The sequence below is a fragment of the Poeciliopsis prolifica genome, unplaced genomic scaffold (assembly GCF_027474105.1).
Source record: "Poeciliopsis prolifica strain line A6 unplaced genomic scaffold, Auburn_PproV2 SCAFFOLD004, whole genome shotgun sequence".
NCBI classification, from domain to species: domain Eukaryota; kingdom Metazoa; phylum Chordata; class Actinopteri; order Cyprinodontiformes; family Poeciliidae; genus Poeciliopsis; species Poeciliopsis prolifica.
The window spans coordinates 15712421-15834316 of record NW_026562379.1 but is presented as its reverse complement, the minus strand read 5'-3'; the positions used below and the strand labels follow the sequence as shown (position 1 = coordinate 15834316).

The following is a 121896-nucleotide window of genomic DNA, read 5'->3' as shown; positions in this document are numbered from 1 at the left end:
TGAGCTGGTGCAGGTCAGAGGTCCATTGTCCGAGCTTGCGTCTTTGCAAGCCGATCAAACTGAACTTAAATGAACCAGGCGAGAACATCGTCACGGTTGGCCGGGTCGCGGCTGCCCAGAACTCTTCCTGTTCAGTGAGCTGGCTGAATCAGAAATGAGGCTGAGCTTGTCAGATATGTCACGACAAGTTACAGGAGAAAAGGGAGGTTCTGCGGATTGTTTTCCACCAGCAAAAGCAGTAAAACAGAAGGAGGCATGGGGTGATGCTGAATGCACGTTTGGTACCCCCACCCAACCCCTTCCGCCTCGCCCCTTCACACCCGCCCCGGTTCTCCCTCTTTCTGCTGGGTCTTTGTTCGCGAGTCCCCGACCTCCCCGTCTTCCGGCCTGGGACTGAAGTAGTTCCCGATGGCCGCAAACAGGATTAGGAGCTCCCATGGCTGTGGTCATTCTCTGCGGATTTGAGAGGGTTACTGCAGCTTGGCTGGGCTGTGGTGCTTTAATTAACCTGCCACCAGGGGGCCTCAGAGCGGCCCGGCGGGTAACAAGCCGGGGTGGTGGGGGGGAAGCTTCTGTCTTTACGTGGGAATAATCCCAGAGCCCTTCTCATCAGGTCAGCTCACACTAAGCCCTGACAGCCATTTTAACCTTGACTTCACAGCTTTAGTGCCAAGAGTCCCTCAGTTCGCTCAACTTTATTTCTCTGTTGTTTCAATTTGGTGTTGGGACGTGCTTAAAATGTTTAGCCAAGTTCATTACGAGAACTGACAAAATAAGCAATACTTTCATCCAAAGACCCATTTGGTGCGAAATAATTGAATAATTGCTTGTCTTGAAACACCAGTTTGTTTGTGGAGGTGTGAATACGCAACCACACTCTGATTTGAGCCAATCAAGCGAATTCTGGTCCACCTACGAACCTCGGGCTCTGTCCACTTCCTCCAAAAGCAGGAAGTAAACTATAGCGCAATTGCATTCTGGGTAAGTACAACCAAAACAAACGCGCGAGTCTAGCGGTTTTAAAATTTGATGCTACTCCATTTTTGTCTATATTTTGTGAAGAAAAAAGTTGCGTTCAATGTCTTCTTCAGAGGTTTTTATGTAATTTCCGCCAGTAGTTCTTGGTGCAGCGCCCCCACAGGCGAGGAGGGGAATGGGTTTTCCACCAGATTTGGTTTATTTGACAGTCCAGTGTGAAAAAGAACCACATCATCTGAAAATGTAACAAATGTTGCAACTTTGGTCCCCAATTGAACAGAACCGGTTATTCTTATTGGTGCCAAGTTTTACCAAACCCATTCAGTTTTAATTTGAAGATCCCATGATCATCCATGGAGCTTCTTTAGAAATTGGGGACGTCTGCTGCTGCTACATGTTTAGCGTTTGCATGCTATTTTAGGCTTCAATAGCTTAGCTAACAGGCTATCTCCTATTTATGAAGCAAAAAGTAACTTCCACCAAAATGAGCAGCTTTGTTGTCCATCGGTTTTGTTAACGGACGTACCAGAAACATTTTGAATCAAACATTTTCTATGAAAAAAAGTGTAATTAATATTTTTTATAAGTTAAAATCTACTTAATTAATTAATCAAAATCAATGCGTTAAAGTTGTGGCTGTCATTTAAATTACATTTAGATTCATTTCCAACAGAAAGTCTCTTTGTTTTCTAGACACATCAGCAGAATTTGTACACCTGGAAACATTCCCAGATCTTTATAGCCAACATTTGTGTCACAACCAAATAAATTTAATGCATTTCATGAAGTATTTTTTTATATAGAAATAGAAAATTAGGAGCGAAAGGAAAAATATGGCCCAGAGTGCAAACATCTGGCCTCAGCCTAATCCCCCTGATTGCCATGTGTGCGACTGCCTTCATGCATTTCTCAGAGTGTGTGAAGGCTGCTACGAAAGTGGGAGTGTGTGCGTTTCTCTGAGAGCACGGCTACAGACAAAGGTAGGCCTGTGTGCCCCTTCCACTGACGACCTGTGGAAAATTCCCTGTCAGCGCCGTGCCAAGGCGCCTGGACCTGTGAGGCGGGACTCCGGAGGAATGCCTGATCGGGACAGCCAACATTTATCCAAGGCCAGCGAGGGTGTGAGGGGGTGTTGATCAGCGTATGAATCGCCAGATTTTACTTTGCAGCTCGCTTTGGCAGGAAATACTGTGAAGTAAGTCTGCAGTCCATTAAAAAGGCAGGTGGTAACATCTGGCTTTGGATTACAACGAGCAAAGGTGTGAAAGATGCCAGCGTAACGTGGAGCACAAGCTAATTGATCCTCTCCGGACCGCGAGAGGTCCAGAGTGACGACAACAGCAGAAGAAGACAACGTTTACTGGTTTCTGCTTGACATCTGGCAGATGACTCTCTGGCTTCCAGCTGTGTGGGCCGGGCAAAAATAATAAACCAGCCTAATTATCTCCAAAGTTCCTGGAAGCAACTCAGATTCTGCAGCGACAGGGTTCGCCTTGTTTACCTGCTCGGCAAACCTCATTTTTTATTCAAGCTGGTCAGAATCAATCAATCTGACTATTTATTTGGATTTCAGCAACAAGCAGAGGTGGGTGCAATGGCCAAACAATTACACATTTTTAATCAAGTGAAAGTAAAAAGTTCAAGAAATTGCTCAAGTAAGAGTAAAAAAGTATTTGGTAGAAACAAAAACTGCAGGTTAATTTTTGGTTAAAACGTGTTTTTCATTCAGTGGGTAGAAAATTCATAAATTTCACATGAGTAGGAACAGAAATACTTTATGATGAAATTACCCAAATAAAAAGTACAGAGTATTCAGTATTTTGTTTTAAATACTGAAGTAAAAAATGTAACTAATCACTACCCAAGTCTGGCAACAAGGCCAATTGTTTGTTTTTTCATGCACAAATCACTAACGTTAGCGCTGCGCTACACCAGCGTAGCATTTAGTGGAAGCTAATGCTAAGGCTCAAGCGCTATACATGCAGTCGATAAACCAGAACATTTTGATGAGTCGCGTCATCGAAATCATCAACACACATCAAATATATTGATCGATGTTCAGTTTATTGTGGTTCAACAGAACCTAAACAGGTGGCTTTTTGGTCCTGACTTAAATGAACGCAGCGTTTCAGCTGTTTTGCAGTTTTCTGGACATTTGTTCCAGATTTAGAATGGTACACAAAGTTCCGGTTTCATTCAACTGGGGTTGTGTTTTACACGTTAGGCAGGTTTTGTACGGGTGTTTGAAAATGCTTGAATCTCAGTTAAGGTTTTCTGAAGGTTTGGAAAGAGCTTGAAATAAAACAAAAACTTGCAAGCAGCATTTCAGCAGGACCTTGTTGTAAGTAAATAATTATTGAATATACATTTAAAAAAGTTCCAGGCCCAATGGTAGATTATTTTCCTTATAACAAGACAATTTACAACCGTATAGATTAAATATTCTGCCAGTAGAAATAATACTTTTCCATCAACATTAAGGAATTGTTGACGTAAAACAATTCTTCTATTTTGATAAAAAGTTGCTTGTAAATTAGTTTTGTCTTATTTCAAGTGTACTAAGACAACTAGATCAATATATTGGTAAGATTTGGTGTTTGTGAGTTACACAGTTTTGTAATAAAGTTGTAAGGAGTTTAAAAAATGTGAACGTCATCATCAGTATCTGTTTACCCCCTTCCATCATTATGGCCTCATTTTAGCCACCTGTCCTGCGGCAGTTCACCTGGCTGCACGGCCTCAGGGCGTCATTCCAGCCCAGGTGTCCTCTTCCACCAACTGCCCCTCTGTTGAGGCATGTTTGACCCACAGAACGGTTTCAAAATATCCCACCGCATCAGCACAAGAGTCCTGCAATTCCTCCAAGTCCAGGCGGTGGCTGGGAGTCGGGCTGCAGCGACTGCAGACGTCCGGGAACAGAACAAAGAGCAGCTCCGCTATGAGAGTGAGGGACGTTAAGCAAGAGCAATGATCCGGATGCAAGTTATAGTTTAATGAGTCAAATAATAGTTTTAATTTCATAACATAAGTGACTACATTTTCTATGATATTCTGAATTTTAAAAAATCCAAAACATTAAATTGTGGCGGATATAATGTACATATTTCACACCAGCATGGATGCCCTTATTGTGAAGGGTCCTTCATTCTATTTTTGGTTTTAATTGGAAAACCAAAAATAGATTTTTCTAGAAAAAAGCAAATTTGTGACTTTTTAAATTCAGGAATTTCTAAGTTTATTTTTCTGTTACATTTTTGACATTAATCAAAAAATAATAATTCAAAGTTGAGCAAATTGTGATGTTCAAACTCAGAAATTTCTTGATTTTTTATTTATTTTTTGTCAGAAATGTACTGGTTCAAAAAATATCTATCTACAATGACCAAAATATGTTGTTGTGGTTACTAGTTAACTGATTGAAACTAATTTTAATCTAATAAACCACCAATCGACAGTATCTGATCAATTATTGCATTGACTAGGGAGCCAATCGGATGGCCTGAGCTTGGTAGAGTTTCTGCTGTGCTGGAAACAGTCCCACCTCCTGCACCTCTGCAGACTCCAGATAAGTTTGCCAAGCCTCCACCAGCCTGGCCTGAACTTTGCATCTGGTCCCGTTTAGAGCCTCCTCCAAATCATTTGCTTTAGCTCCAGGTTTCTGCTTTGGTGATGCTCCATAAGGGCACTAAGAAAAACCGATGGGTGCATTAAACCATACGAAAATAAACACATGCACCTTCACAATAGAGAAGGGAAAAGGTCAGCTCTGCGTTGCCCCCTCCCTTGAAGACATTCCTGCAGCACCTGCACTCACTTAATATTTTGGCAAGAATGGAAAAAAAACCTAAAAAAATAAAAAGAATCACTGCTCTGCTCAGCGCCTGTCATGTTTGTTCACTGAAGGAAACAAGCTTGGTTTTAATTAGAATCCCTGCCAGGGTTGAGGTAATTGCCACACTGTATGTCTCGGTTTCTTTTTCAAAATCTCTCCTTGTAGTTTCGTATTTTTGAACTTGACTCAGAAGTAACGTAAAATATCGTAGCACGTGTTCATGCGTCTAAGCTTGATAAAAGCTTGGATGATCGAACGTTTCATGGTAATTGCCGTTATCGGGAATCCGCCTGCTTGGCTCTGTGTAACAGAGTTTATGTTGTAGAATCCCACTTGCTTTATATATTATCAGTGCAATGGGAAATAGCGCCTCCTCTCTGTGTGGCTGGTTATATGTTGCTGGCCTCTGTAATCAGTGCCAGTCTAGGAAGCTGCACGAGAGGTGAGTTTCATTCCTCAGCACACAGCAAGGAAAAGTGTTAGAAACACAAAGTATCATTCTTAATAACTTACATCAATAGTGTGCAACTACTATTTATGATTTGTGTGCCTGGCATCAATTTTGCACTTTTAGTTTTGTTAATATTTTGTAAAACACTTTCTGTGCTAAGTTAAAGTCAACATGACGCTCTGTTGTAGTGTGCTGAGGGAAGCTGAACCATTGCATTGATTCCAACCCGATCTGTTCTCATTCAGGTACATCATTTATTATTGTATTTTTTATTGAATGTTAAAATATTAATGTACTGTAATCAGTGCCAGTCTATGGAAGCTGCACGAGAGTGTGCTGAGGGAAGCTGAACCATTGCATTGATTCCAACCCGATCTGTTCTCATTCAGGAAATAAACTGCCTGTTCACCCAGAACTCCTGGTCTTCACTAAAACATCTACACAACGCAGAGTCGAGGGGTTACTTGGGTCGGCCTGGTACAGTGGTGTGAAGCAGAACCCGGTTACATCTGCATGGATCAGACTCTCCACTGCTTCTTTTTTTAGGAATTCCTGGGTGAGATTTCATCCTGAAGGGATCCAAGGATCTTCTCAAAGCCATGCATCCACCCAGCTTCTCCGCACCTGTATCCCAGCTGTAGCTCCGAGCAGCTCGTGAAAATTCCCACCAAATTATTCAGACAAAACTCCAACATCTGCTGTGGGAAGACGCCACCACCCCTCCGCCCCACTGCGTCACACACACACAAGAAACTCAGTCCATTAGAGTAGCTGGTGCATATTTAACTCTGTTTATCTGGGGGATTATTTATTCAAAGCCCACAGCTTAGCTTATTGTACAAGATCTAAAATGTATCACTACCCAAGTACCTCATTGCTGCTTCTGCAGGGTTTATTAGGGGGGAGAGACAGCCAGATTTCTCATTGAATGTATTTGAGTGTAACAAGGACAGACATCAGCGATTACTATAACAAAACCACTTTTACTGTCCAGCTGCGGGCACTGCTAGTAAAATATTACTTGTTGTTAGTTGTGCTAAACCTGATGCACAAATCATTAACGTTAGCGCTGCGCTATACCAGCATAGCATTTAGTGGAAGCTAATGCTAAGGCTCAAGCGCTATACCAGTTTAGAATCAGTGGAAGCTAATGCTGAAGCTAAAGAAATTATTATAACCATTAGTTCTGCTAACGTTAAAGCGCTACGGCTACGCAGTATAGCATTTAGTGAAAGCTAAAGCTAAAGCTAACAGATTAATCATAAATATTGGTTTTGCTACTGCTAAAGTGTTACACAAACATAGAATTTAGTAGAAGCCAATGCTAAAGCTAAAACACAAATGATACAAATTTGCTTTGCTAAAGCACTACACCAGTATAGTATTTAGAGGAAGCTAGAGCTGAAGTGAAAGCCCTATTCATAAGCTGCTGTTTTGCTGTTTTTGTTTTCCATAAAGGTGAATTACAAACAGGCCTTTGCTCGCTACCGAGCAGGCAGAGTGGTGGAGGAGTGATGACGCGGGCTGTGTTCTGCAGCCTCAAGCCTTCTGCACTTTGCGACCGCTTAGTCCTGAAAATTCAACCAGAGGAAAGGTTGTGCAACAGAAATATGGTCAACGAGAAAGAGACCGAACGAGCGCGGCTTGTTTGGCAGGGTTGTGATGGAGACGCCTCTTCCCTCTGAAAGGAGCATGACTTTTACACATCTGCAGCTTGAACAAACCACAACATCTGGTACAGATGATAACAAATTAGAGATGCTTGGCTATAATTAGCACCATGAAAAAACAAACAAACAAAGACGCATCGTGCCAAACGGTGGAGGAGGGGCGATTATTCTTGCCTGTTTCTGGAGCCAGAGGACGCGGGCGTCTTCTGTCTTCTGTCTTTGAGTCGACCGTGACGCCTTTCATCTGTCCGACAGCTGAAAACCTGGAAAGTTATAATTAGGATTGGACCAGAATTCCCCCATGATGACATGAGAGACAATGAAGTCAGTTAGTGAAGTTTAGTATTGAGTCTTTGCAACCGCGTCACCTAACCACGAAGCAGCTCCCTCAGTTGGAGCTCATATGGAGCTAAATTGGGGCCATAACGTTGGTTCAAGAGAAAAAAATTCAAACTGAAAGATATGTTCAAAACTACTGTACAGAGTCAGGATTTGCCCATTACCCCCAGATTTTTCTTTCTTTTGAACAAATTTTATGGCCCCAATTTAGCTCCATACTCACAGACAGCAATAATTACAAAAATTGAACATAGCGAGCTGAGAAACCAACCCAAATGTTTGCTGATTTAACAAAATTGCCTGAATTCATGGAACATGATTTATGCCACACTAGCTGCGTTTTCATTACATAAGTGTGCAAAACTCTGTCAATATTCCGCTAATGTGGAAAAAATTTTATTTTTCATTTGCTGTGTTTTTGTTAAATAAGAAATTTAATGAAAAGCACATCTGGATGAATAAGTTTGCTAGCGCACTAAGTCATTAAAAATCATGCCGTGCCATCACACTCTGACCACTTCCTGTCGTCCTCTTCGTCATTTCCGACAGTAGCAACATCCGTCAGTTGATCATGTGACTCATGGTGTGAAAAATGTGTTTCCATTCCAGTTTTCCGAATACTCTAATTTTCATCGAGCTGAAAATCAAAACCATCTTAGCACAAAAAGCTTTTGACAAAAAAACTTTTTTATTTTCCAAAACTGACATGTTTCCATGAAGTAAATCTATTTTTGTAATTCCAGTTTGCACAACTGTACCATCAAATAAAACACATTTGATGTTATAAATACCAGAGAGGACATAGAAATTCACCAAAGTCGAGACGTTAACTCGATTTTCGTTGATGTTATCATGGGATTAATGACTAATTATTAGACGGGTGATACAACATTTGATCATTTTGTAATAAGATTACTTACTTATTAAATATATAAACATTAATCTTCTTACCTTGTATGAAGTTTTAGGTGCAAATCTGCAAATACATTGAGGGTTGCCAGTCTGTACGACTGCCATCTAATATATAAAAACATTGTGATATATTTGTTTTGCATCCTCATTTGTTTGTGTCCAGAGTTGGATAGGAACTAGATACATTTACTAAAGTGACTTCTTTGGAAAAACAAAGAAACAACAACAACAAAAAACTTTTACAGGTTTTCATGCTGCAATAGTTTTTACTTGAGTAAAAATAAGTTGAAGTAGTGAAACCCTTACCTCTGTGTAACCATTTTAAAAGTGAAATCAACAAGATAAACGTGATATTAGGCGACCAACTAGCGAGCAGCGACTCTTAGGACAATTTAATGTTTTTGTCAGGGTCTTGGGGGTGTTCTTAGCGTTTTGTCGCCATGGGTTTGGGTGGTTGTGCTTCTTCTTTTCCACCAGAGGGCGCTGTCAGGACGGTGGGCTGGATTACGTCAGCGAGCACACCGGTTGCGAGTTGAGCTCATCAGGAGCGGCGTCTTCAGGAGCAACCTGCCAGTCTTCGGCGCCTGAGTGTCTTCCCGTATTGGTACCTCTGAGCCTCCCTGTTGCTGTCAAGCGTTCTTTTCCTTCTCGTCTGAGATTGCCCTCCTGTGACTGTCTCCTTGTCGCTTTCTTCTTTCACCAGACCATTCACCCGATGCAGTGGAAGGATTTCCCGTTGTGCTGAGTTTCTCGACTCACCTTCTCTGTGCAACAACAGGCTCCCCTCGGATTCCTTGGCTGGCTGCTCCTCGCTCCTCGTGCCTCGCTCCTCGTCCTGCTCCGCGTTTCCACCGTGGACACCGAGCCCACCTGTCCGCCCGCCTACACACACACACACCCTGCCGCTACCCTGCAGTGAATATCTTCCACGCTTCAGCTGTCTACCCCTCAAGTAAGACTGTTCCTGTTTACCCTCACACCGTGTTTCCGACTGTCCCTGAACTCACCACCTTATCTGTTTACATAGTTCCCGATCGCTTCCCCTCCCGAGACGCTCCTGTGGACCGGACCCGAATCCCTGTCATTCCTCGTTCACTGTTGTGTAAAATAAACCTTGTAAATATTTGCACTCCACCTGGATCTCTCTGCGTATTGTGTTCTGCATATGGGCTGGAAATAAAATTCCCCAATATGACAGAACACTCAGGCCAAACTCTCAGTCCAGCGGACGCAATTCGCAAAACGTTGATCGAGCAGCAATCTGAGATCCAGGCCCACAAGGTGGCGCTTAGACAACTCCATGATCTCCAGACGGAAACGAACCAGCGTTTAGGAGAGCTAACCGCGTTTCTGCAGAGCTCTCTATCACCACCTACTCCTGCCCCCGTTCCTGGTCCGATAGCTCCGGTTCCGCCCGTCTTTTCCGACGTCCGCCTCCCCGGGCCTGAAAAATTTTCCGGAGACCGTACAAGGTGTAATGGTTTTGTGCTACAATGTTCTATTATATTCAACAGCGCTCCCCAGAGTTTCTCTCAAGACAGCACAAAGATAGCCTACATGCTCGCACAGCTGTCTGGTCAAGCCTTATTATGGGCAGAATCCCGTTTCCCTGACCCCACGGATTACGGTGTTTCATTTGACCATTTCCTGACTGAATTTAAACAGGTTTTTAGCTTGGACTCCGATAAGACCCACATTTCCCGTGAGTTCTTGCACATAAAACAGGGCAAACAGACTGTGGCTGATTTTGCTATCCACTTCCGCACCAAAGCCGCTTCCACGGGGTGGAATGAGGCAGCGCAAAGAGCGTGTTTTTCCAGGCGCTTAATGAGCCTATACAAGACCAATTAGCCACTTTAGACGAGCCAAAGACTATAGAGGACCTTATCAGTATCGCCATCAGGCTCGATAATCGTCTCCGCTTCCGCGCTCGTGAAAGAGGTCGGCACCGCTCTCCCGAGGCAGACCACGGACGGCTTAGAGCAGCCCCGCTAGCATCTCCTGCCCGCGATTCGGCTACCCCCGAACCCATGCAGCTGGGTGGTACGCGTCTCACACCGCAGGAGCGACAACGTAGAATGTCGAGTCGCCTCTGTCTCTACTGCGGTGCGCCTGGCCATTTCCGTTCCTCCTGCCCGCTCCGGTCAAACTCCCAGGTCCGCCAGCCGGAGTGAGGGTGGTGGCGGACCACCAGAATCAGAAGACCTCACCGCGACTCCTTTTGCCGGCTACCATAACCCACGCTAATCAGTCATTCCCATTATCCGCTCTCGTTGATTCGGGGTGTGAACGGAACCTATTAGACGAGGTTTTTGTCAAAGAGAGGGGCGTTGAAACAGTCCCGTTGCCAACTCCTTTTAGAGTCACTTCACTAGACGGTAAGACATTGCAGCCTATTACTCACCAGACGAAACCGCTCCACCTGACCATTTCCGGCAACCACTCTGAGTGGATTTCTTTCTTCGTGTTTCCCACTTCTAATTCTCCGGTAGTCTTAGGTTTCCAGTGGCTCAAACAACATAACCCCCAAATAGACTGGTCCGAGGGGCACGTCGTTTCTTGGTCTACTCCCTGCCACTCATCATGTCTCCGCTCTGCAGTTCCTCCCGGGTCGTCATCCGACTTCCTGCAGACGACAGATCAAATTGACCTCTCCACCATACCCCCTGAATACCACGACCTCTCTGCAGTCTTCAGCAAGGTAAAGGCTCTTTCCCTGCCGCCGCATCGACCCTATGATTGTTCCATTGACCTGCTCCCGGGAGCCCCTCTGCCCTCCAGTCGCCTATATCACATTTCCCGTCCGGAGAGGGAGACCATGGAACAATATTTAAAGGAATCTCTTGCGGCAGGGATCATCCGGCCTTCATCATCACCACTAGGAGCGGGGTTCTTCTTCGTTGGGAAGAAGGACGGATCCCTGCGGCCCTGTATTGATTATAGAGGACTCAACAACATCACTGTTAAAAATAAGTACCCTTTACCGCTATTATCCTCTGCATTCGAGCCCGTCCAAGGAGCCGCCTTCTTTACTAAATTAGACCTGAGAAATGCCTACCATCTGCTCCGCATTCGCGATGGCGACGAATGGAAAACTGCCTTCAAGACTCCCATGGGGCAGTTCGAATATTTGGTTATGCCTTTTGGATTGTCCAATGCCCCTGCGTTTTTCCAAGCGCTGGTAAACGATGTCCTCCGAGACTTCCTAAATGTATTTGTATTCGTTTACCTCGATGATATTTTAATTTTCTCCAAGTCAGTGGAGGAACACAGACTTCACGTGCGGCAGGTTCTCCAGCGATTGCTTGAGAACAAACTTTACGTAAAGGCAGAGAAATGTGAATTTCACCAGTCCTCCGTCTCATTTCTGGGTTTCATCCTAGGGGGCGGACAGGTGAGGCCTACGGAGGAGAAGATCCAGGCAGTATTGGAATGGCCCGTTCCGGAAACTCGCAAACAGCTCCAACGATTCCTAGGATTTGCCAACTTCTATCGTAGGTTCATTCGCAATTACAGTCAAACCGCGTTACCCCTGACCGCTCTGACTTCCTCTAAGGTTCCATTCCGTTGGACCCCAGAGGCTGAAAGGGCCTTTAATCACCTCAAGAGCCTGTTCTCCAATGCCCCCATCCTCATTCAGCCAGATCCGTCTCGTCAGTTCATCGTAGAGGTGGACGCCTCTGACATGGGAGTCGGAGCTGTGCTGTCCCAAATTTCCGCAGTTGACAATAAAACTCATCCGTGTGCCTTCTTCTCACGCAGGTTGTCCCCATCAGAAAGGAACTACGACGTGGGGGACCGGGAACTGCTGGGCATAAAACTAGCCTTGGAGGAGTGGAGACATTGGCTGGAGGGCGCGGAACACCCGGTGCTGGTCTGGACCGATCACAGGAACCTCGCCTACCTGCAGTCTGCCAAGAGGCTGAACCCTCGCCAGTCACGGTGGTCACTATTCTTTTCCCGATTTAATCTGTCTATTTCCTATCGTCCAGGCTCCAGAAACACTAAGCCAGATGCACTGTCCCGGCTTTACTCTCCCGACGACTCTGACAACCTTCCTGCTCCTATTCTCCCACCCAGTTGCACAGTGGGAGCTCTGACTTGGGAGATCGAGGAAATAATCACGCAAGCTCAACACTCCGAACCCCCTCCAGAGTCCTGTCCGGCTAACAAGATATTCGTCCCTTCTTCTGTGCGCCCCCAGTTCCTCCAGTGGATCCACGCCTCCCGATTTTCGGGTCATCCCGGAGTCAGCCGGACGATTGCCCTGGTCAACAGACGGTTCTGGTGGCCATCAGTCCACAAAGACGTCCGAGAGTATGTCCGGGCCTGTTCCATTTGCTCCAGAAATAAATCCTCCCATCAACTCCCTTCAGGTCTCCTGCAACCACTTCCCACTCCTCAGCGACCCTGGTCTCATATCGCCATAGATTTTGTCACGGGTTTGCCACCCTCCAAGGGTATGACTACCATCCTTTCTATAGTCGACAGGTTTTCCAAGGCCTGTCATTTTGTCCCGCTCCGCAAACTTCCCTCTGCCCTTCAAACGGCTCAGCTCTTAGTAAAACACGTTTTCCGGCTTCACGGCATTCCCGCGGACATACTCTCGGACAGGGGCCCTCAGTTCACTTCCCAGGTTTGGCGGGAGTTTTGCTCTGCTTTAAACGCCAAAACATCACTCACATCTGGTTTTCACCCACAGTCGAACGGACAAACCGAACGGCTGAACCAAGATCTCGAGGCCACCCTCCGATGTTTTTCTTCCTCCAACCCTTCCGACTGGTCTCTGTTTCTACCATGGGTAGAATACGCTCACAATATTCATGTCTCCTCTGCCACAGGTTTGTCCCCATTCGAGGCGTCCCTGGGCTACCAACCTCCGCTGCTACCCTCTGATGAAGATTCCATCTCTGTCCCTTCTGTCCGTCACCACATCCGCCGTTGTCACAAGGTTTGGAGTTCCACTATTCATAATCTCCACCTCACCGCTGCACAGATAAAACGGCAGGCTGACCGTAAGCGGCGCCCCGCCCCGACTTACACACCTGGTCAACAGGTATGGCTGTCCTCCCACGACATCCCCTTAAAATCCATTTCCAGGAAGCTTTCACCCCGTTACATCGGCCCTTTTGAAATTGAGACTATCATTAACCCGTCTGCAGTCCGCCTCCGTCTCCCCGCCTCTCTCCGCATCCATCCCACCTTTCATGTCTCCCAGATCAAACCCGTACAGACCAGCACGCTCTGCCCTCCAGCCGAGGCTCCTCCGCCCCCCCCGTGAGATCGATGGCCATCCGGCTTACACGGTTCGGAGAATCGTGGATTCCCGTCGTCGCGGTAGGGGGTGGCAGTATCTCGTAGATTGGGAGGGTTACGGCCCTGAGGAGCGTTCCTGGGTCCCGGGGTCTTACATTCTGGACCCGTCCCTTATTTCTGATTACCGGGCTTCGCTTCCCTCTACCTCGTCTGGGTTGCCTAGAGGCAACCGTTAGGGGGGGGTACTGTCAGGGTCTTGGGGGTGTTCTTAGCGTTTTGTCGCCATGGGTTTGGGTGGTTGTGCTTATTCTTTTCCACCAGAGGGCGCTGTCAGGACGGTGGGCTGGATTACGTCAGCGAGCACACCGGTTGCGAGTTGAGCTCATCAGGAGCGGCGTCTTCAGGAGCAACCTGCCAGTCTTCGGCGCCTGAGTGTCTTCCCGTATTGGTACCTCTGAGCCTCCCTGTTGCTGTCAAGCGTTCTTTTCCTTCTCGTCTGAGATTGCCCTCCTGTGACTGTCTCCTTGTCGCTTTCTTCTTTCACCAGACCATTCACCCGATGCAGTGGAAGGATTTCCCGTTGTGCTGAGTTTCTCGACTCACCTTCTCTGTGCAACAACAGGCTCCCCTCGGATTCCTTGGCTGGCTGCTCCTCGCTCCTCGTGCCTCGCTCCTCGTCCTGCTCCGCGTTTCCACCGTGGACACCGAGCCCACCTGTCCGCCCGCCTACACACACACACACCCTGCCGCTACCCTGCAGTGAATATCTTCCACGCTTCAGCTGTCTACCCCTCAAGTAAGACTGTTCCTGTTTACCCTCACACCGTGTTTCCGACTGTCCCTGAACTCACCACCTTATCTGTTTACATAGTTCCCGATCGCTTCCCCTCCCGAGACGCTCCTGTGGACCGGACCCGAATCCCTGTCATTCCTCGTTCACTGTTGTGTAAAATAAACCTTGTAAATATTTGCACTCCACCTGGATCTCTCTGCGTATTGTGTTCTGCATATGGGCTGGAAATAAAATTCCCCATTATGACAGATTTATTCCTTGATTTTACAGAGTCATACCTCATCACACCAACTCCACCGTGGCTTTGCTTCAGGCATTTTTTGATTTGTGCACCCGTCAATATCTGGATGATGATTTTTTTTAATGCATTTTTTTTCTCGGTTTGTTCTCGATGGAGCCTCGGATGACTTGAGCACATGCCGAGCCTTTCAGAAGGGCTTTTATTTTTTTTATTTGCACCAGCAGGGGATGGAATGAAGCCTGCTTGGTCTCCTTCCATCCAGGCCCCTGCAGACCCATTAGACGTGATCTGCAGTCCAGAGATGAGACGCCACAAAGCTGATTTACTATTCAGAGATTATTCATCGCCTGTGGATAAAAAAAAAAAAACAACAACAAAAAAAGCAACCAACAACTCCAAAACAATAATTGAATTTTGCTGCTGGAACAGCAAAAGCTTGGCCAGAACGCTTCAGGAAGTCAACTGAGAGCGAAAGGCGGAGAAAAACAAACAGAAGAAACGACTGATCGGTCTGATTGTTCTGCCTGATTTCCAGTTTCTCTGATCGGGTTTCAGATCAAATACAGACAGCAGCGATTTTTATCTATCTATCTGTCCGTCCGTCCGTCCGTCTGTCTGTCGATTCATTAATTTATCACAAATTAATGTCAGAAAGATGACATTAATGTGTCATGAAGATCTACAGAAACTTCTCCATCAGTTTATCTTTACTGCAGCAGCGTCTTCACTTTCTACTAAATACACTTAAAAATACTTTTGTCAGTTCATAAATCACTGAACGGCTCAGCACCACAACCTTCTGGTTCTGCTCTGCATCCCCAGAACCAGAACCAAACCTGGAGAATCATTCAGCTTCTATGCTCCACACATCTGGAACAAACTTAAAGAAAACTACAAACATTTAGATCTGGACTAAATCAGTTTATAGTTTAATCTGAATCATATCGGGAACATCAATCAACATATTTGATTATATAGATCATATATAGAAACACAATAATATGTGTGAATGTATAATGCATTTATAGAACAAGCCAAACTGGTTAAATGTGTCAACATTTTACAATTTCTTCTTACCTGTGGCTCCAGCATGATTTACATCATTTAAACTGTCGTTGTTTGTTTAATTTAGGTATTCAGAGTTTGAGTTGTTGTGATTAGAGCTGTATGAAACCACAGCATAGTCTAGTCGTGGCCACACCTTCCTCTGCAAACACGGTGCACACAGGCTGCCTATTTTCTGCTTGCATGTCATGTTTGTAAGCTGTCCAACATATATACTGCTGCTGCTTCTGCGATGACGCAAGGATGACGTCTGGTCTGAAGACCTGAAACCAGGGTTAGACGCCCAGCTGTAAGGGAGTTTCTCAGAGCCTCGTTATGATGTCATGCAGTTTGTTTTGCTTTACAATGAAGCAGTAAGTTTACCTTCCACCTGTTTGCAAACGACTTCATGAGACGGGACAAGGTCAGGGATCTGCGGCCCTGCTCTCCATCGGCGCTGCAGAAATGCGTATGCCAGATGAACGGAGGTGTTGGCAGGACATCGCTCATCTCTGAAGGACGGGGATGTTATACCCATTTCCTACCGCCTGTGTGAACCCTGTGATAATAAATCCAGAAGAGGCACATTGAAATCTCGGGACACACGCAAAAAGATGTTTTTAAAAAACATCAACAAATTGGAAAAACATTCAACAGCACAGACCGCTCCGTTGAGTCCGTTGGGTGGCCTTTTGCTCGGGGGGTGGCCCACGTTGGGAGTGTTGATGTGAGTATCAATTGTAGCGCCCCTCGGTGAACATGACCCCCACCGCCGCCGCCGCCTCACGTCCAAGGACACAGAAGGTGAGCTGGACGGCGGCCCGTATCAACGTGCCGCCTGTTCCAGCTGGGGTTGTGTCAGAATCTCCTGGGCGGTGCAGAACAGCCCCGTCTTTATCCAACAGGAGCTGCGTGTGGTTCGCTATCTTAAGAGAGTCATAATCACGTCGGTGATTGGGGTGTTAACGGGCCTCCGCAGCTGTTGGAGAGCAGGGAACCATGGGAAAGCATAACCAACCGCTGGCCGGTTACAGTACGTGCTAATCTCTGCAAACACACACAGGGCACATGTGTGTTTGTCCCTCTGGATACCTCAGTTTCTCACTGCATTCTGACATTCTTAGATTTGTGCAGCAAAAGAAAGTCAACTATGTTTTTTTTAACTTGTGGTTTTCTTGCAAGGAGACTTCTTGTAATGTGTATTTTCCAAGCACATGGTCCCATTTTGTTGCACAATCAAGGAGATATTTTACCTTCAGTTGGTTTGAAAATGCTTTATGTGTCAAAAACAACTCAAAAGTAATTTGACTTCACATCACAGCCATGTCTGAGTTTGGCTTTTCTGTCTCTTTAAGGCGTTACTGAACCTCAAATCAACCTTTTTATGGTAAACTGCCTAAAAGGTTTAAAGGTCTATGCGTCTGTAAATTTGTTGACATTTTAGTACAAATTTGCTTATTCTTGCAATATTTTGCCTTTAAGCTCTGACCTCTTTTAATATATATATATTTACAAATAAAAATAAACATATAAAAATGACCTTGTATATCTTATAAATAAATATAGATATTTTGGGTATTTTATTAAAACAAATTTTTTTTCTGGTTATGTAATGTAACAACAGAAAAAGGAGCCAGATGTGGTGGATGTCACCGAAACGCTGACAGCGGTAAAACTTGGACTGTATAATTTTTGGGTCCTTTAATCACCTCTGCTTTCTAATCCAACGAGCTGGAGTCCGATTAAAGCCGACCAAACCGGGAGTTTCAGCTTCAAAATTTCATGTTCTTTTGAAAACTTCAATTTTTGGATTCTAAATTAGCTGAGAAGGTCTGTCTCAGAGGAAAGTGTGCATGACCCGGATTGATGTGCTTTCTGTCCGAGCTCTGATTCATGATCAGGGTTCATCCCTTCTGAGTAAATATCAGCTTCCCAGTTTGTTGCTTTCAGCAGCTGCTTTTTGCATTCAGAGGATCCCAAAGAGAGAGAGAGCAGGATCTTCAGTGATGTTGCAGAGACGATCCGGCCCGGCCTGGCCCGGCCCGGCCCGGCCCGGCCTGTGCCAGGCCGTCTCCAGGCAGGCAGCGCAGGCTTGGTGGTCCAGCCATGTTTACCCCTCCAGCTCCAAGCGCAGGCTTGTTTAAACAAAGTGGATGCCTTCACTCGGCCCGCGGACGTCATCAGCGTTGATGTGGCTTTTCTGGAGCACCGAGAGAGCAAGAGGGAGATGCTGGCAGCTGAGAAAATCAAACTGCAGCAGCCCTTCGTCCCAGTTGTTGCAACAGATAGATGTGGGACAGAAAAGATGGTGGAGCGGCATCACAATCCTCCTGGCAGGCCAGAGCGATGTTTTGGATCCCAGAAGCGAGTCTGGCTGCCAGAGATTCAGCATTCTTCCTCTCCAGATATCTGCAGCTCCTGCTGTTTTTCCTGCAGATTCATCACCTGTTGCCTGCTCCCTGCGAGTTAACTCAACTGAACATGCAGTGAAACTCAAGGAAAAAAGAAAAAAACATATCATGAATCTGCATCAAAATTGCTTAAAAATCAGTTAAACTCTTTCAGATGGAAGAAATATCTGCTTTGTCTTGTCTTGATATGCTTCCATATGCTTTTTATTTTTTGCATGACTTTGTTTGGATAGAAACAGCACACAATCCAGATTGCTTGCTGATGTATTTTGTGGGTGAATTTAAACTATTCGCTATTCTGTAATCTTTCATTTGCCTTTGCAGGGGGGAAGAGAAGAAACCCGAAACCTAAAGATAGACTTGAGCCAAAGTCTTAGCAATGAGCGAAATTGATAACAATGACTGACACCTTTCATGATATTTAAAAAACATACAAAGAAAAGTTGTTCTTCTCTCTGTATAGTATGTTCAACAGCGTATGAGAGTCGTTGTAGATGAAAAAAAGAGTAAATTTCTGCAAAAAGCAAAAAAAAGAGAAAAAACTCACAAATGTTGGAGATTAATCCAAGAAAATTAAGACAAAAAAACAAACAAACAAGGATTTACCTGAGCTACAATTTCAAAAATTGTCAAGGAAAAAGTCAAAGGTTTTCAATATTTTTCTATACAATATCTGAGATTGATCTAAAAAAATTCTTAGTTTTTTTCTAGCAAATTTTCGACTTTACAAACTCAGAAATGTCCTCGCTTTTTCGAGAAAACGTCTGAGTTTGTCTTTTTTGGCGGAAATTTACTCCTTTTTTTCGATCTCCAATCGTCCCAATACGTCACCTAAACCTGTGCTCATGTCCCTTTAAGACGTTACGTACGTCTCCCTACGCTACGTGAACAGTTTTTAGTCACGTGACTCCAGCTTGCGACAGCGACGGAGGACGTTTGGAACGTTGCTGCGGCGGAGTTAGCCCAAATAACTGCATTTTGGGTTCGGTGAGGACGTTGTAAGTTAAGTTATTTTATACTTTTGAACTCTTCCAGTTGTGTGTTATTATTAATAGTACACATTTTATTCAAACACTGCAATTATAAAAATAATTGTGAAATACCAGTCCAGGGGATGATATGTCAGTTTTATTGTTCGTTTATCGTTATTGAGATGAATTGTTCTATATAACAATACAGGAGTGAAACCAGCTGACCAAACATACTGGGACTTCTTGGGTTGGTAGGTGATGGGCTGGACTTAGGTGAGGTTGGTAGGTAACATTGTAGAGCCTGTTCAATGCGATTTAACAATCGGGAGATTTTTTGACGTAGCTCATTTTCCTGACACCAAAAAGTATTAATTTGTTGCCCAAAAAAATATTGTACATTTTTTTAAAGAACCTAGAATGATTTTAATAGCAGTGGAGATCCAAACAGAAGTTCAAAACATGCAAAATGCGAATGTAGCTTAGTTGGTTCAATTTAGATTTTCGGAAAGGGGAAATCGGGACAAAAATCGGCATAAAATCTCTCTGTGGGAACTAGCCATTACGAGAACAAAAACAATCCCATTATCCTAATTTAATCCTGTTTAGTCCAATTAAATAAACTCGCATAGAGTTCAGTTTAACCATCTAAATTCAAATAAGAATATTTCATAAAACCCAGAATACCAAATGTTTGATGTTTAACATTAAGAAACTGAAGAAGTTACCTTTGCTTCCTTCCTTTTTGGACTATGAAGAACTATTTAAACCATTTAGCAAGGAATTTAATCCTTGGAAAATCTTCTAGTGGGCCGGTACCATCACCTATAGGGACCTCATCCATATCAGTCAAGACCATATCAGTCAAGACCAGCTGATTGACTCGTTAGTTGCTGCCATTAATGTCACTTAGATGTTCATTAATCAAAGCTCAGCTTCCATTAATGGTGAGCAACAGAGTTTAGCAAGTGGTGCTATCAGACTGCTTTGATCAAGATTCTGCCTGTTCTCTAAAACCCGTTTGGCCCCAGGTGACCCTGTGTGGCCCCCGGTGGCCTGGTCAGGTCCGATGGGACTGGGTTTTAAAAAGGGCAAATATCTCAGATGTTCTTCCTTCCTCCTGCCTCTCCAGCACACAAAAGCCAACAGAGGGCACACTGGTCTGATCCCAGCCACCAACATGAATTTTTGATCAATGGCTGGTGCCTCTAAAGGCTGTTTCCAACAGGGCTGCTCTCACCAGCCTCCCCCCACGTACTCCTCCCCTTTCCTCTCAGCCTAAAGCTCGGACAACTCCAAATGTCAGTGATGTTAGTTTAGCCATTGTACATGGCTGACCGCTTCTGAATGGGTGACTTGTCCCCAGGCCAGCCCCCTACAATGGCCTCCTTTCTCAGACCGACTTGTTCTCAGCATTTTTGCCCCCTTCACAAGGAGAGGTCTCTCTCTCTCTGCTCTCAGAGATTTTTGGCTCTGAGGAGGATGCAGGAGCCAAAATAGAGGCGAAGGAACTCCGGATCAAGAGACAGAAGGTGTAGCTCCGGGAGGAAAAAAGTGCTAAAGGTGACCCATTATGCTTCCCTGAGCAGGTTAGGATGGGCATATGGACTAAACAAAACACATTCATATTTTTTATTTTGCACAAAATCATCATTAGAAAATGAGATTTTAGTCTGATCAGTTCTACCTATTTTAAGCTTATGAAGATGGCTGCAAACAGGAGCTCAATTATACAACCGTACATTTTTGAAAAGCAGAAGTAGAGCCTCCTGCACAACCTACAAGAAGACAGCAAGTGGATTACATTTGTCTTTTTCAGCAGGCGTTGTACAGCAGTAAAACCACCGAACATACCAGAGCTTGTTCGGTTGCCAGGTGACGGACTGGGCTTTGCTGAGGTTGCTAGGTAACAGTTTGGGGTTGCTAGGTGATCTTATTTGTGACGGTACGTTCAGGAGGATTTTGAAGCGTCTCATTTTTCAGACACCATAAAACATTGATTGCCAAAGAAACTTTTTCCATTAATTTTTTTAAGCACTGGGGCCGTTTTTAGAAGTAGAGGAAAACAAGTGGAAGTACGAAAACGTCCCAAATGTGAATTTTGCATAATCCGTTTCATTCAGGAATGAATACGCATTTCCTGCAGTTTAAGAATGACAAGTGTGTAACAGTGTGAGGAGTAAACATTAGGTAAAAAATAAAGTATGTCCTCTTTAAATATAAAGTTGTTGCATATCATGATCTGGTTTTTCCCATGGTGTAAAATTTTAAACAATTTATTTAAGGCTTGAGTGTACAAAAACACAAAACAGACTCTACACTGTCATTGTTTATTAAACAAAGATGAAGCCAAAGGGAAAAAGCTGTGTGTGCTAACTACATGCCATGACTTAGTAGCTCTAAGAACTTCCTTCAGTAGCAATAACTTGAAATAGTAATTTCAAGATGACGTTATCACTCCCTGTGTGGAAAATGTTTGGTCTTTCACACATGACCGACTTTGAGCTTCAGCTGTTTAAATCTGAAGTACTTTCAGATGAATTAATGGTTAACAAAGTCTCCTCTGTCTCATCAAGTTTCACTCTAGTCGGCCTTCTGTCACCTGAAGAACATCTCCAGGATTAGAGGACTAATGTCTCAGCCAGATCTAGAGAAACTCATCCATGCGTTTATCTTTAGTCGCATTGATTATTGTAACAGCGTCTTCACAGGTCTGTCCAATAAATCAATCAAACAGCTGCAGCTGATCCAGAACGCTGCTGCTCGCGTTCTCACTAGAACCAGGAAGATAGAGACATAACACCAGTTTTAAAGTCCCTCCACTGGCTCCCTGTAGCTCAAAGAATAGTTTTTAAAATACTGTTGTTAGTTTACAAATCACTGAACGGTTTAGCACCACAATACATCAAAGATCTGCTGTTGTTGTATCAACCTTCCAGACCTCTCAGGTCTTCTGGTTCTGTTCTGCTCTGCATCCCCAGAACCAGAACCTCACAAGGAGAAGCAGCTTTCAGCATCTATGCACCAAAAATCTGGAACAAACTTCCAGAAAACTGTAAAACAGCGGAAACCCTGACTTCCTTTAAATCACAACTAAAAACACACCTGTTTAGAATTGTTTTTGAAATGTAATATGTAACAAAGTATTGTTTATCCCATCTCAACTACTACGGTCTTCTTTCAGATTGAAAATGGTTGTTGAGATGTTCTATTAGGAGTTTTGTACCATCTTTGCTCAGTGACGTAAATCAATGGGCCAGTCAATGAATGCAATCTACTGCCAATCAAATTGCTTGCGTGCAGCAGCCTATTGTACCACCAGTGAGGTGATTCTAAAAAACGGGAGGGATCAAATGGAGACAAATCTTGGTGGAGCTAACTGGGGAAAAAATTGTTAAAAGGGCCAAAGAAGCCAGCAAAACCAGCCCACATCATCAACCCTCCACCACCACTCGTGGTAGTTGGTATGACGACATCCACTGTTCACCACGGTCTACTTGGTCTATTCAAAGGACATTACTCCAGAACGTAGCAACTCTTGGTGGCCTTTGTCAGGTTGACTTTAACCATATATAACCATTTAACCATAACTTTGTTGTGAATTAATTTTTACCAACTCTTCTTGCCTGAATGACCCAGTTTGGGTCAGTCAGTTTACAGTAGAGTTGGTGGTCCACTCAGTGACGTCAAGGTCCCCAAGTCCCCTGGTTGTGATACAGACTTAAACTTTGAAGTTACTTGTTACCAGTTAGCATTATAAAATGCATTTGACTGAAATGTATTACGAAAACAAACATAAATTCCTATAAAAGAACTTGCATCTGTCAGTGTAATTGGGTTGTATTGGACTAAAACTTTTATAAACATGAAATCTGGGTCTGGTTGTCTTGAAAAGTGCCTTCTGATGACATTTGTTGTAACTTAGCGCTATATAAATAAACTAAGTTCAATTTGCTCTGGTTTTCTCCAAACATTGTGCTGCGCATCATGACCGTCTCATCTGTCTGAAGGACATTGTTGCTGAAGTCCTGTGGTTCATTCAGACACAATGTTGCAAACCTCAGCCATTCTGTGGTATTTTCTGTAGAGACAACAATTCCTCCTGGCAACTTTTTCAATAAAGCCAAACGTTCAGTGTTTTTCTAGCTTGACTATCATGACCTTTAATATGATCTGATCTTAGATTGAACTTACAAGGACATTTGTTCCTGGCAATTATCTTAAATGTGGGTATTAGAGATAAGGTGAGAATCTCCCTCATCGGGGTGGAAATCAGAGCTGGTGTTTGTCTGCTGTCGGTTGAGGTGGTTCCGGCAGCCGGGTGTCTCCTTCTGGAGGTTTTCTGGGCATGTCCCACTGGGAGGAGATCCCAGGGAAGACCCAGAACTCAGTGGAGGGACTGTGTGTCTAGTCTGGCCTGGGAATACCCTCAGGTTGCTGCTGGACGCGGGTTGTTTGTTTTTGCTCTCTTTAACTCCTTATGGTAACCGCTGCTGTATATCAATTAGTTTCTTTGCTCCATCCCATAACAAGGATGGAGTTTGCATGTTCTGTTGAATGTACCAATGAGCAGTGATTTATCTTCCTGGGACTTTTGCTTCCTTTACTCCCATGACCCGGAAATCCCTCTCCATCATTCTGCAGGAGCTAAAGAGGGACAAGGCCTCTGGAAAGAGCTGCGGCGTTCTTCCGAGCGTCGCTCTGGATGGTTTTAATTATCACAGTGTGCCTCTTTCCTTCCTTTACTCATCCATTTCTTTTGCATTTCAAGGCTTCACAGAGAAAACTGCTGAAGGGCTGTAACTTCTCTCTGTCAGCTCCTTCAAAGCCACATTTTGGGACTTGGATGCTGTTTTAAAGGATATATTTTAGTTTTTCATCTGTCACTACCAGCTTAAAGACTCTTGACAAAATTTGTTTAGGGTCTTTGTGTTGCTCAGTTAAGATTCGCAGATGATAAAAACAGTATAATCAGTCTTTATTTATAGGTCATTTCTTAAGGAGTCAGGTGTTACTCAAAGTAGTTTATAGATGTTAAAAATAGAAGGACAGACTTTTAACTATTTCAAATCCAGCAAGTAAGTTGCAATATTACCTGACGCTAATACCTGATGTTCGCAAAACAGCCAATCTATTAGCTTCTGCTGTGCTAGGACGGTTTCCATTGTGTGTATTAATGCATATTAAGGAATATTTGGTGCTTGAACTATTAAAATAGGCAGCCATGAGTCTAAAATATTAGATCCAGTCAGTATATCTACTTACTTCATAAAGACTGTATATATATATACACGTATGTTTTATTACCTATTATTTCTTTTTGACTGAAGTTTTATGCCATAGTTTTATGTCGTTGTCTGTCAAAGCAGGTAGGAAGTAACAGTTATCGGGTGGTCTGTACAAAATGTTCTGCAGCAGTTTGCTCCATTCTTTATGTGCCGTCAGAATGGTTTGGCATGTGCAAATCATTCTGTATTTGATTTGTACATGCCAAAACGTATTCATAATAATAATTAATAATATTGTATTGGGATTTATGACCCACTCTGAAAAATTTTGAACTTTAATATAGAAATCATCTGCCAAATCATACACTGAATTGAAAACAGAGCCCAATTTATACCTTTTACAGCACTTGTAAAGTCAGTGATGCATGAAGATTTACTCCTGCTTCCAAATTTATTCTGAACATAATAATCTTCACATGGCAAGATTGGGTAAATATGAATTACAGTGTATAAACACACGGTTAAGAATTTTACTTTTTTTGTGGTCAGTCCAATCTCCCTCCCAGTACAGAACAAGCAGGTGTTTGCACAAGCTGCTAGAAATATTTAATAAACTCACTTAAAATATTTATAAATGCTTTCCATTTTCCAGGCCCATAAAAGGTTTTTTAATTACAATCCACTGGAAAAATAAGAAATCTGTCCATTTACACCAACTGTCTCTGCTGATGGACCGCATGTCATGACTGTTCAATAATTTGGAAGTTTTATTTTTAGGAGCCATTTCCTGATCTTCTATTCCCAATACATCTGCCTCAATTGACTGGCATGCTCTCTAGCATTTCCCATTTTGACTTGCGGCTGAGAGAAACGGATCTCTTTCTCCAATTATATTTGCACCCCAGCTAAACAGGAATTACCAATTAAAAGTCCTTCATAGTTTCCTTGTTGTTTATGGGATAGCAAATTGACTCTTGATGGAAGATTGTTTTTTTTTCTCAAAATTACTCCTTTTCACTCAAAATCTTTGTGAATGTAACTTGTGACGTGTTTTTTTCAATCTGTTAATTAATGAAATAAACAAATAAATACAGATAAAAGATGATATTCTGCATTTCAAAAAAGTTGATCTTGTTGTGGAAACTGCTGATTCTGGATGACAAGTAAACAACAAAACCCTTATCTTTTCCAGCAGCCATTGTAGAGGGCATAAAACTGATCAAATGTGCTGGAACTCAGATTGGGTAGCTAGGAAATGGGCAGAACTCTGCTGGGGTTGCCTGGTAATTGGGAGTGCTTCGCTGTGGTTACGAGTTCAGTGCCTGCTGATTTGTGACATGACTATTTGATTTGATTTTCTTGCTGATTTGTGATGTTATATTCCAACGGATTTTGAAATGACTAATTTTCCAGACACCAAAGAACATTAACTTATTCTTTTTAAGCTCTTGAGTTGTTTTAGAAGCAGGAGAAACCCAAATGAAAGTATAAAAATGTGGAAAATATGAGTTATGCATAGTCGGCCTCTTTAACTTTGAGAAAAGTACTAAAAACAAAAAGCTTAAAATGTTATTTAATGACTGATGGGAGTTTTTTTCTTCGCTGTGACACATTTTAAATGAAATTTGGTGTCTGTGGATGAGCCTGGGGTGCTGCCATCTGCTGAGCGGTCTGGGTTTTAGCTACAGCGGTGGGGTCAGATGCGTCCACATCTGGAGGACACATGGTTAGTGAAGACAGATGCATGAGGGGTGAGAGGTCACCCTGACTCTTTAATCCAGAGTGAAGATGAAAAGTGAAGAACAACAGACATGAGCAAACGTCTGGAGTGGCTCCAGGGGAGAAGGAGCGTCTGATCTGCTGCTATCGGGTCAGGATGCCATCATGTTGGCAGAAAAAAAGAGACGAAACGCCCAGGTAGCTCAACAAATGTTTTATTCTCATTTTCTATTAATTATAATAATATAGTAAATGTACTTGGTAAGCTAGCATGCTTGCGCCTGGCCTGTGTTTCCCTTTCCTCCTCACTCTGCTCAGACATGTTTCTCTCTCCCTCCCTAAAATTCCCTTCTTTCAGGGAGAGGTCACGGGGTCAGGGACTTCGACCTCCCCTGGGGGCGACTGCAGGACCCCCGCCCTCCTAACCCTCCTTAAGATATGGGAAGTGGCTGCCCATTTCTTTATTTTGTACACACCTGAGTCCGTTGTTCCTCCTTGGATTGCCTGACACAGTGCAGATGGAGCCGCTGGATCCGGTTTCCGACCCCGTTTTGGATCGTTAGGACGGATCAGTTAGCTTTAGCGTCGTGGATTTGTTGTGCGGGTGGAGAGAAAACACTGGGAAAATGTAGAAATGTCTCAAAAATCTGATTTTGCATGAAAAATCAAACCAATGTAAAGATTACAGTTTCATCTCTTTGTTTTTGGGGGATTAAATCAGCAAAAACAAAGATGGATGAGGCAGTTGCTTCCGAATAATTCTTTGGTCTTTTTGAGCTTTTCTCTTGCCAATTTCATTTTAAATGAAGTAATTTTGATCTGAGTCATTCAGAGCATAAAAACGATGTAAATTAACAAGCCTTAACAATAGTTGTTTGTTTTTAATTTTACGTAGTTAATTACATTTTGTTAAGATGGCAAAAGATTTTGTATTTAACAGGGTTTTTATGTAAAATAACAGAAAAAAAGACTTATGAGGCTCTATTTGTACTTCAAAAGTAGAAAATATCCCACAGCATGACAGTTTGGTGCTGCCACCACCGTGTTTGACAGTGGGAAAGGAGTGTTCAAAGGTTTCTGTAGCTCAAAAGTTAAAAGGGGCACCACAAAGTGCCATTTTATAGCACAATCAAGTAACAATTCAGGTATTTTAAACATTAAAACACCTGAACACATTTAAACAACTTTTCGTCGACTCAGACTGAAAGTTTCTGTTTGGTTCTGGTGTTCCTCTCTTTCTGGTGTGTTTGTTCCACCGCTGGCTCGGCGTCAGGACCGCGTCGCCATGCGCTGCCTTCAGGGGCCAAGAAGAGCTTGTTCTCTTTGTTGAAGAACTGAGGAGTTGTCAGTTTGTGTTTTGAGCTCGGATTTCAAAGGGTGGATGCGATAAGACTCATGGCTGAGAATCTTTATAGCTTTTTATCGCATGTCTTTCTGTTTGCTCCCAGAGCAGGAGCTCTGAAACGGTTCAAGAAACTAATAAGAAAACAAAAATGTCCCTGTAAACGTCTGACTTTAGGTGGTTTAGCAGGACTTTAAGTTGGATATGAGATTCCAGCCCTCAGTCGGTGGCATTCCTTTCTTCCTAAAATTCAATTATCTTTTCCCATTTCACTGTTTTTGTTTTCTCTTACACGCTCATTTCCTGTTTTTGAGCCACACCAGACAATCAACAAACCCCCTATAAGCATGAGAGTATAAATGCTATTTACAGCCTCAGGGGGATACCTGTCCTTCCTCAGTGCTCCATTGTGATTGCCGTAGTGACACCAGAATACCACAGAGCCGAGGTCCCGACCTCCTCCTGCCGCACCATGAAAGCCCTGACCTCTGACCTCTGCACCTGGAGATGAAGGTCACAAAACCCATTGCCGCCGATTAGAAAGTGGAGGAGGTGATGGAAAAGCTGGCAGAGGTGGCTTTTAGTTGTTGCCGAAATGGCTCTTTCCCAGGGTGGCACCTCAATGGGGGCAACCAGCAGAACTATGCAGCTCTACTTTTAAGCAGATATCAGCAAAATCATTCAAAACCTATGGCTGTTGATTAGGAAGAGATGTTGAAATGGTGAAAAAGGAGGCAGAAGTGCTTTTTAGATATCTGGAACATGACTCTTTCCCAGGGTGGCATTACCACCAGGTGCTGAGGGGCGGTAGAAGGCATAACAATGGATCTTTACTTTGTTAGATCCATTTGATATTGCCCACATGGCTCTAGCCCAGGGCAGCACTATCACAGAGATTGAGGGGTGGTAGAAGACTAAACTATTTTATGAAGGCTTCGTAAAAGCTAACTGGAATGATTTGCATTATAATAAGATTGGAATAAAAACGTATGATTTCATGTTGAGAATTTAAAAAATATAAAATGAATTGACTTTCCCAAGACATTTATTCTTAAATTTCTCAAAACAAAGTTACTAATAATTGTCCATCCACTCATCCATATGTTGTCTAATGGGTTTTGTAAGCAGGGTGGACAGTTCAAGCTGGACTGCCACTTCAGAAAGAGATAAAAATAATAACACAGAACTAATATAAATAATGGCCTGTAGGCATTTCTTCTTCATGTCATCCTCTTCCCGACCTGGAAAATCACTTCTAAAACATCACCACACTTCCCAACCCCGAGCAAGCGACGCAGCTAAAAACAGTGTTTTGCTTAAAATAAAGAAAATTCATGAACCGTGAATAACATCATCCGCGGACGTCTTGTTAGCACAGCAGCGGATTAATTTACAGCGTCGGTTCCTCAGACCGATCACATGTCAGGCTGTTGTTACAGAAATAAAAACCTCAGCACTCTCAGGCGTTGGGGAAGCAGACTCGTCGTAATCGAGCTTCCAGCTTCTTAAGCTGCTTTAGTCCATAATTACACAGCTTTAATGTTTTTACTCAAACTTAGCCATGTAATGGTCCAGCTGGAGCCTGAGTGTAACTGAGGAAACTGTGTGCTTTTGTTTGATGAGGATATCACAGAATCACTCAAAGGGGACCTAATAGCCAAATTTCATGTTTTCATCCTTCCAATTGGGTTTCTAAAAACAACCCAAGTACTTTAAAAAATAGGTATCGTTTCAACTACTTATTTAAAATTAAATATTTGGTGTATTTCCAGATACCAAATACTTTTTGGTATCTGGAACGTTTCAGATATCAGAGACCTGAATAAATAGTTATGTCACTTGAACTTCACATTAAATTCACTGTTTCAATGTGAATCAAAACACATTAATTCCAATGTGTTTTTACACATGAATTTCAACTCAAGGCAATAATGTTGCTCAATATCAAAACAATCGGCACTTATGGAATCATAAATGTTCCTCTTTTTTTTCTCGCTTTATTTTCTAAAAGAAATTCCAAATGGGAAAAAATATTTTTTAAAAATGACTTTTATTTAATGATGAGATTGTGGTCATAATATTAGCAGAGGAAAAGCACAGTTTTATCACAATGTCTTAAAATTATGAGAAAAAGCCTTTTTAATATGTAAAAAAAGCTTGTATAACCAAAACTGGTTCCCGCCCAGGGGCCTTTAATCTTCTAACTCTGGCCCTGTGCCTGAATACCAACAGATTCTCTACTTAGTCCAGCAGTTTTCAAACCATCTGTTGCAATAATAAACTATATTTCCAGAGTTTTTCTCCGCACTGGAACAACTGGTTCCTTTCTGGTTTCCATCTAAGCGAGCAGACTTTGCTGTTGTTTGCTTTGCGCTGTCAGTCGGACGTTTGGTGCCAAGGTGCCAGTTTGAAGCGTCCGCTGCCGCTCTCCGGCTGATTGTCTGCCTGGCAGCGGCCCTCCGAGTCGCCCACCTGTCCATCACTGTTTGTTTGCCTGTCCTCTGGCCTGGCGGCTGCTGGGCCAAACCAAAACCATCTGCCCTGTGCCTGGCCCTCGTCCCGTCTAACTGTTATTGCAGTGTAAACCACGGAAACCCCGGCGCTTTGGCACACTTCTGCATTGTATCGGAGGCGTGAAAGGAGCTCGACTGGACCAGAGATTCTCCTGCATGCTTCGGAGAATCAGGTCATTGAATCTTTTTCCATAAACGACACACTTAAATATATTTCTAACTCACTTCCACATAGATAAAAACTGAAAACTGCACATTTCTGTACATCTGTCAAGCTATATATTATATGAGGACTCAATGCTTTGGCAAAATAAAGTTTTTACACCTGATAGTCTGGTAGCTTTTATTGAAATAACAAAAAAAGGACAACATAAGTAATCAGGGAGCAGTATACAATATGTCCATTTGTATGACAGTGAAGAGTCATTTGAATTAAATATTGTTTAATACAGATTATGTTTTAATACCTGGAATTAAATGGATCTATGCAGCAAGTCCTAAATCCTTTAAATTATGTTTTTAGTTTATTTGTGGAAAATTGTTTTTACTTTTAAATTTACCAGAAAGGCAAAAAAGAAAAGGAGACCTGTACAAAAGAAGGGCGTCTCAGTGAAATAAATGCACATTTCCCGTCTCTTGGGATTTGGATTGCTGACGTTTTGTTGAGAAATTGATTCTTTCCGTCACTAATTTATCACAGATCGTATCACACCGATCGTCTACAGTTGGGATGTTTTCTTGTTCAGCTGCTGCAGTTTGCTTTATAAAATCCTTTTATAAATCTGTTCCTCTCCTCGCCTGTGGGGGCACTACAACAGAAACTACTGAAGGAAGCAACAGAAAAAGCTCTGAAGAAGACACTGAGCGTAACTTCCTTCATCACAAAATGCAAACACAAATGGAGCTACGTCGGATTTTAGCAGTTGCAGGATTTCTCTTTTGTCTTCGGCAAACACAAGAAGCCATTTGTCCAGCTAACGCTAGACTAGCATGTTTGTTTTGGTTGTATTTACCCAGAATTCCCTGCATTGTACTCCACGTCCTGCTTTCCAGAACACTTATAGCAGAATTCACTTCAACCAAATCGAGACTGAGGTTTTTTAAGACCAGAATTTGCCTTTTTCTGTCCAATCTGATGGTACAAATTTAGACGTAAAAAAAACCTGCTTCAATGAAGAGGAGGTTAAATTTTTCCCTATATATCAAACGGCTCATAGTAGGGATAAATTAACTAGTTTTCAGGTGTCAAAGCCTCCAGTTGCAAATGATTCTGTGAGTTTCTTCTTTTGAGTAAAACCTTTAATTAGCTTTTTCTAAATTCCTGATAACTTCTGGATTAATTATTTTCCTCTCCACCAAATGCAAAAGCAACTTTAAACCTCTCCATTGCCCTCTGTTCACAAACTCCTCAACTGGTCTCTGCTTTTTTATTATTATTATTATTATTATTATTGCTCTTCTCCCCTCACTTGTCTTTGTTTGAAAACGTCTTTCAATTTCCTGGGCAGCGGCCTTCAAAGGGAGCCGGCGGGAGGGCGCTGGGGGCTGAGCGGGATGCCAGAGGCTCAGTGACAGCTGGGAGGCAGGAGACTCCGAGTCGAGATCAGAGGGTTTGAGTTTCTGACCGCTGCAGACACACTGTCATTCTCCGAGCTGCTGCCCCTGCTGCTTTCTCTCACACACACACAGAAAGTCAGGACTAACAGATGAGACCAGGCACTCGGGCACAATTTCATCTGCACAACTACAGTTAGCTGTTAGCTGCAATCATTTTTGTGTGGAAGTAATGATACGTTTGCTACGAAGTGATAAATGAAGTAAAATCATTATAGATGCTAAGAACAGTGTATTTCTACATTTAAACGTCAAACTTCACTGTTCATTAGTTATGCACGTGGCTTACCAAAGTTGAAACCTTTCTTGGTGTGGCGGATACACTTCTGCTTTTTAGTTTAGCGCCTTAGCTAAGTGTTTAGCACATTTAGCTTCCCCCCAAAACATTTTCCTAATCAATTGTGTAGCTCTAGTTTACTTTACTGTTTGGTAATGTTCACTTGAATAACATTTGACATCCTTTAAGTTTTGCTTATAAACTATAAAGTTTATGTTTATGCTCTTATTTTGAAGTTGGGACTCTGTTTCCCCCTCACATTCTCTCTTTTTCCTGTATTTCTCCTTTATTTACTCCAGCAATCTATTATGGGGGGGTAATCACTACTTTTTCTTATCTTTTTCTTTATTGGATTCTCTAAAGCTTGCCTTGGCAGTTTGACCATCTAAAACGCTGCTGTAATTTCAATAAAACTTTTCATCACCTCGTTCCCATGGAGCAAACACTTTCTCAGGAACACCTGTCCTGACTCCACACCCTTCATCGCGCCGCTAAAGGTCTTCTGAGGCTGCAGAGCGACTTGCAACCTCCAGCTTTTATTCCCAGCTGATGATGTAAGTGCTGAGGGAAGAGTGAAAATAATCTTATTCAATTTACATAATGTGTTGACTTTGGAAGCGAAACCGTTCTGCTGGAAGGACCGCAGAACCTTCTCTCTGGCAGCGCTCTCACTCAACACATTTTAGTGATTAATGTCCTCAAACAGACTTGAAACATCTGTCCCACTTTCCCATCCAACTGTGTTTGGCTGCTGCACACGGCTCTGCAGCTTTAAAGGTGCCCAATTATCCTTCCTTGAACATGTTAAGATGGATCCGTGGACTATTCAAAACACGTTTGGACAAACTCTCTTTGATAATGAGATTTTAGTCTGCTCAGTTCTGCTTATTTTGAGACGTTTTAGGGTCTCTGTCACTTCAAATCCAAATAATGTGCTGCTGGCCACGCCCCCCCCAGCTCAACGTTTCTCATTTCACGATCCGCAGCATCGGCTAATTCGCGCATGTGCTAAAAGAAGTAATTGCAAGGATGGCATTTTTATTACTTTTTGTATGTGATTGTAAAAATAACGATTGAAAGAGAAGAACAAGAACTAAAGAAACAATTTAACTACATTTTGATAGATTTTAAAATAAATGTATGTGACATTATTAATTAGTGTTTTCCATTTTTAGTTAGTCATCAGATTTTTTTTTTAAAGTCTGTTTTTGACTGTGATGAGCCCATGTGCATTTACAGACCAGTCCACAATTCATTACTGTATTATGACAGTTATTAATCATTAAAAGAATGATAACATTGTCTAGGAAAGTAGGTATACTTGTAACAAAAATACTTTAAGTTATAGAAATAAGTATACTTAAAATTTGTTGATGTAAATTTTAGGACTAATCCATCAGTATTTCTTCATACAGCTTAAAACCAGCTAACCAAACGTCTGCTGGGGTTGCCAGGTAACGAGTGGAACTCTGCTGGAGTTTCTAGGCAACTAGCTGGGGTTGCCAGGTAACGAGTGGAACTCTGCTGGAGTTTCTAGGCAACTAGCTGGGGTTGCCAGGTAACAGGCAGGACCTGCTGATTTGTTACGTCACATTTTTTAAATGGCTCGTCTTCCAGATACAAAAAACATAAACTTTTTTTAAGCACTTGGGTTGCTTTTAGAAGCAGTTGAGACTCAAATGGCAGAATAAAACCTTGAAAACATTTAAATTTCACATAATAGGCCCCCTTTATGAAAGGCTCAGTTTGTCTTCCGGACAGCTTTATAGCATTCGAAGGGACCACTTTAAAGCAGTATCTCTGTACTGAACGGCTCAAACAAATCCCCCCAGCAGTGGGTAAAGTGTTGCCAGGCTGCTCCATCGATGCCGTAAAATGACATCAGCAACCACAGAGCGCTGGTTTGCCCATGTGAAAGTGACCCGGGATAAACCGAGGATCTGTTCAGAAAGGCTCAGAAACCTGCGCATTCCCCACGCATCTCGCACTGTCAAGAAAAAATATGCAGGAGAGTTAGGAATGAAGGAGAGACGGAGGGGGGAGTAGAGCTGGAAAGGAAGGAAGGAAGAAAAAAGTAGGTGAGCGAAAGAGGGGCAGAGAAAGAGAAGGGGGGGAATGGTCTTTGTTAAGCCCTCCACATCTGGCTTCTATTAGGTTGTGGGGGCCGCTAAAATAATGTTTTTCACCAGACAAGCCTTTCTGTGCTATAAATTACCCAGCAGCCACTGTGCCTTCCTGACTGAAACTCTTTCAGTGGGCCAGTTTTTGTTTCTCAGGCGGTCCGGCCCCCCCTCCCCAGCCTCGCTCTCACCCTGTCGGCTGACTCCATTTCAAAACTCCCTCTCAGCTTCCTGTCTAGTTTTCAAACTTTACTGTTCTCATATTTTGGATTATTTACATCCTTGTGGGTCAGAAGGCTGAGTTTGCACCGCAGTAAAGCAGAGAAATGCAGCATTGAGTCTGTTAAACAAGATTCCCGTGGCTTCATGCAATCATATGCTGCAGAACAAAGATCCTGCCGTCAAAAAAAGAAACAAAGTGTGTTTTCTGGCTCTAATGACCATTAATACAAGGAGGAAGTTTTAAGAATATCATTCCAGCTGTGAAGCACAGGGTGGCTGCATCATGCTGTGGGGTGTTTGATTACAGAATAGACTAATACACTTTACAAAATAAATGACAACATAACAATACTAATCATAAATATTAGCTCTGCTAGCACTAATGTGCTATACCACCATGCTGTTTAAAGGAAGCTAATGCTAAAGCGCTAACTTCAATTCAAATTATAAGACTAGAACCAACGAGCACCAATTTAATTTGACTTTATAATAATTCAGTGTTTTTATTTGGAGAGGAAATGCAACTGCTGCGTAGACAGTCTTTGACCCCTTCAAAATAAGAGCATGAAAATAAACATTTGACTACAGAACATTCTTCAGTCTCTAACTAAAACTTTAACAAGGATGTCAAACTTTCTTCAAGTGAAAGTTTAAAAACAGGCAACTAAATTTAGCAGCTAAGCTAAGTGTGCTAAACATTTTGCTCAGGCTTACAGCTGGAGCAATAGTTGAAACATTTAAATAAAAAACAAAAATAAAAACTAGAAATGTGGCAAACCAGGATCTAGGTTCATCTTACCGCCAAGCACAGTTCAGATGATTATGTCAAACAAATCTGCACTTGTGAATTTAGAGAGAAAGTATCGCCTTAACTTCGAGTTTGGGCTTGTATCTCGCGGCGTTTAAAATCCACACGAGGATACATAAGGAAGTGAAGAAAAGAGAAACACCTCATTTACATCCCGTTTCATAAACAGACCTTAAACTTCACTGCTTGCATCAGACTGTGTCGTATTTCACCCACTCAGTTTGTTCCTGTCGAGTCTGATCATTACCAGGGGTGAAGCAGAGTTCAGTGTGCAGAAGCGCATAAAATTAGTGCAGGTATGGAGCCGGAGCCATGAGGTCTAAAGGCCACTGAGGGGGCCACAGGCGGGAGGAAGGAGCGCCGGGCGGCGGGTCAGTGCTTCTTCACCAGGAGAACCAATTAGATGAATCAGAACTGACAGCCAAGGGATGAAAGGAAGACGCCTCACCGATGTGCAAATTAAAGAAGTAACACTGACCTCACCAAACTTGATTCTGCAGCCATTAAGCACCTGCTCCAGAGGCTTCCTCAGCACATCTGCTCTGAAACCAGAGACCACCGGGATGTGGAGGACTTTCTCCAAAACACAAGACGAGTCGACCAGAAACAGTAGTAAAACACGACTGGAGAGGTTTTAGGTGCAGGGTTGTGCTGATTGCTTTGGGTTTTTGGTGCTAGAAAAAAAAAATTACCAAATATTTTTGTTCTAGCTTCTAGTCCAAAATCTTAGTACGCTTAAAACAATATAACTTTTCAACAAGATCTAGGAGCTTCTTCTAAATCAACTACTTATGGTATCCTAAATCTTTAGTGGTTTAGGATACGTCTATTGGTTTATTACACGTTTTGAACAAAATCATTCCTAGATAATGAGACTTCAGTCCGGTCAGTTCTCCTTTCAGAATGAGCCGGTTTCGGGCGTACTGTCTCTTTAAATCTAAATAAGCTGCTGCTAGCCACGCCCCCAACTCAACGTTAGTATACGACCATCTATTGTTACTTTTATTTTACCTCAAACTCTCAAAAAACAACTGAGAATAGGAACCGTTTGCCTTCTGTTATTACATCAATTTCTGATTTTGTAACATTTAAAAAGAACCTTAAAAAATCTATTATGAAATAATACTGAATTGAAAAAATGAATAAATCTCTACTCAAAATGAAGATAGTTTGGTTTTCATTTCTCTTTAAAATCGTTAAAATTTGGTGTTTGTTGCACTTTTTTCACAAACTTATTCTTGGATAACAAGATTTCAATGAGCAGCCAGTAGAAACACAAATGGAAGCACAAACGCATGTAAATGTTGCAGTGGGTCACACAGTATTTTACTTAAGAGGTAATCGAGTGAAGCCTTGTGCTTTGCACCAGCTTGGGGTTGTTTTTGTCTAAAATCCTAATGAGTCATATTAAAGTTTGAGATTGTAAAATAAAACCAAGGTACTGCTTCCACAGGCCCACCAACCATCACTCCTGAAAACGTATGATATTCTAGATCAGCTTGAGTTGTTAATTTATACATTTCTGTTCGTCTGGATGGACGTCGGATATCCTGAAGTGAATCAATGACTGAAATGGACACATTTCAGCACGTTGTAATTCTAGCCGGTCACGGCCTGTTATCTGGGCCGAGGGGATGTCATCCCTCCGCGGACACCGGTGCCCCGACTGTCTGTGTCTCTATTATCTCTATTACTCCATCCCATAATTACCTTCTGAACTCCAGCCAGATGTTGAAAGAGAACCTGTTGAGATGGGCCGGCCGTCTGGAAGCCGATCTGCTCCGGTCTGAGAGACTCATAACTTTACCAGCAGTGATTTATGGCGTTGCGTATCTGCGGTGTACTTATCTGGCACTGGAAAACAGCCGTTGCTTTGGCTATCTGCTATCAGGACGCCTGTGTATCCTCCGGCTGCCAGAGTTTATCTCTGCTTACAGCGGGAATGTCTAGATAACAGATGAGGAACAAGATAGACAGTTTGGATGGCAGGCTATCTTTGAGCTCGTCCCAGTTTATCCAGTATAAAAACGACCTGTCGAAGACCAGATGTGCCGCTTACCTCCATATTTCTGGAGCCCGCATTGAAAAGTAATCGAGTCAAAGTACATACATACAGTAAGAACACTTTCACTTTTTTACTTGAGTGAGTAACAACGTGCGCCATTTTTATGGGGAATACTGCAGATAATTTCTGTTTCTATTGTTTATCCTCTGGAAACTGTTTACACTTGGAGTTGCTTTTTGAACCTTGAATAAATCATTGATTACTTTCAAACAAATAAAAAAACGGAATGTGACGTGAATGTAAAAGTACAAAATACAATTAAATCCAATTTAAGTGGATGCAAAATTCACAATTGGTATGTTTCTTTTTTTTTTTTTTACTTCCATGTGCTTTTCATCTTAAAAAAAACAGCTATTTTTTGTGCAGTAAATTAATGTTTTTTTGGTGTCTGAAAAATGAGCCGTTCCCAAAACCTTCCCAAAACCCCCTGCCCCCCCCCCCAGCTGGTTTTACCCCTGTTTGCGCTGTACAATGGCTGCTAGGAGACAAGTGTTTTGTTGCTGACTTACCAGAAACCACTTGCTGCTTTCTTGTTGGTTGTGCAGAAGGTTCTACTAATGCTTTTCAAAGATGTATGGTTGCATAATTGTTTGGAGCCATGTCTAGCAGCAGCTAACTTGGATTTAAAGTGACAAGATGCCCTAAAATAGCACAAAATGGGACAAAATGAGAAGACTATAATCTCAATATTTAAGAATAATTTTGCGCTAAAAGTTTAATGAACATGTTTTGTATCCTAACCTGTTCCAGGATGCTTAGGTCACCTTAAAGTAAAATACAAATACATGAAAAATGTACTTAAGTACAGTAAAGAAATATCTCGCTGCATCCCACCACTGACTCTATTGGATTATTTGAGATGGAGGTGTGTGTGTGTGTGTGTGTGTGGGGGGGTGTGTGTGTGTGTGTGTGTGAGAGCAGGGAGAGCTACTCTTGCATGCGGGGGTCTAAGATATCAAAGCAGAGGGCTGAGGAAGGGTGGATGCAGCAGGCGGTTTCTCTGGGTGGGGGTGGGCTTTTGTCTGCAGGCCTCCACCAGGACGCCTTGAAAGGATCGCCGAACAGACGCATTCGTCGCGGCTCCCAGCTCTGGCCGTCTGATTGGCTGTGGCTGGCGGGCAGATGTTGGAGTTCCTGCAGGGGGTTCGGATGAGTCCAGCTCCTCGCTCTCACACCACGGGACGGTCATGCAGCGCCGCTGGCTCCCTCTCTCTCAAACGCAACCTGCCGGAGCCGGGGGCTCGCAGGGCTCCCAGCACACAACGCTCGCTTGAGCGACTCTCAAAGACAGACGCACATTTGCCACTTCGTCTTCCTCGCATCAAAGATGAGCGTGAACGCTTCGGCCCGGAGCAAGTCTGCAACTGAATTTTATTATGCGTGTTAACTGACCATGTGTTGAGCCACTTGAAGGTCCTATTGACAGACTAAACATGTTGTCAGGGGTCACAGCTCTGCGCTGTCACTGAAAACAGATTACAACGTCACATGGAGCTACGCAGATAAAGTTGGCTCCCACTTCAGGGAAATGGCTAACGTTTGATTCCACCTGGTTCTTCAGCATCTTTAAAATGAATTTTAAACATAAAGAACTGAAAATTAAATGGCTCATATTAAGTCCCAAACTTCATGACAAACATTCTCCTTCTGCAGAGCGAAAATCTGATGCAGTGGTCATTGGTACTTATCGGTAGTTCGGTATTCACAGATTTTTCTGCATGACCCAGCTTCAAATTACTGCTGCATGTAAGGATATTTTCACACATGATAGTCCGGTAGATTCAGAAAGATTGGAGACCAACATTGCTACTTTTGTTACATTTTCCGTTGCTGCGGTTCCCTTTCTCACTGCACTGTGTCAAACAAACCAAACTAATTTAAATGCATGTTCCCCTCCTCGCCTCTGGTGGCGCTGCAACAAGAACCACTGCAGGAAACGACACAAAAACCTCTGAACAAGACACTGAGCACAACTTTCTTCTTCACAAAATGTCAAAAATGGAGTGACGTCAGATTTTAATTTTTTTTTTGGTTTTTTGCAAAAGCCATTTCTCTGGCTAGCGTCGGACTCTTTCGTTTGTTTTGGTTGCATTTACCCAGAATGCCCTGCGCGTCAGTCCACTTCCTGCTCTCAAAGTGTTCTGTGGTCCGCTTGGTGTTCACATACGCATCCAAACTGCACCAGAGTTCACTTCAACTGAACTGAGACCAAGGTTTTTAGGCAGACCAGAGTAATTTTAGACCTCAGGAAACGAAGCAATTTGGACTAAAAACTAAACAAAAATACTTGGTAAGATTTTGTGTTTTTGCAGTGTACAGTCTTTTAAATCAAACACTAAAACTTCTTTAACCAGATAGAAACAATACTGTTAATTTATGATATAAATCAGTTTCTTAAAGTATGTTTTCAGTACATAATGAAACTATATAATCATTTAAGTTGCATTTTTACTGACTTATGTTAATTAGTTTGACATGCATTTACATCTGTACAAACAGCTCTATTCATATTTCCTTAATATTTTCTCATTCCTTGAACTTTGCTTTCTTCACACTTGGATTTCCTGTCACTTTTTGTTGAAGAATTTAATTTGAAGACCTTTGTAAAATTGGCACTCAGCGTTGACACCTCTACAAGCTCAAAACGTTGGAAAATATTTGTCTGGAAGAGTTTGTCCCTTCTTTTTTTTAATCAGACCACAAAAAAAGAAAAACAGAAAAGTCTCAAACTTATTAGGCTTGTGGGAATTTTCAGCACCAGTCATGGCAAGTTTATAGATAAATTAAGCTATTTTGGGATTAATACAGATCCCAAAACTTGGTTATAAAATACAAAAAAGTGTAAAAATGTAGCTTTTTTGCTATTTTACTGAGACTGATTCAGAGAAATGACTGGTATCTTTGTAATTGATTGTACAAATCAATAAACAAGAGATGGATTAAAGCTAAGTTTGGACCATTGGAACGGCCAGCAACTTCAATATTATAGAAAAAGTGGCTTTTAATTGCGTTTTATTAAAATTCACCTGCTTCCATTCTGCTGATTTATTTATATGATTCCAATTTGAGCTACTATATGTTTACCAATCATTCATGCAGTTCAGTAGCACCAAAATGAACTTAAGGAGACATAACAACAACAAAGGAACGGCTGAAGGATAATTTAAAGTATGATCAAGGTTTCTCTTGGGGTTTGCATTTTTTCACCAATACGGCTAACTGGCAGAGATTAAAGGAGAAATGATGTGTCAGGGCTAATGCTCCTGACCTCACCTCTCTTTGAGTGAACTAATTGGTGTGATTAGAGCAAAGATTACTCCTCTGCGTGTCGTCAGAGTGATCCTGTCTCCCGTCTCGGTAGCTCTGTTGCTCTTTATCCCTATCTGTGGCTGGGCTGCGGCGGGAGATAAGAGTACAGCACGTACATAGTGGTCTTGTGATGCGGAGTCGAACCGGGCAGGAATTGTAATTACTCTGCTTTGCATCAACACACTGATGCCTGCTGAAGGGTCTGGGCCCCTCGCAAAACCCTTTCTGGCTGAGTTCAAGAGGCTGATAGGCTATCTGGACAATCTGCAGGCTGCTGGGTTGGAAAACAGTTCCCATATTGTCCCCTGATGGTGAAAGTCAGGGAATAAACTTTCTTTTCATTTGCATTAAGCTGCAAAGACAAAGGCTTAACAAACAACTACAGATTAAAGGAAGGATTTAGTGTTTAATCCCATGAAAGGAAACACCTTCTGGTTGTCTCTTAGTCAACCAGGATCGCCTATGGCCTATACAAAACATTTTCTGCACAGAATCATTCTCAAATAATAAGATTTTAGTCATAAGTTTTGCCTGTTTTGAACTGTTGTGAGATCTGTCACTTCAAATCAAATTGCTGCTGGTCACGCCCCCCTGAACTCAACGTTTACAGTCGCATGTGAAAATGGCTGTAAACTGATGTGCAATTACACAACTACACATCTTTGAAAAGCAAAAGTGGAGCCTTCTGCACAACCAACAAGAATGCAAAAAGTGGTTTTTCTTTCTTTCTTTTGAGGCGTAGTAAAGACCCAAATGGAAGTACAAAGACAAGCAGAAAGTGAATCCCCTGTAAAATGCTCTTTTAAAGACGCGTTTCATAATAGGTCCGCTTTAAATTAGGCGTATCTGCACCAGTCCTGTTCAGTCCACTTTTTTCAATCATGGTTCGTCTGGGGAGGTGTGAATGCGGAATCAAATTCTGACATGGACTAAGAAAACAACTTTGGTTTGCCTACAAACCTCGGCCTTGGTTCGGTTGAAGTGATCTCTGATGCGGTTTGAATCCATATGTGAACGCCAAGCAGACCAGAGACCTCTCCAAAATCAGGAAGTGGAAAACAGGGCAGGGAATTCTGGGTAAAAACAACCAAAATGAACATGTGATCTCAGCTCTAGAGGAGAAATTTATTTAGCAAAAGATAAGAGAAACCTACCACCGCTAAAATCCATTTTTATTTACATTTCATAAAGAAGAAAGTTGCGCTTGTTTTCTTCTCCAGAGGTTTTTGTGTCGTTTCCTCCAGTGATTCTTGGTCCAGCGCCACTACAGGCGAAGAGGGGAACAGGTTGTGCAAAGTGTTTGGTTTATTTTTCGCAGGCAGGGAAAAACTGGAACACAGCAGCTGAATCTGTAACAAATGTTGCAGTTTTGGTTCCCAACCGACCCGAATGTACTCGAAAACCCTAACCATCAAAAGACTGACTGATCAATGTTGGGTTTTTCTTTTGCAGAAACAGATGTGAGGTCATCTCGATGGGAAAAAACGTTTTATTGACAGTGTGACTCTGCGAGCCGGGAATATTTCAGCCCAAACTTGGACCGGCGCCGTCCGAAACGAGGAGCAGCAGTTTGGCTTCCTGCAGGTTCGTTCGGTCGATGCCTTCATGGTCGCCTCTTTCTGCATTACGCTGCGCGTTTTCGCCTGCCTTGATTTAAAGCAGGAGGTGGGGAGGGATTTCAGAGTAATATAAATTGTTGTCAGTGCTGAAGCTGTGGAGGTCAAAGGGCGCCGCTTCACAAAAAACAGACAGCAGTTGTCTTATCGAGTGAGGATCAGCCTGCTGAGGCTCTGAAGTGCCTTTGAAGCGCGGCGCTCCCGTAGGTTCAGCATGGCGTGACTTGAGCCGAACGGGCTCGGCAGAACCATGACGGGGAGAGGGGGGCGGTTCTGGTTGTGGTTATCGGATGCCGGCGCAGCGAGTTGGAGAGATAACAAACCCAGAGGAGGGCAAGAAAGTCGAAATGTCGGACTTTCCGAGCAGCCACCAACCGAAGGTTTGAGCCAGCGATGCACATCTGTGCCTTATTTCACTGCTGTTCAGTGTTTGGCCGGTAAACAGACCCGAGTGGACTCAGAGGCATGCATCACGGAGAATGCAAAGGTGCAGATCTTATATTGAAGCTGCATTCCAGTCTCGCCCCCATGGGGTACATGACAGGGCTTTACATGAAAGAGAAAAGGGAGACTGCAAGTCTGAGGAGGATATTAGAAAAATACATTGGAAAACGTTGCCTGTGGCAATTTCTTTCACTTTCAGGAACAATTTTGTACCTTTTCCTTCAGAGGGGGACGTGTGCTCCGGAGAGGGGGAGGAAGAAAAGAGGGTTAATGTAATGAAAACCAACTGCCAGGCCGTCACTATCTATCCATCCCGGTCCAGGGGTGCCTGGACATGGAGAGGAAAAAGAGGCCCTCTGCTAATCCAGTCCAGTCTGCTCCTTCGTTTCCCTCCGTCGACTTTAAATTCAGCAGAGAAAATGTTTCTAAAGCAAGAAGCTTCGGATGGGGTAGTTAAAAAAAACAGCAAAAAAATCTTACCAAGTGATTTTTGTCCCGTTTCTAGTGCAAATATCTTGGTGCGCTTGAAAGAAGACACACTAACCTGCAAGTAATCTTTCAAAAAAATAATGACCTGCCGGTTAACTTGAACGTTTTTATCATTATTAAAGAATTATTTACTTAAAAAGCTCCTATATTTTTGCTGAAAAGTTACCTGTAAGTCTATTTAGTCTTTTTTCAGGTGTATTTCAAGATATTTGCAGTAGAAACTGGACAAAAATCACTTGGTAAGATTTTGGGTTTTTGTCAGCTAAAGTCCACAAAGTAAAAGACCAGGAGCCACTTTTTATTTTTTATTTATTTATTTATTTTTTTTGCATTGGCATTTAGACTTAGGTGTTTGTTTTGGTTGGATTTACCCAGAATGCCCTTCGCTGTCGTCCACTTCCTGCTTTTGGAGCGGTACTACCAAAACACTTTATTCTACTGTACATGTTTCTACATTGAAGACATTATGAATGAAACTTTAATTAGAAAAATGTAAATGCATCAAATTCAACACAGTGGGTTTCGCAATCAGACACGAATAATAAAAAGTCAAGGAAAAAGTCAGCATAATTTAAGGATCAAAGGCAGGTAGAGCTGCAGGGTGATGATTATGTTGTTTGTGAGCATGAAGTTCCAGGTCAATGAGGAGGAAACGTCACCAAGGCCTTAAACGCCAGGAAGGAAGTCACATTTGGTGACAAATGGAAAAAATAAGTCACTCTCCACAGAGCGCCCAAAAATTACACTTTTTGAGGGAGGGGCTTCTTCAGTGCTTTCAGTGAAGTGAAAATAAAGCAAGAAGTGACTCCAGTATGAGAAAAAGTATTTAGTAAAAAGGCAACTCAAGTACTGAGTAACTAGTCAGATTCAAAATGTAAAAATTCTCTCAAGACTCACAAAAAGTTCCCACAAAAAAAGTTCCCACAAAATTCAAGCACTTTTCAAGTTTTCAAACTTTTCCATCAATAAAGTCTTAAATTTGTTAACTTCAAGGTTTGGATGCTGATGCTACTTTCAAATGGTTAAAATTATGTTGCGCATTTAAATATAATTTCAAAATCCAAACAATTTTTTTAGTTTGCTAAAACAAAACTGGTGAGCTAAATACAAATAATGCTAATGAAAGTAGGAATGTTACACACAGAAAACACTTGGTAGCATTCGGGGGGCAACCAATGAAAATCTACCTTGGACCCCAAAAAAGCTTTGTCCGGCCCTGATTTCACTCATAAAAGAAAAAAACATACTACCATAGTTACTTATATTTACTTGAGCAACTTTTTGGGAAAAAAGTACTTTTGGGAGTATGTTTACTACGTTTTTAATTTTGCTTCAGTAATTTTATTATGAAGTTTCTCTATGCTCAGTATTTCAGATTTTTTTCAAGCAAATTTTTTACTTTAAACTCTTTATTTTCTTTTAGATTTCTGAATTGTTTTTTTTTTCCAGTTACATGTACTTTTTACTTTTAGCTGAGTAGTTTTACTTTTAAGTATCTCTACTCTTAGTTGAGTAAAATTTCTGGATTTTGTTTGGACTGAATGAAAACAAACCAAAAATTCAACAGTTTTTCTTGAAAGAAAATGATTTGGAAAAATTTTCTGTTGTCTGATTTTATTTTTTGTTACTTTTATGAATTATTGTCATTTTTAAGTTCCCAAAATTTCAACTTGACTTTACAGTCTGATGTCATTTTTAAATATGAAATGACTGATAATTAGATGTGTTACTCAGACTTTTTACTAAATACTGTTTTACTTCAGTAATTACTTGATTAAAAATATGTTGAAGTAGTTCTACTTTTCCTTGAGGAGAGTCTTTGGGTTCTTTGCCCGCCTCGGCTCATTACCCCGTCGGCTTTGACAGGCAGGGAGAGCCGTTCGTTCTCACCACGTTTATTACCGGCTGCCTTAATGAGCACTTTGCAGCGTCACCTTCACGCTGTGATTTACAGAATTGCTTCAGCCCAGATCAGAGGCCGCGGCCCGTTGCCTCGCCTGTGAAACCGTCAGCCTTTCCTGACACTTTGGGCCAGCCCGGGCAGACTGGGTTCACAGCTGGGCCCAACATGGTGGAAGGTGTGAAGAGCCGGGCTTTAATGAGAAGCTGAGTGGGAGCGATGGGAGCGATGGGAGCTTTATCGCTGCAGGCGGTAGAAATTACTTTCATAAACTTAAAAACTGAAATCATTCAGTTTTTGATTAAAACTAATAGAGCAGAGGGGAAATAAAACTACAACAGTGTAAATATCAGGTTTATTACAACAACCTGAGCTGACCAAAGTGCTTCAAAACAATCACAACATCACAGGTAGATAAATAAAAATGTGTCGAATAAGTAATAAAATAACTTTAGTGCTTTTCTGTTTTCATTATTTCTGTGGAAATCAAGACACTCATCTTTATCATTGAAAAGTAATCACATCCTGAAAGATTTCCTCGTTTTGTCACACTTAAAGGTTTCAAGTCATCAAAATAATTTTGATACAAGATTAACATAGCCTGAGTAAACAAAAACGTTTTTTAATTATTGGGAATAAATAATCGAAACAAAGCCCAACTGATCGTATGTTGGTCCTGACCACACCCTCCACTTGGCCACGCCCCTCACAGTTTCTTGGCTCCGCCCACTTTTTTATTTATTTTTTTTACATTTGGCACAGTTTTGCTTTAAAATTGCTGAAAATGTTTTATAACTGCCTATTGTAATATAGATCAAAACCGGATATACGCTAATATGCATTGACACGCACAGAGGAAACAATCTAATGCAGAAGCTAACATCTGCGATCTTCCTTATTTCCTCGCCACCTCCACGCATGATGAAGATATCTCTTAAATAGAACCTGTCTGATAGCATGAAGTAGGATGAAAGATCTTAAAAAGCAAACATTATGCAAAAAGCTCAAGGAGCATGAAACAGCAGTGGCCTTCCAACTGTTAATACTGCAAGTTTCCACCAAACTCCGAGAGTTTTGGGAAAATGTCCATGTATTTTTTATTTATTTATTTTTATTTATTTTTTTTTGGAAATGCCGGGTCGTGACGAAGGAAAAACAACACAGCCTTCAGTTTCAGTGCTCACCAGAGCAACCTATGGCCTTTTATTGGCAGATTGCTAATAAAACAGGAAGTCAACAAAAACATCATCAATAAGATTCAACAGCTGTTGGTCTTTTGGACCTGTTTTAAGTACAGACTTGGGGTTTTGGTGCATAAATAAAAAGAAAAACAAAAAGTTGCAGAGTGTTAACTGAGACATCATCTGTGAGGTTTTATTGCATTTAAAGATGTGGTAAAAGAGACAAGGTCGCTTGTACCTGAACCATGAAAAGACCTCTGAAATGAGATGGTCATGATGGGAAAGACGGCATATCCCCCTGTCAGGTCAGGGTCATGTTAGCCATGCTCCCCCGCTGCCCTGACCCTGCAAACAGATCCGCCCTGAGCACCTGGGTCAATCCATTAGTCACTATCGAACCATTTCACAAAGCCGGCAAGATGTACACCTGGGGCAGCAGTTGGTGCTCTGCCGCGTCAACCCACCCTGAGGGATGTCATTCTTTCACTCCATTTGTCCCGGCTTCTTCGGTTTCGTTCGCTTCTAACTGACAAAACACATGTCGTTTACCTCATCTGGCTTCGCCGGAAAGTAGAACTGAAGCTTCTTTGGCCTCGTCAATTTCAGACATTTCTCAAAATGGCCGACAGATGCCATTTTGTACGACGCAAGTACATTGTGGCATTATTCTTCCGTTTGGGTTTTAACTGCTTCTGAAACTGGTAATAATTTTTTGGTGTCTGGGAAAGGAGCCGCTTCAAAAATCTCCCGAATAAAAAGTCACAAATCACCAGGTTCTGCCCGTTACCCAGCAACCTCACCCCGTTAATTAGCAACCCAACTGGAGCTCAAGCATCTTTGGTCATCTGGTTTTACCTCTATAAATGCTGTACAATGGAAAAAGACAGGTGTCTTATTGACTTTCCATCCAGAAACCACTTGCTGCTGGTTGTGCAGGAGGCTCCACTTCTGCTTTTCAATTGTATACAGTTGTATTGCGCATCTGTTTGTAGCTATTTTTATGTAAAAATGTGTTTATTTAAGGATCTCCATTAGTCTCTACCATAGAATACCATGTAAACTACAATAAAATCATTCTTTTACAAATGCTACAAAAAAAGATAAATTCTTTAACAAAACAAAAAAAAAAATAAAATAAAACTACAAAATTCAAAGTGATCACCTCAACATTTAGCAAACATTACAAAAGGACATCTTGAAATGCTTTAAAACATACAAAATAACACAATTTCAAAGATAAAAACAAACAGTAACAATCTTCACTTTGCGTTTAAATTCATCCATTCCCTCATCTCAATATTATTTAATAATCTATTCTAGATTTTTTAAAGGTTATTTTTAAATGTTTCATAATCAGAAATTAATGCAATTACAGAGGGCAATATGTTCCTCTTCACAGCTGATTTATAATAGTTGGGGGCGTGGCCAGCAGCAGCTTATTGGGATTTAAAGAGACGGCGCCCAAAAACAGCTCGTCCTGAAAGGGGCAGAACAGAGCCACAGCTGAGCAAAATAAAAGCTCATTATCTAAGAACAAATATGTGCAAAAAGTGTAATAAACATGTTTTGTATAAACCATAGACTCATCTGTTCAATGAAGAATAATCGGGTCACCTTTAGCTACAGAAGACATTTTTAGAACACCTTCACCTATATTGTCCAATAAAAGGTCGCCTATTTCACGGTGAGGCCACCTCTGAGAAGGTCATTGAGTTCATCCAACAATATGATGAAGGAAGTTCACTGAACTCCTGCTGTGCTGGGACGTTAACTGGAGTAACACAAGAGCCATTAAATATATGCCTCCAAAGAGAAATGCTTTATTTGCCTTTAACAGGGCAGTAAACCCATTTTCCAATCAGAAGACCACCAGCTTCATCGGCCTGAACCAGCCGACCAACCGACCGTCCGCCGTCCTTCTGGCTGAAGAAAAACTCTGCAGTGCTACAGAGCTTCAGCCTTGATTTAAGATTTGTCCAGCGAATGTAACTTGAAGCAGTCGACTTTTCAGACAGCTTTATTTTGCTCCTGTCTGATCGCTCTTCCCCAAGGGGATCTGAGATTTATGGAACCGGGAGGGACAAGGAGACCTGCGGGATGGAGCAAATTGTTCACGGATCTCTGGCCTGTGTGTGTTGGGAAAGAGAGAACCTTATGAAGATATCCGAATTACCAGATTTTATATTCTATCCTCTGTTTCTATGTTCTCTGACTGGATGGCAGTAATTACAATTTGTCAATATTTCACCATTTCACAGTTGTTGTGTTTCCACTACATAAGAAATGCAGTTGAAATAGTCATAATGTGTTTGTTGGTGGAGCCAAAATGCAGATTGGAACTGGGAGCATGGATGGGTCGTAATGAATGGTCTTTAATAAAACTGAAAACTTACCAAAATCATGGGGAACGCAGGGATCCAGAGTCAAACCAAAAACAGAAATCCAGGGGAAAATGACGGCAGGGAAATATCGGGAGTGGACAGAAGGAACCATCAAGGAGGAACTGAGAATGAGTTGTATTGATAAACAAAGAAGAAACAGACGATTGATTAGAAACGGATTGAAAGTGCGAGGGGAGAGAGAGAGAAGGTGACACAGGGGGCGAGAAAATAAATAAACACTAAAGAATAACTAAACCTGAGAAACATAATTAAACTACAGGAACAAGGAATAATTAGAGACAAGAAATTAACAGATTTAGAAACACTGACAAAGACTGAACTAAAGTAAAACAGAACCAAGGCTGATCTAATCAAAGAAAGACACTAAGGGACTCAGAATAATCAAAATGGAATGAAATAATCAAAACAACCCATGATTATAACAAAACCATACCTGAATAAGTTTGTTCACACAATAAACCATTAAAAACAAACTGGGCCATCATCCTCCTACCACTTCCTGTTTGTCTTCTTTGTCGTTTCCCCCAGCAGTAACATCAGGTTGATGATGTAAAAACGTCAACTTCAAATCAGTTCAAAAAGCTCATAAATAAACTAATAAACACAAAAATGAAGGGGATTGTATCCATAATTTTAGTGTTTTAGTTATAGGAATTAGTTTTTCCACCATTAGTTTATTTAGTACAGTTAACAAAAATGTTTTCTCAATTTTGTTTTTTGTTACTTTTAATTAACTAAACTAACCTTTAATTAGCGCAACTTATGCACTTCTAATCCCATTCCTAATTCAGTTTGTCTTGGTCTACTCTAGGCAGCAGCTCTAAACTGTCACAAAGATTGCTAATAACTTAAAAAGGTTAAATCAATACTTCTCATAAGGTAACAGTAAAATAAATGAATGATATTTTGTTACACCTTGTCCTCCAGTTAACACCAGCCTCTTTATCTCTGCCCAAAAACCAAACCAGCATGATGGCACTCCTGAAATATGATGTAGAGATTACAGTTCGGATGAAGCTTTGTTCCTGGTTTATTTTAGCACCTGTGGGAATGCCTGCCATTTCCACAGGCCACAATGAGATAAGTTTAAACGCCCAAACATTTTGGGCATGCGCTCCGCTCCAAGAGGACAAATGCAGTGTCAAAACTCTGCTGTTGCGAGGAATGCTCTGGTCTGAAACAGACCCAGCATGACGGACGCCGCGTCCTTATTGACGATGCCAACTGGAAGATGTTTGTGTTTCTGAATATAAAAATTGGAGCTTGATTTTTCAGAAGTTTGCTTTGGTTAGAAATCACCATCCAGTCAAGGATTTTTCTAAACCCCATGGGAAATAAATAGCAATAGCGCTCAATGTCGACTGTCGTAGTCAAAGTCAAATATTTGGGATCTAAACCAATTGGTGATATTTTCAAAACCAAATCAGTAGCAGAAATTTTGTTGTGAATCACTGTTTGACTTTACCGACAAACTAAACATCATACCGTGATCCTCAGGTATGGCTATTTCTGTAACCATTACCTTCTTTACTTTTGTCTTTTATAAAAGTGTAAACAATGTTTTGGGAACATTTTCCAAATAGACTTATTTTAATAATCATGCTGAAAACCATCTTAAATATATAACTTGGACAGGTTTCATCATAAATATCAATCGATTATTTTAATTCAATTGTCTTATGGATTTCGGAGTGAACCAATCATTTTATAAATTTTGCCAGATGTTGACGTAAACAGGAAGTAGATGTTGTAAGCTAGCATGGGCCAAACATGGAGAGACGTTTTCCAGGAATATGTGTTGCAGTCGATTAAGTTTTAATTGTTCTGTCATTTCAACTAGTATTGGCAAAAGTACAACCTTTAACTCTATTTCCGAGAAAAAATAGACTGTAAAATGGCGGCTTAGGTCAATTACCGTCCGGAAAATACGGACATATAGTCCGTATTTTTTTATAGTTCGGCTAGAGGCGCGACTTATACTCAGGAGCAACTTATGTGTAAAATTATCCACACGATTATATCATATCACATGTTATTTTCACACTAAACCACCAGAGGGCGCTCTAGGCCTGTGTTCTTGCACCTTCGGAGTTAGCAGAGTTGTTTACAAGCGACATTGAGGACAAAAGATTTCATTGCATTTAGTGATTTGGAGAGACACGAATGATTTGGTAAACTTGTTCGCATGTTATTTATAGTAATAGTTATTTATGCTATAGTTATTGGTCATGTAATGTTAGCATACAGTACAATTATTCAGCCTGTCATTGCCTCTATCCTATTTTTATTTTTATATTGCCTTTCTAGATGACATGCCTGTTCTTGGTGTTGGATTTTATCAAATAAATTTTCCTGAAAAATGCGACGTATACTCCAGAGCGACTTATATGTTTTTTCTGCTTTATTATGCATTTTATGGCTGGTGCGACTTATACTCCGAAGCGGCTTATAGTCTGAAAAATACGGTAATTTTTTATTTTATCTGTTTTTGTTTTGTTTTCTGAATACTCTTCCTTACCAAATTAACGTATACATAATCAATTATTTGACCTTCAAAAGAATGAGAGGAAACCAACTATTTCTATAACTAATAAAAACTTGGATGCAGTTAATTGGCTTTTTGCGCCCTGCTGATTGATATTTGCAGTTAGGATCCAAAACACGTGTCCGCCGCACTGACTAGAAACAAGCTGTTTGCTGCATTGAGCCTCGGCTTAAGGGTGTGAAGGTTATATGAGCAGGCGGGCTGAGAGTGAAAGAGAGTGTGGTGACCTGGAACAGCTTCATGACTCCAGCCTGACGGCTTTTAAAATCCACACGCCGCGGCTCTTCATTGAACCCCCACTTGACCAGCGACGGCCCCGATGGGAAGGCGATTGTTTACTTAATGACTGTTATATGGAAAACCTGGGGACAGGAAGTCCTTAAAACAGCAGAGGTTGCTATTTATACTGGCCCTTGTGAAGGCCGTTGAGGAATGCATCCATTCACAAGCTGGCGGCCATCTTGGAAGTTTGCTGTTGGCTTCCTGTTTCCATGTTTACACTCCAGCGCCGCCGGAGCCGATAAGGACGCCGAGGTTTAATCCTAGTCATCTGGCTCATTTTCTACATCACTTCATGCCACTTGGAGTGAACTGGAAAAGCCAGTTAGCCGCTACAACTTTTTTTCTTTTTTCTTGACTTCACAGACCGAATCAAGCAAAAAAAATAAATAGAAATGTGAATAAACGTGGCTACAGGCGGAAAACGTTTAGTCTGCTGGTCTGATGAAGTTAAATTGGAGATGTAATCTGCAGAGAAAATCAAAAGGTCATCGTCAGTTAAGGAGGAATGGGGGGTTCATCTCATCGCCCTGTCATGAACAATGCAAGAAGAGCGACACTTTTAAAACGAGTTTTAAAAAGATTTACAGCTGATATAAAATAAATTAAAGCACAATCCATCTTCTTCTCTTTTTAGAGCATTGTAAAAATACATATTTTCACTCATAATGTAACAAAATCAGTTTAGTGGATTAGTTTTACTGAATTGTTAAATAAGAAAGCAAAGAGATTTTTTTTCTTAAATTATTAGGAAAAAAGATCAGTTTATGTTTTTTTAGAATAAACTGGAAATGCATCACAACAATAGTTCAAATGAATAGATTAAATTATCTATTAAATCCAATAAAATATGATGAACAAAAAATATATATATTAAAAATAAAATATTTGTATGTATTGATTTATGTAAAAATTTAATAATTATTTAGATCATACGGAAATAAATTTAAAATGACAAATTATATATGTATGTTTATTTATTATGAATATATATGTATTTAAAGTATAATGTGTCTTAATGTGTCTTTATAATGTGTTATAAGTATATATATTTACTAAAAATGTATTTATTTATAATATATATCCAAATATTTATTTATTTTATATAAGTAAATATAATCATGTAAAATATAAATGAATGCATTTATTTGTATTATACAAATATTATATATCGATACAAACATTGATATAAAATATAAATATTAATAAAGTTTCGAACTTTGTATGTATTGTGTTTGTATGTTACATTTATATTTGGTTAAATGCAAAAAAAATATTTAAAATGCAAATCTAATAAATAATACTGAGTTGTAAATATTACATACATATTTATTTTTAGAAAAATTTTTATTGCAAAGCTGAGATTTTTTCAAATACATATATGCTGCCTAGTTTGTAATATTTTCTCATTTTTTTTTTAAACATAAAATTTTTCTGCAAGTAACTCCAGTGAAATATCCCTGAAGCGTTTTTGACAGACATCTTATTTATGAGAGACTGATGTGCGGACGGTCAGAGGACGTGCCGGGTCGCCGCCGAGCCGACAGGGACCCGGATTGATCTACTGTATGGGAGACGTGTTAATAAGTGAGACGTTACAGACTGATGGGATTCCCAGAGAGCCAACAAACGGATAACGTGATGCAGAAAACAGATGGAGAGGGCGCCTCCTCCCTCGTCTTTCACACACCGACGGACGCAACGCAGAGAGACACACCTGCCTCAGCTGGGTGATCTATGAGCCTCTGAAGGGAAATTTGTTCGACCTTTCCTGTAAAATAATGTGATTTTTCTCACCCGCATATACGTTTCCTCGCCTGAATAACGTTTTACTTGTCTTAAGAAAACATTCACAGCGCCCTCCATAGTTATATGCACCCCTGGTGACGATGAAGCTCTAAAATAAATTAATCATTTCTGAGAAAAGTAATTTCCGTAACTTGGACAACACGTAATCTCTTCAGGTTATAACAGGTTTACGATTTACATTTGAGGCAAAGCATCAGGAAAATACATAAATAGAGAAATTAAACAACATCTAAACGCTGTGGTGGCGTTGGTAGGCCGTCGCGGGTTCGATTCCTGGGCCCGGCGACACCCACTGCATATCCTCACCCCTCTTCCTGTCAACCTACCTTCAAATAAGGGACACGCGATTTCTTGGACGGCAACTTTTTACTTTTATTTGAGTACAATTTTTGGTACTTTATCCCATTTGATTGACATATATAGAGGACAGATGCTGAGAAAATGTTTCATTTCATATTAAAAGTTTGATTTCATATGATTAACAGAATCTGCAACCATAAAACCTCAGCTGTAGTACTTTGTCCCACTGGGTAGATAATAAACGTCGAGTGAAGAAGTCTGTTTTTGTTCTTATCTGAAAGTGTGTTTTCATAGCTGAGGGAGTCAAACGTCACTCGGCCTCCTGCTGTCAGAGACAACAGACGGCGCTCTGCTTCACAGATCATAAACACCCTGGTGACAGTGGTCAGGCTTATTATCCTCACATCCAGCGACAACAAGCTGGATGTCCCAACTTCACACAACCCCAACCAGCTCAGACCCCTTGTTAGCGCGACTCCTTCTGCCAGGTGCAGAAAGTCGGTATTTCAGTGTAAACTGCTTGCGTCTAGCAGCCAAATGTCAGCAAGTAACCTCATAATCTGACTGATCAGTCCGTATCGGTTGAACATGTAGGCCAGGAGTCAGAGCTGCTTTGCGTGGGGAATGTTTCTGCTGCCATCCGAGGCGAGCTGCGCCGGACCCCAGGGGGCCAGAGACAGCCGGGCTCTGACTGGATGAGAAGTGTCTGCGCTGTCAGCTCTGGTTCCCAGCGTGGCCTTTCTCCCCTCCCGCCCCCACAGCGCCACTCCGTTGGCGCTTTTGTGTGCGGACCGCGCTCCCTGCGGACTCGCCGCTCTCTCTGGCCTTTCACATGCGACTGTGTCCAATCAGCCGGCGCTCCCTCCTCCTCTGGATCTGGAGCCCCTGTCTGCTTCTCCAACCAGCGCCTGAGCCACTAGACTGGCAGATATTAAGGAGCTGAATACCTGCCTGAAGAGAAATTGGCATGTTGGCCAGGAAATTAAACTGCAGCAAAGTGCAAACTGGACTTTCCTCAAGGCTTCAGAGAGTTTGTGGGAATCTTTGACTTTTCTTCCAGAAACATGTTGGTGAAATGGACAGTAGCTGCATTTTTCTCTTAACTGTGCACATCTTTGTCTACATTCTGCTAATGTTGAAAAAACAGTTGCATGTTGAGTCAACCATCACCTGATTTTTGATCTATATGCTCATATTAACTTATTTTATATTGAATCAAATATTGATATTAATCTTTTCTAAAGCAATTTACTATGTGAAGCCCATTGGAAGAGTTTTCACCATTGAGTTTATGCTGCTGGGTACAGTTGTGCGCTCGTCTTTGTCTATATTCTGTTTATATAAAACAGGAAACAACACATTTTTGCCATTGTGGGGTTTCCATATTTGCTAAAATTGTCATCATGTAGTGAAGGCATAACATCAGCCAGATAATCTGTAAAAACATCCATCTGCTACTGACGACATCGCTACAGAACAAAAACAACCAATCAGAGCCAGGAAGAGGGTCTTAGGCTGTCAATCAAACTTGTGAACGCGCTGCTAAATGTGCTAATTGCTGAGAAACAACTTACCGTTACAAGAAAAATGTTGATACGGTTCCTTGGTGGCTATGCTAACAGGCTATGGAAGCTGTTAGCATAAGTATGCAGCATTTTGGAGAAATTGTATTTGGTTTTACCGAAGAGCTTTGGATTCAACACGTTTGAATGACGCACAACGTTTTATAAACTGTGCGACGCTGTGAGGGGTCTGGTGGAGCCAGCTGCACATTGTCTGAAAAACAAAAACAAACCATCATCCTTCTGCCACTTCCTGTCGCCTTCTTCAGCGTCTTCACCAGTAGTAACATCCGGCTGTTGATCATGTGACTCGTCAATAATTTCTTAACATTGATGACAAAGTGCTGCTTACATATAACATGGTAATATGTCTTGTTATAAGAGAAATAATCTGCCAGCACTTTTTCATCAATACTGAGGAATCATTGATTAAAACAAGCTCCCATTTCTTTTCTAAAAATAGTTACTTGTAAGTTAGTTTTGTCTCAAGTGTATTAACATATTTGCGCTAGAAACTAGACCTAAAACACTTGGTAAGGTTTTGTGTTTTTGCAGTGAGGACTTTAGCAGGAGGGCAGAATAAACAAGTTTTTTCTTTAATATAAATATATAAACAAATCTTAATGCATGCTTTTGAATAAAAAAACATGTTTATTAATACAAAAAGGATGATGTACAGGGACACTTAAAATGATTAGTTTCTCTGATTTTATTTTTAAAAGTTTATGTTTGAGCAAAATGAACATTGTTCTTTTATTCTATGAACTACTGACAACATGTCTCTGAAATTCCAAGCAGAAATTTAGTATTTAATTCCAGAAAAAGACGAAAAAGATGCAGCGCATTCAGACCTTTAATAACGCAAAGAAAACAAGTTCATATTTGTTTAGAAACAGCAATACTGATGTCCTAACTCAGGAAGAAATCAGTATTTGATGCAGTGGGCTCTGCATGTCCTCCACTGATCATCACACATCCATAACGTTGTTTCCCAAAACTTTGCTCTGCCTGAAGGTTTGCTGAATTTGGCCTTGACCAACCGACGACCCCCAGCGAGTTGGTCTAACCTCTGCAGGACGAGCTGACACCTTGCTGGAACCTCCTCTGTCGGTCGGCGAGCTGCACCTGCAGCCTGCAGCAGGGTGGGCCACCAAGCACACTGGAACACATAAGTGCTTCTTCAGAGCTGATTATGCTGTTTACTCATGCCCATACGCACAGCAGATGACTGTTTGCTCCCTCTCTGCTGCATTTCTGAGCAGGCGTCTCTCCAAGTCGGGGGAATGGTTTGCAGAACACTCAGGCTGTCTAAACAGCAGAGGACTTTTCAGAAACTGTTTATTTTGTTGAGCTGTTTTCAAAAAGAAACAGATTATTCCACATTAAATAAAGATGACGCCAATCTTTGATGCAGTGTTTGTAACTGGGGTCTTAAACAGAAAGTGTTTCAACTTAGCAGAAGTCTTGAGTCATAAATTTTTCATTTTGTATTATGTCCTTCAGGCTTTCTGAAGATTTTGTTGCTTTTCTTTGGGTTTTAGTATATTATTCATGTGTTTTCAGTTTAAGACCTGATTAGATTGAGATTAAAGTTTTCGTTTATTTATCTGGTAAGCTGCTTAACTTTAGCCTGAGTTATTTAGAGACAGAAGACTCTAAAATTAGTGAACTAGTGTCATATTTAAACATAGCAAAAAATAAAAAAAACAGGAAAACAACTTATTTTAAATCTTTTTTTTTTACTGCACAACCTGGACTGAAACTGGAAACTTTATAAATGAGAAAAATGGGAGCAAAAATAATTAATTTCAAAGTGTAACAGGTAAAAATAAAAACATTAAATTTTGTATTTGAATTGTTGTTCAAATAAAAATATGACAATTAAGAAAAACTAAATAGGAAATATTGAAATTATTTTCATAAAAGCAGACTGCAAAAATTAAAACATTCCACTGCTTAAACTCATACAAAGTTATGCAGACACTTTGTCTGCGCTGTTGAAACTGATACTTTTTTACTATTTTATTATCTAAGTGTGATATATTGTCAAACTTCTGAACTTTGGGCGATTTTGTGGTGTTTTTAATGTCACATTTACACAATAAATAGAAACAACATAAAAACAAAACACAACAAAACACATGAATCCACTGTTTTCTAAACAAAGTGCAAAAAGTTTTCATTTGAGAGCAAATCTAAGATGGCAGAGTTTAAATACAAAAGTAAAACATAATTTCAAAAAGGAATCTGAAACTGATTTGGTATCAATATCATTGATATTCTGGATCAATCCACCTTCCTCTAATGGTTGGTTAATCTTTATTCGTGAAGGAAAACAAATATTGACAAAATGATGACATCACAGCAAAAGTGTGGACCCTGTCCTGACACATTGTTGATCCTAACACACACACACACACACACACACACACACACACACACACACACACACACACACACACACACACACACACCATTTACTCTTTATGTAAATGTGTTAGCTCACATGTTTAGCTAACACTAACATACCTGGCAACAGAACTATTCTAAAATATGTAAGTTGAATTATTATTTTAATTTGAACTTTTTGACTGGGTTGTTTAATATTGATTTGATTATTGGTGGGGAGTTTTATATTGATCTCTTTAAAATGCTATGGTCACGTGTTAAACTCAAGGCCCGGGGGCCAAATCCGGTCTGCCGAAGCTTTTTATGTGGCCCGTCAGTCAGTCCATCCAGTTTTTTACAAGTGCCCTAGCTCTGTCAATCAACCCTGTGTATGTGATGCTAAAATTGCTAATGGCAGAGAAAGAAATTTCCATTCTAGAAAAAACGTTTCTCTGCCGTCATCAGTGGCTATGCTAACTAGCCTTAGAATTCATGCCAGGCTCTGACTTGGGGAACCAGCTGCAGCTTAGCAGACAGAAAACAGAAAGGTGTGAGCAGCACATACACAGGCATAATTGACAGAGAGAAAATCTGTGAATTTGATTTCAAAAAGTCTCATATAAATTGTGAAGTCATGGAGGCATTGATGAATGCTAACAGAAGTTCAGTATTAGCATCTTGGACCCAAAAACGACTCCAGTCAACAGTTATTTGGTAAAAAGGCGATTCGTTTAATACTTAAAAATTAAAGTGAAATGCTGATTTTTTTTTTTTGTTTCAGGACAAAAATGACAATAATTCATAAAAGTAACAAAAAAGAAATATTTCCAAATTTGTTTCTCTCCACAACGAAACTCAGGAAACTTTAACAAAACCTGCAGCTGTGTGTTTGTGTCCTGCATTCATAGGGTAGAAAATCCAGAAATGTGACTCCAGTAAGAGCAGAAAGTAGCAGAAACGCTCCTAAAAGAAACATTTTCGAAAAAAAAGTAATCGAGTCAATGTTACCAACCAACTCTCAGGGTCAGCTAAAGTGGTTCTGTTTGTCTTTGGACCTGTTTGTTCCTGGAAACATTGGAGATCCTGATTCAAAAAGAAAAGGAGTTTGACACCTTGGTGGTTCCTTAACGATGTCCACACGTGTGCACCGAGGGGGGAAGGAGGAAGTTATTTTCTCGTTAGATTGTAAAACTTGTTAATGCACAGCTCCCTCCTCCTCCTCCTGCTCTCTCTCTCTCTCTCTCCTCTGCAGGAGCCGCGCTGCGGGGCTGGGACATTCCTGCTTTGACGAGCTGCCTGGTCGCTGCCATGATTTGCTGAGCAACTCGACACTGACTGCCTTCAAAGATGCGTGTGTGGAAGAGGCAGCAGGCAGCAGTAGAGACGGGGAGCTTCAGAAGTTGCACTTAACGGGACGGGAACCAGCGGTTTGGGCCCGAAAAGACTCGCGTCCGGAACCAGACCGGGAGAAGCTGGCGCACCTTGGCCGCCGGAGCCAATCGCTGCTTTTCGGGTCTTAAAGGAGAAGAAAAGTTTCCATGTTCCTCCCGTCAGCGCGCACTTTGAGCCCGTTTCTAATGGAGGGCCCCGCACGGATTTGGGATCAGAATAATGCTCTTTGCCGCTGCTGAGGGACCCGACGCGTCGCCGCTTTCGCCCTCCTGGAAGAGAGGTAAGGCAGGCGGGGAGGGTCGCTGTGCGCACCGGGGCCGGAGCGGCTTGTGTGGGAACAACAAAAGGAAGGTGACGCTGAAAGGAGCGGTGGTTGCGGTGTTTGGTTAACTCTGGTGAACGGGGGCGCCCCTGCACTGCTCCGAGTTAACACACAGTTTGTGTATGAAGCCACGGTGCAGCGGTGTGAATGCATGCATTATGCGCTGGGCTGGCCTGACTTTCTGCCTTGCGTTTGCACTGCTTGAAACAAGTCCTTCATCTTAAAAGGAAATATTGGTGAAAGTTCTGGTCAGGAAGGACGCGACCGGAGCGCGTTAAGAAAAGTCTGACAGATGATTTAAAACAGAAAAGCAAGTATGTTTATCTCCAATATGCTTTTATTTTGCTTTTGATGCAAACATTAGAGATAAACAAACACTTGTTTGAAGCTTAGCTGCTTAATTAGCTGAATATGAACAGTTTTTGCAGTTATTTTGCTTTTCTATAATAAAAAGATAACATGATATTTGATTAATTAGTCAGGCCATCTGCTCAGGTAGTCAGACCAGTTGCAGCTTTAGTTTTAAAACATTCCACAAACTGATGGGTGTTCTATTATTTTGTGTAACGGAAAATAAGCTCCTGTTCGAATTGTTGTGTTTAATTAACATAATTTGAACCGTTTCTGCTTTTCTGGAGCTTGTTAAAGAGTTATGATGATTAATTAGTCAGGCTATCTGCTCAGGTAGTCAGCCCAGATGCAGCTTTAGGTTTAAAAGATTCCCAAGACCTCCATTAGTTTTCACGCTTTGTGTTTTTTTACCAAGGGAAATGTTTCCAAACATACGATTTAGTTTTCTCTTACACAAAGGAAATGTTTCAGCCAGCAGACTGGCAGTGCGCAGCATCAGGCGGCGAAGGTTGGTGTATTTTTCATGCTCCATATAAACAGAGAAGACGCCCACAGAGTCTCCGGCATCCAGTTAAATGTACTTGGACTTATAATAGAAAACTTGATAAACTTTTAAAAAGCTATAAATCAGTTTTATACCTTGAAATTGGTGTTTGGTACTTTAAACAAATTCAAAAAGCTGAAATTTAGATGCAACTCATTGCTGCTCTCTCTGGGATGACTTGAATAAAAACCAAAGCTTAAATAAATATGCAATAAGTGGCACTATTGAGTCCTGCTGAAATGTGTCGTTTAAAAAACGTTACCTTTACATTTCATCACAACAGCCAACATAAACCACCAACCAGAACGTCAGCGTTTGGTGGGCTTTTCCCCTACTTTCCTCCAGAGATGGAAAACTTTTGATCATTGCAGATAAGTGCTTTGATGGTGTCACAAAAGGTGCAAAACATGAAGAACGCTGCGTTAAATGAAGATGTCTTAATTTAACAGGAATGTTTACTATTGCAAAGCATAGAAAGTTACTAGATTGGTGTTAAAATCCTGTTTTTTAGTCCAGAAAAAGGTTTAATCGTTTGGTTTTAGAGGTTATTTGCCAATGTATTTGAGATTTAACTGGGAGATTCCTAAAACAAACCTTACAGTGATTTTAAACGAGTTTCCAATCGATTCCTGAGCCTCTTGCTCACATTTGTTGTAATTTCCGTGGATTTTTGTCCCATGTTGCTGGATCCTGGGGGACGTTTTCAGAGAGACGGACACTCTGAGACGTTTTCAGGCCTGGAGTCTGTCTCGTTCTCTCCCGCATGCAGTCAGTCGGACACACATGGCCGCCCTCAGATAAAATCCCTCCCCAAGTTCAAACAGTTGCACATGCATTGTTGCGTCGAGTGGGGGACAAGAAGACGCTTCCGATGGCTTTCAGATCCCTGCGCTGCTTTTGACCAAGGCAGAGAGCATCGCTCGTTGGGTCCAGCATCACCTTTTGGTGGAAAGTGCTTTTGTTTTTGCAGTAATTTGCTTATTTTTTTTTAGTTTCTCTCCCTCAGTTTACCTCACTTTAACTTAATTGACTTGATAATTTTGCTAAATTGCTGAGCATTTCTCACTTGCAGCTGATTTTTTCCTCTATTTATGGTCCTAGAAATTTGCTACTATGAAAGCCTCTCAACAAATTGTGAGTACAGATATGTTTTAAACTTTAACATGTCTGCAAATTGCATGTTGTCATAAAAAACAGGATACATATATAAAAAAATCTGAATTATTTCAACAATGGCTGCCTTATAAACCAGCTAGTTGAGTATTTTTGTCTAAATGTTTCCTCCTCACTACCTCCAAGTTTTTGTGACGCTGATTGAATGAGATGTCAGAGTATTTTAAAAATGTTTTAACTGTTTTTAAAGCGTTTTTTTCTCTCTTTTTTTAGGGAGGAATTAATAAACCATTAGTGGCCCTGGCTCTTATCAGACAGACCCGCACAAAGCACAACCGCGCCATTAAGAGGGCCTGAATAATCTTTGAGCTATTAGGGCGCTCCTTAATGATAAACACATGTTTCTGTAGGAAAACTATGTTAAGTGGGCAATTTGAATGTAAGCATGTGTAATGATACCAGCCTCTGCTCTCATAATGGCTCTCTTGATTTTTTTTTCTAATGTTAGTGAAGCCACATGCACACCAGCAACGACAAATTATGGCTGAGGTTTCATTTAAAGTTAAAAAAAGCAAAACAAAAACAGGAAGTGAGGTCGTTTGTGAGTTATAACCTTTACATGAGGTAACTGTTTGTGCCTTTCTTAGTTAATGTCAAAAAAGAGGATAAAAATGACAATAAAAGTGTATTTTTGGGTGTTATAAATGTTGCTTTTTTGATAATAACCTTAACTACCTCTTCGTTTTAATAAAGCTTGATGGATTAGCGGTTGAAGAGCAGGCGTGTCAAATGAGAGCGAAAATTTCAGCAATAATTTGGGGAAAAATCAATTTTTTCCAAACAGAGTAATGAAGATTTTTATATACTGAAGTCCAGCTCTAACAAGTCTATATGTTGCATTTGTTTACATGGTTTTAAAGCCAATAAAGCAGTACTAGTGTCCCTTTTTTATGTCTTCAGACATTAAATGAAGATTTAATAAAGTTTTAAAGGCTCTCCATTCAGTGTAGAATCATAGAGATCAAGTCTGGCTGATGTTTCTGTAGTTTTTGAACGAGAGATGATCAAATCCAGTCCAGACTCTTAAAAAGCTGTAAACTAACCCTAAGATTGAATCAGATGCTAACTGTAAGCTAACTGTGTTTTTACAGTGCTTACAAACCATCTGAATTCTTCCTGTCATTGTTTTGGTCCTTTTTTTGAACTCTCTGGACAAACAATTTAACTTTTTAAAAGGGACTCCAGTATTTATGTAACCCAGCTAGGCTAATGAGACGTCTTAATTAGCCGACTCTGTCAAATACACAACAAGGCAACTCGTGAATTTCTTGCCTTCTTATTAAGAGATACATAGAAATCCAGTAAATCTCTCAGTACTAGCATCACTGTCTGTTAGATTCGGATCATCAAACACAGTCCAAACTTTGCAGAAACTGTAAAATAGTTAATTTGTCTCGACAAGAATCTTCAACACAGATGCTAACTGTTAGCTGTTAACAACTAGCCAGTCAGGCTTTTCTCACGTTGCTTGGATTTTGGATCTTTTTTTATTTTATCTTATTAATTTTTGTGTCTTTTTTTTCTCTGTGTAACAAGATGCGGTGAAATGTGGTCCAGGCTCGTTGATAAATAAAGTTGATTCCACCAATAAGCTTGAAAGCTGATGCTAACAGTAAGCAGCTAACGATTAGCTGGTGGCTTTATTCTCACAAATGATTTAAGATGGAAATCAGTGAGTCTGATTAATAATTTCTCTTAATTTTTAAAGCCTGAACAGTCGTCCCAATGCGAACAGATTTGAATTTTCCAAATTGTTTTGCTTCTTTGTTTTATTATGGTGTCAAATTCAACCACAGCTTTAATGACCTGCACTTTTTCTTCATAGAAATGGACCAATCAGGACCGATTTCAGGTTTTCATCAGATTAGTTGTTTTTTTTTTGTGTGTGTATGTTAAAGAAAATATCTAATGAAAGAGAAAAAAATTATGCTCCAGTTGTTGGAGGTTGTGGTTTTGAATTTAATGGAAAACTAACGGAGGTAAAATGCAAAATCAACTTTTTTGAGATTCAGTCCGTGTTATAATATGATTCCCTCCTCAAAAACAAACCTAATGTTGCTTTGATTCCTTCATGTATCTTTGAGTTTGTCTTCAAACTGCGTATTGATCGGCTGTAAACAGCATAATGAGGAGCATTGTTGTGAAGTGTCATTAAGAGCAGGAGCTTCTTAAAGAGACAGAGGTCCAAATTCAGGGCGTCAGATGTGAAATTAATTCTTTTAAAGTGATGTTTGACATATACAGCTTTTTTTAAATAACTGAATGAAACTTATAATTACATGAATGCTGTAAAATAACAAAATGCGCTCAGAAAAAACTTAATATTTAAGATTTCAGGTGGTTGTCATTCATCAAAACATGTCTCCTTAACCCTTTTTACAAGTAGTCCTGTTTATTTACTGAAGTGTTTGGAGTTCATAGTTGGGATCCATTTAACTAGTAAGAAAGGGAAACTTCATGTCGGACAGGGAGTGAGCTCCGCTACAACACAGAGGAATTTAGAAGCTTGTTTTATGGCTGGTGTTTGACCTTCCAGGCAGTCATTCCCAAACTTAAAAACCTGGCTTGGTTTGAACTTCTGACACCTCTCATTGCTCTGCGATTGAGTCATGCTGCGGTAGCTTCTAGCAGTGCTGGAGGGAAACCGTGTACTTTACTGAAAGTACACATAAACAGGTGACAGTGTACTCCAGTAAAAGTACCACATGGATATTTCACTTGAGCAAAAGTAATAAGTATTGAAAGTATGCTGAAAATGTAACAAATGTTGTAATTTTTGTCCCCAATCGATCCGAGTCGACCAAATGATCAGGTGTGAAAACACCCGAAATGTAAAATTAAGAAGTCACAAGTACCCACAAGTACCCAAATACATGAAAAATGTTCTTAAGTACAGTAACGGAGTACCTAGACTTTGCTTCATCCCAAACGATTAATCATATTAATCGTTAACCCACATCACCCACCCCATGAACAAATCATCTTTTTTGATGCTTTTTCTAATTAGCTGCCACATCAAAGTAGGGATGAAACAATCAGTCAAGTTGTGATTAATCAATTATTTAAATAACCACAGACTAACTCATTATTCAATTAATTGTTGACTGGGGTATATGGACTCAAAAAAGGCCATTTGATGAGAAAATAAATTAATTCAGAGCAGTAATAAAGACAAAACTGTTAAAAAATATGTATACATTTTGCATCCAAGATAAAACCACTTCTGTCTAAATATATTAGTCAAAATTCGTGTGGTTTAGTTTTAGGTGCACCAGGTTCACATTTACCAAGCAATAAATGTTTATTTTATTATTTAAAAAGGAATTGAATTGTTTATTTCCATCTTTTAGTGCATTTCTGTTAGAAAATGTTTATTAGGTTAAATGAGAAATCCGTAAAATGTGCAAATTTCATCCGATTAATCGTTAGAATAATCGATTAATCAAATAGAAAATAATTGTTGGCTGCAGCCCTAAGTGGTTTCTAATGCTGACTTTCGTTCTGTTAACTACTTGTGAATGACACATGAACCTGAGGGTCGTTTTAGACATGTTGGGCGCGTTGGGCAGCGGGCCAGGGAGCCGCTTGGCGCTGATTGACAACACCCAGCAGCCTGGAGACGGGGGTCACTGGGAAAGATGCGCTGGTGGCTTTACTCTCCACCAGCTTTCAAACTGTGAGCGCTGGAGTGAGGGTGAAAGCAGTAGCTGAATGTTTATGTGTGTCTGTCATTAGTAGAGCTTCTTATCAGCTCAGAACTCGCAGTGTAATTATTTTAACCGGACGACACATTTCTCTCCTTCAAAACTCCTCAACATTTCCAGCCTCGCGCCCATCGGACTGACAGACGATCCAAACAGCTTCGTGTCGAGTCGGGTTTTCTAACGACCCGCGCGCTTCCTCTGAACCGACCCTTCCTGAAGCGTCAGAGGCGTCCGCTGACCGCTTGTTCCCAACAAGTGACTGGATCTGGTTTCTGAAAGTCCAGAGCAGAAAAGGACCTGAAACCGGGTAACGGCTTTCGAGAGATTGGAGAAATGAAATGAGAAACATCGGGCCATAATTGTTAAGACAAACAAACAGTTTTTGGTGCAGCAGAAACAGATGTTGGGAGGCAGCCACTGAAAGGCAGCGCAGGCAAACGATGGGTTGGTTTGTGTTAATGTAATGGAAATACAGGCTCCTGCTAAATGTGTGTGTGTGTGTGTGTGTGTGTGTGTGTGTGTGTGTGTGTGTGTGTGTGTGTGTGTGTGTGTGTGTGTGTGTGTGTGTGTGTGTGTGTGCGTGTGTGTGTGTGTCCCAGCATGATAAGGGAATGTGGATCAGTACCACACACGGCTGCCATGAGGAAGAATAAACCATCCAGGCAGCTTTAGATAATGAAAAGCACCAGGAACGGTTTAGCTGCTTCTTCTTCTTCTTTTTTGCTCTAAGAAAATGTTACAACCATTGCAAAATAAAATTATGTCCTATTTTATGTTTCCAGACAGAACAAAACTTATCTGCTTCTATAAACATTTAAATTTAATCCAGATTTTCTACTGACAGTATTTATTAAACAAAGAGGGAAAATGTGTTCTGAAAATTAAGTACACCTCCACTGCTTCCACGGAGTTCACCATTTAAACTCCGGACCCAATCAGCTGCATTTACTAATTGATCGTCATGACTTTGATTTTCTGTAAAAGCAACAGGTTTCACTTTGTTTTGCTGGTGTGGGAACAAAGTTTGGCAAACTGCAAAGACAGCATCGATCTGGAAGGGGTTATCAGCACTTTTAAAAACTATTTCAAGTCATCAGTTGTCAAGCACAGTGGTGGAAGGGTGATGATATGGGCTTAAATAGCAATCCAAACCTGAATCTGATGTTATGGGTTGGAAAAATTAGCTCACCACTGACTTTACGCTGCATCATCACCGTCACATGACCAGACAAATAACTTCCTCCACCAGAAACAAATAAAATGGAAATAAATATCGATCAATAATATTGATTCAATTTGATTTATTGGTAAGATTTAAAAAAAATGACAAGCATCCACCAATCCTGAAGTTAGTGTTGATATATGGGTCCCTAAAATCTGCATCCATTTGTGTTTGAGGTTAGATTACTGGAGGGCTGAAACGATTAATCGATAACTGAAATAATCAACTAATTTAGTGATCGATTAATCGTTAACTTTCTGCATTTAAGTGTTTTTTTTTTAACTTTGTGTAAATTACATTAGGTCTGAAATGATTAATTGTGATTGATCAATTATTGAAATCAACTATTTGAGGAATCGATTAATCGCTAACTGGAGTACAAACATTTAAAAAAAAGGTTATTGGACTTTTCTGCTCATATTCAGAGCAGCATTTAAGCCAAAACTTTACAAAACGCAAATACATTTTGCTTTCAAGATAAAAACAACTTTGTCTTTAAATATGTTTCACACAAAACTCAACAAGTGGCAAAGTTTTCGCTTCACTCGGTTAAAATTCACCAATGGAAAGTTATATTATTGCATTTTAGGCAATAAAATGTTTATTTCTTACTTAAAAAAGAAAAGTATTTGCTAATTTGTCTTTTTTCGTGTATTTCTAATATTGTGTAAAAATGAAAAATTCGCTGCCTGTTTTTTGTCCTATTAATTGATTAATCACCAGAATAATCAATTGCTAAAATAAGTAGTGTAACATCAGATTACATACATTTGAAACCCTGTTTGAAATGGGAATTTAATTTCGTTTATTTGCCTCTTTTCATGTATTTCTAATATTGTATAAAAAGGTTAAGAGTTAAATGTGCAGAATTTGCCAATTCAGCCCCGAATTTTATTCAATTAGTCGTCAGAATAATTGATTTACTGAACTAATCATTAGTTGTTTCTCTCGGTTCCATGCATTTAAGACCAGGTTTTCCTTGATACACCCTGGTGCATAGAACATTTAGTACCAAAAGTTTCTTTCCCGCCTTTTGATGTTGGTCAGATCTAAACCCGAACATTGCGGTTCTGGCAGAATCGAACTGAAATCGTCCAACAGACGACTGATGGCCGCCATTGTTCTGTCGTTTTCTTAACTTCTCCCCTCCAGGAAGGAGAAACTCTGGCGCTGAACTTGTGAACCAGAGGAGATGTGAAGCAATTTCTCTTTCTTCTGCATTCTTTGGCTTTTCCTGTTTGCAGTATTCATTTCTGTTTCCCTTCCTGTAAGTGACCCCGTTCAGTCGGTCCGTCACCTCAGCGCCGAGGCCCACAGGAGCCCGCCCGCCCGCCCGCCTCCTCCTTCTGGAAACCCGCGAGCGACCGCAGCTTTCTACTCCCAAAACGCCGAACCAATGAGTCCCATCTGAGTGGGCCGGGTTTTCGGCAGGGACAGGAATGCCTGCGCCGCACAGATCAGCGAGACTATATTAAGGGCCAACGCCGGGACTGGCTCTCCCCTTTTAGCTGACAAACAGGCTTCTTGTTTGAAGGGCTGTTTTTCTCCCAGATCAGAGCGAGAGGCGGCGTGGAGACCGCCGCTGCCTGCCTCTGCTTCTGTGGTTGCGGGTGCCATTTTGGGCCTTCCCTCCACCAACATTTGGCCCTTCAGGGAGCAGCAGAAAAACCTATTTATAAAAGATATTTAAAGTGAGCAGAATAATCTAATTCAGACTGGTTCCGCACTGCGAAAACACAAGATCTTACCACGTGTTTTTGGTCCAGTTTCTCGTGCAGATGTTTTAGGACACTTGAAACAAGAAAAAATAAACTTACAAGCCCCATTTCAGCAAGATACAAGAGCTTGTTTTAAATAAATAATGACCCGTTTTGCTCCCTTGAAGAGGTTAGGACAGTAACCAGACCCTTGTCTTTTCCAGCAGCCATTGTACAGCGCATATAAAACCAGCTGATAAAACATGCTGGAACTCAGTTTGGGTTGCTAGGTGACAGGTGACTGGGGTTGCTAGGTAACGGTGTGTGGTTACTAGGCGACCTGTGGTTCCTGCTGATTTGTTGCGTTCGGTTTTTGAAACGGCTCATTTCCCAGACACCAAAAAATATAAATTTATTGCCAAAAGAACCGATGAGTGTTTCTCTTTGAAACACCTGGAAAGTTTTCAGAAGCAGCAGAGACCCAAACATGTGCAAAATGTGAATTTTGCATGATTTGTGACCTTCAGTACAACAAACTGAAATAATGAAGTTAGTTTTTTTCTTTCGTTTAGTGCACTTAGACCTTCACACCAGATTCCAGACCAAAAATATTTGGAAAGGTTTTGTTTTTTGCAGTGATTGGAGCAGACGCTCCTGGGGACAAAGCTGATGGATATCTGTAAGAGATTTGCTGTTTTTGCTTCGTCGCTTTCTCGTTTTCTCGTGGTCGTTTCATCCGCAGAAAACTCCTCTCGCATCAGAAACGGCTTTCCACGGAGTTCCGTCTTTATTTAAAGGGCCAGATGTGAGGATTTATCGCCCCCTGAGTTTGTTTTGCGATCGCCGCACGCACAACAAGCGAGACGTGCTACAAACGGAGACGGATAAACATTTAGACAGCCTAAATAAAGTGTTCACACTTTCTGTTTTGGATCAAGTATTTATCTTGAGGTCCTCAGGCTTGTAAAACAGCTGGTTTGTTTGCGAAAGATTTGTGGATTCGGCGAAGAAGACTAATTATATTTTAACTTTTTTTTTCTTCGTTTTTTTTTTTCTGCGTGTTTGTTTTGGTTGAGCCGTCTGCTTGTGGGGGTTCAAGTTTTCGCAGTCACATAAATCCTCCCCTTCATGGATCTACAGCCGTTGCTTTAGCTTTATCATACTTTCAGAGTCCATTCATCACACAGACGACTGAAAAGTTCTTTCTTTCTCACGCCTGTCGGGCAACAAACAAAACGGCAAACGCAACACCAAGCAGTTTTAGACCCTGTCTGGATGTCTATTGTTTTGCTGCACAGGTTTCAAAAAGGAAATAAAGGTTTGAAGATGTGCAAATTCCATTATAAATGGAAAAAAAATTACATTTCATGCATTTTTAACACAATTGGTTCAGAGTAATAAACTAATTTGATATTTAAAATTTCTCCCAAATACCTGTTATCTTGTCATCTGAATCTATCACATAGCTTTAGAGCTATTTTGGTATTTTTAAGTCATTTATTTATTTATTTTTTACAGTGTTATTACTCAAAAAATATAATGCGTTCATCAGAGGCTGTACATTTTGCTGTGGAAGATTAATTTAATCTTTTATGCTCTATTCAGTTCTAAATTGTTCCTTTCTTGCTTCATTTTTTCTTTCAGGCAACTCGTATATCGTCAAATCTGTATGTTAGCATCTAGCTAGGCTACCGCTAGCTAGATGCTAACATACCCTTCCTAGCTAGCCAGCGAGTTTATGGGGGTGGTTTTTGCATCTGTTGTGGTTTAAGTGCAAATTTATCATTTATCATTGGATTTCTTCTATTGCCAAGCTTTATGATGCTAGGTACATGTTTTGCTGAAAAGCTTAGCACAGAAAACTGTTAGCAATGCTACTGCTAGCAGTGGTCTAAGTTCAGCTTTCGGTGCAACGTAAACTCAGAAATCGGAGCTTTATTAGATTTTAAACACGATGATCAAGCTCCCAATTTTAAGAAATGTATTTCAACAGTCGTTTCTCTGCAGGGAAAAGGAGAAACCAAAAGAGAACAGCGCTGCAGCTCACATATTTCTGTTGCGATGGAGGTCTTAAATTTCATCCATGATGGTCTTAGAAAGGCTTAAATTTGAGTTGGTGTTTTTTGTTAAGCTCTGAATTTCAGAATATTTGATTGACTAAGCCCCTCCAAAACCTTCAACATTATCTTAACAAGAATTTTTTATTTTATTTTGTTTCTAGTGGAAATATTTTCATAAGACAAAACTAACTGATGAGTATCTTTTCTTACGATATAGGAGCTTGATTCAAGAAAAATAATCCTTGAATGTGCCAGTTCCAAAATAAGACCGTAGAAGAAACAATATGCTGTGGAAGTTTCATCAACAATAAAGAATGATTTACTTAAAACAAGCTCTTATATTTTGCCTGTAAGTTAATTCTGTCTAATTTTGTCTAATATAAGGATCTAAAACAAAAAATCCCTGTTTTTATTTGATCAGATCATGTGGTCTAAACTTAGACCATTAATTGCTTGCTCAATTAAAACAAACTCGGTAATTTCCTGTAGCATTATTTATCTTTTTTTCTCCCTTTCTTCCAGTAATTGGATGATAAAATCGTCAATTTGGTGTTTTGGTCTCAACTAGCTCCTTTTTTTTGACTGACAGTTTTGTTTACAGAGACTTTATAATCCATTTTATTTGTTGTTTTGTGTATTTATTTTGTTCATTTAAAATGTCTTCCAGTTCCAGTGTTAAATGTTCATTAGAAATGAAAGCTTATTAATCTTTGACATCATTACGCCATTATTGCTTTCACTTGAACATGGTGTTAAAACAATATTATCGTTTCTTGTGATAACTTCTGGGACAATTTATCGCCCAGTAAATGTTGTTTTCCTGTTTTTCTGGTTCAGACGTTGCGGCTGCACCAGAGCCGGCCCAGATCACCACACTCCCTCCACCGTGTTCGGCTCCTTGTCTGAATTGTCAGTTTAACTAACGCCAGATGTAATGCCACGCACAGTTTCCAGAATGTCCTACCTTTGGCCTGGTGCGTTCACAGAGCATGTTCTCATCTCCTCAGATGATCCAGATGTTTGCGGTGATGTAAATGTGGCCTTTGTGTTCTTTTCGGTCTTCGCTGAACTGTTTTTGCAGAACAAATCTTCCATGGATGCCATTTTCTCCCCGCCTGTCGGTGCTGAACCGTGGACACTGACTGTAGCGTTTTAGTGGCTTTGGTTGAACAGCCAGTTCTTAGGAAGCTGTTCCACTATTTCATATTTTGTGAATAATGGCTCTCACTGGGGTTTGAACCGGCTTTGTAAGGCTCTCTAATAGATCAGTGTCATCTGGTCTTAAATGATGCATTGCTTCTTGTTACTCTCTGCCTACTTCATGCGGTCATTCAAGTCCATTTTACATGGTTTCTTGATTCTGTAAGTCTGGCAATCACTAGCATTAAAAAAAATATATGATTAGCCACAATTGCGATGATGTAACAAGGGTGGAAACACCAGTCCAGGCTTTCGGATGGGGTACAAAAAATAAGACCAAATTACATTTTTAATAAATTTAGTATATTAATTTTAGAAAATGATAGATTTTTTTTTGTTTGATATTGGTATTTTTTATTTTAAACATTTGGAAAATCTTTTAATTGTTTTTCTGAAATCGTTCTTTTTGTTTTTGCATTTTTATTTATTTATTCTTTTAATTAAATTCAAACCTCCGTGTGAATTTATTGACGACCCCAAAGCGACCTTTGGATCCATTTTGAAATCCGTTTTCTTAAAACAGAAAATAGATTTTCTATTTTTAAATTGTTGCGCAACTGGAGTTGACATGTTTGTCACAAAATCAGACGAATATGAAGAAAGTTTCGGTCCGTTTGGATGTGCAGTCAGAACGAAGGGTGGCCTGATTTTGAGTATACAGACTCAAAAAAAGACAAGTTACTTAAAGAAATATATTCAGAGCAGCAATTAAGCCAAAACTGTACAAAAATAATTAGATTTTAAGTTTTTTTAAGATAAAAAAAACCCCTTCTTTCAGTGAAATTCAGTTGATTTTTGTGGGAATGAACAAAACAATTGATCAGATTAATTGTGATTAATCAATTTTTAAAATTGTCACCTAATTCAGTAGCAGATTAATTGGGGAATGCAAACTCAACAAGGGCAATTTACAGAAAGCGCATCATTTTCAGAGAAGAAATTGAGTTAAAACCGAATAAAAAATGAATACATTTTGTATTTAAGATAAAAAAAAACAACCTGTTTTTCTCAAAACTCCTTCAGTGACATTTTTAGCTTCACTTGGTCCACATTATGTAAGAAGAAATGCCTGCTAAGCACCTTTTCTATTCAGTTACTAATCGTTTAATCCCAAAAACACAATTAGACATCACAGCTAAGTCTTCATAGCACGGCTTTAGTTTCAGTCAGTTTTAGTTTTAATATAATTAGTTGTAGATTTTCCCCATCTAATTACTGCCTTCATTTATTTCAGTTTCAGGTTTGTCATTGCGTTGGTTCGGTGGAGTAACGTTGGTTGGAACAGGCCCAGAAGGGCCGCGTTGAGCATTCCTGCCATCCTCAGCATCACCTAATGGCTGAAAGGCCTGTGAAACCAGCTGGAAGCGCCCAGAGGGCCCAGACAAAAGCCCAGGGTTGTTAGTTACATGCGCTTTGCAAAAGGTCTTGAAGGTGGCCTTGTTTGGCGGCGATACGCGGAGATCTGTTTCCAGTGTCCGAGGGCGCTATTGAGTTCCCTCCCCGCGGTTAATCCCCGCTGTTCAGGACCTTGGGAAACAACCGGGCCGCCTCGCAGATTCCCAGGAAAAACAAGACGTTCCAGAACAATCGCCAATTAAGACGGGGTTTCACATACTGTACCATTCAGCGGCTCCGGCTCCCTTTCTCTGCGCCTCAGGCTGGAATTAGCGCGGTCTCCCAGGTCCCGGCCCTGGCACTCGGGGAGAGTCGGGCTTTTGGGTGAACAGAGGCGTTGTTGGGAGGAGGCGGGGGTGTGTGTGTCCTTGGTAAACAGGGCTTTGTGGGATGTGACTGTCTGATCCCCGAGGGCTTCGCCTTTCATTCCTCCGCCAGTCTGATCCCATTCCACGGCAGCGGACGCAGGGACTGTGGCGTCGGAGCGCTCTGGGGCCGTGTTGGCCTCTTTGTCACCTCCAGGACGTCTGATACCGAACACTTGCTTCGATTGTCTGTAATGGCACCGGGTCTAAAGCGGGGACGCTACTTATCGATCAATGAATAAATCTGAAGTTGATTGATCTTAAAAACCTGAGGTTTTTTCTATTTCAAGAGGGTTAATTCCTTCCTTCCCTTCTTAGTCTGTAAATCTTATCACAATAAAAGCATTTTAGATGAGTCAATATCGATACTTATTGTTTTTTTTTTTAATATCTGCAATACTGCCAGACAGGAAGCCTTTCCCGTCTTGTCCAGTTTTCACTCCGCACTGTTATCATTTACTTTCAAGCAGTTACGAGGCAGCGTGGCGAAACCTTAAACTGCTGCTGCGCCAGCTACTCGGTAGGTTGTTGCTAGGTAACCAAGGCGCAAGTGCATTGCTAGGTAACAGAAGAGTGAGTGAGTTGAATCCAGCAACCTGGCTTTGCTAGCTGTGTGGTTGAGTGGCTAAAGCCTTTCCTCTGCCTACATCTCCCAGAATGCTGTGCCGTTCTGGATTGTGGTCCAGTAAATATTCTATTGGACCGTTTATCTATCAACATGATCACACGTCTGTAGCGATATATATATTTTTATTGATTATATGAGGGCAGATGGGAGACGTCAACTAGCTCTCTCATTCTTCGGTTACCTAGCAATGGCCTTTTGAGTGGCTGGCGCTGCAGCAGTTTCATGTTTCTCTCCATTGTGTCTCATAACAAACAAACAACAGCATGGATTGAAAAATGTGGATAAAACAGGAAAGGTCACAACGTCCTGCTGGCAGAATATCAGAGATTTAAAACGAAAAACTGATCAATAATTGTTGATATTGACTGAAATGATTATACCTTTAAAGTGAACATAAACAACGTTATTTGTGTTGTGTTGTGGTTCCTGCCTCTTACAGTTTGATAAAATAACTCTGCTTTCTCGTCCCGACTCCCTTCACCTCCTTCCTTTATATAAAGTCTTTAATCAGACGGAGTTGGGCTCAACCAGAACCAGGAGATCCGACTCCACTCATTAGTTTCCTCCCAGATGGATTCAAAAAGCCCAGAATCAGCCCCTCCTGGATGTCGCAGTGATTTTCTGTCTTTTTCAGACTAAAATTACTGATTTTGTGAAACCTTTTTCAAAAAGTTGCACATTTTTTCTCAAGCTTTATTTTCAGCATAACGTTGTTTTTATTAGAAAGTTGAAGTTGCTTCTTAAAAAAGCAGAATTGTAAATAAAACACAATGGAATACGCTTCATGGGAAAACCGGACATTTCAAACAGTCAATGAAGTTTCCATCCGTTTGCCCTCTTTTTGCCCATCTGCCCCATCCCCTCCCATCTGCCCCATCCCCTCCCATCTGCCCCATCCCCTCCCATCTGCCCCGTCCCCTCCCATCTGCCCCATCCCCGCCCATCTGCCCCATCCCCTCCCATCTGCCCCATCCCCTCCCATCTGCCCCGTCCCCTCCCATCTGCCCCATCCCCGCCCATCTGCCCCGTTCCCTCCCGTTCCTCCGTGCTGAACTACCTGCCGACTCTTTCTGCTCCTCTCTGTGGATCAGAGGAATGTGTTCGCTGCGGATCGCCGGTCGGTGAGACGCGGGGCGAGTGCAGACCGGTCCGGGGCTTTCACCGCCTGAATCCGGGGTCCAATTGGACCATCGTTCCAGAAGAGACTCGCTCCGTCTCTTCCACCCCGCTGATCTGCTGCTGTTTTCACACGAATCCTTGGTTTGATTTGGACCCGATCGGTGTCGGTTATCAAATCCAGGAGCTTCTGTTTGCTCTCTGCGCTGCGTTGTGAAGCGAACGGGCCGGGCCCCTGCACCAAGTCGTGACCTGTTCTTCCTCTGCCCTCCAGCTCTTTGATGCTTTTGTCCCTGTTTACCCGGTACTACAGGGATGTGGGCCCTGCCCCACCTGACGGGGGTAAATGGGGCTTTAAGTCGTTCCTACAGGCTGCAGGGTTAAAAAAACAACAAGGTGCAGGTGCTGGCCGGATGATACCTCTGATCCGTTTCCCTCCCCTGAGGGGATCCAGGCTTTGTGTTTATTTTCTCCTGTGTCATCACCAGGGATCCTGCTGGGTTTCTGTATTTTACTATAATTTCCTGGATGCAGGTTGGATTTTAATGTCTGAAATACTTATGTAGATTTATGGGCTAAACAATACAATTTTTTTTCACAAAATCGTTCTAAACGATGATGAGATTTTAATCTGCTCCTTTCAGAATGAGATGGTTTAGGGTCTCCTGTCACTTTAAATCTAAATAAGCTGCTCCTGCCACAACCCACTCCAACTCGACGCTTACACTCTCCTGTAAAGTTGCCTGCAAGCAGATGAGCCGTTATACAGCCATACAGCTTTGAAAAGCATTAATAGAGGCTTCTGCGCAACCAACAAGAATCCAGCAAATCGTTTTAGTTAAGTCAGCAACAAAACGGAGCCACTAAACGGCACATGAACCAACTGGCCAAACATGCTGGAGCGCAGGTTGCTAGGTAACGGGCGGTACTCTGCTGTGGTCGCTAGGTAACGGTGCAGTGGCTGCGTTCAGAATGTTTTTGAAACGACTCATTTTCCAGACACCAAAAAATATCAACTTACTGGGTTTTTTTAAGTGCTTGGACAAACGTAAGTACAAAACCGTGTAAAAATGTAAAATTTTCATAATATTTTTGCGGCTCATTTTAGCAGGAAGGTAATTTACCTCAACAGAAGCTGATTTGTTCACTGTGATGAATATTTAGCTCAGTAAGTTCTTGATCTGCATAATTTAAATAAAGATGGTCTCACATTTTCTATGTTGGTTTTTTTAAATTGGGATTTTTTTTTTGTTTTAACAGTAAAAGCAGTCTAATAATGAATTGAAACTGTCCAGTTTTATCTGAACTCCAAAGTGAAGTGCTGGGAACGTTTGAAAAGTAACTGTGAGTTTATTGTGAAAAGTTTACCAACCGTTTAGATGAATACGTGCATCGAACCAAAGCGTTGTGATTGTTTTCAAACCTTTAAATCAGATGTCAGTTAAAAATTCACCAAACATCCACTTCAGTAAAAGCGCAAAAAACAGACTAAACTGCAATAAATGTCAGCTAATGATGTAATTACCATGTTTTGCTAAAATAATTAGTAGAAAAACATGGATTATGTTTTTTTTTAGGTCTATCTTCAAATAATTTACAACCAAAGATGAGTAGGAGGGTAAAATTATAACAAATATAATTTTCTTACAACAACCTGAGTTTTTAAAAAATAAAACAGAAGCTTTTTAATAAATAGAACCATGTCTGTTACTAAAAATGTGACTTTGCTGCATCCAAATCAACTTTAATCTAATTTATTAAACTTGGGTAAATACAGTAAACCTTTTAACCGAAAGTGACACAACTAGATGCATTTACAGGAAATGGACAAAATCCTGTTTAAATTTTTGGATTTACCACTTCTACCAAAAATTATTACTTCATTTGCTTTATTTTACTTTTTTTTAATCTACTTGACGATTTTGGCCCATGTGCCATAAAGTTAGGACATCAATGCACATCATCTGTTTTCTGTCTCATGGAGGTTGATCCTAACGGCAGCCATTTTGTTTATATTTGTCTTGCATCTTGGTAAAGTCTGGAAAAAACTGCACTGAAAACCTGGTTTTTCCACCAAATATTGATTTCTGACTCTTCCTGAGTTGAAACATCAATATCGTTGTTTCTAAATGAATATGAACTTGTTTTCTTTGCATTATTTGAGGTCTGAAATCACTGCTTCTTCTTTTTTCTTTTGTCATTTTCTGCAAATACTACATTGTCTGCTTGGTATTTCAGAGACACGTTGTCAGTAGTTCATAGAATGAAAGAACAACGTTCCTTTTTTTCAAATATATACCTATAAAAGTAAAAGTCTCTTAATGTTCTGCAGAGCTGTACTTTATTTTTGCTGGTCTATGCTTTGCGCTGTGCTGTCCTACCAAAATGGCGCGAGTCTCTTCCTGTCCAGACATGTGAGAACAATGTTGGTTGTTGAAAATTACATTTCAAAATAAGAGCATCAACGTAAATGACACTGAGATTCAGAGATGTTAATAAGTAGACGTGGCTGAAAGTCGATGCCTTGCATTAAGAAAAAAAAAATCAGTTTTAATTGGCAAACATTTTGGTACACTGAACCTTATTTCTACTTTTTACAGCAGTCCCCACACAGCTCAGTTATTTCTGTAAGATTCCTACTGCTGGAACGAACTGCTTGGTGTGGAAACACCCACTATGACTCCACCGACCCTACTTGGCCACGCCCCTTAGTGTCATTGACTCCGCCCACTTTGGAGTTTTAAAACTTTGTCTGCGGCGGCGTTTTTGCCAGCTACACTTTAACACATTAGCAGCTTTTGGCTGGTCGTTTGGGTTCCTTTATCTAAAAGCTACTCCGAGTCTTCAGAGGAAGTTTGAGTTTCTTTCCCTGCGGCTGCTGAGGGTTGGGGTCAAGGGGTCGTCCTCCGAACCTCAGGGTGTCTGTCTCCACTGAGCAGGAGGCTTCATGGTGGCGGATGTCACAGGAAAAAGCCAAACCGATAAGAACCAGGAACGATGCCCCTTTGTTTGCTCGTTTCGGCAGATCGACGGGCCCGATAAGGCAGCTGTGTGTGTTTACACAAGGGCATCCATTTGGAAGTTCACGGCCCAACGGATGTACGATCCGAGATGAGAGTAGAAATAAGAGAGACGGATACAGAATCATCTCCGGTGTCTTTACTGCACCTTGTGCTAAAGTGCCCAGGCTTGGCGGCGCATTGTTCCAGCAGTGTTGTTATCATTGTAATTATATATCATTATTCCGGCAGAGGCAGGAGTTTCCAGCGCTGACATGGGGGCAGCGTGCAGGGCTTGTTGCGACCTGTGCGATGGAGAAACGCCAGCCTCTGTCTGATGTGGGTTGATGTGCCTGACTGAGCATGCTCACATTTAAACCTGAGCTGGAAATGCAAAGGATATACATCCTGAGGTGCGACTCTGAGCCCTAGCATCAAATTTCCAGATACTTAGTCAATAATGATAGGTTTCAGTAAACGAGAGGAGGTTGCGTTTCCATTTTGATCAGCTCTTTTGTCTCTTCAGTGTCTTTTTCAGTGAAGTGTTTGGAGATGCAACTTCTGGAATTTTGTACCTTATTTCCCAACTGTTGGACTTTTGGTAAAGCTTTTGCTTCCCGACACTAATTTTGAGAGATTACCTTTAAGAGCTGCGATAAAACATTCAAAGCAGCGGCGGTTTTCTAGCTTTGCTGGAGTAAGCCGTCTTTCTTTGTTGTTGTTGTTCAATGAGGGAGATGTCACACCATGTTCAAGAAAGAGCAGTCACTGTAAAACTCTGTTTCACTGTTTAAAAACAGAGAAATCACATTTTAATACAATTATTAGCTTCCTGTGGTTAGCACAATTAGCACAGGTAGCACCAGAGCTTTTGCTTCCTGATAGTAATTTTCAGATTTCTCTTTAAGACCCATAATTTCACAGGATATCCTGACATTGAAACTAGCAGAAGTTTTCTGGTTTCCATGTCATTATTTTTTTATTGAAAGAAAGTTTAATGTCACAGCATGCGTTCGAATAAACAGTCACTGTAAAACGATGCTTAACTCTTTAAAAACCAAGACAAAATGACCATGGAGTTACCATTTTAACACAATCTTTAGCTTCAAAGGATTAGCACAGTTAGCATCTTTAGCTTCTAGAGGTTAATACTGCTAATATAACTAAGCTAATTTTGTAGCTCTTTTCCCATGTATGGTTTGTGTAAGGCTCTTGCCTCCAGATTCTAGTTTTGACACATTCAGATTTCTATATGAGTCATTTTCACGAGTATAAACCACCATTCAAACTAGTAGTAGTTTATTAGCCTTCCTAGAGTAGGTGGTCTTTTTTTATTATTGAAAGAAAGGATGACGTTACACTATGTGTAAGAAATGGTCTCTCTAAAACTCTGTTTCACTCTTAAAAAACAAAGATAAATTATCTAGAAGTTGACATTTTAACGCCATCGTTAGCTTATTGGGGTTAAAACAGCACAGATGGCGTCACAAAGCAAATGTTTTGTAAAGATCTTTCCTCCTGATGCTAATCTTAACAGATTCTCTTTTAGAGCCACAACATAAGTGGACACAACATTAGCATTTTTGTTGAAAATATGACAACACAGCATGTTTTAGTATAAACAGTTGCTATTGAACAAGTTTTATAGAGAAACTACATTTTTATGCCATTTTTAGCACAGACTTATTCGGGGGGGGGTATTTTATTTTGTTTTAAGCAGTTATGAATCACAGTGACAAAACTTTAAACTGCTGCTGCGCAACTTACTCAAGTTGTTGCTAGGTAGCCAGAGAGTGAGTGAGTCAGTTCATTCCAGCGAACTTTAGTTCACTTTGAGAGGTCAATAAAGTCTTTCCTCTGCCTTCATCCCCCAGAATGCTGTGTGGTGAATGTTGAATATATTGAACAGATGTGTTGATATTGTGATACATTATATTGGCCAGATTTCGCTCACCAGTCCTTCACTCTGTGTGTTAAATTGGGAAGAAAAGGCCGGTTTGTGATTGAAACGGTAAGAAGCGAGAGTGACCCGGGGCCACCAGACACCCGCTGGTTTGTCCTCTCCCTCTGCTCTTCCTTGACCCCTGACCCCGGAGTGAGAAGGGGGTGTGAGCCAGGAGCTGGAAGAGTTTATTATTTCCTTCCTCCTCTCTCCTCCTCCTGCTACTCCTCTTCTCCGTCAGGTTTCCGATGAAGAGACGGAGTCGAGTGACATCAATAAGGCCGGAGTTTTGACATTTAAACTGATGAGCATTAGAATTAAACGGCTCAATGTTTTGATTCAGCCGTTTATAGCAGGAGAAGTTGGCAAATTTTGCAGGATTTTCAAAAAACACAAAATCTTTCCAAGTAGTTTTGGTCTTGTTTATAGTGCAAACATCGAAATAAGACAAAACTAACTTAAAATCCACTTTCAGTAAGATATATGAGCTTGTTTTAAGTTAATTCTTTAATATTGATGAAAGGTTCTAGGTACATTAGCAGATAATTTCACTAAAATAAAGAAATTTCCCACATTTTCAAGTGAGAAACTTCTTCTGTGTACCAAGATATCCACACTAGAAAGTAGTGATTTGTGTTTTTGCAGTGTACTTTATCTCCCAAGTTGTGTTAGATTAGTTCACTGCAAAAACTCAAAATCTCACCAAGTAGTTTTGGTTTAGTGCAAATATCTTATTGCACAAAAAAACTAACTTACAAGTAACTTTCCAGTAAGAAATAGGAGATTAATTTAAGTAATTATTTCCTTAATTATTATTTTTTTAAATAGTAGTTACATCAGCATACTATTTCATAAAAAAATTAATTTATTCCATGTCATAAGTGAAATATATAAATATTAAGGAATTTGTTTTGTCTTATTTAAAGTGCATTAAGACATTTGCACCAAAAACACTTGGTAATATTTTGTGTTTTTGCGTCTGTTCACTATATTTGCTTTAACTTCCTGCATGTCGGTCGAGTTTCTCCATCAGAACTGAAAATGAGCTCCTGCTCTCCGACAGGCGGCTCAGCAAACCGACCCGACTGATTGTCAGGTGTTTGAAACAACTTGTTAGCCTGAAGAATGAGGGTTCGAAACCTGTTCACCTCCTGCCATCCCACCCAGGCGCCGGGCCTTTTCCCTTTGACCCCCGCGGCCCCGAGCGTCGACGGCTGCGAGCCGCCGGAGCGCCGGCGTGAATGTCACAGCTGGGCGGCCATTGTCTGTGCAGCCTGAGGCTCCGGGCCTGGTTACCAAGAGGAGCGGGATCAAAGCCGAGGAGGAGGAGGAGAAAGAGGAGGAGATCACTGAGGGTTTGATTGAAAAGGATGGAGGAATGCTCCTCATTCGTCCTCTGGCTGGAAACATACGGGGGGAATATTAGTATTTATGTCCTCACTTATTGTATCGTTTTAACATTTATTTTTACTCGTTGGCCTTCAACCCAACTCAGACGTGACTTAATATAAACTGTTTATTTTTTTTAACTGTGTAATTTTGTTTCTGCTGTGGCTGGCGTTAAACCGGTTTATCGCCGAACATTTACTGTATTCTTGGTGTATTTACATTTACTGTATTCTTATTCAGAAAACCAAACTGACAGGGCTGGACGGTAAATCAGGCTCATAAACGCTTTAGGTTTTTAGAGTTTGACACGTGTTACAGAATATTCAATAATTTCACTGAACTGCGACCCAGAACTGCACAGCATTCTGGGTGATGTAGGCAGAGAAAACCTCTAGAAAAGCCTTTGGTTACCTAGCAACTCAGCCATTCTCCGGTTGCCTGGCAACAACCAGTTGAGTGCCGACGCAGCAGCAGTTTCAGGTTTTCCCCTCATAACTGATTAGACGTAAAAAAACAACGGCGTGGAGTGAAAACTGTGGATTAAACCGAAAGGTTCGGCAGGATATCGGATGAAAAAACTGATCAATAATTATAACATATCGACTGATATGAAACATTTGGATCACAAATATCATTTTTACTTTTACTTTTCCACCAGAGCATCTATATATATCACTCAATTCAACAATGTGATTAAATGCAGTTTCAGCTTAACGTAGTAAATCACGTTTTTTATCTAGTGGCGTTCCGATCAAAATGCTACCAACGTTAAAACTGGAACGTTTTACAAGATCAATGTTTGTGTAATAAAATCAGTTTTCAAGCCATCAAGTTGCGCCTTTTTCTGCTTTTAAAAATGTATTTTTTGTGTCTGGTTTTCTGTGTTTCAGGTTTTCTAAACGGGCGAAGCCGCGCGCTCCAGGCAACACGGCCGCTGGCTGGGGTCAAAGGCCACCATGGACAGTGGCCTAAGGGTCCTCCTGTCCACTGCGCTGTGGCTCAGCCAGATTATCAGCTGCTCAAGTAAGTTTGAACTATTCTTAAATAAATCAAAACTGAAAATTCCCACTGTTTTTGTTCTTTAAATGCATCCTTGACAACCCGGCTCTCTAACTTACTTTCCTTTTTTTTATGGAAACTTTATAAAACCATCTGAATTATTTTAAAAATCCCCATTTTTTAAGTTTCATCTTCTCTAATAAATAGATTATTTACGACATCTCTAGACCCTTTAATATCTAAAACAAAATAAAAAACAGTTTTTGACAAGAAAAACCGACAATATCCAAATATTTGTGATTATCAGGTTTTTATATTTTGTTGTTGACTTGACCGATCAAAATCACGTCAAGGGCCATAAAAGGCCCATGTGCCACACTTTGGACACCCCTGATCTGTAGCTTAAAATGCAAAAAATAAGTAAATAAGAAATAGGAACCAGAACAGGCAGAAAACAATCAGATTATTGTCTTGGATTATTTGGAAAGTCTGTGGGCAGCATTTTGAGAAAAGAGATTAATTAATTTGAAATGAGGCTATAAAGTCACAAAATATGGAAGAAATATAAAAATATTTTCCATATTTTTATTGAACCACTCAAGCCTTTTTTAATGCAACATTAGAAATGCATAAAAATATAAACAAGGTATTTATTCCTTTTATTGAATGAGAAACTGAACATTTTATTGCTTAAAATGGAATAACAGTATTTCTTTAGGAACGTTTTGATCATCTGCAGTTAAGAAAAATATTTCCAATGTGTGAAAAGCTGAGTGCTTTCTGCTTGGCTTAATGCAGCATGGAACAGATCTGTTTGATTTTTATATTAACCGATTAATAATTGGATATGCTTAATTATTTTTACAGAATCTCAACCAGGTGAAGTTGTGCAACTTGAGGACAAAGATGTTTTTAATCTTAAATAGAAAATGTTATATTTTTAGGACAGTTTTGGTTTAGTCACTGCTCTGAATATGTTGTTCTTTCAACAAATTGACTCTTTTTTAGTCTTTATATTGCAATGAAAAATTAATCGATTACTAAATTAGTTGATTATTGTGATTCATCAATTAATAGTTGATGAATCACATCATTTATTTTAATGTTTTAGATCTAGTTTCCAGTCCAAATATCTTAAGACACTTGAAATAAGACAAAATTAACGTAGAAGTAGCTTTTCGACAGGAAGCAGGAGCTTGTTTTAAGTCAACAATTCCTTTAAATTTATGAACAAGTTTTGAAATAGTGACCACATTTAATGTTCCACTGCTAACATTTGGAGGAATAATTTAAAACCTAAATGAATCGCCTCCAAATTGCACCAATTCTTTGTATTAGGAAGGAAAGTCGTGTTGCTGAGTGTTGGCGCCTCCCAGTGTTGCTATTATCAGTGAGAAATCCCCGACCGTATGTCGTCATGCGGTGCAATCGGATGATTCACGTTTCTGGACCCGTTTGTCCCGTCATGTTTTCTCTCCAGCTCAGTATCCGTCTCTCCGCTCTGAGCCAACCTCTGTGGTCCAGAGTCCAGGTTCCGCGGTCCGTCTGCAGTGCTCAGCAAGCCCTCCGTCGGCGGCGGTTTCCTGGCGCTTCCGAGGCCGTCCCCTGGACCGGGACGCGCTGCCCGGGGTGGAGCTCGTCCGCGGCGCCCTCGTCATCTCCGGCCTCGCGCCCGCCCACGCCGGCGTCTATCAGTGTGTGGCACGCTCGGGGCGCGGGCCGGCCGTCGCCAGCCGCCTCGCCCGGGTGGCTTTAGCAGGTACGGATGCAGGTTAGAGCTGGGCGGTAAATCGATCTTATTGTTTGAAAAGTGGAGCTGTTGTACATAATTCACATTTTATATGTTTTGGTTCTTCAACTGCTGTTAAAAACACAGCCAGTTTCTGATGTCTGGAAAAAGAGCAGTTTCAAAATCTTCCCAATTGTTAAGACACATTCAAGGGGCGTTACCTAGCAACGCAAGCAAAGCTCCATTTTGTTTGGTCATCTGGTTGTACAATGGCTGCTGGAAAAGAGAACAGTGTTTTGTTGTTGACTTACCATTCAGAAACCACTTGCTGCATTCTTGTTGGTTGTGTAGGAGGCTCTACTAAGGCTTTTCAAAGATGTATAGTTGATTAACTTGCAGTCATTTTCATGTGTGAGTGTAAACATTTAGTTGAGGGCGTGGCCAGCAGCAGCTACTCCTGATTTAAAGAGACAGAAACCCTAAAACAACTCATTCTGAAAGAAGTCCAAAAATGATCAGACAAAACCTTTTTATTTAAGAATGACTTTGTGCAAAAAATGAACATATTTTTATAACACCGTAGGCTTTTGCCAACCCGTTCAGTGTCTTTAGTCAGAAGCTTCTTCAATACAGATTGCTACAGGACATTTTTCCTGCTTCACCACTTACTGTAATTCTGTGAAGACTTCTGAGTTAATAAGTTGCCACATCTGGTTCTGTCACAATAACACATTTTCTGGACAATAAATTGGCCCAGAAGTAATTTCAATAAACATGAATATTGTTGTTTTGAGATCATTTTCAAGTCACACGATGCTAATAAGGCAAGAACACTGGATCCAGAAGACATTTAATATATCCAAAATAAATAAACTAAGCAGAAACGATAAATAAAATGAATTATGAAGTTTGTAAACAAAATTATACTTGAATGAAGATTTTAGTCATCCAACTTTTGGTGGGAAGGAAGAGATTATTGTTTTAATTTTAACTTATTTACTACTTATTGTGACCTGCATAACCACATCATTTAGTTTCTCTATAAGATCCATTTTTAAGGAAGCGCAGAGCTGGAACTCAGCCGGGGTTGCTAGGCGACGGGTGGAGTTCCGCCGGGGTTGCTAGGCGACGGGTGGAGTTCCGCCAGGGTTGCTAGGCGACCGGGTGGAGTTCCGCCAGGGTTGCTAGGCGACGGGTGGAGTGCCTGCTGATTTGTGACGTTACAGTCGAGATTTTTTTCAAGCGGCTCACTCTCCAGGCACCAAAAAACATGAACTTATTACCACAAAGCAGCCGAGTGTTTTTGTTTCGTCTTCTTTTTTTTTTTTTTTTTAAAGCGTTTGGGCTGATTTTAGATGCAGTAGAAACTCAAATGGAGGAATAAAAACGTGTCGCCCAGCCTCAACACAGATCATAATCCCACTCTTCGCGTCACAGAGCAGTGAAGAAAGAGAGGAAGCGACCTTGAGTAAAGGAAGTCAATTTAAGCGTTTCGAACAAGTAGAGAGGAAGCGAAGCCTCGGCTGCCGGCCGCTGAGCGGCAGACGGGAAGGAAGCAGTTGGAGTTTTAGTCAGGCAGCCGTCCAGATGCCTCTTGACTGCTATCCTTAATGAGCCTTGGGCTTTCCTGTGTGGAAGCGTGTTATGCTCCTGCTGGGACGCTGCTTTCTCTTGACCTGCACACGTTAAGTGCTTGACCCCGATCGGAAGCCGTATCGGGCTCAAACTGAATCCCTCTCTGCAACAATAAACAAACCCGGCGATCCAACACAAACAGCTTCACTTCAAGTAGCGCCGCTGCTCAGTGACTGTTTTCCTCTCTCCGTTTCATGCAGAGATATCAGAATATGAAGCCGGCCAACGGCGGCCGGCGGTGGCGGCGCAGGAAGGCGGCACGGCGGTCATAGAGTGTCCGCTGCCGCGCAGCGCTCCGCCGGCTCGGCCCAAACTGAGAGTCAGAGGCGACTGGATCGAAGAGTCGAGAGGTTTGTTTGAAACGACGTAAACATTTTAACTTCAATAGTGATTTAATTAGTCTGTTCCAAAGTCCCGATGAGACTCACTGCTCTGCAAAACAAATGTACTCCAGTTCATGTCATCAAAGGTTTTCACTATATTTTAGTCTTTTTACACTTTTGCAATCAAATTGTGATTATGTTTACTTTTAATTATGATCATCATTTACTGAAATAATCAACAAATTTAGTAATTGATCAATTAATCAATTCCTCAGAAAAAGGCAAATTGCTTAAAAACAGCATTCAGAGCAGTAATTAAACCAAAACTGTACAAAAAATATATATATTTCAGATTCCAAATAAAAGCCCTTCACTCTATGCAAATAGAACGATAAATCGATTAATGACATTTCTGTATGATTAATCGATTAATCATATTTACACTTTGTTACAGTCAAATGTCGTTGATTGTTGTAGGGATGGAAGAATCATAATTAATCTATTATTGAAATAATCGTTAGTTAATTAATTAATCAGTCGAGTACAGATTCAAAAAAATCAAATTGGTTTAAAAAAAGAAAACAATAATGAAGCCAAAACTGTACAAAAGTTATTGACAGCAGCAGGTCTGTCTTCTTTTTTGTGTTATTTTTTAAATGATGTTTTACTGGCAAACATCTCGTCTTACAATAAAATCTAAAATAGTCAGAACTGGAAAGTACGCAGCATCGGTTATCAAACGGAGGTGAAAGTTCATTTGTGTTGCATAAAAAAGAGAAATTTTCCACCCTGCTCCGTATTTTTTGTTCCATGTAACCCATTAAACACTGTAACTGAATGTGCTGTTCCCTCTTTTCAGATAACTATTTATTACTTCCATCCGGCAACCTGCAGATCGTCTCGGTGTCGGCCCGGCACCAGGGCATGTACAAGTGCGGCGCCGTGAACCCCGTTACCGGAAAAACCGTCGTTCAGTCCCATGGCGTCAAGCTGCTCGTCAAACGTGAGTCAAACTCATAAAAAGCTGCAGATTTCTGTTTGTTTTCACTACTGAAGTTACGTGTTTGTGCACAGGATCCTCCTCGTCCTCGGTTCGGATAGTTTACCCCGCCGCTCCGGTGTCGGTTTCGATGCTGCATTCGGAGCCGCTGACGTTGGAGTGCGTCGTCTCTGGGAGTCCCGCGCCCGCAGCCACGTGGTTTAAGAACGGTCGGGAGGTCGGGTCGGGCCCGTCGCTCCAGAGACGCAGCAACAACCTGGAGTTCAGCCGGCTGACGAGGAGCGATGAAGGGCGCTACAGCTGCAGGGTGGAGACGGAGCGGGGGACGGCGATCGGACCCGAATACACTGTAAACGTTCTCGGTAAGAACGAGAAATAAAACCAGGGCTGTCGGCGTTAACCTGGTCAAACAACCTGGAGTTTCAAAAGACTAGTGGATATAATTTCTTAGTTATTTTTCTCACAAATTTTACATTTTTCAAACTCAGATATTTTCTAGAAAAAAAATTCTGAGATTAATCTAAAAATTTCAGAATTTTTGGCAAAAATGAACTTTTTTTTTTTGGTTGTATGTTGGGATGCCTTTAAGATTTAATGCACTTATATTATAAAATTGCATATAATTGACCATAATTGTAATTGGTTGCATTTTAATTGAAGTGTATTGAAGGAGGTATTCAATAGCTGCTGTGTGATGAAGAAAACATTGTTTAATTGATTGACGGCACTAAAGAAACCCCAGGAGGTTTGCAGACGTTTTGCTGCAGATGATGGTTTGTTCGTGTTTCTCTACCAGAACCCGCCTCCATCGTCGACGGTCCGGCTGACCAGCTTGTTCCTCTGGGCTCTTCTGCTCGGTTCACCTGCTCGGCCAGAGGAAACCCGTCGCCGAACGTCACGTGGCTGTTCAACGCCGAACCCGTCGCTCCATCGCTACGCCTACAAATCTCCGGGTCGTCGCTCGTGGTGTCGGACGCGACGCCGCAGGACGAAGGCGTGTACCAGTGTCTGCTGGACAACGGCATCGGCTCGGCGCAGTCGCATGGGATCCTCACGATACAGTCGGGTATGGCGGCTGATCGTTCTCACACCCTGCTGATTTTCAGCTTTAAATTTCCAGTTTATGACATTAAAGATTCAACTGAAGATTTTCCCCCATAATTCAGGATCGACGCTTATTTGTCTGTCATACAAGGAGCAATGAACGTTAAACTTCATGCGTGAACGTCAGGCTAACGTTAGCGTGACAAGCATTTCACATCGATCGATATCAATAATTATTGATCATTTCTTTTGTTTTAAATATCTGAAATACTGCTTCATTCTGTCTTTGCTCCACGTTGTTGTTTATTTTTAAGCAGATGTGAGGCACAGAGGAGAAACCTTAAACTGCTGCTGCGCCAGTCAACCAGGCAGGGGTTGCTAGGTAACCAAAGAGCCAGTGAGTTGCTAGGTAACCAAAGAGCCAGTGAGTTGCTAGGTAACCAAAGAGCCAGTGAGTTGCTAGGTAACCGAAGAGCGAGTGAATTAGCTGATTCCACCAACCTTGCTTAGCCAGAATGCTGTGCGGTTCTGGATTGAACTTCAGTGAAATCATTGAATATTCTATCAGACGGATTATCTATTGATATTGATCATGCATCTATCACAATATATATTGTTATTGATTAACTCTCCAGCCCTCTGTGAATCCCAATTGGACATGAAAACCTCTGAAGAAGAGAGAACATGTTTTTCAATTAGTTTGGTTTGTTTGACAGTGCAGTGAGAACGTGAGCCTCCCCACCTGAAAATGCAGGAAATATTGCAGTTTTGTCTCAAATCAGTTGTGAATCCCCCCTGGGTTTGTGTTGGCTCTCTGCAGGTCTGCACATACAGTATCTGCAGGGCGTCCTTGCTCTCTGTGCCACTCTGTGTGTGTGCCGGGGGGCTGGAGGGTGCAGGCCAAAGCCAAGGCCGCCTCCTCCTGAGCCTTGAACTGAGCGTGAGAGTGAGCTTTGTGCGCAGCGTCGGGGATAAGCCCCGGACGCAGGAATGTAAGGAGTAGTCGCGGAGGGCTATGACGAGGTCCAGACCACCCAGCCGTCAACATCGTACACAACTGCCTTTTATTTATTAACACATCGCAGCGCTCCTCCTCCTCTTCCTCCTCCCGAGCCTCCGATCCTCTCCCGTGCCAAGGCCTCGCTCCTCGGCTGATTAATGCCGAGACACGGGGAGTTCAAATCAGACAGGATCCCCTCCACAAACCGCACCAGGAAGAGTCGGGATCAGTCTCTGCAGACCACCTTCGTACGCAGAACCCGAGGCCGACTATCAGGAGATGTAGTAAACACTCTGCGGTACCAGGCGCAGAGCTTATCGAGCCCTTCGTGGTCAGAGTAAACTGTTATTGCGATGAATCGGGAGAAATAATCTGAAATGGGTTCTTTTTGAGTTCCGTATGAATGTTTTCCGTCACCGGGAAAAGGCCGCCCTCAATACTTTCCAATAACACACCAGCTGTTTTTTATTTGTACGGAACAAAATTGTGAAGCACTGAAAAAAAAACTTATAAAGAAAATTCTAGTTTTGTTCTCAGAATTCAGAATTTTCAAGTCAGAATTCTGAGAATCAGAAATCTGGGAATAAATTCATATTCTGAGATTAATTCTAGAATTCTAAGAAAAAATATAAAAATTTGAGGAAAAAATTCTTTTTTCCTCTTGCACAGTTTTCAGAAGAGGATTGAGAATCGAGTCGTCTTAATCCTTAATCCTATTACTACAGATTATATTTGCAGATTACCTGTGAAAAAATCACTTTTATGTGACTTGAATGTCGTAAAAACATTTCTCTCCATAACTATGGGACACGCTGCTGCGCAGTGGTGCAGTTGGTAGCACTGTTGCCTTGCAGCAAGAAGGTCCTGGGTTCGATTCTGCACGGAGTTTGCATGTTGCAGTTGCAGATTAATCGATTGCTAACTTAGTTAATCAATTAATCGCGATTAATCGTTTCAGCCCTACAAACCAAAGTGAACTTCAGGTGTAATCCATGTGCCTCTCCCAAACGGTCTGAGCCATGTTTCTCTCTCCGGGCCGCTCAGCTCCGATTCTCTCCGGTGTTTTACTGGTCGGTGTGTGGAATGTGCGGCAGCTGGCGGCGGTCCGGGGATCAGGGCTCGTGTTACCGGCTTCAGGCCTGTTTGTTTTACAAAGTGGACCGGTGCACAGCGGCAGCAGCAGCAGCAGCAGCAGCCGCCGCAGCAGCAGCCGCTTGTTACCGGAGCCTGAGCCCTGAAAGGTGGAAAACCTCCCAGTTCTCCCAGTCCAGCTCTGACCTCAGCGTCCAGTTTGGATTCTCCAAGCCGCAGTGGTTTGGAGGAGACAGAAAGATTATTACTGAACCTGATTTTATTTCCTGTTTCATCATTTATCTGCCTGTGATGTTGTTTTTGTTGTGAAGCACTTTGGTCGGCTGAAGCTCCTGTAAATGTTTCGCAGCTTCAGTCGGATCAAAATCTAAATTAATGTATTTTCCCTTTATTTTTTTATGTTTAACAGTTTATTTTTCTTTTCGATCCATTTTTAAAGGACAAAAATGTATTAATGCTCTTGGCTTTGCATTCATTTATATTTTTTTCACGGCTTGTTTTTAAGAGCTGCATTTAGTTTTTTGACTTCCTGATTATCAAAGATAAAAAAAAATCAAACTTTTCACCTTTTTTCACTCAGTGAACAACTTTAAAATTTAAAAATGTTCAGAGTTTTAGCTGAAATTTACTTCTTATTTATGTTCTATCTACAAAGGCACAAATGTTCTGCTATAATTCTGAGATTAAAGTCATAGTTAATGTTTTATCAGTGGATCTAATCCTCTTCCATACTTTTTTGATGTTCAGTACTTTAAAGCTTAAACGTGTGAGATCATCACATTTTAAACTAATAATCAATAAATCAGTCCTTTGTTGCTCTGCAAATCAAATGCTGTATCTTCTGAATTTGCCTTTCCTGAAGTCCACTAAGATATATGAAAACTAATCTTTGCTAAAAGAAGTTGGAGTTTAGACCTAAAGTTTGTTCTTTATCTCAGATTTTGTCTCTTCTGACGTAGATTTCATATTTCTTCCCTCACAGATCCTCAGTTGGGATCCACTGCCGTTCTGCTGCCCAAGACTTCGCCGTCGTTTCATCCTATTCAAAGCGACGAGAGCTTCCTGACCGAAGACGACGACCCATTTAACGCGCCGGCCGACCGGAGCGGCGACCGGAGCGGCGACCAGCCCACTCCGGAGGCGCCGATCATCATCAGCCCGCCGCAGACGCACAAGCCGGACGTTTACGACCTGGAGTGGAGAGCGGGCCGAGACGGAGGCAGTCCCATCATCGCTTACTTCGTTAAATACCGCAAGGTGAGAACGTTTCCGCCGCCATTTTTATTCCATCTGTTTGAGCTGAAGTGTTGTTAACTGAAGCATCTGAATCCAAAATGTAAGGAGGTGTTTGATGACTTTTTAACGACAAAATATTAACAAAATAATTGCATCAAAACATGTTAAGTGCTGCACAAAGTACACTGCAAAAGCACAAGTATCCTACTGCACATATCTTGAAATAGGGCAAAACTAATCAGTTGTTTTAAGTCAGTAATTCCTTAATATTGATAAAAAAGTTCTTGTTTCATAACAAGACATTTTCCCCATCAGTTAATTTCTCTGCCAATGGCACAAGAATCCATATTAATTAATTATTGACTTAAAACGAGCCTCGATGTTTTGCTGAAAGTTACTTTTTTAGTTTGTTTTATTTCAGGTTTATTAAGATATTTACACTAAAGACTTGACCAAAATTAGTTGGTCAGATTCAGTGTTTTTGCACTAAATCTGAATATTTTTATAAGCAAGTTTTTAAAATGAACAGAATCAGATCTATGCAGACATGAAGTGAAAAACCGACTTTGCAGCCAAATCAGTTTCTACAGCAACAGTTTTGACAGGAAGTGGCCCGAATGCAGTTTTTCTTTTGTTTGTTTGTGTTTTTAAATAAGTATCACAATAACAGATATCAGTACGTAACACGTCTGATATAATTTTAAATAGTCGATGTTTAAATTAGCTGCTGATGTTTAAAAGATTTAAAACCAACTGACTCACTTTGGTTACCTAGCAACTCGCTCGTTCTCTGGTCACCTAGCAACTCGCTCATTCTCTGGTTACCTAGCAACAGCCTGTTGTTGAGCAACCTGTGGTTTGAAGTTCCGCCATTTTGTCTCCTGACTGCTTACAAATGGAAAACAATGACGAGGAGTGAAAACAGGGCAGGTCATGTCGTCAGTTTGGCCGTATTTTATATGTTTAAAACAATAAAACGAATCTAATTTTAGTATTTCTTTACTTGTCTAAAACATAAAACTAATCAATAATTATTGATATCGACTGATACAAAATGCTTACATTGTGATACATTTCTCAGCCCAGACCTAATCCACGATGAATAACCATTTTGTATAACAAAAAAACTACGTTATTGGCTTGATTTTAGTTTCTTTTGGTAATTTTGACTTGGTAATTTTGGCCCATGTGGCTAAACGTCACATGGTTGTTTCCCCCTTTAAAAAACGTTCAGATTCAGCAGCCATCTCACCATAAAACAGCAGCAAAACAACTAAGGCATTGGCAGCAGCAGTCAGTTTTGCTAAAGTTGGAAACTGTGACTCAGGCCTCGTTCCTGAGCTTAAAAAAAATGCCGACCTGAACAAAAGCTAATTCCCTGTTGCTCACAGGCATCTGTGTGTTTCTGCGTCAGGTTGACGACATGGCGGCGGCGGTGGGAAGCTGGCAGACGGTCCGAGTCCCCGGCAGCGAGAAAACCCTGCGGCTGTCGGAGCTGGAGCCGTCCAGCCTCTACGAGGTTCTGATGGTGGCTCGGAGCGGCGCGGGCGAGGGCCAGCCGGCCATGCTCACGTTCCGCACAGGAAAAGGTCGGTCCGGCTGGCAAACGCACGTTTAACGGGGAATTAACTGGTTTCATCAAGAGGTTTCGGTCTGGTTTTCACTGCCGATATTTTAGTCTACTTGAAATGAGACAAAATTAACTTACAAGTAAGATAAAGGATAAAGGATCTGGTTTTACTGGCAAATGTTTTCACTTATAACATATTTTTTGATGGTAGATTAGACCAAAAGTTAGATTTTGTGTTTTTGCTGTGTTGTGAAAAGATTTGATTTAGATTATTGCCGGCTGAAAAACAAATCACAGTAAAAGCAGATTAAATCCCTCAATATTGTTGATACGTTGTTTGTTAGTTTTAAGTATCTGAAATACTGACAAACTGCTGGTGTTATTTTTTACTTTTAAGCAGCTATGAGTCTCTTGTGGTGAAAACTGAAACTGCTGCTGCGCGAGTTACTCAGCAGATTGTTGCTAGGAAACCACAGAATGGATGAGTTGCTAGGTAACCAAAGAGTGAGTGAGTTAGTCGATTCCACCAACTTTTCTTAGCTAGCCATTAGAGGTTTAGGGCTGTGAATGTTCAGGTTTATTTAAAAACTTCACTTCTCCTGTTTTGTTGTTTAAATGGTTACATTGTCTGTATTTGAATGAAAATTATTAGCTTATTAAAAGAAGCTGAAATGATTTTTGTACAGCTTTAAAAAAGTCAACATAAGCGTCTGTCTCAGGCTTCCATATGTTCAAACTAATGTAAAGAAATCAATGTTGAAATGTCTCTAATTCCATCTATTTGATCACATCCACTGAACATTAAAATTACTTCCCAGATGATCCAGATGATGGCTGTCTCAATCCCAAATATTTTATTTTTCATATTTTTTTCCAGAAAAGACCATTTCTCCCAGTAATAAGAATCCTTCCAAGCCTTCCAGCATCCCAGTTCCACCCAAGGTTCCAGAGGACAAACCCACGAAGACGAACTATGGCGTCGTCCTCCATGACAGACGTAGGTGTAGACCAGATCAGAATGACAGAATCTGCAGATTTCAATCATTCTGGATTCTGCTGGCTTACAGGAAGAGAGAGACTGGGTCTAGTTACACACATCTCAGAGCTCAATGCTTAAAAAAAAAGAAGAAGAAATATCTCTGCTTTGTTTCGCATGGAAGCACATACAGTGAACCAGCAGCTGATAGCGTGTAACTACTCCTTGGGAGAGAAATGCTGTAAGGAGAAAAGCTGTCAGACTGCACACAGCTTTGGGTTCACATTGTATGCATGTTTTACTAACTTTGCTACTAAACTTTTGCTTGTGAGTTCGTCTCTTTCTTCAGCTAACCCTCTTTTTCTTCCACCCCTTCTGCCTTCTGTCTCTGTGACTAAGAGCCATGATAGTGAGTATGCGTCTTTCAAAGTTTCATGTGGCTAATGTTAGCTTAAATCTTTTCATTATCATTTGGCTTACACTAACATTATGAATAACATTAACGTAATCTATTCTGTATGTTCACTTTAGCTTTGGAGTTGACATTAGCTAGAAAGCTAGTGTTAGCCTAAATCCTTTCATTATCATGTTGGCTTATAATTTTTGGTAACATTATCTTAATTCTTTCAGTACTGGAATAAAGTCACAATTTTAGAGAAACTTAAACTTAACTTTATACCAAGCTTAAAATGAGGAAAACTGAGCATCTTGTGACATTATAGTTGGTATCACAAGCTAAAGTCCACATTAGCATTGGAGTCCAAATTAGCTAAGAAGCTAATGTTAGCGTAAACACTTTTATTATCATGTTAGTTAACATTAGGGGTAACATTAAGTTAATCCTTTCTGTAAGTAAACTTAAATTTTTGAGTGTAAATTAGCTAAGAAGCTAATGTTGGCGTAAACACTTTTATTATCATGTTAGCTTGACATTATGGGTAACATTAACATTCTGTAAGAAAACTTAAGCTCTTGTGTGTGAATTAGCCAGGAAGCTAATGTTAGCTTACAGGCATTCCTGATCATGTTCACGTTTGCTAGCGTGTCGGGCAACAGAGTAAAGACTGCAGTTCTGCCTTCCTGATGTTCATTTGATTCGTTCACAGTTCCAGAAGCTCCCGACCGTCCAACCATCTCCATGGCCACCGACAGCTCGGTCTACGTGGCATGGATCCCTCGAGCCAACGGCGGCTCCCCGGTCACTGCGTTTCGAGTGGAGTACAGGCGCGGCCGCAGCGCGGAGTGGATCGTGGCAGCGGATAATATCTCGCCTCTGAAACTGTCTGTGGAAATCCGCAATCTGGAGCCTGGTGAGGTTTCATGTTGGTCAGGAAAATCTAAATTCATCCAGTCAGATTTTCTCCTACGTCAACAATTATACTCAAGTAGGAGTAGAACTACGTCAACATATTTTTGCTGAAGTGAAAGCAAAATATGAGCCATCCAGGAAATAACTTAAGAGTAAAAAAATCATTTTTTTTAAAAAGGTGATTCAATTGATCAAATGATCAATCATTTAATATTTAAAAATATAATCATCAGACGGATCAAAATATAATGTTACGTGGAAGCTTTGGTATGTTAGAGATCAAAATTAAAATAACTGACATAAATAATAAAAAATACAAATAAAAAATTTGTAATCAATTTCTTTAAAAATCAAGCATATAAAATTTGAACAAAATTCTGGTAAATTTTTAGTTTAAACATTGTGTAAAATATCCAGAAATTTTACTGAAGTTCATAATAAAATTACTCAAGTAAAAATAAAAAGTAAAAATTCTCCAAAAAGTGCATTTATTTTCTACAACTTAAACATAACAAGTTACTTCCCAACTCTGCTTCTGTCTCTGCTCAGTGTCTCTTTGAAGAATCTGAATGAATATGAGTTAAGAAAACATTTAATTTGCCTTTGGTATTTTTCGTTCTGAATGTTTTCGTGTGGCAGGATCCACCTACAAGTTTCGGGTCCTGGCTTCCAACACGTACGGCGACAGCCTGCCCAGCACGCCCTCCAAGCCGTACCAGGTCCCCAACGCCAGCCCTCGCAAGGCCGACCGGCCCGTGGTCGGACCGCACATCCTGGCCACGGACGCCATCAGCGACACGCAGATCATGCTGCGCTGGACCGTGAGTCGATCGCAGCAAACACTTTCATTGATGAGAAAAACACAAAATCTTGCCAAGTAATTGAAATAAGATAAAACTTACTTACAAGTAACTTTGTAGGAGCTTGTTTTATGTTAATATTTCCTTATTATTTATGAAAAAGTACTATTTCCACTGGCAAAAAAAGTTATTTTTCCTAAAAGTTAAATAATCTGCCAACAATATTGACTAAAAATACTTGTTTCACAGAGAAAGAAATGTGAAACTAGTAGAACTAGTACTTTTTCACCAATGTTAATAAATTATTGACTTAAGATATATGATTTATGTCTGGCTTAAATAGTTACTTCTGAGTTTGTTTTGTCTGTTATGTTTGAAATAACGGCAGAAAAGATGAAAACAAGATGTATTTCTGTCCTTTGGAGAAACTAAGAGACAAACTTACTTTCATGTAGCTGAAAGAAACCGAGGCATTTTGAAACATTAAAACTTTTTATTTTTCTTGGTTCGTTCTTCTCTGACATTAATAAGAAAAAAAGCAAATATTAAACCTCCAAACTGATAAGGAGAAAAGCTCAGAAAAGAAGAAATGAGGGCCACTGCGTCGCTCAGATTCACCCATGTTTTAGTTTTTTTATCATATTTAAAGGCAAATGAATGAAATATAGATGCTTGGGAAACATATGAATAAAATATTTTACAGAGATTAAAGAGGATTAAATAACCAACAGGGGATGTAAAAACCTAACAGCATTAATTTTCTTGTTAACCAGCTTAATGACTCTAGAACTGAATTTTGCGTTAATATTTACGACGGTAACTTCCTGTATGGACTGAATATCTGTTTCCTGCTTCCTGTGGCGGCTGAGACTCAAATGTTTTCTGATTAAAGAAGAAATTTCCCTCCTTGCTCTGATTCTGCTGCAGACGGATGCAGATAGTTGTGCAGATAGTTGCCCTCGTTTTCTCCACTTGATTTCAGCCGGCCTCATTATTTCCCCCGGCTTCGGGGAGACGGCGCAATCATCGTGTGCTGATAACGAGGCCCGCCATTAGCCGCGGGGGAAAACGCTTTGGCCTGCAATTTCCCGCTTGATTTTCTGCCGTCTGACAAATGTGTTTTTTCCTGCCAGTACGACCCGTCGAGTAACAACAACACTCCCATCCAAGGCTTCTACATCTACTACAGACCCACGGACAGCGACAATGACAGCGACTACAAAAGAGACGTGGTGGAAGGTGAGAGAACCGGGGGGGTTTACGGCGGACGTTTTGTGTAAAACTCACGTTTTGCAGGTTTTTGTGCTTCCGTCTCTTCTGCTTCGAAACAATTTGAAAATACCAAGTTTGCTTTTCTTAAAGCGACTCCATGTGTTTTGGTGTTTTGAAATATAAGCTTTCTGAACGTGACGTCACAAACGAGCAGGCACGACCTCTCACCTGGTGACCCCAGCATAGCCCGGCCCGTTACCTAGCAAGTAGGATAAAATCATAATGATGAGAATAGCCACACTTCTGCAAGGATAAAGATGTAACATTATGACTCTATTCTCGCAATTTATTTTTTCTATTTTCACAGTGTGGCCCTACTATGTAACAATGGCTGCTGGAAAAGACAAGTGCTTTGCTGTTGACTCACCATCCAGAATCCACTGTCCTCATTTTTGTTGGTTGTTCAGGAGGCTCTACTTCTGCTTTTCAAGGATGTACGGTTATATGATTGCGCCACTGAGTCTCTCAGCTTCTCTGAATTGCTCTAATGTTGGTAAACGGCTGCATGGGTCTCTAGAAATGCGCTAACCCACCACCAGCAGTTGGCATGACGACCCAGACCGCCACTGACTGGAACCACTGGACTGGAACCACTGGACTGGAACCACTGGACTGGAACCACTGGACTTCAACCTTTCCAAACGTTCAGACCTTCGTTTCCTAATGAAATGCAAACTTTACTTACCTTTCAGAGAATGCTCTGAGATATGAATGGATGCAAAACTGTTTGCAGTTATTCTCATGTGCGAGTGTAAATGTTGATTTATTTGTTGAATCCCAAAACGCAGCAGCTTGTTAAAGTGACAAGACACCGTAAAACAACCCAAAAAGGCAGAACTGAGCAGATTAAAATCTCATTATCTAAGAATGATTTTGTACAAAACAAATATGCTGGACATGTTTTGTATAACACCATAAACCTGTCCTAACCTGTGCAAGGATGTAACTTTTCAAGCACGCTGTAGATTGAGTTCACACAGTTTGTCGACAGCTTTGTCCTTCCGTAGAGGTAACCTCAGAGTGTCCAGATAAACTGGAGCTGGAAACGTAACGGATACTGGGAGAAGTGAAGAGGGGACATTTCTGTCCGCCTGATTTACAGAGACAGGTTGTCTTCTGGGGTCCGTTTTTAATGAACTGCGAATGGTACCGGGCTGAAACCCGAGCCCGTTCAGAGGAAAGGGGCTCAGGTTGCTGCCTGGAATGCTAACAGTTGAGCCTGCTGCAGGAAGGGAAGGAGAAGCATCTATTTACCCAACGCGACTCTGCAACATCTGAGCTTTCCAAACCCGCCGCCTGGCTGGACTCCAAAATATCAAAACAGCTGAACATGTCTCTCTCAGTTCACTTCTTTAAACACTGCAAATAAATGCAGCCATATTTCTGTCCAACTTGGAGACAATTTCAGGTTTTTCCATATAGACGTCAACATCTATTTCTTAGTTTGAAATCCAGACAGCATGCTAATTTCAGCATTTTAAAGACGGTGCTCTGTGTACAAAAATAAATGATTGTTATCAACTGGGGTCATTTATCAGAAGACATTTGCTTCTACCTGATCTGACAATAAACTACAACTAATATATCAATGCCAGATTTGTAGCTATGAAGATACAGTAGTAACTTAATAAAATTGATGTTATGATGTTGCTCATTTTACCGAACTCGGTAAGGCTTCGGTCAGAAATAAGTAGATTTTACTGTAGAACGACACCGCAATGCATTCTGGGTACAGAATAAACCTGTCACATTAAGGGTGGAGAAACCAGAAATCGATCTTCATCTTCACGCATTTCAAAATAAAAGCGTGAATATAAACATCTATCTACTTGGAGAATCCTTATCAGTCAATAAACAAAATTTCAACACGAATGTTGAACTTTATTCAATCTAAAGTTTAAAAGCAAGTCAATTAGCAAAGAATTAGCTTCGCTGTTGGCGTAATCTGTTGGTAGATTAGTGACAGAGTGCCCATCTGGTTCTCTACTACCTGGTCTTATTTTGTCCCTGGAAGTTGAAATAATTCTGGTCTGTACATCTCTGATTAACTTGCATATTTACTCCCATCACTCAGCCCTCTGTACATTCAGGCAGCGGCGCGTTTTCAGAAGGTCACTTTGCGCCACTCGGACCATAAGAAGCAGCTTATTTCAGCCTCATTTGTTGGAAATGTTGCGTTTCCACATCCACGGGCCGTTGTCTGGTGTGTGATTCTGCAGCGCGTTGCTGCGGTGTGACAGTGTGTGGTTGTTGAGCCGTGGGGAATGTGCGGAGTGGTAATACTGGAGGCCAGCCAGAGCAAACATGAAGCGGCCATATATGGAGCTGGAACAGAGCGACGCGACCGTCTGGGTCGGTCTGCTGTTGTGGTTGTGAACAGGGACTGCACTGAAAATGAGACCAAGGGAAACACTTGGTTAACAAATTCTGGCTCCTTACAGAAATGTATCTGTGGTTTAAATTGGGTTTTTCAGCTGTGGAGGCTGAAAAATCTGAGACGGCACAGAACTTGATGTTTCCAGGTGTAAGGAATGAAAACAAGGAAATGGACAAAATATTTGTTTCCAGACTTTGTTGTTCCAAAAACATGTGTTTCCTTCCTTCCTTAGTCACATTGTCTTTTAGAAAAAGTTTATTTATCAGGTTTCTGCACAAGACATTTAAATTTCCTCCTTCATTTTGTTTCCTTAATTGGTTTTCTTGTGTTTTTATTCCATCTTTTCTCTCTGTTTATTCTCATTCCTTCATTGATCTCCTAGTTTGCTTCCTTCCTTGGTCTTCATGTCTTTCCTTACTAGCTCGGTGAAGCTAATTTCCTTCATTCCTTCCCTGGTCTAATCGTGTCCTTCCTTCCTTGGTTTTCTTCATCCTCCATTGGTCTCCTAGTATCCTATACCATCTTTGGTCTCACTGTGTTCTTCTTTCTTACTTTTTCCTTCTTCCTTCCTAGTTCTTCATGTGTCCTTCACTCTGTCTTTGCTTTTCTTCCTTTATCTCCTTGTTTCTTAATTTCCTTCCTTCCTTGGTCAACTTGTTTCCTTCATCACTTCCTTGCTTCCTTTAATTTAAAAAGGACCTAAAACTACAAGGAACTCAGTAAATGTGATTCCTCATCCTTAAAGCAACCCCTGACCGCATCTCTGATGCGTATCTCTGACTTCTTGTCTCGTTTGTCGTCTCAGGTGTGAAAACCTGGCACATGATTAGCCACCTGCAGCCAGAGACGTCCTATGACATCAAAATGCAATGCTTCAACGGCGGTGGGGAGAGCGACTACAGCAACGTGATGATCTGCGAGACCAGAGGTGAGAGTTTCAGCCTCTAGCGTCGATGATGATGATGACATCATCAGCAGCAAACGCTTCTCCTCTGAAGCCGCCGCTCCTCTTCCTCCTCTCTGCAGCTCGTCAGTCTCCGGATTCGCCCAGTCAGCACCCCTTCACCCCGCCCGGCCCGCATCCTCCGGACCCCCCGACGCCGCCCGGCGGTCTGCTGTACCTGATCGTCGGCTGCGTGTTGGGAGTGATGGTGCTCATCCTGCTGTCCTTCATCGCCATGTGTCTGTGGAGGAACCGGCAGCAGAACAACATGCACAGTGAGACCAACGGCTGATTATGCAAAATTCACATTTTGCACATTTTTGTACTTCAGTTTGGGTCTCAGCTGCTTCTAAAAACTTTTTCAAAAAGCAGATTTTTGACGATAAACAGCAGATTGTGATGCTCAATTCTGATCTTTTTGTCGCTAAAATCCGATTTTTCTTTATTCTTTGAGTGTAGCGTTCTTCTTCATACTACTAAATATAATATCACAAATCAGCAGGCACTGCCCGTTACCTAGCAACCCAACCAGAGCTCCAGCAAGTTTGGTCAGCTGGTTTCACCGCCGCATGCGCTGTGCAATTGCTGCTGAAAAGACGAGTTTTGTTGTTGACTTAAAGTCCAGAAAAGGTTTATGTAATGTTCAAAGACGGTTGTATACTCGCGCCTCTGTTTACACCCATATGTGAAAATGGCTGCAAACGTCAAGCTTGGGGGCGTGGCCAACAGCAGACGCCCGGAAACGGCTCACTCTGAAACTGATCGGACTATAATCTCATTATCTGTGGATATTGTTGTCCAAATGAGAACGTATTTATCATGCAGCCCATAGATCTATCCAAACCTGTTCAGGGAAGCACAATAGGTCACCTTTAATAATAGTTGGCTCTGCGGCGGCTTGTGAGTCATATTCCAGTGCATGTTCTCGTCCCGAGGTGCTTGCAAAACTGCTGGCTTATGGTTGGGTACGTTCGCTCCTTGACCTTCTGGATGTGGAAACAGTTGTGTGTTTTAAAGCTTTGGAGGAAATTTGAAAAAGAGTCAGAGGTCTGCGCTTTCCGCAGCCCTTTTCCCATCATTCATTGGGCTTTGTCAGGTGAACTAAAGTTGTTCTTTTACTGTTTGGTCAGTGCGAAGAAACAAACCTTACATTTGATTATAGATTAATCAGATTGGTAAGATCAGTGTAATAAGATTCATCAATAACAACCTCGGTTGTTAAGTAACAGTGCAGTGCCTGCTGATTTGTGACGTTGCATTTCAAGTGTTTCTCAAATGGCTCATTTTTCAGACACCAACAAACATTAACTTGTTGCTAAAAAAAACAGCTAGCTTGTGTTGAGCTGTTTTTACGAGCAGCTAAGACCCAAATGGAAATGCAAAAAGTGAATTTTGCACACTAAGTCTTAATTTTAAGGTTTAAAGGGGCTAAAGCTCTCCATTTACGCCCCACCTTGCAGAGTATGACCCTCCTGGCTACCTGTACCAGCCGGCGGACCTCAACGGCCACGTGCTCGAGTATACCACTCTGTCGGCGGGCGGCGGGCGCGTGAACGGAGGCGTCAATGGAGGCGTCCACGGCGGCTACAGCAGCCAGATGTTGCCTCAGAGCTGCCATCACCTTCACCACAAATTCCCCAACGGCTTGGCGTTGCTCAACGGCTCCGGCGGCTTCGTCCCGCACGGCCACGACGGCGCCCTGCCTCACAGCCCCCACGAGTGCGAGCACCCGCACCCCCACCACCACCTGAATGTGAGTCCTCCGCTGGCGGCCGCAGCAGACGGGTCCGTCCGCTGGCTTTTTGGAGGCTAACTCAGATGTTGGTGTTGTGTTGTCAGGGGGGGAGTTTGTACACGGCTCTTCCTCAGAAAGAGACATCGGAGTGCATGAGCTGCCAGAACCTCTGCAACAACAACAGGTGGGAGGAAGTTCTTAAAGACGATGGAGATTTTCTCTTTCCTTCCCTTGTCTCCTTCATTTCTTCCAAGGTCTCCTTGTGACCTTTCACTCCACACTGTTGGTTTTTATTTTTAATGGTGGGGAAACCTTAAACTGCTGCTGTGCAAGTTCCTAAACAGGTCGTTGCTAGGCAAGTTGATTCCACCGGCCTAGCTTAGCTAAAGCCTTTGCTCTGCCTACATCCCCCAGAATGCTGTGCGGTTCTGGGTCAGAGTTCAGTGGAATTTGATGCAATATTTTAAAAATTTAATGTTGATTATTTAATCTTATTCGGTATTAAGTAACAGCATCACTAACAGAAGACATTATTGGAAATAAGTCAAGTTTTGAAAAGAAAAAGAAAAAAACTAAGAGGAAAAAAACCCATTAAAATCATAAATTGAAATCGCCCAGCTCTACGTCAGGCTTTTCCTCAGTTCTGTTATTATTGGACATGCTATGCTAGGTTAATGTCAAGATGCTTAAACTCTTTTTTTTAAAAACACCAGAATTGCATGTAGACAATTGTTGTTAGAAACAAAAACTTTACTGCTTTTAACACTCCAAGTTTGGTGTAACATTATGACTCATTGGGAGAGGAAAATATTCAAGTCACTTATTAAGAACAGCTTTTCCCTCTGGCGTTGGTCAAAGTATAATTTTCAACTGGTATCAAAAAACTTAAAACTGGTTTTGATTTGTTTGAAGAAGGTAGTTTTATGTCTTTTAGGCAAATACAAATTAAGCATGATGTTTTACAGAAGGACTTCTTTAGTTTTCTCCAACTAAGACATTTTGTACAATCATCACTTATTTTTCCAGATGACCAGCCAAGCTCAAATCCCATAGAACGTTTTCTTAAATTTAATGAGCGTCCCAACCATAAAAAGAAATTGATTTCTTTTTTTTATGGGCAACTAATGATGCTAAATCCTCCTACAAATGAAAAGTCCAAAACCCACTGGAAAACGGATTTGCGAGTTGAGATTAACAGCGAAACATGGTCAAGGGTCATTTCACTAACAAAAAGACATGTTTTTCTGCAACAGACAAAGGGAAAACCGAAGCAGATCCTACGCAGGCTGCAACATACCACGCAGTTTCTGCAGAAACTTCACCTCAACGTTCAGCGCTTTGTGTAAACGCAACTCAAATGGGGGCAACTATTGTCATTGTATTTGGCTTTGCGTTTTTTGACGATTCCTATGGACAAACCTACATTGTTTCTTTATTTGGATCGTCTCTCACGTAAACTTCAATATCTATCAAGATATATGTGACAGTGGATCCAGGGACAGCCGCCTTGGGTGACCAGATTTGCAACATTCGTTACATTTTCAGTTGGTTTGGTTGGCTTTTGAAAAACCTGTTCCCCTCCTGGACTTTGGTGGCGCTGCACCAAGAACTATTAGAGGAAATGACACAAAAACGTCTGAAGGAAAAACTGAATGTAACTTCCTTCTTCGTGAAATGTAAACAAAAATGGAGTGGCATCAGATTTTAGCGGTTGTAGGATTTCTCCATGTTTTGTTTTGTAAAAAAATATATATATAATAAAAAAAAAAAACAAGCTACTCCTGCTAGCACTAGACTCTCAAGTTTGTTTTGTATTTACCCAGAATTCCCTCGCTGTAGTTCACTTCCTGCTTTTGGAGAAGTGTTTAGTCCGCTTGACGTTCACATTAGCATTCGAATCGCCGCAGAATTCACATCAACCAAATCGACATGTAGGTTTGTAGCCGGACTAGTTTGCTGTTTTTGGTTGGCATCAGAATTTGATTACATATTCACACCTCCACAAAAAAAACGGAACTTCTAGACAAATGAACTAGTAGTAGATTAAAATGGATGAGATGAATGCGTTAGCCCAGTGTTAGCTCAGCATTAGCCCAGCGTTAGTGGGAGAAATGGCTCTTTGTCTTTTACCAAAGACAAAACAGAAATCCTGCTAAAATCTGCCACCACTCCATCAGAAGGAAGTTGCGCTCATTGCCTTCGTCAGAGGTTTTTATGTAATTTGCTTAAGTGGTTTTTGGCGCAGCGCTCCCACAGGTGAGGAGGGGAACTGATATTTTTGAAGGGTTTTGTTCATTTGAGACAGTGCAGGGAGAAAACTGAAAATGTAAGAAATATTGCAACTTTGGTCCCCAATAGAACCGAGCCTAACAGACTAACAAGTGTGAAAACACCCTGAGATACTATTGGGAGAACAATGCTCATGGAGTGGGAAGTAGGGCGGGTATGCTAGTTGACTTTGACATCCTAAACACTGATTTGCAGTTCTGTTTCTCGTTTGTCATCAAAGATGCAACATATCATAAAGTATTGAACGAACTATGGCTCCTACAGCGGCAATTAGGTGAAATCAAATTAATACTCTGAACTAAGAGGAATTGTTTAATCTTCTGTTGCATGTTAAGAAAACTGACAGAAGCCGAACAGTTTATAGATTTACATCTTGGTATAATACATATTTTATGCGACAAAAAATCTGAAATGTTCTCAATTTTTATAGAAATCGAATAAGAAATACATGACAATTTTAATTGCGCCTGCAGATGCACGTTGTTAGCATTAGCAGCTAATTGGGCCTCACTAATCCAGTAATATATAGACATACAGGAGGGCATGCCACACTTTTCAGATTTAAAACATTTGGTCTGTAACTTTCTCCACATTTCCTGATGTTTTGCAGTTTTACCGGGAAAATAAATAATCTGAAAACGCTTAAATGATGCAGAACAGTTAATCTCGGCTAAAATATTAAACATTCCTCACATTTTATAAGACGGAGCTCTCAGAATGTGCTTCTGAGGCCCAAACGGACTCGCACACACAGACTGAGATGCAGCTCCGGCCCCCTGTTTGCCTTGTTTATGTGTTTAAGAGTCTCCAGCATCACAGTTTACTCTGTGTGCATCCAGCCGGCAGACCTAATGAGCTCTGTGTTTATTTACCTCCGGCTGCTGGGGAAATGGTGGAGGCGGCGTCACAATCACATCGTGTGCCGATGAAGCGGCGTCGAGCTCGGGAACTTAGAAACCGCAATGTGTCACGGTTTGGATCCGTTCCTGATTTGTTTTGGTATTAATCCCGTCTCTCCGTCTCCGATCAGATGCTACAATAAAACCAACGGCACCGCGCCGATAATGCACCGTGTGGCGCCGTGCCACCAGGACGGGCTGGAGATGGTTCCGCTGGGCCAGGTTTCCCCGCAGTGCCGCGGGTCGGACCCCGACGCCGCCTTCCAGCCGCCAGACGGGAACAGAGGGTCCTCGCCTTCCCAGCATCGCTGCTGTCTGATCCGGAACAGTGAAAACTCTCCGGGGGACAGCACCGGTGACTTGATTATTATTATTATTATTTTAAACCATATTTGTTCAAATTCAATAATATTTTAATGATCCTGAATAAAATTATGTCCATCTGGGTTCGGATTAATTAAGAAATTTAATTTGAATCAGGAACTATAAAGTAGAGATGCACCGATCCAATATTAATATCTGTATCGATCCGATATTGGAAAAAATATTCTAGACCTGTATCTGTGACAATAGGCAGATCTAGTCTTTCTAATTCTAGGCTTTATTATTTATTTTACATTTTATGCAGAATTCCTCATTGTACTTTCTAAACCATTTGACATGTTTGACCGATGGGAACATTTTTTCTCAGTTTTTCCTTATTATTTGTTTAGGTTGGCTGTTACATTTCTAATTGCACTTTGGTCTGTCATGGCGAGGCATCCCAGAAGTTATCGCGATAAACGATAACATTGAAACACTTTTCAAATAACATAATGGTAATGAAGGCATAATAATGCAGGAACACATTCTCAAAGATAAATAAACTTTAAATCCTACTGAGCATCTAACACTGGAACTGGACGACATTTTAAATATCCAAAATAAATCAATGAAACAACCAATGAAGTTAATTATGAAGTCTGTAAACAAAATTATCCTTCAAGTACAATGGCTGAATACTTTGTCCACAGCTAATGCTAACACACTGCATTCACGTTTGTTGTGAAGGGTGTAAATACTTGTCACTGCTGTCTTAAAGGGGAAGTAAGTCTTTTCCTTGCTCTTTGTGCCGTGTTGTAGTGCAATAAAGTAACTATTTTACCTCCAGTTGGTATAAAATTGTTGTATATGTCAAATATCACTTAAAAGAAAATTTCCTTCCTGATTTAACTCCTTGAAATTGGGCGTCTGTCTCTTTAAAAACTCCTGCTCTCTCTGAAGAAGTCATCCCAACATGGCTCCTCTATTAACCCTTTCACAACGTTGCTAGCAGCATTTCAGTGAGAAGTAGCTCCAATAATGAGAGGCAGGGTTCCACTAATTGCTGCTGGCTAGTCTGAAGGAGCTGAGTGGGTCTGGTTGCCATGGAGATTAAAGAATGTCTCGCACATGCAGGAAAGAATCAAATTTTTGTTTCAGATGAGGGAATAACGTTATAACATGAAGTAAAGCGCAAAAGAAGTTGATTTTTCTTTTTTGTGATGCCGCCCCTTTAAGAGCGAGAAGGCTCTCATAGTTCAGCAGTGAACTGTCACCACTGCGGTTTTATATCAGCATTTCTCATGTTTGCAGACAAACTTTGCAGCAAAGCCACAAATTGCACCATGAGCTTCTCCAGAATCCGTCCTCTTTTCTCCTTCCTTTAGTGCAAGCAGAACAAACATCACAGAAAGTTCTATAAAGTAAGAGAAAGTATAACAGCAACAACAGAGTTCAGTTTGTTTTTTTGTTCAAAACAAAAAAACAAACTGAACATAATCAAATGGTGTGACAAGAAAAACAATTACATTTTTTCCTTTAATCTTTGCAGTTATTTTTTTGATTTGCTTCTTGTTTTTTTTTTTGAAGTAGAAACTGAGAAGCCGTCTCACCTCTTTCTGTTTCCGTGGTTTCTGCAGCGGAGGACGAGCCGGAGGACAGCGTGGAGACGGAGGAGCAGGTGGTGTCCTCCTGGGACGGGCTGGGCCTGCCGGACCTGGACTGCGACGAGAAGCCCGGCTGGATCTCCAGCAGGAGCCTGGTGGGAGAGCTGATCCCGGCCGGCCCACAGGAGGCCTGAGCCCGACCGGCGGGAACACCGGGAGGAACCAGAGACACTACATGTGACGGTGAAACGGGACTGAGACAAAATGGACCTTAAGGAATGAAAAGACTCAGAGATGGAAACGAAACAAAAACTCCTAATCCCACTGGAGGGAAAACCCATGAAACATCAAGAACTCTTTAGAAGACTTATTTATTTTTTGTAGTAGTAAAATATTATTTCATATGAATGTATCTGTTTAAAAGAAAAAAGTTTGCCTTTTATATTATTTATGCCTTTTGGATGAGAAATACTTTTTATTTTTGTTGTTTTGTGGAGATTAGCGATTGTTTGTGTAAAGTTTTGCAATAATATAAAAAGAAGATATGGGAGACAAACGTCCATCTTCTCAGAATGTCCTTCTGTCCCCGGCCTCGGTCCAGGCCTTTGATATGGTGACCTTTGAACTCCGGGAACACTCCCTTCTTTGTTCGAATCCGCCCGGCTGTGGCGCGCTTCACTGGATATTCCATAGCTCAACACTTTCTGCAAAACGCACGGCGGCTTTGAGAGCAGCGCTGACCTTTTGACCCCAATCTGTTGCGGAAGTGAAGCGGTTGCGCTAACTGTGAAGCCCGATGTCTGATGCGAATCTGGAGTCTGATGCGAATCTGGAGTTTTACAGGATGTAATCTCTGGCAAATCTGCACCCAGTGGATGGAAAGACTGCAAATTAAACAAAAAGATTTTACAGAAGAGGATTACTGAGAATATGATTTAATCTCAGTAATCTGGCTTCCACTGTCCAAATTCTCCCTTTCAATCTCTAAATTTTGACCCCCACAAATTCTGACTTTCAGTCTTACAACTTCAATACAGTTCAAAAATACTTTATTGATCCCAAAGGGAAGTTAAATGTTGAAATTTCCCTCTGATTCGCCCTTATCAGAGCGAATCAGAAGAAGCCTCTGACTGAACACTCTTTTCCCAAGAAGCAGGGTCGTCCATGATTTTATGGAGAATCCTTAAAAATGATCACATCAAGAGGCTTGCTAGAGAAAGGGAGGGAGCAAGTTCAGAATTTTGACCTTTTTAGAATTCTAATTTTTAATCGTAGCATTCTATCTTTCATTTGAGTATTTTGACTTTTTTTTATTTATTTTGGCCAGAATTCAGATTTTTTAAATCTCAGTATTTGGATCTTTTTCCTATCAGAAATCTGATGTCTGACTTTAAACTTAAAGTTAAAATTTCACCTCATTTTTAATTTGAGAATTCAGAGATTGTCCCCAAGAATTTATTTCCAGTATTCTCACTTTTTCCAGCTAGAATATTTTCAGTATTTTGTCTTTTTTCACCAGCATATTTTATATATATTATATATATATATATTTATATATATATATATATATATATATATATATATATATATATATATATATATATATATATATATATATATTTACTTTAAAACGTAATGGTGGTTTGAGTAAAAATGATGCGTAAATCTGCTGGTTTTTTCCACCAGTTTTGTTCCATGGGTTGTGAATGTTTATTTTGCAGATGCTGTAAACAAACCCAGTCTGCTACAGCAGCTCCACTCCCATTGTCAAACAAGGCCGTGGCAGCATGATGGTAGGTAACCAGTGACCTTTAAAAACTTGATTTTCTGCCTGCAGTGTGACGCCAGACCTCGCTGTGCTTCACTGAGAACGACCGCGGTTCGGGCTTTCCAAACGCTCGGAGCCTGTTTGCCCCGGTTCGGTGCCAGACCCGGCTCGCCTGGCATCCTCTCCCCTCAGTCATGGTTCATGTTCCTGGACCGAGTCGGCGCTGCGGCGCGGCCTCTACCGGCTGTTTCTTTCAGATGTGATGGCGGCGCCATTACTGCTGGCAGGAGGGGAAAAAACACTTTTCTTTCCCAGGATTCAGCTCTGAAATGTTTTTACGGTTTCAGCCTTCAGTGACCCAAATCGAATCGCGAACCTGTATCGGATCTTTTCGACGCGTTTACGTCATTCTCACTCGACGAACGTCACTATTCTGCGTCCTGATATGCGGAAGCGGGAAGAAAAACAGTCATAACGCGGGTTAAATTGTTCATGTGCTGGAAAACAACTTTAGAATCGTAAGCTAGGCTTCTTGTTTACTTCCGCAAACACTGGGCACGCTCGCGACGTGTGACGTTGTTGCGCCCTCTACTGCGCATGCGAGACTAATGTAGATCGTTTGCTTTCACACAGGCATTTTTTTTTAGTATTTATTGATTTAAACCTGTACAATCAACACCAAAAAAGGTACCACAGCGTGTACATTATGTTTCTACTCTTCTTCGTTTTCCTTTTTTAACAGAGAACAAATAAATCCCAAAATGTATCACATAAGCCACTTTGTGGTTCACTTAGGCAATTACAAAAAAATATTAATATAAACGTATCCAGTCAACATAAAAAAATTACCATAACATATTATGTATATGTTCAAACTACATTTTTGCTGACAAACAAGAACAAAAGAAATTCAATTGAAAACTTAGCAGGGCAAATTTTCAAGCATTTTTTGACTTCACAAAAAATAATGATAAATTTTACTAATTCTTTCACTGTAAATAGTTAGGGATGCTTTTAAAGAAGTGACGTTTGTGTATGTAATGTTTGACTAACGAGAGAACATTATTTATACTATTTTCAATGCTGTGATCACGACATAAAGACTCAAAATTTAAATCAAACAAATAACATATATTTGGAAATGTGAAAAACAACAAAAAACATCATTTTTCACACAAAATCAGATTTGCACACTAAGGTCAAAATGTAGCCAAAATTTTAAAAAGTAATGGTGGTTTGAGTTTGCTTGCAGCTTTAATTTTTATTTCAATGCAGTCGCTTTGAAAGAGGAACGAAACAAGGTGGTCAAAAATGGAGCCAGAAATGAAAGAAAAATGGTCTGGAGAAGGGAGGATGCTGAAAGATGCAGCCCGGCCCGATGAGACCGAGATAAGGCCTGAGGTTGTCTCTAAAAAGTGCCGCTTCTCCATCTCCCACATCCGTCAGTCGCCACTCTGCCTCAGCCCTGCATGCCCCCCTCCACCCACACGGCTACACCCCTTCATTAAGAAGCCCAAAGGAACAAGAAAACTCATTGTTTGGACAGGAATTTTGCCCCCTTGTGCTGCATATCCAACCTGTTAACACCAGTACGCCCACCATTCTCTTCCCAGCATGCCCTGAATGAATGAATGAATGAATGAATGAATGAATGAATCCACTAGTCTGTTTCGAGATTTAATGTTTTTAATTTCCTTGTCATATCCCAAACCACAAAAAACATGTTGCTTGGATAAAAGCCAACAGCCCTAAAAATCATAGGGCTGAATTGATGAGTCATGATTAATTGATTGTTGAAATAGTCAATTAATTTAGTGATCATTAGTGATTCATTGTTGACAATAGTTTATTTATAAAAAGGTAATTTGCTGAAAGACCAGTCACAGCAGTAATTAAGTCAAAAGTGTGCAAAAACAGTTAGACATTTTGTCACAGATTTTTAAAAATCCTCTTAGTTTTATTAAATTTATGACATTTAAATTAGGACAGAAAATTATTAATTGATAATTGAAATAATTGTCATCTAATTTAGAAATTGATTAAATGTTAGCTGAAGTTACAGAATCAGAAAAATTACATTTGATAAAAGAACAACAGACTTGTTAGTCATCCTTTGCGAACCTGTTATTAACTGGTTAATCCAAAAGATAATCAGCAGATTAATACAGATTATTAACGTTAAGTGAAGCAGAAAAGGCTGAACTTTTCTCAAACTATTTAATTTTTAGCTGCCACATTTTACAAAGCATGCCAGGTTTTTGCATTTTAGGCAATAAAATGTTTATTTTCTAACTTTAAATAAGAATTCAATTATTTATTTTCATCTTTTTATGTATTTCTTCCATTGCATGGAAAAGGCTTAATTGAAATATCTGCAGAATGTGATAATTATCCAATTAATCGTCACAATTATTGTGCATAATCAGGCTGATTGAACGATGCATAAAGGTGTCTCCTGTAAATCCAGTGACCTCCCGTTTCAAACTTTCTGTATTTAAGTGTTACAATTCAGAAAGTGATCAACTTTAAACCATTATTTTAATAAATCCGGATGACTCTGGTTTGGAGCTAATGAAAAGGCAACATTCAAATCCTAAATAAATATTAAAAAAAAAAAACTAAAGACTTTTTATTTTTTTCCATTTATTTATTCACAGTTTGTTTATTTAAAACACACTAATTGCTCAGAAAAACATTTGTGTTGTGTGCAAAGATTTCTGAATTTGGTTTCTCCAGATTAAATTTTAACCTCAATGAGTGTTGCAACATACAGACTAACGCACTCAAACTCATAAAATACAGACACTGCAGAGGAAAAAAAAAAACAAACACTAATGAGCCGAATGTATGTGTGGAAAACAACAGTCTTGTCCAATGAATCCACCGTCCAGGTGGTTTCAATAGCCAGGACTGGGAAAAGCTTTGAAATTGAAACCACAACCTGCATGTCTGCAGGAGACAATAGTGCAGTCTTCACTGATCAAAGCACGTCAGTCTGCATCAAGTTTCAGCTGGGAGGACGTTTAACACAAGTCTTTCTTAACTCTACAAAGCCAGACTCATATTTTCCATTATTTAGCTGCTTTCAACAGATGTGTAAACATCCAGGAAGGAGGCATAAAAACTGTATTCAGAGATTAATTAAAGTGATTGCTTTAAAGGAAAACTTGGTCGATTGTCACCACACCCTAAAACTTAAATTCTGGCTCCGTTTAATGTTTCTTCGGATAGTTCAAGTTAAAAAAAAACAAACAAAACACACAGCTCAAGAGAAGCTATGTGTCTTCATTGTGTTTTGGTTTGAAGTGTTTTTGGTGCTTGTTTGTCTTTTCATGCAGCACTGGGGAGATTCCCAGACTTGAACATTGATTTAGACGATTTATGATCTCTTCTAACTGAAGCTGAAACAAATTTGAGTCTCTACTTTGTTCAGTTTATGTGAATTAACTGCAGATTCAACTGCAGACACGTTGCAGCGTGACGTCCAAACTGCTAGCATGATGACTAGCATTGGTTTTAGCTGTCAAGTTATCAACATAACGCACTAAATCTTTAATATACGCTTGATCTATATACAAGAGTAATGGAGGTAGAGCTTTGCTACTAATAGTCAACACTACAACAACTAAATGAGGTTTAATTACAAACAAAGGCGAGTTGGAGGGAAATATTTCCGGCATGCTAGCATGACTTTGACAACTTTAACATATAGATGTGCTGTGGAATTCTGTTTCAGTTAGAAAACATAATTTAAAAGGCGACATAAACACCAATTTTCTAACAGGTCATCAGTTGAGCACATGTTTAAATTAGCTCATGAACCACTGCAGCGTTAGCCTAGCTAGCAATGCGCTAGCTGCTCAGAGATCGCTTGTTAATAATCGCAGAATAAGCATCAAGCCTGAAAACGTAAAACTGAAACAAACTGAGTGATCTGCTCTTTGTCTGGGAAATGTCTGAGTGTTTTTTTGGTGTTGAGCACTGATTGATTAGATCTTTGCAGAATTTCTGCAAGCTACGTGTCTATAAAGTTCTTTGTTTGATTTTTTTTTAACCAGTTTTCCGCCTCCACAAACCGCTCAAGTCGTCTTCGATTTTTGAGTTAAGGGGTTTTAATCAAATGCTCTGCAACGTGACCAAGTTTTGCTTTAAAACTGTTGATGTTGAGGAAACTCGTTAATTGTCCTCCACCTCCAGTCGGGTGAAGTAAAAGGAAATCCTGGCTCCTTCGTCGGTGTCGTACAGAGCCTGGCAGGTGTACATCCCGGCTGCGTCCTTCTGCAGGTCCTCTACCACCAAAGTGGGGCCGTCGTCCCGCAGCATGACGCTGCCCAGGCTGCCGGCCTGCGGCTGGACCTTGGGGCCCTGTCCGTAGTTGTGTGCCACCGCCACGTTGTTGTCGGTTCCCGGTTTGGTGAACCCCCAGATGTAGATGGTGGGCATAACGGAGCCGCAGTCCAAAGTGACCGAGCCTCCTGCGGCTGCAGTGGCGTTGGAGCGAATGTATTCCACCTCCTCCGGGTCAAATATCTCCAAACCTGCAAGACAAGATGGCTGGAGTCAATTACTGTAATTATCAACAAAGAAAGACAAGAAAACAGCCTCTGGATTGACAGGTTTATTCACTTCTGTGTTTCGGGACGAACAACAGGTACTTAAAGACAGTTTTCAGCCTCTGGGATCCTTGATGGGGTGAATTTTATGACTCTCTCTGGCTTCACTCAGCAGCCTGACAAAATAATAATACCAATTAAGGAAAAAAAACAAATACCAGTTTCAGCTTGTCTCCAACTGAAGCTCTTTGTTATCTGTGATCTATTATGCTCACTCCAACAGGTTGGGATTGATCTTTGGGCGATACAAAATATCTTCTTTACATTTTTTGCACCAAATCATTCTTAGATAAAGAGGTTTTAATCTGGTCAGTTCTGCCTATTTTGACCTGTTTTAGGGCATCTTGTCATTTTAAATCCACATAAGTTGCTGCCGGCCTCACCGCTTAACTCAACATTTACACTCGCATATGACAATGGCTGCTAGATTACACAACATACATCTTTGAAAAGCATCAGTGGAGCCTCCTGCACAGACAACAAGAAAGTGGCAACTGGTTTCTGGATGGTAAGTCAACAAAACACTTCTCTTTCCAGCAGCCAAACCCAGCTGACCAAAAGTTCTGGAGCTTTGATTAGGTTGGTTGCTAGGTAACGGGCGGGGCTTCCCTGCGGTTGCTAGGTAACAAGCTGGGCAGTGCCTGCTGACATTTCTACAATGATGTATTAAGGCCATTAATATGAGTACATTTATGTTAACATTTTCTGGAAAACTTTTAAATTTCTGAACTCCAAAATTTTAGGAAAAGAATTTTAAAATTCAGAAATTTCCAAGTTTTTTTCTAGAAATTTTCTGAGATTAATCTCAAAATTTCTGAGTTTTTTTTTCTTGCAAATTTTTGTCTTTTTGAACTCATAAATATTCTCGTTTTCTGTAGAAAATTTCTCACAAAATTTCAGAGTTTTTTTGGTAGAAATGTACTTATTTGTTTCCATGTAAAACGGCCTTAATATGCCATGGTACATTCCTGAGGTGCCCTGGGACAGACTGGCGACCTGTCCAGGGTGACCCCGCCTCAGTCAGGCACCAGCACCTCCTGACCCCGCTAGGGACGAGGATGGATGGACATTCCTGAGGTTTAGGAAACAGCTCAACATCAGAAAACATTAACTTCTTGCTAAAAATAAAATCAATCTTGGTGCTTTTTAAGCTCTTCAGGTGTTTTTTGAACCATTAGCATCACAAATGAAAGTACAAAAACATGCAAAATGTGAGTTTTCTCTTTAAAACACAAAGAGCCTTTACCTTGTAGAGGAAGTGCAAGGCAGCAGAGGAGGAAGCAGACATATGGAGTCGCCCTAAAGGCTTTGAGTGGCGCCATCGCTGGGAGCGTTTCCCCTTTCTGGTCTTCGCTGCTGTTCACACCGAGAAGGACTGAAAGCTGCTGGAGCACCAGCGGGGAGAAATTCTGTCAAACTACACCTTAAATTATTCATCTGCGTTTCCACCTCCTCGCTGGCGCTCCACCGGGCGAATGGCTGAATCGTATGGGGTGTCAGGATGATGTTGCTGCTTCATCTATTATTGACGTTGCTGGCTGAGGGGAAACTTTTCAGAAATTCCATCACTTCCAAGAAAATTGAAAACGAAGGCCAGGCAAGGTCAAGACCTCTGAGTTTCCCCAGAAACAAACAAAATGAAAAAAACAACAAGCAAAAGGTAACAATCAAGTTCAATCTTTGGGAAGCTGGAACCCTAAACTTCAACGTTTTGGTTCTCAGTTATCCACGATTTGAAAGTTTTAAATCAAGGTGTTTCGTCTCTTATTAAAGAGGCTTACAATTTATAAGCTGCTATTGGGACTGTTTTTGGAACCAGTTGTGGTCACCATTTTGCTAAAGCGCTAACCGTGGAGCTAATTTTCATTTAGCGGTTTCTGCTAACGTTGAAAACATTTAGCGCACTTACCCTCTCCTACTTTACCTGGATGGTTTCTGGATTTCTCGTGTTCAACATTTGTGCTGAAGTTTTAGTGAATGAATTCCTCAGGTACTTGGATGCTTACATTCATGCTCTTATTTTGAAGACACATGCAGCAGTTCCATTTCCTGTCCTCGGTTCTTCTCTGTACTTTTCCTGCCCAATAACTTCATTTCAACAAAACAGGAACCAAATAAACCACAACAACACAGAACAAGATATAAATAATACATATAAAGAAATTTTAGAACATGGGTATAACTGTTGAAGTTAGCATTTTAGCATTAGCTTCAGCTAAATAATGTGTTGGTGTAGTGCTTTAATGTTAGCAGAGCAGATATTTATGATGCTTTAGGGTTAGCACAACTAACTTTTTAGCTAGTAAGCCTATTACTTGTTATCACTATATGTTAGCACTTATGCTAACATTAGCTTTTTAGCTAATTTGCAATTCAAAACTTAAATTATTGATTAGAGTAAGTTAACAAGATAAACATAAATACAATACATAAAGACATTCTAGAAATATAAGCATGGTGGAAGTTAGCATTTAGCATTAGCTTCTGCTAAATAATGTGTTGGTATACTGCTTTAATATTAGCAGAGTGTTTGTTTATGATGCTTTAGGGTTAGCGCAACAAATGTTTCAGCTAGCTAGTGTACCATTTATTACTGAATGTTAGCATTTAGGCTAACATTAGCTTTGTAGCTAATATGGATTAAAAAACTTAAATCATCTCACTGAATGGATTAAGTTAATGTTACTCAACATGCTAACATAAGTCAACACAATAATGATACATTTTAAGCTTTTAGCTGATTTAGCTAATTTGTCTCTGGCATTTACCTCCATTCTGTTGCTATTGGGTATTTTTAGGGTTCTTCTTATAAACTCCTAAAAAATTACATTAAAGTTTAGATTGTAATAAGATTATGTTAAAATATTTTGAGAATGTTTGAAAAGCATTACGGGTCATGTGTTTTCTCTCAGACCTTTCCTGGTTTTTCAGTCATTTTCTATCTTTGCAGAAACCGTTTAAAAAGTCAGACAGAAATGCAAAGTGTCTTAAAACTTTTGCACACTGCTGTATGTCTATGAGAACAGTAAAAAGCTTCTGCAGTGAAATCTGGCAGGTTTTCGGGCCTGCAGGCTGCACCGTTAGAGGCAGGAGCTCAGCGCTGCCGCCATGCATGCAGTCCATAAACTTGCGCTTATACTGGAGGCAACCCCAGACTGTTGAGAAACCTCTAATTAGTAACAGCTTTAAAAGTAGCTAGCTTTTTTTTGTTTGCTGAATCAGAGGAAAGGGCTAAATTTAGGATTCAGCTGGAAGACAAACAGATGTAATATGAACTGAAGAATAAGTTTTTCAGGGCAGAGCGAAGTGATGTGTTAAATTAAAGGATGTTAACACAGATATTTCCTGATACGGCAGCCAAGAAGTGTGTATTTAAAAAAACAAACAGTTTTACTGCTTCATAAAAATGACATGAGTCACGCCACCGCCATGAGGATGTGATGTCATGCAGAGTTCCAGCACAGAAGAACGAGCTAAAAATTATTTTTCAACAGGATGTTTCTGGAAACCTCAACTTGCCATGTGAAGATGTATGGATGTACTTCTTAATATTTTAGAAAGAAATTCTGGTTTTTCTAAAAATAAGACCCAAAAAGTTGAATTCTCTGCTCGGTTTTCTTTGTGGCTTTGAGTTGTAATTGGGGAAATCAAAGTTGTTGCTTCCATCGGGTTCAAGAGGAGCCTCAAAATTAGGAGTGTCCAAATGTTTTGTCAAACTTCATCAAGTTTAAAAGATTTGTGGGAAGAAAAAACAAAAATACTGTGTTTTTTTAATGTACCATTTCTTCTGCTAGCGCTAGACTAGCACCGACATGTTTGTTCGCTGTGGTTGTTTTTACCCAGAATGCACTGCGCCATTGGAGCGGTCTAACTCTGGTTTGTCTTGGTTCAGTTGAAGTGAACTCTGGATCGGTTTGAATGCACTGGTGAACGTCAAACGAACCGGAAACCTCTCCAAAAGCAGGAGCCGGACTCCAACGCAAGGCATTCTGGGTAAACGCAACCAAAACAAACGTGGGAGAAAAGATCCTCCAACAGCTAAAATCTGACGCCACTCCATTTTTGTTTACATTTTGAGGAAAAGGAAGTTGTGCTCATTGTCTTCTTCAGAGGTTTCTGTGTTGTTTCCTTCAGTGGTTCGTAATGCAGCGCCACCACAGGCGAGGAGGGGAACTGTTTTTTCAAACTGTTTGGTCTTTTCACGTTTTTTGAACTGCAGCAGCTGAAAATGTAAGAAATGTAGCAACTTCTACCAGACTATGTGTGTGAAAACTCTCTTAATGTCTGCAAACCTCAATGAAGTGAAGCAGATCAGATTTCCTCCACAAAGGGATGAATAAAGTCAAACATCTGCTGAAAGCTGAAAGGTGGCTCCACAAACTCCTGAATCACAGGGTGGAGCAGGAGTTTCCCACGACTGGCAGACGGTGACTGGAAACTGTTTAAACTCCCAAACTCTGAAGGAGACATTTTAACTTGGCCTCAGAGTCATTCTGCTTTACGCCTGTACTGCATCCTAGATGAGACAAACTGCACAAACAAGCATGATGCATCGTGAAGGAGACCACAAAGGACGGACGGTTCTGCTGCGTGGAGACAGAGTTGACTTCATTCTTGCCTGGTGAAGCACATCCTCTCTGAAACGCCGCAGTTCTGCCACATCTGCTGGCCGCCCGCCTGGTTCTTCTCGGGGGTGAGAGGACCAGGCGGCTGGAAAATGTAAGTTGTTTGAAAAACAAAATGTTTCGGAGTCGGGCAAAAGTGGGGAGCTTCGTCTTTTATCTGGAGCTCTTCTGGTTTGGTAAAAGCTTTCAGGTCCGATCGACCGACTTGCTGCGGTTTCTTCTTCATCTTTGGCAGCAGATAAGACGTCAGAATCAGATCCAGAGAGCCGAGGCTGTTCCACATTACTGCCACCCGGCCAGACTGCAAACTGTTGGCAGCACTGGCAGAACAGGTGGGACCGCTGAGCGCGCCTTGTAATTAGATCAGTCGTTACCACAGTGCCATTGTTGAAAGCTCAGCTAACCTCTAATTTCTGGGGACCACCAGTATGGGAATGTGCTGCTAAGTTAAAAGGTGACATATCATGCAAAGTTCTCGTTTTTATACCTCCGTCTGTGTCTCACTTGCTTCTAAAAACTTGTCTGGGAAACCAAGGCTACCGTTGCATCTTGTCAAATGCTGTTAAAATCATCAACACACATCAAATATGTTGGCCACTATATAGTTTGAGAACAGGTTCCAATGCAATGGTTCTGAAAAGAACCGTTGAAACAGAATAAATGGATCTTTTCTGTCAGGAAATCGCTAGCTCATGCATAGTATGACGTAAAACATGGCTGCTTCCTAAATCCACAGAAGAAGAAACTACTGACAATGCTGGTGTTACTACAATTTGTTTCCCCATCAGATACGGTTCCCTCAGCCTCTCTTCATCGCTCCGAACCGCCCAGGTAGAAAAATACACCTGTGCTTATTCAGCGCTCTTATCTAGAGAACTACGGAGACCGTGGCCAGAAGCGTAGTTAAAGTGACAAGACCAGAAACCACCTGCTGCATTTTTGGTTCTTGCGCAGGGGGCTCCACTTCTGCTTCTCAAAGAAAAAACGGTTGCATAAAACAGCTCAAAGCAGGCAAACTGAGCAGAATGAAATCTCATCATCCAATAATTATTTTGTGCTGAAATATCGTAATGAAGTTGTTTTGAATTTCCCACAGACTTATAAAGGGTCACCTTTAACAGAAGACGATTTAGGATGAAATGATCTGCGCTGGTTTCCAGTGAGAATGTGTGTTTCCACTTAACGAGATTCTGATTTTGCTTCATTTTTCCTTCTCTGACAGAAACTGCTGTCCGACCTCTTTGTTATTCTTTCTCATGAGAATGGCTTGGCCGTTTTCCAGTAATGTAGACTTCCTCTGACTTTAAAGACCGGTCCCCCCGCCCCACTCGGCTACGGAGTGACGGACCACACATTGAGCAGGTGAAGGCTGTTTTCCTTTGCTGCACGAGCCAGCATCTTGCATCCCTAACATAATTTCAGCTGGGCAAACAGCCATGCAGATGTTTGGTCTTGTGAAAAACACAGAAGCATCGTCCTCCTCCCCCCACCTTGCCATGTCAGCCTTGACTGCAGAGCAAAGCCACAGCTGACTGGCCTTGGGACAAGGGAGGCAGGAAGGGGCCTCTTCCCTTCACGGAGCCCCAGGAGCACACGAGCACAAAATGTTGTTTAGGAGATATTTTACGTTTACTTCTGCTTTTCTCTGAAGTCTGGGTCAGGTTTGAAAATGCAATTTATGTTTAAAGGGGAGGCATTATGTGTTTTCCAGCCACAAACTGACATTTTATAGCAATTCTGTTACCCAAACATAAGTTAAAGGAGATTTAACCTTTGTAACCTTTTACATATTAGTTAAAACCTTCAAAATGGTGTGATACTTTAACATGAGACGGATAATCAGAAACATCTGTTTCTTCTTCATCCTCTCTGTTGTCCTACTGCCACCTGCAAAAAAAATGACATTCTCTCTCAGAAACAACCAATCGAACAACTTCTTCCCTCACACAACCCTTGTGTATGCGTTGCTGACATTCTCCCGCTGTCTTTCTGCTACGCTAAAGCTTCTTCCTGAATGCTAGGGGTGGTTAGCATGGTCACTGATAATGACAGAGAAAATGAGATTTTACAATTTTTAGCTTTTGTGTTAATTTAAGACAAAACTTACGAACTAAACCAAAAGTACTTGGTTAGATTTTGTTTTTGCAGTGTACGTTTTACTGCAATACTGAAACTTTATTATTCTGCCTTGTTTTTACTTTTTTACATTCAGTAAATCCTGGCGCAGGAGTTTGAGTCCAGCTTGTGGAGAGTACGGCAGAGGAGCATGTTTTACAGCGTGCTGGTTGAAGCGTGGCTCACAGCGGTCCACTTCGGGTATTTAAAAACCACAGGACAACACACGGTCTGGCTGTTTCCCCGTCTCGTGAAACTGAGCGCAGGTCCGTGTCAGGCAGGGTTTGCACAGTCCTGGCTGAGCTGACCTGCAAAGAGCCAGATGAGGATCGGGGTTTAAGCACCGCAGAGGCCTTCTGCAAACAACATGTGGAAAGGCTTTGGTGGCTAATGTAGCGTGGAGTATTTATATACTGAGCAAAGACCTGACCACTGTCCGTCAGGATCCAGGCAGCAGTTGGGCTGCGTTCAGCTTTGACCTCTGCAGTGATTTCCTCTGGAGCGCCTTGTCCTGCCGGTCCGCTGCCCCGTCGGGGCGGCCAGGCTGCTTAGTGTACAGTAGCTCAAACCAACAATCCACCACAGCAGGGGGTCTGTCATTGTTTTCCACATGGCAGCTGAGGCCAAGGAACAGGAGAAACATGCATCAACCCATATATTGACTTAAAGGTGATCTGTTATGACCTGGGACAGGTTACGATAGGACTGTGGTCTGTACAAAACATGTTCATCACTTCGTTTTGCTCAAAATTATTCTTAGATAATAAGATTTTATTAGTTTGAGGTGTTTTCACTTTAAATCCAACTGAGCTGCTCCTGGCCATGCCCCCAACGATTACACTCACATGTGAAAATGGCTGCAAACAGATGAGCAATTATGCAACCATACATCTTTGAAAAGCAGAAGTAGAGCCTCCTGCACAATCAATAAGAATGCCCACAGCTAAAATGGAAAACCTTGCCAAGTATTTTTGTCTAGTTTCTGGTCCAAATAATTTAATGCACTTGAAATAAGACAAAACTTATTTCACTGGAAAAATGTTATTAATGATAAAATCTGCCGAAGGAACTTGTACTTTTTAAGCAAAATTAAGGAATTATTGACTTAAAACAAGCCCTTATATCTTTCTGAAAAGTTGCTTGTCAGTTAGTTTTGTCTTATTTCAACAACTTGGTGAGATTTTGTGTTTTTACAGTGGAGCAAGTGGTTTCCGGATGGTGAGTCAATAACTGTACAACTCTTGTATTTTCCAGCAGCCATTGTACAACCAACAGCAGTAGTTCATCTTAGGTTGCTAAGTAACTGGGCAGTCATACTTTTCAATTCATATAGCTTTTGTTTTGAAGTTTTACCACTAACCTTTTAGTATTCAGTGGCAGCTAGTGCTCTTCTTAGCTACAGCTAGCATTGTTTAGCTAAGAACCTTTAGCTTTAGCTGATTTGTTTTTGTTTTGTGGGGTAAAACAAATGTTTTAAAGTCCAAAAACTGAATACTTTAAAAATTACTCACTTTAACTTCCATCACAGGTGGATGGGTGAAGTAAAAAACAGCTTTAAATGAATTTTATTTGTACAGTCAGCTGACTAATTTCACTGTCACTTTTTCTATTCAAGCTATTAATGCTGCGGCTTTCTGTTATTATCCAATTTATCATTTTAGCTTGTCAACATTGTGAGGTTGACAGTGTGAAATCACTGTTGCATTTCCCAGCGGCGTAATGGGAATGTCAAATGCAGTTTAACTCCTCGGTGTTGTTGGGACGACACGTTTGGTGTGTAATTTACAATCTGGTTGCCAGGCTGTTCATTCAAGTCGCAGATGTAGAAAAGGTGACGATACAGCAGAGTTTGTCCACGAGGTCTATGGTTCTGCAGGCTAAAGCGGTTCATGAGATGTTGATTTAAGATATTTCAGAATAAAATAACACTTTGTTTTAATCATCTAAACAAGCCAGAGGTCTGGAAGGCGGTTTATCAACTTTTCCTGAGCATGAAGTTTCAAAGTGTGACTTCTTCCAAGACATTCTCCTTGTGTTTTCCTTCCAGTGTTTGAAGTGACAGCGCTGGAATCCACAGTTGTTTTGAAATTGTTCCAAGAGACATTCCTGGCTAT

At 41.0% G+C, this 121896-nt stretch overlaps 1 protein-coding gene and 2 long non-coding RNA genes across 5 annotated transcripts; all 3 read left to right on the top strand.

Annotated features, from left to right (window-relative positions):
• Positions 1-8632: 8632 nt before the first annotated feature.
• LOC129359427 (uncharacterized) lies at positions 8633-9316 on the top strand. Of its 2 annotated transcripts, XR_008605894.1 has the most exons (3): positions 8633-8786; positions 8886-9134; positions 9210-9316. It is a non-coding gene; the product is annotated as an uncharacterized LOC129359427 (long non-coding RNA). The 2 variants fall into 2 exon arrangements; XR_008605893.1 differs by having other exon boundaries at positions 8886-9316.
• Positions 9317-13458: 4142 nt separating this feature from the next.
• On the top strand, positions 13459-14416 carry LOC129359426 (uncharacterized). Of its 2 annotated transcripts, XR_008605892.1 has the most exons (3): positions 13459-13886; positions 13986-14234; positions 14310-14416. It is a non-coding gene; the product is annotated as an uncharacterized LOC129359426 (long non-coding RNA). The 2 variants fall into 2 exon arrangements; XR_008605891.1 differs by having other exon boundaries at positions 13986-14416.
• Positions 14417-18859: 4443 nt separating this feature from the next.
• cdon (cell adhesion associated, oncogene regulated) lies at positions 18860-107221 on the top strand. Its single transcript, XM_055028570.1, has 22 exons — positions 18860-18925; positions 41565-41696; positions 55654-55781; positions 58280-58699; positions 81417-81549; positions 83006-83284; positions 85090-85239; positions 86072-86215; positions 86287-86574; positions 87009-87278; positions 90331-90605; positions 91999-92173; positions 93032-93151; positions 94237-94440; positions 95079-95260; positions 96373-96478; positions 99694-99816; positions 99915-100106; positions 101292-101584; positions 101671-101750; positions 104886-105109; positions 106695-107221. Exons 5-22 carry the CDS (start codon positions 81483-81485, stop codon positions 106853-106855), a joined length of 3333 nt encoding a protein of 1110 aa, XP_054884545.1. The 5' UTR covers positions 18860-18925; positions 41565-41696; positions 55654-55781; positions 58280-58699; positions 81417-81482; the 3' UTR covers positions 106856-107221.
• Positions 107222-121896: the final 14675 nt, after the last annotated feature.

Coding starts and splice junctions, on each gene's coding strand:
- cdon (XM_055028570.1), top strand. CDS start 81,483: ATGGACAGTGGCCTAAGGGTCCTCCTGTCCACTGCGCTGTGGCTCAGC. Junction 92,174..93,031: donor CACGTTCCGCACAGGAAAAG/GTCGGTCCGGCT, acceptor ATTTTTTTCCAG/AAAAGACCATTTCTCCCAGT. Junction 100,107..101,291: donor GCAGCAGAACAACATGCACA/GTGAGACCAACG, acceptor CCCACCTTGCAG/AGTATGACCCTCCTGGCTAC.